The sequence below is a fragment of the Panthera leo genome, chromosome A1 (assembly GCF_018350215.1).
Source record: "Panthera leo isolate Ple1 chromosome A1, P.leo_Ple1_pat1.1, whole genome shotgun sequence".
NCBI classification, from domain to species: Eukaryota; Metazoa; Chordata; class Mammalia; order Carnivora; family Felidae; genus Panthera; species Panthera leo.
Genome location: NC_056679.1, coordinates 81,423,689 through 81,535,102, shown reverse-complemented (window position 1 = coordinate 81,535,102; position 111,414 = coordinate 81,423,689). Strand labels below are relative to the sequence as shown.

The following is a 111,414-nucleotide window of genomic DNA, read 5'->3' as shown; positions in this document are numbered from 1 at the left end:
GTGTCATTTTATAGTTTGCAGATGTTGCGTCTGTAGTCATTCTGTCCTTCCAGCCACGTTGTGGCTGCGGTCATTTTGTCTTTCCAGCCACGTTGTGTCTGTGGTCATTCTGTCCTTCCAGCCATGCTAAGAGCTGAGTGTTCAGTCCCATCTTTTCTCCAGGACAGACTCTTAGGTCTACAGTAGGTGTCAGCCCAGGGCTGTCTGGGGCGCATATGGGATTTGGACCCAGGGCTGTCGGCCATAGCAGCAGAACTTCTGCCAATGGCCTCTGTCTCCAGGTGGCATCAGGAGGTGCCACCCAGTGCCACCATCATAGGGGGTCCTGGTGCACTGGCTTTGCCATTGTGAAAGGCTGGCACCACCCTGCTGAAATCCAGGGGCCCCAGGAGGCAGGGGTGTCCTGTGGCCCCTCTGGGCTGAGGGCTCCTGCCCACACTTCTGGGGGGGTCTGCCCTGCCCGGTGCAGCCCGTGCCAGCCCAGGATATCTGGCTAGAGGTTGGGGGGCCCGTGCCCAGGGAGCAGCGGGCTGGCCCTCTCAGTCCTGGAGATGCCCGCGGGCTGGGGGTTTCCCAGAAGGGGCTTTGCCTCGCACACCCCACTGGGGGTGGGCAGGGGCAGGGAAGTGAGCCCCCAGATCGGGGGCCTTACAGTGAGTCTCTCTCTCTCTCAAGCCCGTCCGGCCACCCGGGAGAGGGGGTGAGGAGTATGGGGGCTCCTGGCCAGTGCACTGCACGTGAGACGTGGGAGATACACCTGCCGCATCCCCCCAGCCCAAGGAGGCTCAGCCCGTGGCAGTCCAGCCACGCGGTGGGCGCAGGCCACGTGCCAGGGCCCTCGGGGGTGTGGGGGGGTGTCACAGAGACAGGGAGAGACAGAGACAGGGACAGAGAGACAGCAGGAGACAGAGACAGGGATGGAGACACTGCCCCATATACCACAGCGCCCACCACACCTGACATTCTGCATGTGGTGAGTGACCTCCGACACCCTTGCTCACTGGGACAGAAGCCTCAGGCTGTCTGCTTTTTGCTGCAGGGGTGTGTGGCACACGGTGGGTGCTTAACCCCTCACAGAATGCGGCAGTGATGTCCCAAAAGTCTTCTGCTCTGGCTGGTCATCCACAGGGTGGCCGGTGTGACATGCAGAGCCTGGCCCTTGGGGACAGGGGGTGCCCTGGGCCTGTCTCGCCGGCCTCTTTGTGTGTGGTGTTGTCTCTGGGTGTGTTCAGCATGTGGGGGAGACCAGGTCCTGGGTGAGCCCCTCCCATCTCTGGCACCCGGTGCTGGGGGTAACGTGGGAGCCTGTGGGTGCATAGGCCGTGTTAGCCCTTAGGGGCTGTCCCGATGTCACTGGGTGCCCATGCCATGGCAGCTCTACCGGGCAGGGGTGGTGTCTCCCCCTGACAGCCAGAGAAGCCCGAGTGTGCCAGCCCATCCTCCTCTTTCCTCTCCAGGAAATGGGGCCAGCCAGCTCCTGTGCTCCGGGCGCGGGGCTCCTGGCAGCTCCTGGATTCTGCACACAGGAAACTCCCCTCAGCACCTGCAGCCCGAGCTGTGGGGAGGACGCCAGAGGCTTGCACACCGGCTTTACTGCCCATGACACAGCGGGGCCCTCCCAGGGCCCTCATCTTATGTGCTCCAGACCATCCTGGTCACCAGCACCGAGGCCCCTGTTTCGAAGACAAGGAGCCATGGCACAGGGTGGGAGGTGGCTTGGCCGGGAGTAGGAGGCGGGCCGCACTCGCCCACTGGTGGGTCTCCTTAGGTGCACAGCCGTCCGCTTGCTGAGACCCCGGCTGGCGGCCGGCTGGGCTGCCAGTGAACCTCTTGTGCAAAGGCCCAGATGGTGAGCACGTCCGGCTCCAGGGGCAGTCTCTTTGGCCGGACCATCTCTGTCCAAGGATGCCGTTTAAGGAACGGGCATGTCCCAGGACACTTGGACAAAACCAGGTGGCCTGGGTTCACTCTACACTAAATACGGCTTGATCCCTCAGCCCAGCAAGTCCGGCGCCAAATGCACCCGTGTGGAGCACCGTTGGCGTTCCAGGCTTGGGGCAACCAGTCTGCCCCCTCCACCTGCGGATGTGTCTGGTGGGGGGCAGGGCCCTTACCCGCCTTGCCGTGTTTAGGGGGGCCCCACTTCTGTGTCATCTCCCTCCCCCACCAGATGGCTTGTTTCTCCCTCCTCCATGGCCTGTGTGGCTTTAGGCCGAGCGGGCCCCACGATCACCTGAGGGACCTGATAAAAATGTCATTCACTGGGTCCTTTCCCGGTCCCACTGATGCGGCAGGACTGAGGAAGCTGGTGGCTCTCAGGCAAGGCTTCCCTGGGACCCTCGTTGAGGACCGTTGTTGACTGGGACCTTGGCAGGAAGAGGATGCCTGGTTCTGTAGGGTTTGGGGAACCACAGCCTCCAAAACCCGCCCACATGCTCTTGGTTTTGGAAAACAGCCTCGGTGGAGGAAGGCCCATCTCCGGGGTGCTGTGAGTGTGAGAGAAATTGTGGCTCCAGGACAAGCAGGGCCTCAACAGGGTGAGGACGGGCGCTCCAGGGTGGCAGGAGGGCGCTCCAGAGGTGTGCTCATAGGTGGGCCAGTGGCAAACGCTGTATGGAGGGTGACAGCCTCACATTTTATGGTCAAAGCTACGTACACAGAAAGATCTGGAAGGATAGTCCCCAGGATGAATGGATGATGTTTCCCGTGTACGTGAAATGAGGGCAACATGCTTGTGTAAGGAGACAGGAATGGAACGTAAAGATGTGAGCACGCAAGTGTGAGCACGCCAATGTGTGGACACAGGTGTGTGTGCCGATGTGAGCATGCAAGTGTGAGCACGCCGATGTGTGGATGCAGGTGTGTGCATGCCGATGTGTAGGCACCAATGTATGCATGCCGACGTGTACACGCACCACCACAACGGCGGTCAGGGGAGCATGGTCCCCTGGGAAACAGTGCATCCCCTCCCTGGCAGGCACATCGGTGCTCCCAGGCACATCCTGCTCAGCCTGTTTTGCACCCTCTTCCCCCACTCCAGAAGTGCAGGATGTTTCTGGAACAGAGCAGGGACGAGTGGCAGCTTTATTAGGGTGGCCCTGCACTGAGGCTAGGGCAGCGGGGCCCGGAGGAGGCCTCCCGAGGTTGGGCTCTGGCTCATGAGCCTGCGCAGCCACTCGATGTACTGGGAGACCCTGGTGTACACCCCGAAGTGACCTTCAGCCGCACAGCCCTCCCCCCAGCTGACAATCCCCGTCAGGTACCAGGTGCCCTGGAACTTGGTGGCGTGCGGGCCCCCGCTGTCCCCCTTGCAGGCATCCTTGCTCCCGTCCAGGTAGCCGGCGCAGAACATGTTCTCGGTGATTGCTGGAGAGCCCGCCTTCCTGTGTGACTGCTCCTGGCAGTCCTGGGTCATCACCCGGGGCACATCGATGGCCATGAGCTCAAGGGCCGTGATGCCCCTGTCCAGCAGCTGGCCCCAGCCACTGACGGTGGAGAAGCGGATGAAGGCCAGCGTCCTCTCGGAGAAGGCCTTCTCGGGCAGACACAGGGGCACGACGTGGTTGGTGAAGGCCACGGGCGTCCTCAGGCGCAGCAGGGCGATGTCATGGTTCGTCTTGCGGGGGATGTACTTGTCGGGGATGATGATCTGGGCGACGTGCTGCTCCTGCTCCTCGCCCTCCTCCTTGCGGAGGTCGTGCTCGCCTGTGGGGGACCGGCACCGCTCATACCCCGCCCCTCAGCCTGCTTCTGGGGCAGAAGGGGCCCTGTGTTCCGTCCCAGGCTGGCCGGAGCGGCAACCCCAGGCAGCCACCGCAGGGCTCCGCGTGGAGTGTGAATCAGGGTGAATCTGGGTGAATCTGGGGGTGCTGAGGGCACGTGAGGAGGGGTGGTGGATCCCCCAGTTCTTCCCAGATCCTCCCTGGGGGCGCTCGGCGTCCCATCACCCACCAGGCAACCCTGGGGCTCTTGGCCCAAGTGAGAAGGGAGTAGAGCAGAGCATCACCTCTGTGACTTTCCGTGGGTGGAGAGGCCGGGGGGCCGTGGCCACAGTGGGACCCTGCGGCACCGGGGTCCGCCCGGACATTGCCCACTTCTCTGTTTGGAGGCACTCGTCTCGTGGCAGGTCTTGCTCACAAGCCACGCTCAGCAGGTGGAGGAGCCACAAAACTCACCCAGCACCACCGTCAGGTTCTCCCAGTTCCTGATTCTGTCGAAGCAGTGGGCTGCAGAGACCACCCAGGCAGCGTCGAGCAAGGCGCCCCCACACATCAGCACGCCGTCCAGCTTCAGTGCAGCCTGGCCGGGCACAGCAGAGTTCGCGTCACCCCTCCATGGGGAGCGCCTTTCCCGTGCACCCAGGGCCCTCGTGGCCCGTCTCCCCAGCCAGCTAAGGCAACAGGGGGCTTGTGGGTACTGGCCCGACCACGGGGCGTGGGTGCCAGTTCCCCTGCGCATCCCTGGCACCACCAGCAGGAGCTGGCAAGACTGGTCCACAAAGACGGGTCAAGTGGGGTGGGGGGGAAGAGGGCATGTGCTGCGGCACCGGGCACAATTCTTGGTGCACAGCGGGCCCCATAAATGCTTCCTTTTCTTCTCCCTAAAAGCAAGGAGGGTGCTGAGCAGGTCCTGAGTGCAGCTTGGGTGCAGGCCTTTTCCCTGCAGTGGTTTTCCCACCACAGGCAGGCGGAAGGAGCTGATGTTGGCTCTGCAGCTGCAGCCACGAGAGGAGGCCTGGGGTAGTGGTTCGGCCGGATTGGAGCCTGAATCTCAGTGGACCTCAGTTTCCCCACCTCTCTCCTGGGGTTGAGGACCTGGGGCCGCATGCATGCTGCAGCCCCTCCCCCTGCACAGAGCCCTCCCAGGTGCTGTCTGCTGTAAACAACAGAGACCCACCCGTGCGGTCCCTCCGCCGCACACACTGCCAGTTCTGGGCACTCTGGCGAACACACCAGTCCCGCTAGGACACGTCTAGCTTACGTTATCCTCGGAACACCAAAACCCCGGGTCCTGCCAGCTGAGGAGTGGGCCTGGGACCGCACAGGTGCCACGCAGGCCCCGACCGCCTGCTCCCACCTGTGGCAGGTGGGATGGGGCAGGGCCGGGCCGGTGGGAGGGGCCACCGGCTCAGCCAAAAATGCCGCTTCTGGTCTGCACGCGGCCAAATGGCAGCAAAGCTGGAAGACTGGGGCTGCCCCGACCCGGAGTCAGGCCCAGGGGGACTGGTGAGCCACCATCATCCCTTCCAAGGCTCTTGTGTGGTAACAACTCTGAACAGTCCAACTCGGGTGTCCACGTGCAGGGCCCGGAGGACCACTGGGTCCGGCTCTGAAACCCGAGTGCACGCGTGCTGCTCTTGTGAGAGGTGGATTTTGGCCCAGTGGGTCTGGGGGCCTGAGGCTCTGCATTTCCAACAGGGACCAGGCTCACAGGCTGCCCCACACACCTGAGCACGTGCAGGGACAGCCTGCCCTGCTTCCATTTCCAGGGGCAGATAGTGGCGGGTTCAAATCCTGCCTTTGCCATCTGCCGCCGGTGGCCTGGACTCCCCCATCTGTGGAGGGGAGAGAGGCAGCAGCCCCGAGGAGGAGACGGGAAGAGACGGGAGGGGAGAGCCAGAAGGCAGGTGCTGCTGGGGGTGCTGACACCCGGACTGACGGACGGAGGTGAGCGCGCAGGCGTGGGCTTCGGAGCAAATTGGAAGGAGACGAGGGGCCGGGGTCCCGCAGCCGACCTCCCGCTTTCCCTCCAGGGGCCCTGGAGCCTCACCTGCCAGGGACACTCTCCTTTGGGGCACACCTTGCCACCCACAATTCGGCCTTGGGGGTCGCGGCCATTTCTCTTTTCCAGAACAGGCATTCTTCCACACGGATACTCCACTGTGGGAAACAGGTCATCAGGCCGTGGGGTCCGTGCTGGAGGGACAGCTGCTGAGGGACGGGCTCCACGGCCTGCAGGCACGCCCTTGGCAGGGCAGGCCCACCCCTGTGGGAGCTGCTTCTGCAGGGACAGAGGGCCTCCCTGTTGAAACTGGGTTCTGCCAGTCGCCCCAGGGGAGTGACGTGCTGCCTGAGGAGGTGGACACTTGTCTAAAGGCTGACCAGACCTTGGGCCACAGCACTTTCACCTGGCTCCTCTCGTTTCCGCAGTAAAGTCCCCGGGCCCGGAGACACCGCTTAGAGGTGGGGGCTGAGCTTCAGGCTCAGCCTGAAGTGAAGCGGGGCCCACTTCACTCTGGACAGACAGGCCTGGGCACCTGAGCTGCTGGGACTGTGTTAGTTCGAGACCGGGTTGGGGAAAATTTACATTTTCCTCAAAGTGCTCTCCTTTTAAAAAAAGACGTGGCATCCAGACTGTGCCACAGTCAGCGCAGACCCCACGTGTGGCCATGGGGTGCCCCACAGGACAGCGGTGGGGCAGGGAGGGCCTCCCTCGGCTCCTCTGGACCTGCCTTGGACAGGCAGGTGGACCAGCCACTCTGGAGCGGCTCCTGCTGTGGCCTGTTCTCGAGTGGGCTAGGCGTGGTCAGCGTGTAGTAGGTGTTCAGTGAGTGGTACTCACCCTTGTCATCTGTCAGCCATACAGGAATGGGTGGCTGCTCGTTGGGCACAAAACAGAGCACAGCCCCCAGAGCTGGCCCCTGAGGACCGTTACCTGTGGGAGCGCAGGACACCCCGTCGTCTTGGAGCGCGTACCCCTCGTGGCACCGGCAGGAGCGCCTGGTCTCTGCATGGTCGCTGCAGTACTGCTCACAGCCTCCGTTCTCGTTCATACAGATCAGCTGGTCCTTCTTGTCTGAGGACAGGAAGGGGACAGAGTGAGAGGGGCCTGTGCTAGTCAGGGAGAGCCAGCCCTCATTCTGCATGAAAACGGTGCTTAGCTGTTGGCTGCAGAGACAGCCAGGTCCCAGCCTGCTCTGGATCGATCCGGAAGGGTGACCTGGGGTTGTGTGCGGTCTCACGTCTGGGCAGCTTAGCCAGTTGGGACATAGGGCTGACACATGGGGCCTCTGTGCTCCCCTCCCAGCAGCCGGTGGGAGCCGGGGAGGGCCTGGGGACAGTAAAAGTGTTCACCGCAATTGGATACCTGCTGGCAAGAGGCCAGGCAGATGAGATGGTTCCATAGCCAGGCCCTGGTGCCCCAGTGAACTGGCGGGGGCTGACCACTGGCTCGGACAGATGGAGATAAGGAACATTCACCCTCTCTGAAGGGCAGTGCTAGGATGTGGGAGATGGGGTTAGCTCTCTGTGCCAATTGAGGGCCCCCAGCAGGAAGGCCTGGCCTGGAAGTGAAGTCACACCAGGGCTCCTGAGCACCATGGTCCTGGAGGATTCGCACCAGGGCTCCTGAGCATCAAAGCTCCTGGGGGATTCACACCAGGGCTCCTGAGCATCAGAGGTCCTGGGGGATTCACACCAGGGTTCCTGAGCATAAAGGGCTGGGCAAGGACATTGAGGCTTTATAGCCCCAGATAACTGGCAAGAAGCCTCTTCCTTAGTCTTTCCTTTACTCTCCCTGGTTTGCTTAGAGCAGAAGGTGGCTGTGGCCCACAAGAGCTCCTTGAGTATCAGAGTGTACACATGTGGCAAAAGATTGAAGTTACCCAAAGAGAGATTTGCCTTTGCCCCCAGCTCCTGGGAGGTGACCGCCACACCCTTGCTGATTAAGTTGGACACTTTTAATTTAATTCCATCTGTCTGATAAGAATGTTGTTTCCTTGGGGGCCTTTGGCCACACTGGATGGTGTAACAATGTGATTCATGGTGGGGTATCACCTCGACCTCTGGAGGGGCTGGAGACTAAGGCCAGCCATGTGGGAGGTCAGCCATGTGTACGTGACTGAGCCCCAAGAAGACCCCTGGACGTGGAGGCTCAGTGTGATACTCCCTAAGTCTCGTCACACCTTGTTCTTGGAGAAAGGAAGACTGTCTGTAAGACCCCACTGCTTGAGGACACCTGGAAGCTCACACTGGTCTCCGTGCTGACTTTAATCTGTAGCCTTCCACCGTAACTTTGAGTATGTTGGCCTTCAGAGAGTGCTATGGGTCCTCCCAGCCAATTACTGACCCTGAGACGGCCCAAGGAACCCCTCAACCTCGCAGTATTTTAACATTAGAATGGTGAAAAAATAGTTCACACTTTTGTAATAGCAAGTAGGGAAGATGAAGTTTACTCACTGTCTCAGTGGGATGCTGGGCAGTGATAACGTGCCCTCCCCGGGGCCCCATCCAGGTGTATCCGAATTCCCCAGCACTGGGAGCCCAAGGGGTTTGTATTTTCCAGAAGCAGACAAGGGGCGATCAAGAATTAGCACCCGAGGGTCTCAGATCCAAGTGTCTCACGGTCACTGAGCCCATTTCCCACCTGGCCTGGGGCCCAGCCCCCGCCTGGCCCGGCCATGCCCATCAGCCTTGTGGGGGCTCTGCCCGCAAACTGTGGGGTCCTCACTTGTCTCACAGTTCCGGCCCTCAAAATTTTCGAGGCAGAAGCAGATGTAGGACTGGAGCTGGTCCTCACAGGAACCCCCGTTCTGGCACGGATTCGAGGCACATTGGTCCCCATCTGTGAAGCGACCTAGGGTCAGAGCACTGAGGGGGAGGCCGGTGGGCAGGGGCGACCCAGGGTCAGGGAGCTGAGGGGGAGGCTGGCCAGGGGCGAAATGGTCCGTTTACCTACTCACCGTTGTAAGAAACCCAGAACTGCTTCTGAGGGGACAAAGAGGAAGCCACATGAGACACACATTGACAAATATCGGTGTTCCCCACAGAATGAACGGGGGACTTGGGGTGAAGTGAGGTGGTCCAGGGGCTTCTGGCCTGGTGCCCTTTGTGGTGGGCTCCGGAAGCCAGACTTTTCCTCTGGAGAAGAGGTGAGTTCACCCAGGGCGAGGGGGTGTTTCCTAATCCCGCCTCTCCACCCCAGATGGCCAAGGCCACCAGAGGTCGCAAATTTCCCTGTCCCGATTCAGAATTCCAGAGTTTCTGCCCCACTTCTGCCACCTCCAAGATGTGACCCTGGGACAAGACACGTGCTCTCTGAGCCTCCGTTTCCTTCTCTGGTGATGGGGGACCATCCACACAGGGCGACAGGAGGAAAAGGTGCTAATGGATGCAAAGGCTCCAATAATCGGATTCCTGAGGAATGTTCTGGGCAAGCAAACTGAAACTCACAGGATCACTCTAAGAATAAAATAAGACAACTGTGGGAAATGCCTTGAAAACCCAAGTGGGGCACAAATGCAGGAAATGTCCATCCTAATGAGGATGTACCTGGAAAAGGTCATGTGAGCCTCCACCTCAAATAGTCCTACTTCCTGTTTGGTGTGAGGTGTCCTGTGAGCGTGAGGCATGTGTCCTGTGAGAATGAGGCAGGTGTCCTTTGAACACAAAGTGTGTGTCCTGTGAGTGTGAGCTGAGTGTCCTGTGAGTGTGAGGCGAGTGTTCTGTGTGAGGTGAGTGTCCTGTGAGCGTGAGACGATCCTTGAGGAGAAGTGTGGGTTTGTCCCCTCATAGCCACACCCCGAGTGGAGCAGGACAGCGTGGACACTCGCCTTTCCCAGCGTGCAAACAGCCGTGGGGCGGCTCTCTGCAGCGGCCCCGACACGTTTGCTCTCTGAAGCCAGCCGTGGAGGTGTCCGCCCGCGCCTGCGGCGGCTGCTGGGAGAGGCCCAGGCCAGCGTCCCTGCCGTCTGCTCCATCAGCAGCCCCTGCACGGAGCTCTGGCCGCTTTGGGGACGGGGGTCGGGGGCGGGCACCGTCCATGGGAAGGCAGGGCACCCCCGGGGCCTGCTTTTCAAAGCGCGTTTTCCGGCTGGAAATGAGGGCCCCGCGCAGAGAGGCGCCGTCCATGGGCGCTGCAGGGACCCCGAGAGCCGTTCTTGTAGGAACGTGACCCCGACACGGTGCGCGGGGCCCTCGACCGCCGAGTAGGGAGACCGACCGACGCCGGGCAGCGCGGAGGGCGCCCCCTGGGGGCGGACTCACCGTCCTCTCGGCGTTCTGGAAGATCTCCCGGGCCTCCTCAAAGGAGCACTGCTCCTCCCCGCACTCCCGCTCCAGGGAGCCGGACCTCAGCTCCTCCAGGAACGAGTTGGCGCGCCGGTGCCTGCGCAGGACGCCGTGGGCCTCCTCCTGGGTGAGGAAGACTGAGGGACCGTCCGTGAGCCCTTGGCCACTGGCCACGCCCAGACGGCGCCGACGCACGGAACCTTCGCGTCCCTCCGAGTATGGCAATGGGAAACACGGCGGCTGTGGGGGGTCGCTCCGGGCTTGGCCGCCTCACTTGTAGGATTTATCCCAAGGACGTCCTCAGAGGCGGCCACTCGAACCCGGCCACAAGGACAGCCTGGAGACAGCAGGCAGAGCCACTGCGTGAAGGTGTCCTCGTTCGCGTGAAGTACACGCTTAAGAAGATACAATATTAAGTGAAACTAGAAGATGATAGGATAATCTATACTGTGTAATCGCTTTTGTAAATAAGATGTACATATGCACATACATATGCTTATGTAGCTGTGGGAGGAGCCTACATAGAAAATGAACTCTCGGGATTAAAAGTTACTCTGTTGCAAAGCGTCCAGTCAACTTCCATAATCAGAAGGCCACGGGCTGTGTCCCTGCACCAGGACGTTCACCAAAAGTGCTAGGATAAAGGTGCCGCAGGGGCCTGGGGAGGGGGTGCGGGTGACTGAGAGAGGTGAGCAGCAGGGGAGGATGGGGCAGCAGGAGGGGGAGGGGCAGCTCCCGGGGCACCCAGGTGGAGGGAGACCCCATGTGTTCTTCACAGTGACAGTGTCTCGCGTCTGTATTCCTGCGGAGCCCCTGGTCTGGAGGGAGAGGTCGAGGGAACCCTCAAACGGAGGGGCGGGCGGAGACCTGCCTGGGTGACCCTCAGGGGGCAGCAGATGTGAACCAAAGCTCTCGGGGAACCAGTTACCTCTGGTGGTTACCAGGGGAATCTGGCCACCTCCGCGTCTTCCCGCCCTCCCACCCCGCTGTCTTTCCCAGGAGCCCGCGCTGTCCCCTGGGCTCCTGCAGGAATCTGGCCGGCGCCCATGCCATCGCAGGCTGGCTGCTTGGGGGGGAGGGGGGGCAGTGTCTGCTGTCTCCACCACGGCCACCCCGCGGTAGTGACATGTCACAAGGAGGACAGCTTATAGTGTCCCGCTGTCCTCCTAGCTAGGCCCGTTGGCACAGTAGTGGCAGGGAGGGTGGCTGCAGTCACAGAAATGTGTAGTCCAGGGTCCCCACCCTGTCCCTGGCGCTGGCCAACCAAGAACGGGAGGGGACATACCCCTTCGCACTCGAGCCCTGACTCTGCGTGCAGATCACATGGGAGCCGCCAGCAAGCACCCCGGGGGGACAGGAATGCCCACCAGAAAGGTGGCCACCAACCTCCCGCAGCCCCTCACACAGCGTTTACAGGGGACCCTACACCTTGACATACCTGCGGCCAGAGATGCCTGCAGGCCGAGCACAGAGCAGAGGAGGGCCAGCCCGCGGGACCCAGACACCATGGCGAGGCCTGTGTCACACGGTCTGTTGACATTCCAGGCGTGCTGGGAAGGTGGGCAAAGTCCCGGCCTCCAAGCTGGGACAGAGGGCGGGGAGGGAGGCCTGGCCTCCCAAACCCAGGGGCGGGGCGTGCGGGGGACGCCGGGGACAGGAAGACGCTGTCTGTACCCACCGCACAGCTGTGACCGCGAAGTAGGGGTTCCCTCTCGGAAGCGTCTGTGTCGGGATGTGTACCTGGCGCGTGCGCCTCAAATGCGGTTGAGAATCTGAAGCCCTGGGGACTTAGGGCCGCAGTTGGGAAACAGATCCAAGCCGGTGGTAGGTGTGCCTGCAGAGTAACTCTGGGGACAGGAGAGTGGATCTTCGGTGTGGGTGGAGACCCACACAGGGCCTCATTGCCCTGGGGCACCTGCCCCAAGCTGAACCCCCTGCTCTGTGTCCCTCCGGGCCCTCTTGGGCCCAGGCCGCAAGCCGCGGTGACCAACCGTCTTGGTTGCCCAGCTTCTGTGCTGACCTGGACCATCCTGGGCCCTCGGACATCGTCAGTCACCCCAACAAGGCTCACGTGGGCGTCCAGCCTCCAGTGGGGTCTGGCCTCGACCCTCTGAAATATCCTTTCTGCAAATGGTGGAGACTGGGGACGCCTGCTCTGCTCCTCTCCCGTGCGTGGGAGCCACACGGCCCAGCTGTTGCAGGCAGGGTCCCAGCTCCACTCCCCAAGTGGGAGAGTCAGTCTCTGCAGAGAACATGTTTTGTTGATCACCTCAGGTGTTACTAATGGTTACGATTGCTGGCTGCTTGGGAGTCTGTTGTTGGTGGGGGAGGGACCCCCCCGTTTTCCGCCGCACCTTCTGGGGATTCTCTGGATGGCCTGGCAGTCCTGGCTCTGTTTCCTCCCAGCTTGGGGAGAAGCGTTTCAGCCGTGAGCCTCTGCCCCTAAATCTGGCGAACATCTTGCCCGAGCAGGTGGAGGTGCTGTTGGTCCCGTGTCGGTCCACATGCAGCACCCGTGAGCCTTGCTCTCAAAGGCTGCAGGGGAGCCGCCCTTGAGCTCAGCACTTTTCTGACTCCTGGTGGTCCCATGACAGGGCTGCACACAAGGGGCTTACTGTACCGGAAATCTATCCTGTGCCGGCTCTGGAGGCCACAGGCCCTTGGGCATGGTGTCTGTGCAGGACCTTGCCGTCTCTGGAGGCTCCGGGGGAGGGCCTGCCTGCCCCTTCCCACTGGGGAGTTCTGGGGGCCTCTGTGCCCCACCTGCAGTCGGCCTGGGTGTGTGTCCTGATCTAACTCTCCTTACAGAGACACTACCCGTGGGTCAGGGCCCCCACTCCAGTGTGACTCATCATAACCAATTCTACCGGCAAGGGTACTGCTTCTGAGCAAGACTGCATCCTGGGGACACCGTCAGCAGGTGCCTATGCTTCCCCTTGAGCGGGGCCGCAGCTGGGCTGTTCTCAGAGCAGCGCGAGGAGTGTCTGGCCGTGGACTCAGTGGGCGACTGGCCAGGAAGCGTGGGGAAGGGACGCTCCTCCTCCGACAACCCAAAGCTGCGGGGAAATGGGATTCCCATGGGTGAGCTGCCAAGCAGCCTGGATTTGGGACATGTGCTGGACTGAAGCCTTTGAGTCCCAGGGTCCTCTGGGGAGGTGGGGGACAGCACAGGCCAGTGGGGTCATGGCTGAGGCACCGCTTCCCCACTGACTCTTCCAAGTGGCTTTTTCTTCATGAAAGACCACCAAGCATGGTGCCGAGCAGTCCTACCCCAGACCCCGGGCCAGGAGGGGCGAGGAGAGGAGGACAGGGTGGCTGAGTGCAGAGGGCCAGCCTGCGTAGCCCCGTGTGAACAGCGGCCCCCTCCCCGACCCTCCGCTGATGGCCACGCCTTCCGCTTGGACTGGGGGACAGGCGCTCCAGTGGCCGACCCCAACAGTGTACCTGTCTCTGGGGCACAGCCCTCAGGTCTGTGGGAGGGCTCCTGGGAGGTCAGGGTTTGTTAGTCTCTGTTCTTGTCTTTTCTTCCAGCCCTTAGGTGATCTTGTTTGATGGTGTCTTTCAGGAATTATGTGATGCATCCGATTTGATCCCCTCCTGGCAGGTCAGCTCCCGGCTGCTCTTCCGGATTCCTGCTTCTGCCTGTCACGCTTCCCTCCCCACCACATCCCTTCCGCCACCAGACCCCAATGTCCCAGCACTGGGAGTCTACATTTCTTTTGTTACCTTCACAGTGTTGACACAATACGCTTACTTTATTTCCATCATTTTCTGACAAAGGGAAGCATAGGGGACACAGTCTGGGTCCTGCTCGCCACCTGCCTCCCCTGTAACAGTGCTTGCAGTGCTGCGTGTAGCTGAGCGCGATAAGCAGAATTCTGGGCTTTTTACAGATGAAGGCAGACAGCAAGAGGGGCTGATATTTATTCAAACTCCATCCATACAATAAAGAACTCTGATTTTTTAAATTTCATTTACATCAGCAATAAAAAAAAAGACCCCAAACCAAACAAAAAGCAATGACTGAAACACGAGGTTTTAAAGTGCCTTTATGAGGAAGAGATTACAATGGTGGGGGGGTGTTGGGCGAGGCGGCTGGGGTGGTCTCTGCACAGTCAGCGCACTGAGTAAATCGGGGGGCATCGAGGAAAGCTGCTGAGTCTTGCATGGCTGTTTTCTCTAACACACCGCAGGGGCGGCCAGGGTGGGGGCTCGCGTGTGGCCGGGAGCAGGCTGCGGTGGGCGCGGGACTCAGGGAGGGCAGTAAAGTGACAGTTTCCAGCATCGCGGAGGCCGCGTGTGTCCCTAACATGGGACACCAATGCACACACATCCACGTAAGCACACGTAGAAAGAGATCCGCCCCCACCAGATACACAAAGTGTCTCCGGAGAACAGAGCTTGTTTCAGAAACACAAAAAGGTAAACCAGAAGAGTTTTCTTTCCAGTTCTGCCTCGATTTCAGTGATGAGCTCCGCAACCTTTACGTTTCTGAGTTCAGGGGGACTTGCCCGAGCCTGGGAGGCAGCAGCGGAGGCCAGCACAGGTGCCAGGGCTGGAGCTTTCACTGAGCCCTGTGTGGGCACCGGTTCAGGTGGTACCCCGCGGAAACTGCATCTTTATGTATTCTTTAAAAACGATAAAAAATCCTAATTCAGTGAAGCTAGTTAAAAAAATCAAGTTCCCCATTTTTGTAGAAAAGAAACTAAATATTTTAAATTATAGTTTAAATTTTCTTTTGAAAATTAACCCACACAGATAAAGGACTCTCCTTGGTTTCTACTACTCCTGTTTGTAGAAACATTGCTGGATTTTATCGAGGGATGCGTTTTCAACCGCCGGTGACCAGGCCGGCCTTTGAGAGGGCTTTGGTCCCAAGAGAGAGCCCTCAGATCTCCAGCAGTATAAACAACGCGCTGCAGTGTAAACCCCAGTAACAGAAAATAGTTTTGTATCAAATACAGTATTAAATTGTCATTTCATGTAAACACAGTGATTCTTGGTAAAGATTAGCGGCCAAAGTACCACAAAAAATGGCCATGGAATTAATCCCTGCTTTCTTGTAAAAATCAAAAAGTCCTCCACCAAGCTGTTGGGTCAGTAGGTTGGCCACTTCTTTGGGAAGCGGTCCCTCCCACAACGTGCTGATCCCTGCAGGAAGCACCAGCCCAGATGCGGCAGGAACCGAAGCCGAGTGGCCGGGACGGGCTCCCCACTGCGGCCCGGTGGAGGCGGACGACAGCCCCCTGGCACCTGCCACATGTTTGCTCCGCTGCCCCACAGCCCTCCATCCATCCTGGTTCTGCGGGGAAGCTCGGTGTGCCGCCATCTTCCCGTGGAGCTGACTTCTGCGCCTTCGTCATGGGGGTCCTGGCGTGAAGGCCGGAGGACAGAATCTTCCAGAACCTTTCCTCTGCATGCCCCTGTGTCTGCACCGCCAAGTCTCGTGGGCAGCGGGCGGCTCCTCTTCCGGGTCTTGCCAGGGTCCTCCTTTCCCAGGGTCTTAGAGCACCGTCCCTCACCAAACTAAGCAAGCCCAAGCAAAGGAACACTTAGAGGTCCGCAGGCTGCCGTCCTGCGCGGCCCGGCGCTACCCCTGCAGGTCTGAGAGGGGGGCCCCGCAGCTCTCGCTGCAGCTGGACGAGGCGCTCAGCAGGGCGGAGCCTGCACTGGACTCTGCGGGAAAACCAGGCGAGAACGGCTGCGGCTTCGCGTCTGCACGCCAGAGCTCGAGGCCGCGGACCCCGCGGGCTCGAGTCGCAGCCAGCACGGCACGGGGGTCTTACCTGAGCTGCTCAGGCACTGAGCAGAGCCCGACGTGCCGAGGAGCGTGGAGAGGCTGCTGGCCGGCACCCAGCTCTCCTTGCTGGAGGTCAGGTTCCTGACATACCTGGAAGGGGCGGGGGCGGGTCAGGGGCTCCAGCCGCGGGCCTGCCCCAGGGTCTTGGGCCTGAGCCCACCACCGGCGACGTCTTACCAAAGGCCCTCGTCACCCTCCTGGACCACCTCCACTACGTCTCCGCTTCTCACGGCAAGCGCTTCAGGGCTTTCCTTCTCATCGCCCAGCACAACCGTGTACTTCCCTGGAACCTGGTGGCCCAGGACACAGTGCATCAAATGGCACAGTCCGCCCTATCCACACACCTCCCCCCCCCCCCCCCCCCCCACGCGCAGAGTGAGGCCGTAGCAGGAGCAGGCAAGGTCCCAGATGGGCTTCCAGCATCCAACAGGAGACAGACAATGAGTATTTCGTCAGGGCCCTGCTGTTTGTCAGGCTTCTCATGTGACTGTCACCTTAAGTTGGGAAGAGCTCCTAATCGTAAGCGGATGCCAGAGGTCTCTCACCGTGACCATGTTAAAAATCCTAACTAACGTGCAAAGTGCCCTTGGCCCACTCTTGGTGGTCTGGCTGCCCCCTCTGCTGCAGCCGGCCTCAAACACTACAAACATAGCCCTCTGCCCCAGGGCCTTTGCACATGCTGCTCCTTCTTCCTGGAGCGCCCTCCTTGTCCCCGGGCCTCCCATCTGAAACGGCAGTCATCCTCGCCTAGTATGCTCCGTATTCACTACCTTTTATTCTGCTTCCCTGTGAGAGTGGAGAGTCTTGTCTATTTTGTTCTCTGCTTTGTCTTTTGTACCTCCACAGTGCCTGGTACCCAGTCCGTGCTCCATGTTTGACACGAACACATGGACAAAGCTCTGAAGCTAGGACCAGGGCAGCATGGAGTGCCCCAAGCATCTGTTAGTGTCACCCGACTCTAATGCTTTAATATGTGAATACCTTCTCCTTGCCGCTGTGTTAAAGGACCTTGTTTCAAATGCAAATCTGGGGTGGCTCAGTGCGTTGAGCATCTGACTTCAGCTCAGGTCATGGTCTAATGGTTTGTGGGTTCGAGCCCTGCGTGGGGCTTTGTGCTGAGAGCTCAGAGCCTGGAGCCTGCTTCGGATTCCGTGTCTCTCTCTCTCTCTGATCCTCCCCCGCTTATTCTAGCTCTCCCTCTCTCTCAAAAATAAACATTAAAAAAAGTTAAAAAAAAAAAAGAATGCAAATCCATACTTAAAGCAGTTCAGTTCTCTAGAAAGTAAGAGCTGAAGGCATCACTTTACAGTGGCTCCTCAGAACAGTCTACTTATTTGCAGGGCAAGTCAGGTGTGTGCACCGTTCCCTCTGAAACAGGCTGGTCTGACGATGGAGGCGGGCGGGCGCACAACCCCAGGGGGCCCTGGCACCTAACATGTGCCCGCAGCAGCCAAGAGTGTGGGGCACTGGTAAGGTTGTGCTCTGAAGCTCTCCCGCCCAGGGGCCAGCGGGGCCAGGCTGAACGCCCAGTGGGACCCAAGGTTACCAGCTTCCTGGGGCCCACTCTGCCCTCCTCCTCCGCATCCGAGGAATTGATCAGCTCCTCAGCACTCGACCAGCCGTCGTCCTCAGGGGCCTCTGAGGGGTGAGACGTTTTGCTCCAACCTGAGAGAGAGCGGGCCACAGTGAGGACCACCCTCACTGTGTGAAGGGGGTCTGTGCAGTTCCCACCACCCGCACGTGCCCCCTTCCCAGGAGCCAGCCAAGACCTTCCGGCGGGACGCAGCGCAGACTGGGGCACGCTGCTGACACGGGTGCTTCAGCCATGCACAGTCCAGGGGTCCAGGGCCCATGCACGTGCTTCCATTGCCAGCCGGGGGGACACAGTGAACCCCAGCCCCTCAGGGAGGTGGTCCCGCAGGCCCTGCCGCTTTGCCCCTGCATGTGGCCCCAGGGGAGCACAGAGATCCTGAGTAACCACTAGCCTGGGACGTCGCCATCCCGCTGTGTTGGAGCAAATGCCACCAAAGGGAAGGAGTTTGCAGTTAGCACTTGGAGGGTGAACACCTGGCCGACCGCCTGGGGGGCCGCCCCTCACACAAGGGCTGAGGCTCGCCGCACGTGCCCTGTGCCGGCCCGTCCTGGCCCTTAGCCCACGAGGTAGGGGCGCTGTGACGCAGGCCAGCAGACGCCGCACACAGAAGCTAACAGTGCCGCTGAGCCCCCTCGGCCACGTGGTGAGGCTGGGATTCCAGGCCAGGCCGCCTGCCTGTGTGAGCTCCAGCCGCGGAGCTCGGCTGGGCCAGCAAACGCGGGGAGAGATCTTTCTGGGGACTTTACAAAATGCGCGCACAGCCCTTCATCAGCGTTTCCACTGCCTTGTAGGCCCAAAGAGTAGCACCTGTATTTCCCATTTGGGGGAAATTTGGGGGAGAATGCAAGTAAGTTGTGGGGAGATAGGAGATGTCAGATTCCGGGTTCTGAACAAACACAGTGATGCTGGCACTAGGTGACAGTCTGGAGCATCAGGCCATGTGTCCCATGGCTGTGCAGCAAGAAGCAAGCGGGTCTGGAAAGAGAAGGCTGCTTGCTGGGTGCGGGCGGGGCACACCAGTTCCAGATTACATGTGGGGTGGCAGGAGGCGTGCCCTCCCTGAGGACGACAGGCTGAGGCATGTGAGGGAGTCACAGCAGGTGCGTGCAAAGGGCTCGCTCGCCTCTGTGGGGACAAGCAGCCTCTTTGGAAGCCTTTCTACCAGGCTCACCCAGGTCAAGACTGTGTGACGGGGGGGTGGACAGGAAAGTACCGAGGCCCAAGAGGGAAGCTAAGTGTCACCAACCCACTTGATCTGCGCACGTGCAGGTGAGTGTGTAGGACATCAGGCCCAGGTGACGGTGAGTGGGGTCCCCTCCCTCCTCTGCAAAATAGTTCCTGACAGCGGCATTGAGTAAAACATTGGGAAGATGACTCTTTTCAGGGGGCAAGCTGCTAAGTATGTGCAAGAATGCCCAGGAGACCTGTGCGTGCTGTCACCTGCCTCCCCAGGAGACCCGTGTGCGCTGTCACCTGCTTCGGGGTGGGGGGCACGTGGGATGGGCAATAGGGAGCAGTGGGAGGGTGTGAAGAGGGGCTAGCAGTTGGGCCCCAGGCGCTGCACTCAGGTCACGTCCACTGTGACCTCACGAGGCTGCCTCATCTTCCTGTCACGGGAGGAGACACAACTTGGCTGAAAGGCGGTAGGAACCATGGGCGGGTGGCCGTGGGTGAGGCTGAAGCCCCCCAGCTTCCTGCCCAAGGGAACTCAGCCAGGGCAGTGCTCAGGTGTCTCCAGGTGTGAGGTAGGAAATGAGGCTGTCAGGGCAGAAATGACCCCTGTCCCAGGCCCCAGGGCACTGTGCATCCCTGTGAAGGCTGAGAGGGTGGGCCAAGGCCCCTGGCCTCCGAGCTCTCACCCCGGGGATGCTGGAGAGCCGCAGCCTGTGCCCCTGGGAAACTTCACAGTTGCTGGAAAACTCAAGGTGGTTCACAAAGTGAAATCCTTCCTGAGAACCTCAGCCCCTCAGCCTGGGCCAGGGGATCTTCAGGTTTTGGGGGCTGCACTTTACCCTCGTGATATGAGGGGACAAGAAATGGCCTGAGTTCCAACATGGAGCTTGGCCCCCTCAGTCTGTACTATTGGTCATCTCCCTGCAAGATGGTCAGTTGACAAGATCCTGTCGGCTTCTCCCACCAAGAAGCAGGGGATGGGCGGGCGCCCTGGACGGGGGAGGCCTGCGGCCGCACAGCCACCAAGAAACAGCCCAATCTGAATGCCGGCCAGGCGTCGGCAGCCCCTAAGGGGGTCGGTTCTGGGCAGACCCGGCAGGAGTCCAGCTGAGAAGGGTGATGTCATCACAGATCTGTCGCCAGAGCGTCATGCTTTTGAAGAAAACAAGGAATTTGCGTCTGGCTGGTAGAGACCTATCATGATCTGCATCCTGGGGGGCGAGCCCCGGCCAGGCAGACAGCATCCCCAGCCGCATGGGGACACGGACGGCAGGCTACGTCACAAGGCTGAGCCACTCTACCTCGTAAACCAAAAGGCGTTGGATCGCTCTTTACTTCATGTCGCTTAGCTTTTTTGCCAGGACTGGTAGGAGAAGCTGCGGAAGAAGGAAGAGGCAAAAACAGACAGGAGAGTGAGGGGCTGCAAGCAGGGCGTGGGGGGCGTGCGGAGCAGTGTTCACAAGGGACAGAACGCCACCGCCAGCAGGCCGGTTCCCACTGCTGCCAAGTGGCTTCCTGTGCACAAGACTAAGCTGGCCACGGGGCCCCGCGGGTGACGGGAGCAGCCCCAGGAACGGGGGAAGAGGAGACCCAGCTCGGGCTGACGGTGGCAATCGTACCCTCACTTCAGCAGGCTACAGGTGGTCGCGGGTTCTCAACTCTGCATAAAAGTGTGTAGTGTATGCACTTTCCATGCTTGGCAAAGTACACGGCACCAGAGCGCTTCTCTCCTTTTTTAAAAAAAGTTTGATTGTGGCGCCTGGGTGGCTCAGTTGGCCAAGCGTCCGACTTCGGCTCAGGTCATGATCTCACGGTTCGTGAGTTTGAGCCCTGCGTCGGGCTCTGCGATGACAGCTCAGATCCTGGAGCCTGCTTTGGATTCTGTGTCTCCCTCTCTCCCTGCCCCTCCCCACTGGCACTCTGTCTCTGTCTCCCTCTCTCTCTCAATAAATAAACGTGAAAAAAATATTTTAAAAATAAAAAGTTTGAGGCCAACTTAAAAGTATTTTGTAAGTTGAAACAAACAAACAAAAAACCCTCTAATTTTCTGGATGAGTGAAAAGAATCCTCGACTCGTAAACACTGGCTTTTAGCATCGGGCGGGTGGTCCTGTAACAACCCGGCCGGAGCTCCAGGCTCCGTGGGCTCATCTGTGTCCTTCCCCCCACACGCTTCACCACCGAGGAGCCTTGCAAGGCAGACAAGCTTTCCGAGGTTCCCACCCAGCGGATTCCTTATGTGGCCTGTGTGCTAGTGAGCGCCCCAGGGCACGCCAACGTCAGTCCCGGGCAGGACAGAGCAGGATGGGGTGGGGGTTCAGGAGGAGGTGCACCAAAAAAGCAAAAGACGAGTGCAGTTTGCAAGCAAGGTTTGCCAGAGAAGCCTGCCTCCTCCTTTGCAAACAAAAGGCCCCCAGTGAGAGGCCCCTGGCCATGTGTGGGACAGACACACCAGTGCCAGGGAAGAGAGCGGGTCAGTGGGCAAAGCTTCTGAACGGCTGCACGTGGTGACGATGGCAGCAGCCGCCCCTGTCGGGCCGTCCACACGAATGATCACCACATGAACAAGAAGCGTGCCACCGGGGTGAGTGGCACGTCCGGGGCGTGGGTCTGAGGCAGGCGCCTTTTACCTTTCTGACCTGTGAGGGCAGCAAGGCCCGGCAGAGCAAAGCGCGTTTTGGAAAGTGCGGAGCTCTCTGAGGTAGAGCTCGGGGCTGTGTCATCTCCGAAGGAAGACAGAGGGACTGAGTGGGGGTCCTCGGGGACACACGCCAGCCCACACGGGCTCTCCTCTGAGAGGTGTGCACGCCCTGGACACGCCTGCTCACTCGGGGACAGCCGTGACGGGGCTGCGCCGCAGAGACACCCACCTCTGCCCTTCTCGGGGGGCTTCGGCAACGGTGTGGAGCTCACGTATCCTTCCAGGCTTAGGGGGTCGGTTTTTCTTTCCTCCAGCTTTTTGATGTTTCTTGTGTTCCCTTTCGAGGGACTAATGAAAAAAGGAGGAGGACGTGGCCTGGTTAGTTTTCCAGCCTCCCTGAGGATCCGAGGCAGAGACCCTGGGCCCCATCCTGCCCTCCACGCACTTCCGGGTTAACCGGGCAGAACTGAATGAGAACAAATCCACCTGCTTCCTGTTACGTAGGAGATGGTTGCTGACTTTTTGACTTGCAGGGATGGGGGGGGGGGTGGCCTTTTTCTTTTCAAACTATTGTTCTATGCATTATTTACTTAGCCCCCATCCTGTCCCACGAGTGACCAGATGTGCTTATATAAGAAACAGAAAAATAAAGCTGCGAATGAATACGGTAACAAAGTAAGGCTAAGGGCAGAAAAGGTCCTGTGAAGCCAGCCTCAGGGCTGGCACCCGAAACGTGCGTGTCTATCAACTGTGAGCCGCGGGCGTGGCTCTGCGCCTCGGCACCTGACAGGCCCTGTCTGAAGCGCGACCGTCATGGAAACCTGGCAGCTAACAGTCACCTGTGCCAGCAGCACCCAGGGGTGGGGCCGGAGACACCGTCCCCGAAGCTGGCCCGCAGGGATGGACCCCCGAGCACGTAATGCCAGAGGACAAGCCGTCCCGGGGGCTTGGAGCAAATTCCCAGTGAGGAGGTTCAGGGAAGGGGCCGTGTGTACCCAGTGGCGCATGCAGAGGCAGGCTCTGGGACAGGCTCCCATGGTCCCGAGCGGAGGTGGCTCCCTCACCTGGTGCTGGGCGGCGTGGGCAGAGGAAGGCTCTGGGACTGTTCCAGCACTCGGTGCTGGCTGGCTTCTGCGGGAAGGAACACACAGACCCTGTGCTGCACGACCGCACCTCCAACAACAGCCAACAATCTGGGAGTTGCTTTGGACATGTGTGGGAATGCGCCCGGAGCAGAGTGGAGCCGCTGGCGGCCCAGACCTCTTACCTCTGCAAGCCTGCAGCTGGCTGGTCAGCACCTTGCGGATCTCACTCACCCAGGCTGCTTTAATCTCCGCCGTCGGTGCCTGTGCCCCAGGGGGAAAGCCAGGAGGTAAGGGTGCGTGTTCCCTGAAGATGCCGCTTTGCTTTTACCCTGGTAGCTTCTGAGGATGACCGTGGGGACTGATAACAAGAGCTCTGCCCAGAAGGAAGGAGAAATGGTCCCTTTGCCTTGGGACCGCCTCATGGGCATGACAGGAAGGGTCTGTGGGCCACACAGGCGGCGGGCTGTGACCGCCTGGCCACCAGCTTTGCGCCCTCGCTGGTGCCTGACTTGGTGGAAACCCTGGGGCACAGACCACCCTTTGAGAGCACCTTCCTCTGGGAAGTGGCCCAGGGTGTTGTGTTAGGTGACATGTCTGACAGGAGTCCGAGACCCTGAAGTAGACTCTAACTCTCAGGGCCAGAGAGGGGAGCAGGCCGCCGTCTCGCCTCGGTGCAGTGTGTGAGGCCTGTGGGAGTGACGGGCGGGCAGCTGGACTCTGGAGAAGCAGGCCGGCCACTGTTCTGGCAGCTTCTGGGGCTGGTGCCTGAGCCCATGCCGAGCAGACCCATGTCATCGCCGTGGGCCTGGCGGTGCTGGTGTGTGTGGTGACAGCGCTCCGTGGCCACCACGTCCCGCCAGCATGCCTGGGTGTGAAGGGCGCCCCTTCACAGGGCGCTGGGCTCACCAGACTCAGGGGGCACTCATGGCCTCCCACCTCCGGCCCTCACCAGTGAGGCAGCCCGGTCACGTGTATAAGCATGGCCCAGGTGTGCCGTCCAGGCACATGCAAGCCCGTGCTCCCGGCCACGCCCTCGGAGCACCCTAACATTGGTTTCCTGTACTTCCTCCTGGGCCCAGTTCAGGGTAGCGACAGCCCAGGGCAATGCCCCTAAATGGCTTCTGGGTGATAAAGTCACACGGAAGAGTCTACACACACCAGCTCTTGCCACAGGCCTTTCTGACACGTGCCCAGCACCCGGCCCGGGGACACCAGCCCTACCTGTATGATGTACACCTCCTCCCGGGCGTTGTACCAGATCTCGAACTTTCTCACATCGCCCTTCACATTCTCGGTTATGCCTACTGCCGCCATCTGACAGCGCCAAGCAGGGAGACGGGCTCATGAGTGTGCAGGATGAGAGCCGGCCCCCCATCCCTGAAAGGTGTTGGTGGGTTCCCGAAGCAACGGAAGCGGTTTTGGGGTGGGGGCTGAGGACGCCCGGGGTCCCAGACTCCCACACCCAGAGATAAGAGTGGCCCGTGCCTGAAGTGGGCATCGTGGCCGAGGCTGTGGGGACTGAGGCTCACTCACGTTCAGGGACTGCTTGTAGCTGTAGGAAGGGGCCTTCTCGTAGCCCTCCCCGTTTTCCTCCCTCTTCTTGCAGAAGAGCACGGCCTTCTCGTGCAGGAAGAGGTGCCGCTGCATGGGCTTGAATCTGGCCAGGTCCTTCACCTTCGTGTGGCCCTTCTTGTGGTCTGTCCACACGCTGAAGGAGCCTTGCATCAGCAGCCTCCCCAGGTCACTCAGGTTCCCCTAAGCCCAGGACAAAGTGGGGCCTTACGTGCACGTCGTCAAACGGAAGCAGGCCGCCTGGGCGGTGGGGGGGGGGGTGGGCTGTGTCCCGTAGACCACTGTTATGTAACGCTTGGGGAAAAGCAGAACTGGGGAGACAGGAGCCGGGGGTGGTCGGGGGCCAGGGAGGGTGAACAGGCAGAGCACAGGGGCTTTCCAGCAGGGAGACGGGCCTCACACCCTGTCTAAACCCACAGGATGCACACGCTGGACTCTGGGTGGTGAGGACGTGCCAGCAGAGGACCATCCGCTAGGACAAAGGTCCCATCTGCTGGGTGTGGGAGGATGTGTGTGTGGGTGTGGGGCATGCAGGTGCAGGGATGTGTGGGTGCGGGTGCAGGGGTGCGTGGGTGTAGGGGTGTGTGCGTGCGGGTGCAAGGGGGTGTGGGTGTGGGTGCATGAGGGTGCGGGTGCAGGGGGGTGTGGGTGCGGGTGCAGGGGAGTGCTGGTGCAGGGGTGTGTGGGTGCAGGGGCGTGTGGGTGTGGGTGCAGGGGGGTGCAGGTGTGGGTGCAGGGGCGTGCGGGTGCGAGTGCAGGGACGTGTGGGTGCACAGGCATGTGGGTATAGGGGCATGTGGGTGCGGGTGTGGGGGGTGTGGGTGTGGGTGCATGGGCATGTGGGTGCAGGGGGGTGCAGGGGGGTGCGGGTGCAGGGGAGTGTGGGTGCAGGTGCAGGGGGGTATGGGTATGGGTGCAGAGGCATGTGGGTGTAGGTGCAGGGGTGTGTGGGTGCAGGGGCATGTGGGTGTGGGTGCAGGGGGATGTGGGTGCAGGTGCAGGGGCGTGTGGGTGCGGGTGTGGGAGGTGTGGGTGCACGAGGGTGTTGGTGCAGGGGGGTGTGGGTGCGGGTGCAGGGACGTGTGGGTGCGGGAGGTGTGAAGGCTCCCATGTCCCTGTGCGCCAGGGCACGCCCCAGCGTATGCAGGTGATACACCCGCACACGGATGTCCCCAGGCACAGCTCTGCGAGGACGGTGGGTGGACCGTCACCAGGCTCCTCAGCGGACGGGGAGGCCCTTACGTCATAGCCGGTGATGGCGATCAGGTGCATGGAGTCGTTCACGGCCTTGAGGATGCCCAGGATGGAGCTCAGTGCCTCCTGCAGGTCCTCAGCCCCCTCGCAGCTCTTGCTGTATTTGAGCATCTCCTGGGGGACGAGGCCGTGTTCACACACCCGCGGGGCACTGGACGCTCTGCTCCGCTCTGCGTGCCCATGCTTGGACCCTCAGGACATGCAGCGCGGCTCCCTGCACAGCTGGCACCACGGACAAGGCCGCTCGTGGTGGGTCTGCCTGGGGCGCGGGCCTCAGACCAGCTCAGGAAGCCACCCCCAGGCCTGCCGCCCCGTGCCTCACTCCCACAGTCCTGCCTGACGCTGCACACAGGGATGCCTCCCGAGCCAGGCGGCCAGGCCTGGATGGGGCGAGGCCCCTTGTGCAGCTCCCGCCTTCCCACTCCTAGACCTGGGTACTCTTTTGTCTCCAACCTGGCACCCCCAAACATGGGACGGCTGAAGGCATGCCCTTCACGTCCACCGGGTTGTGCACCGGGGCCGGCCTTGCAGGGAGGACTGTGTGTGAGCGCACGGCCCAGGGCAAGTGGCGAGTGTGCTCCACGAGTCTGCCCATCTGGTCACCTCTGTGCTCCCCGCCCCCCCCAATGATGGCCGGCGGACAGTGAGCCCTCCACACAGGTCTGTGAAGAGACGGGGCCCTGGCAGGGGTGCGGGGCTGGGAGGGCGCAGCAGGGGCGGCAGGCGGCTGCGGGCACGTCACCTTGAGCAGCAGCTGGTACTTGGTGATTCTCTGCACTGGCTTCAGCAGGTAGGAGTCGAGACTCAGCTTGTGGTCCAGCTTCCTCTGGCATTCCTGCAAGTCCCAGAAACCTCTTTACAGGGTCCTCTTGTTCCCTGTGTGACAGTCAGCTAATGAGGAGACAGCACTCTTCACCAGGAGGGTCCCCAGACACACCTGGAAAAACGGGCAGTCGGAGCACTGTCTCCACAGGCTCTCAGAGCGAGGCTTGTTCTGGCAATACTTCTCGTAGATCTGGAACTCTTCCATCTGAGCCGGGGACAGAGTGCACGTCACAGAGTGCCTCGGGGTGCGATTTGACAGCCCTGCACCGCGTGCACCTCCTCCACCACGGACACTGCGTCCTTCATTGTGGGGCAGCTGTGAAACGGCTCCCCCAGGGACCGCTGCTCAGGGCTGCGCTAGTCCTGAGACGCCTTTCACACAGGTTAGCACCACGCGGCTGGCTCTGTGCCGTGAGGATAACAGACTTAAAGTGTGCGCAAACTTTCCAGGGAAAGAACACGCAGGGCTCGTGCGCAGACCTGCGTGTGCACCAGGACCGTCTGCGGGTTTGTTACGACAGAGCCGCACTTCAGGTTCTGCTTCAGCAGCTGCAGCCGGGACCTGAGAACCTGCATTCCCCATAAGATCCCGGGATGCTGGTGCTGTCGGCCAGGGGGCCTCCTTTGAGAACCACTGACCTGCAGTGTGAAGGAACCCTCCACCCCAATTCTCAAACAGCACCCAGAAGCGTCCCCAGTGAGCAGGCAGGGTAGAAGGACAAATGTGGCCCCTTCTCCTTCCTTCTGCCCGATGGCCCTATTTCATGGTGATGCGTCTCAGCCTCCATCTCATTTTGTGAAAATGGCTTCACTTTCGCTACATTTTCCACACTGCTCAGCGAGCAGTGTGTGAAGCTGGCCTGAGAAGATGCCCTGTCATCTCCCACTGCTTCTCCCTGCCTGGAAGAGGGGCCGTCTGCAGTTTCAAAGGGAGAAAGATAAGGGGACCCGTCCCACACCTGCTAGTATGGGGGTGGGCGGAGAGGGGTGACCAGGGGAAGACCAGACATGACACTAATACCACCTCAAGACAAGTTCAGCTCTAACGTGTACAGGCAAGACAGACACTTTATAAATCTGCCATTTCGAAATGCTGATGTTTTATACTTTTTCCCTTTTTTGAACTTTTTGGACTTGAGAAAAAATATACTTTTGGCCCTTCCAGAAAGTATCACATCCTCTTAGGCAAACCAGGAACAGAGTGAAACTTTGTCATTTCAGTTGGTTAGAAGGACACTGTGATAGGGTTTAAACTCATTATTGGGGAGCCTGGGTGGCTCAGTCGGTTAAGCGTCCGACTTCAGCTCAGGTCATGACACATGGTTTGTGAGTTCAAGCCCCGCGTTGGGCTCTGTGCTGACAACTCAGAGCCTGGAGCCTGCTTCTGATTCTGTGTCTCCCTCCCTCTCTGCCCCTCTCCGCCCCCCATACTCTTTCTCAAAACAAAACAAAAACACATTAAAGTCATTATTATTTTAACAACTAAGGCACCATCAAGCACATGTTGAAACAGCACATACCCGTTCCAGAAAACACCTTCCAACCAGCTCTGGGCAGTCAGTGTAGTTTTCCAGCTCCCTCAGGAATATTCTAGACAAAGAAAGTTTGCATTAGGTCATGCGATGAGCAACCCAAAGGAGACACTTCCTATAACAAATCAACAGATACTATTTTCCTGATGACTTTTATTTCTAAGTCTGGATAGTCTGCAGCCCACACGGGTCACTCCTGGGTCCTGGCTGAAGCAAACTCTCAGGTTTAAGCACTCTGGCCCCTTCGTGGGTCCCTTCATGTTTCTGACATTGGTGTTCACACAGAGCTTGGGACAGCTCCTTTTCAACAGACAGAAAGGCGTGAGGCCCAGCTGTGAAAGCCCTGCCCACACCCAGGTAGCTCTGCCCCAGGGACACTCCCAGATGCCCAGCCGGAGCCTGCGGTGAATCTGCTGGGAGGGAGAGCTCCCTGGGGTCAGTTCACAACACTAGCACCGTGGCTTAGAGCCACTAGGGACACAGGGCGGAGGCTGGGGTGAGCCAAGGACACTGAGGGACCAGGCCACCTGACGTGTGCCTCCGTTGTGGAAAGGGGTGGGGTCCAGAGGGCCCGGATGCAGACCGGTGCCTCCTCTGTGAACCAGTGGGTGAGAGACACTAGCGACCGAGGGGCGAAAGCACGTGGTCAGACACAAGAAGCCCAGAGGAGGGCAGGGCCCGTGCCGTCTGTGTGACTGCCCCCTCCCCATGCACCCTGCATCCACCTCCTCACGTCCTGCCCCACAAGCTCCCACAAACTGCAGTGAGGAGCCCGGGATGAACAGCCACAGAAGGACCACTGTTCTGCCCCCGGAGCCACGGCAGCCACAGACAGCGCTCACAAGGGGAGAAGGGCAGGATGGGGATGTCTGCCGTTGCCTCCTTTTCAAGAACAGGCTTGGGAACGAAATGCACCTGGCTGGGCAGTGTGGCCTCGGGGTTGCCCCAAAGGGCCCAACGCTCATGCCAAGCAGACCGGCCCCTGCTGGCCGGTGGGAGTGGGCCAGCAGCTCCTGCGTCCTCCAAGCACCGGGCATCCGACATCTCCGGGCTGGCAGGTGGGCCGCGGGAACCAGCCTGGGGGCGCCGTGCACCCGAGCCCACTGGTTCCTGCTCACCGCAGGGGCCTGCTCTAGAGGCAGACCCTGCCCAGCAGGGGTGGGCAGGGGAGGGCCTGACCTGTTGTGAAAGTGGTAAATCTCTTCCATGTTTCCAAACAAAACGTCCTTCTTGTTTTGGAGGCCGGGTGAGACGAGGTGCGCCATCAGCGGGTTGTCCAGCTCGGCGGCATAGCCCTGCGTGGAGGGGAGGGGTCGGAACGCGGCCTCCATCACGTGCTTGGAGGGAGGCCCGCGGGGAGAGGATGCCTCTCAGGTTTTAGAAAGTGAATCCATCCATATTTATTCACCGGCCGTTTCTAGGACGACCACGAGGCAGCAAGTGCCAACCAACGTGCGTGAGCTACAAACAGCACCATCTGTTTTGGGTGGGGGGGGATCTGTCCTTCTGCTTTTTAACTTCGAGGATTCACGTAACTTGTATGAAGGAGAGAAATCTTGGGGGTACTCCTTGATGACTCATTTCAATGTCTACACCCCTGTAACCACCACCCAGACCCAAATCCAGAACATTCCAGTGCCCAGAAGCCCCCTGCCCTGCTGGCAACAGTTCCCCGGGGCCTCCACTCTGCCTCCACCCAGACCCAGACGGTTCAGCTCTTCCTGCAATGGAGTCACACGCAGCCTCCCGCTCCCGCCACACTCCTGGGGTCAGCCACGTGCTGCTGGAGCGGGTCCCTGAGCCACGTACCTCAATCTCCTTGTCCCTGCTCCCGCCAGTGGGGCCGTGCGAGTAAAGCCGCCACCATCCTCTCACCCTTGCTGCATGGGGCGGGCGGGCCTACGGGCCCCGGGGCTCCCTGGCCATCCCCCCACCCCTGCAGACTCACCTCCAGGACACAGAGCAGCTCTTCCACGTACACCCGTTCCGTGTCCAAGAGCTCATTCATCACATGCCTGTGAGTGGGGCACAGACAGCGGAGAAAGCATTAGAGCAGGAAGGGCACAGAGAGAAGATGCTCGGAGCAGGGATGGTGGGAGAAGAGAGAGGGCGCCAGCACATGGGTGCAGCCCACTGAGGAGCCGTGGCTACGCGCCTGTCTCTGTGGAATCAGTCTTGTCACCTACGGCTTGAGAAAGGGGGACACGAGCCATTTCAAGTCACCAGAGTCCTGCCTGAGGGTCCAGGGACAACAGGCTTTTCTAGGAGAAACCGGATCAGTCCTGGTCCCAGAAGTGGACCGTACATCTGTCCACAGCGTGGCGCACGTGTGTCCACGCCAGGACGCCAGCTTTGGGGTAGAAGCTGACTATCCACCAGCTCTGGCTTGTTTGCACTCTGATTCTCTGCGGCCAAAGGCGGAGATCTGACAGGGTCGCACCTGCCGTGTCTGGACCAGAGCCGCTCACCTCCGCAAGATGGCCAGGCTCTCCTCCTCGTCGCCTGTGGAGCTGCCGCGGCCCTGCCGGCTCTCAGTCACTTCGCTCTGGGGAAAGACGAGCACACAGCGCATTGAGCATTCAGATGCCAGAAGGTGCAGCCTGGCGTCCTGACTTCAAGGAGCCCCACCTCATTCCCCGTCTGGGGAGGAATCTGAGGTCCCACGGGACAGGCAGGGCAGGGGGAGCCCGGTGGTGCTGGACCGCGATGGCGGGCAGCTGTTGTGGGGGCAGCATGGACTGTGGCCTCACCTTGGCCCTCCTGTAGGGCCCTCTCCGGAGCATGCTGCCCTCAGGACTGTTCTCAGAGCCTCTCCGGCTGCCTGGTTTGGAAAGAAGTGGGGAAGGAAGACGTGGCTTCATACCTTACTGCCTGGAGAGGAAGGACTGGACCTGGGAGCACCTGGGGTTACTTTGAACTTTCAGAGAGAAAAGAAGCAAGTCCCCTGGAGAAGGGTGAGGAAAGCAGAGAAACATGGAGAAAGAGGAGAGCAGGTGGGAGACAGGTGAGCAGGAAGATGGCCGGCCGCACAGGCTAGCATGGAGTCCGTGAGCACGAGGGACCCGGACACCACCAGGCCAGGGGCCAGGGTCCCCTCTGATGGGTGCCACATGCTGCAGCAGGTGGCGGGAGGGGGCCGGCTCTCCACAGTCTCACCAACTTGCGGCCCACTTGCCAAAGCCCCGAAGAGGACGGCGGGCAGGTGCCGCTGCAGGAGGGGCTCCAAGGAGCCCATGAGGGGCTGTTGCCTCGGGGGCTTTGGGCTGTGGTCAGAGATGCTGAAGGAGAACCATTTTGGCAACAGTACTGAGGACAGATGGGCTGGGGCAGAGACCGGAATGCTAACCAGGGAAAAGTCCCTGGACAGCCAGTGAATGTCCTAGTCCACGGGCCACCCCCTCTCTGCCCCAACCACTCGGCACACACTGGCCCTGTGCCGATAAAAGTTCATTTACAAACTGGGCGAGGGCCCGCCGTGGACGGGAGGGGTGGTGGCTGTGCACACCTGGGGAGGGGCAGGGTGACTTTGTGAGTGCCTCTGGCCGGGGGGCCACCGGCTGCACGGGCCGCGTCTGCTTGGCCGCCAGCTTCTTCAGGCTGGCCTGTCTCCGGTGGAACATCTCCTCCGTGCCCTCCTGCTTCTGGTAGACCTTCTGCACATGCTCCTGAAGGGACACGTGTGTGGGCTCGTGAGCCAGCGATGCCAGCAAAGTGAGAGGCCTGGCCTCCTTAGAGGCTGGGCTGTAGTGTCACAGCTAGCCGCCAGGGCGCAACCCTGCACTCCCCCCACCCCCACCCCCGCCGCAGGAGGGAGGGGTGGGACCCCGTGGAATGCAGGACCTGGAGCTTTGAGGAGAGTCAGCTGGAAGGGAGGGAGGGACACGTGGCCCCCACACGTTCCCTGCGGGAAGGGTGTGACCCTGTGGGCGCCCTGGGGGTGTGGGCAGCTGGCTGGGCAGCAGTGGGGGCTGGGGTCGGTGCGATGTACAGGGGGGCACGCAGGAGGTGGGGTGCTGGGGAAACCAGGTGGGGGCGCCCCCAGTGGTGGTCTTGCAGAGAAAGACCCCAGGCACAGGAGGGCCGCCGGGTCACGGAATCCTGTGCTGAGGGGAAGCTGAGCCTCAAGACACCCAGGGTCCCAGAAGAGCTCATGGCGGCCGCCCCTGCCCCCACCACGAGCATGGGCCCCACTTACCATCAGGTCTGTGGTGAGGACGGGTTCATAGTCCTGGTAGATTCTGTCGAGCTCCTGGATCTTGTTTTCTGCGCCAGTCTCCAGAAACTTCTCAATTTCCTGGAGGGCCGCCTCAGCACCCTCCTGGGACTGGCACTTGTCCACAGGCTGTGAGGCCAGCAGGTAGATTCCCTCATCACACCACTTCATGGACTGGACACGCCAAGCATGGCAGAGGGAGAGAGCGGGCCCGTCAGAGGCTGGGTCTTGGCGTGTGTGTTACGCGTGCTAGGCCGGGGCCCTCCGGTCCCACCAGCGGCTGCCACGATTCTGGGGATCTCTGCAACCCAGCTACACGGCGCCCCAAGGCTACGTGCATCATCCGGCCTGGACTCGTTCACACAGAGGACAGAGGGGCCAAGTGCAGAGAATTTCTGGTCCTCGGCAAGATCTATCAGCTGTGGCAAGTGAATTCTAGAAATGGGCATCTGACTGGCTGGGCCTTGAGACAGGCCCATGGACAGCAGGGCGTGGGGCCAGCTTCCAGCCAGTGACTGCAGTCCACATGGGAGGGGCAGGTGTGGGGAGGGGGACCCCGCGGGACCAGGAGGGCATGGGGAGGGGTCTCACCGCCTCCAGGAGGCTGTGCAGCTCCAGGGACTTGCTGAGCAGCCCCCTCCTCCTCTCGACCTCTGCCGCGAACTGGTTGCACAGGTGCTGGAGCTCATGGCACTTGGGGCGGATGGAGTCCACAGCGTAGTGCCTGCTGTCAATGAGCTTCTCACCCTCCAGGGCAAGTGCGAGGGCCCGCTCTACAGACACCTGCGTGGGAGCCACCCCAGGCACACGGCTCAGCTTGGGTTTGTTAGAGCAACAGGTGCGATTTCCTGGGTGGGATCCGTCAGGGTGGGAGTGAGAGCGGGAGGGGCTCCGTCCCTCCACCCGCGGACACCCCCCACCGGATGGCGAGATAGCCCCATTCCCCCGCCTTCCTAAGTGACCCTGGTGGTGCCCTGAGCACCCCCCGTAGGCTGTCTCCTGCCCACAATGGCCTACACCACCGTCCTTACGCTGGACTTCTCCTCGAAGCTGGTGAGGTCCTTCAGGAGATGCCCTGCGTGTGCCAGGCTGTTGCCCACATCCGTGAAGGTCGCTATCTTCTGGGCCAGTGCGTCTAAGGAGGCTTTGACCTGGAACACAGGAGGGGCAGGAGGCCCGGGCCCATGTCAGGTATGGAGGTCCTGCCTGAAGCAGGAGAGGAGGGAGGACAGAAGAGCCAGGTCCTTCCCGGGAAACCGGGCAGAGGGACATGCCCTCAGCATGACAAGGAGCCTCCATACAAGTTCTGCAGCCTAAGGACAGCTGTGACATCGGTGAGAACAAGAGTGTCCACCAGTCATAAAGCCGGTGCAAGACAGCAAAACCAACACACAACTGAACAAATACAAACACAACCAAAAAGCATCAGATAGAAACGGAAAGAACCAAGCCATCCCTGTTTGCACATGACCTACTCCGATATGTAGAAAATCCCCGAACTCTTAGAAAACCACTCCTGGAAAAAGTGAGATCAGCGAGGTTTCAGGAGACAAGATAGACATGCGAAAAGCACTTGTATTTCTACCTATGGTGATGAACACACGAACACCAAAATTTAAAACACCATTTACAATTGCTTAAGAATGAAATACTTAAGTGTAAATCAAACAGAACATGTACTGAAATGGTTTGCTGAAAACTGTACATCACTGATGAAAAAGCTCTAAGAAAATCTAAATGCAAGGTAAGACAGACCCACTGCATTCACTGATGGGGAGACTCGCTGTAGGAAAGATCTGACTCTCCCTAAAATACAGGTTTACCACAGTTCCTATCAAGACCCCAGCAGAGCTGCGCAGATATAGGCAAGATCTTACAACATAGATGCAGCCAACAGAGCAGAAGCAGAGCTAGGCCAATTCTGGGAGAGAACAGAAGGACTGTGCACTTGACTTCAAGACTCACCGCACAGCCATGGTCACCGAGACCGCGAGGTGCTGACAGATGGATGGGGTGCATGCCCAGAAACCCACCCAAACAGAACTGCCCAATGGCTTTCTGACATGATTTCTCTTCTCCCGTGGAGAAGAGACAGCCTTTTTGACAACCGCACCAGAGCCCCTGGACATCCCAAGATTAAAGACTGAACAATAGGGGTGCCTGTGCGGCTCAGTTGGTTAAGTGTCCAACTTTGGCTCAGGTCATGATCTCACGGTTCATGAGTTTGAGCCCCACGTCAGGCTCTGTGCTGACAGCTCAGAGCCTGGAGCCTGCTTCAGAATCTGTGATTCCCTCTCTCTCTGCCCCTCCCTTGCTCATACTCTGTCTCTCAAAAATAAATAAAAATGTTAAAAAAAAAAAAAAAAAACAACTGAACCAGGACCTGATTCTCACCCTACACAAAAGTTAACTCAAAATGGATCACGGACTTACACGTAAAACTATAAACCTTTTAGGAAGAAAAGCTGAGGAGAACATGGTTGGGACCTAGGATATGGGATGGACCAAAAGTGTTATCCTTAAAAGAAAAAAATTGGTAAATGAGACTTTATCAGAATTGAAACCTTTGCCGTGTGAAAAGTGCTGTCAGAGGCTGAGACACAGGGACAAACTAAAGAACAGATTTTCAAACCGCAGGTCTGGCTGGGGCCAGGACCTACGCATATAGGGAACTCCCAAGTCACAGGAGTAAAACCCCCACCCCCACCCAGGACGAGGGTCACAAACGGGCAACCAGGAAGAAGAGGCACTTCACCAAGAGGACAGACACAGCCACGAGTGCAGGCAGGCCGGTCCGTGTCGCCAGCCATGAGAAACGCACAGCAGAGCCACAGTGAGGCGCCCCCCATACCCCCAGAGTAGGCGTGTAAGGTATGCACACCACCGGGCACAGTGCGGGCGTGCAAGAGCCACGTCCTCATGCGCACCACTGGGCGCACAGGTGCAGGCGCTCTGGGGACACGTCAGCAGCTTCTCAGAAAGCTGAACATCAGCAACCATGACCCCCAACTGCACCCCTGAGCATTTACCTCAGGGAAATGATAGCTGTGTTCACATGGACAGTGGCACGTTTTATATGGTAGCAAAGTCCTGGAAACAGCCCAGGTGTCCTTCAACAGGAGGACGGTTAAACCGTGGCTGGTCCACGGCCCAGGACACTAACTACTCAGCGGGGACAAGAGCGAAGACGCAACACCTGCCTCCATCTCCAGGGAATTTAACAGACGGTGCTGCCTGAAAAGAGCCAGGAGGCCAAGTATGCGTGGCACCACTTCTAGAACATTCTTGACACGATAGCATATGGAAACAGGGAGATCAGAGGTTATCAGGGGTGCAGGATGGGGTGGAGGTTCAGGAGGGAGGGGTGAGGGGTATGGTTCGGGAGGGGTTGGGAGCTCAGGAGGGGGAGGGGTGGGAGGGAATAGGGTTCAGGAGGGGGTGGGGGTTCAGGAGTGGTTGGGGGCTCAGGAGGGGAAGGGATAGGACTTCAGAACGGAGCAGGCTGGGGCGGGGTGGGAGGGAAGTGTGTCTGTAAGAAGGGAACACGGGTCTGTGTTGGGACAGAATGTTCTGTGTGCTGAGTGTGTCAGTGTCAATGTCCACACTGCGATGCTGAGCATGATTTTGCAAGATGTGTCCTCTGGGGGAAGCTGGATTGAGGGCACGTGAGGTCTTGCTGGATTATTTCACAATGCACACAAATCTGCAACCACCCAGAATAGAAAGCTTGTTTGGCCAGCCTTCCTCAGCCCCTGCAGAAGTACGTCACAGACGACCACGCTCTCCATGCGCCCCCAACGGCGTGCTGTTCACAGGGGCTGGTGGGAAACCTCTCTGGTCCAAGTTGGGGAGGCTGGCTCCCTGTGCCTGCCCAAGCTTGGCAGTGATCGCTAACTGAGCCAATCCCATGTTTTCTGAAACGTGACATTTCAGGACTGGTCGGTGGCAGGGGGTGAGCGGTGTCGGAACCTGCCCTTGCACACGGCCCTACAATAGCCTTAGTGCCGGGCTTGGTGCTGTTACTCGTTTCTCATGCCCTTGAGATCCCACCCCCCACCCACCCCTAGTCCTGACCAGAAGGCCCAGGGAAAATGTCGTTCCATGGTGAGGGTGAGGGCAGGCAGATGTGTCCGTGTCCTGACCCTGCAAAAATGACTGACCAGCGGGCTTCTGTGGAGCCCCAACGCTGACGATTAATGCCAGGACCACGCCTCCCTGTCCTGACCCTCGTGCCGCCCAGTATGGGCAGGATGGGGCCCTGGGCCAGCACACAGCAGGCGCAGACAAATGCACGCTGGTAAAGGAGCATATGCATGGCTCCTGGACACGTCCCTGGGGAACACAGAAGGAGGTGCATGCCGACGGGGTCTGGTAACCTGTTGTGCGCAATGGCTCACTCGCCACGCGTTCCAAGGTCTCGTCCCACCCAGTCTCACGGCTCCGTGTGGCGCTGCCGTCACCAGGGCAGCTCAGCGCGCAGCGGCTTCCTGTGATTGGAGCGCCAGGCGCCCCCACCGCGACCACTCACCTCTCGGAAGTCCTGCTCAAAGTGCCGGAGCTGCAGACACTGCTGGAGTTTCTGCTGGTGCTTTGCCCAGAACTCATCGAAGGCGGCCTCGGTCTCGTTCAGCTGGGCCAGGAGCCTGGGCAGGGGTGAGGCTCCGTCTGAGCGGATGCGAGGTGCAGGGCGCGGGTTCCATCTCCAGGGCTGCCCGGACCCTCGCCTTCTCTCTCAGGCCCTGGACACGGGACTCGCAGGCCAAATGTGCCAGAGGGGGAAGGGACTAGTGTGTTACAAGGTTGATGTGACAGTGCTCTGCGCTTCTCACATCTGACTTGGGTTCAGGACGAAGGGCACAGTGAGCTGCCACCATTCGCGGTCACGGCTCCCAGGCCAGAGCCATGCCACCCTGTGCGTGTTACCCTGTCAGCACTGGGGTTCACCCCAGCCTCCCCCACGTCCCCCGGGGCCTCCCACGTCCCCAGCATGGAGCACTGGCCTGGCGTGTGAACCTGGGCCTGGGTCAGCCTGTGGTGGCCTGGGTGTCACCAGCAAGCCGTTCAGAGGCTCTGCTCCTGTGCCTGCCTCCTCCCCAAACGAGGACCTGGCCTATGCATGGAGCTGCGGGCGTTCCGGGGCGCCATGCGGTGTTAGGGACGGCAAGTATCCACACAAAGGGGGCCCAGGGAGGACGTGCTCGCGGTCCCCTTCACAGGGAAGGCGAGAAGACCCGAGGCTCAAGTGGGGGGTGGGAGCTGGTGGGTCCCTTCCTCACGGGCACACCAGCGGGTGGGCAGGGCTGGGCAGGTGGGGAGGGGAGAGGCTCCATGAGGCTGGCAAGACCCTGTCACCACGGACTCCCTTGAATGTCTCCCAGCCTGCAGAAAAGTGCTGTTCGCTCTGAGAAATTTTCCTGCCCAGAACAGCCACTTTCTTCGGGATATGGAAGAAGAGCATTTCAGCGGTAAGGACCTGTGGCCCCCTTTCTTCCCATGAGGACGAGAGGATGGGGGTCACTGCCGCCTGTCACTCTGTCCCCAGTCCGTGGCCATGCCCTGCCCCCGGCTCGGGCCTCACCTCTGCACGGTGGTCTGATTGTCCAGCTGGTCCTGGCTCAGGCTCCGCCCCCCGCCCTTGGCCAGGGGCTCTCTGACGCTTTGCAGGAGGCTCTGTCCCTCGTCCAGGGCCGCCCTCATGTCCTCCTGCGGGGACAGCACAGGGCCTGGCACCCCACGCTCGCTCCCTTGTTCCCCTAGAGCCACTGAAGGACGGCAGGTGTTGGAAGACTCCCCCAACTGTGGCTGGGGCACAGCTAAGGCTACAGGTCGCTCGGGGTCGGCGGATGAGGTAAGAGATAGCAGGAAACCAGACCTCTGTGGGCCTGATCCCACAGTGTCCCCACCGCCAGGAGCGAAAGAGAGGGCAGGCTTCTCGGGCTGGGGGCTGCCCCCAAGGACCACCAGTGAGAGGGTCACGGCCACCACTGACCCAGAGCCACACCCCACCCGGCACAGGCTCCCTGGGCACGGGGTCAGTACTGGAGCACGGACACTGCTTTGCGGGCTGTGGTCGCCCAAGGCGGCCCATGACCCGGCCTGCCGCCTGGGAACTGGGGGCAGAAGTCTTGCCTTGCTCGCGCTCATAAGCGGCAGACGCGCCTGGCGAGCGGCCCTGCAGCCCCGGCACCTCGGACGCCCAATCAGAGCGAGGCTGCGGCTCCTGGCTGCACTCAGGCTCCACGTCCCTCAGTCTGAGCACGAGCCCGCTTTTAGAAAGGAGTGCGTTCAGTTCCCCTGGGAGCGCTCGCCAGGTCCCCTGCCCCAGGCATCTTGGGAGCGGCCTTGGCCTGTCTTGCCCAATGCCCACGGGGCTGCTTCCCCTTGGCGGCCTCGCACAGAAACCACACGTACCTTCGCTTTGTCCTTCTTCTCCGTGTGAGCGCAGAGCACCGAGCTTGTCGACTGGACGTCATTGGGCAGCTCCGTTTCGGCCAGCTCGGTCCCGAAGGACTGCAGCATCTGAGCAGTCTGCTTGACCATGAGGGCGAAGCTTTCGATCGCCTGGGGAAGAAGGAAAACGCCATCACCAAGCTGCACCGGGAGGCAGGTGTCTGGTGCAGGGGCTCGGGCGTTGTCAGAGAGGGCAGGACCACAGCAAGCCACAGTCACACCTAGACCAGACCCCGGGCCTGGTGGCTTCAGAAACGTACTGGACACTCTCTGCGTTCACTTTCATCAGCCAGAGTCCTTCTGTGCCCAGTCTCCCCTTGCCCAGTTAAGAGAGGCCTGAGGGCCACATCCGCCCCCACCCCTCGCAGGGCTGTTGTTTCTTGGTCTCTGAGCCCAGAGAAAGCCACTCCCGAACTTATTACTCATGTTATTTCTTTAGATGACTGCGGTCCACTGAGACCATCTCCTCATTCTTGGGGAACAGAAGTGAGGTTACTGGGAACACAGCTTTGGAAAAGGCAGCATCGTAGTGCAAAAGCTATTTGGCCGATTAACTCAGGGTTAAGGAGACCCACCGCCCGCAGCCAGCACCCGCATGCGGGTGGCCCGGGACGACTCACCGTACGGTGACACAGCCACCTCGTGTGGCAGTAGTCCAGGGTCCCGCCCAGGTCCTCAGTCAGTTGGGACTTGTCGATGTAACCGTGTAACTCTGGCACTGAGCTCAGCATTATGACCTAGAGGAGGAAGAAAGCCGCCCCATGAAGAGACCACCCAGCGGACGGGGGAGAAAAGCTCTCCTGCTGTTCACTAATGGTGGCAGTGTGGACAGGAGGTGCTTGGCTTTGGACCTGGGCTTAAACCTCAGCTCTACCACTTCCAGGCTGGTTGGCGTCAGGCAAGTCACTTATTCTCTCTGTGCCTCAGTTTACTCCTTTGTGAAATGGGCCTGTGACGATGGGCCTCAGCAGGGAGGGAAGGTGTTGGAACCCTGACAGAGCTGGGCACACCACCCATGTCAGGCATCCGCCAGGGAGCTCGCGGTGGTCACTGAGCAGTGCTCTGACTTGAAAGAGGATGGTTTTGTCATTGTTCCCACCAAAGCCCAGCAAAGTCACTACAGACATCACCAGAGTCAGGGCCGTGCCCTTCCACGGGACACGTGGCTTCAGGGACCGAGGAAGCTCTTTGCACAGGGCTTGCTTTCATTGGTCTATTTCTCTTGTCCTTTCTGAGGACATTCTGTCCGTGAGTTTTGGGTAAAAATACAGCCTTTGCTTTGTAAGCTGTCAGCCAGATGCTGAGGTCCTACAAAATAGGTCCTGAGAGCTTCCGGCCAGATGGAGCCTGACGCCCCCTTGTGTGTTGTTGATTACTGAATGCCACACGTCTGCGTAGAGACCTGTTGTTAATGAGGTTCACATGCCCAGTGGCTGGACATGGGTGTCACGCTCCCCTGGGGCTGAGAGGTGGCCGTCAGAGGAGACTGGGTCCTGGTGGGAGCACAGAGCACGTCTGGTGGTTTCAGTGCCAGGCCACTAACTTTCAGCCGGTGTCTCTGTGGTTTTGTCCCTAACCGTCGAGGAAATGGGCTGTCAGAAATGAAGGCGTTTCGGTGCTGCAAACACCGCGGGTGCATGGGTTTTCTCCAAGACCCGAAGCCCGGGGGTCAGGGTTGCAGCATGCGACTCACCCACAGGGCCAGGGGCGCCTCACTCATGGCCCCTGACCGGGCAGAGCACCCCCCCCTGTGCACCGAGGAACAGGTAAAGGTGTCACGGACAACCATTGTCATGGGCGCTCAGGTCCTTGAAGGCAACCTGGTGGGCGTTGTTGAGGTGGTCTCAAGGCAAGGTCACAAGCTGGGAGCTTGTGTGCAAACTAATTCGTGGAAAACAAAGGCTTCCTGGGCGTTGTCTGGCAGCCTGCCCCGCACTGCTCCCACAGTGACTGTCGTGACGCGGGGTGCAAACAGGCTTCACGGGAAATAGGCTTCCTGGGTGCCCAGGTGGGAGGGGCTCTATGTGGCCTTTGTTTTCTTGAGGATGGGCGACTGGCGGCAGGGAGTGCCCTCCCTGAGGCTGTCTGTGCTGCTGGGGTGAGGACAAGAGGCAGGGGCCGCCCACTCCGCTGGCTGCTCAGGGTCCCCTCCGTGGGCTCGGGACACTCACACCCAGTCCCCGGGCCCCCGTCTGGTCTCTGGCACTGGCAGAGCCTGGCTGCTTCTCGCTAGGAGGCTGATGATGGCTCTCAGCCTGTTGGGCTCTCGTTCTTCGGCCTGACCCTCAGTAAGAATGTTCTAGACTTGTGGCTCTGACAAGCACCTGCACTTCCACAGGGATCACCCGAGGCACAGGGTGGATGTCAGCCCTGGGGAGCGCTAGGGAATGAAGGGGCAATGCCCAGCGGGGTTGCTGTGCGCTTGGGCACCTTAGCACCTGAAGAGTTTTGATCAGCTGCGTGGGCCAAGAACGTGGTCACGCTCCGTTCTGCCCACAGAGCCGCGGCAGGCCACTCACCGGCACCTTCATCTTAAAGTCATCTCTGTTGAATTTGAAAGCGAGGTCAGAGAGGGTCCTTTGGAAAAACCCCGCTGGGCGCAGGACAAGGACGAGCTGGAGGTTTGCCGGGAAGGACGCCTGCAAGAGAACAGAGAGGGCCGTGGGCAGACGCACTGCTGGATGCGGGGTCCTTGCATGGCTGCAGTGGATGTGTGGTCCAGGCGGAAGGGCGCTCACTGAGGCTGCGTGGTTGCTGACGCTGGGCTGTTAGACACGTCCCACGTCTTACCAGGAGAAAGTCACACCGCCTCTGCAGCTACGTCACGTTCGTTATCAGCTATAAAGTCAAAAGCTTATTACACTAGTTACAGGCTGAAAGGTGTCCTGCCAAAGTCACGTGTTAAAGCCCAAACCCCAGTGCCTCAGGATGTGACTATATTTGGAGAAAAAGCCTTTACAGAAGTGAGCAAGTTTATGTGAGGTCATCAGTGTGGCCCCCAACCCAATATGCCTAGTCCTTATCGGAAGGAGACACTTGGGCACAGACACACAGGGAGATGCCGTGCCAACATGGAGGCCAAGACGGGGGATGTGTCCATAAGCCCAGGGACCCCAGAGATCACCAGACACTGCCAGAAGCCGGGGACAGGGACAGGGTCTCCCGCATGGCCCCAGGGAACCAACCTGTAAGCCCCTTCACCTCGGACCTCGGGCTCCAGACTGTGAGGACGCGAGTGGCTCTCTGTTGTTTCCAGCCCCTCAGTCTGTGGCACTTGTTATGAGAGCCCCAGGGAACTAAGATGCTTGTCAAAGAAAAACAAAGCCATATAGACACAAGCTGTGTTCCAAAACATACACGGGAGCTCGCGCCCTAGCGCACGCACCGCAGACAGGAGTCTCTTGGCTGCCAGCTCTGCCTATAAGGTGTGTGACCTCGGGTACACTGCTCACCTCCCTGTGCCTCTGTTTCCCCGTCTGTGAAACAGGGACAAAACAGTGCCTCCCCCAGTGCACACTCCTACTGCACCTAATGTGGTGCTCGCACAAAGCCTCAACAACGTGGTATGACACATATCACTGAAGCCTACTCCACATGCCAATACTTCCAGGTGCTGATGCCCAGGGAGCCCCCATTACTATAAGAAGCATTCTGAAGGAACTGAGTTTGATTTCTGGATAACTAGGCCCAGTGCAGCTAAAATACAATGTACAGTAAGGAGCAGCACAGCCCAAGGCCCCACATCGTAGGGGCAGGAAGGGGCGCAGCAGGAGAGACGGCTGGCCCGGGTGTCCTGGCTGTGTATGCGCCCCTCTCTATATCTCCTGTGTGTCTCAGCCTGTTCACCTGTCCACCTGCTGATGGATGCTCAGGCTGCGGCCATACCCTGGGACACGCTCTCGGGCCCAGACCGCTCTCAGCCTGGCCAGTGGAATCGAGCCTGAGATGAGGAGCCCATAGTGTAGCTGTCCCAGTGGGAGGGAGCCTGGCCTCCTCCTCCTGACCAAGCCCGTCCCGGAGTCTGGGAACACCGGGTCTGACAAAACTCTAGGAACAAAAGGTACCTGAGGGCCTCACTAGGGAACATAAAACACGTTCAGTCCTTGTGTGGTTCCAGTGGCTTTGAGAAGACGCATGGACCAGGGCTGTGGTTGTCTGAGGGTGGCCCCTCTCCTTTCACATGCACTGCCCTGGTTGGCCCACCCCACGCAGCCCTCAGACTCCACGGCCCTGTGGAGTGTCTGATCCAGAGGGTCTCACAGGGCCTGGAGCATCCCCGGAGAAGCTGGGGAGAACGGGATCAGGGATCCTGGGATAGCTTTACTCCCCACCCACAGGCCTCAGTGCCACCAGGTGCAAATAGCTGAATGTGGGGCCCTGGCCTCAGCCCCAAGGTCCCGAGGCTGGAACTGCACTGAAAGCCCTGAGCCTCTGATGCCAGACCTGATCTCTGTGTGAGAGCAAGAGAAGGGCTTGGACGAAGGTCTGGGCCTGCAGGCATCGGGCGGCCCAGGCCAGCACCTGTCAGTACCCATGACCGGTCAGTGCTCGGCACACACCCAGGGCTCTCCTAGCCACCCCTTCCTCCTGTGCCCCAGCCGGGACACCCCCAGATTCTATTGCTGGCTTCCCTACTCCTCACCCCCCACTGCTGCCCTGAGCCGATTCCCCCCGGAAGTGCCACCGTGACCCTTCTATGAAGTCCACTGTGTCGTGACACATCCTGTGCAAACCTTCCAGAGACTTCCCCAACCCCGCAAACAAACCAGAGTCCAGAGCCGCCGCAGTGGCCTCCCTGACCTCGGCCCCACCCTGCTCATGGCCCCCCTCAGGGCCTAGCCTGTATACCTGTCCGTGCTTCCTGCTGGGACACCCGCCTGGCTCCCAAGGGCCTCAGTCCACAAGAAAGCCGCCTGCCCCCTGCCCTGCTTCAGGCTTGAGCCCTCAAGCACACAGTTTACATCCCTGCAACTCCACTTTCTGCTCTGGTCTCTGCACCCCACAAATCCCCACAGCCCAAGGCCACCGATGACCAGTGACCGTCCTCGGGTGGCCCTGCCCCTGGCTGCCTGGAAGCCGTGTGAGCCGGTCCCACTGTGTGACACTGCCTGCGGGCCACAGCAAGCGCCTCACCTTCCCCCGTAGCTCCTCTTCCACCTTTGGCCGCCGGCACGTGGGAACTACCTGTCACTGGGGACCCCAGGTTGTGTCTCTGGCGGGGGGCCCCTGAGCCTCTGCAAGGGCCCCGCTGTCTCCGGCGCCCACGTTCAGCCATCTGTGGCCTCCGGGTGGGCCTCTGCACCGCCCCCGGGGACAGGTGCCTGCTAAGCAGTGTGGCGTGTGGGCAGGGAGGTGCTGAGAGCCATGTCTGGCACCACCCACAGCCTCCACATTCAGCTTCGTTCAGGGGGTTGGGGGGGGAGGCCTCGTGTGGCCCGCGCCCATCTGCTGTCCCGTTCTGTGCCAGGCACCCACGGCGCGGCCCAGAGGGGAGTGGTGGAGGCAGCCCCCAAGCAGGGCGCCAGGTCCCCACTGTCTCGGTGGCACTCATGCGGGTCGGCTCCTCTGAGAAGAACAGAAATGACTCAGAGGAACGACACCGAAGGTGGGAGCCCATGGGCAGGTTCTGGGTCACCTGTGACGAGAGGGCTGCTCGAACCTGTCACTGGCCTCTGGGAAACTGGCTGCCACTATTTAAGGAAAAAGCTCCTTAAAAGTCTCCCTGCAGAGATGACAGTGAGCCATCTTTTCTAAATTTCAAGATGGTTTTCATCACCCTCATTTCTCCTCCAGGCACATAGATCCCGCTGCTGAAGGCGGAAAACACTCCCTCCCCTGCCTCCTCTCTGTTTTGGTCCCCGATTCTTCAACACGGAAGCGGTCACGTGAGAAGGCGTTAAATGACCTACACAAACACATACTTTGACCACAAAGAGCAGTAATTAAACCTTCTCTGGGTTGGAACCAACTCTCTGAACTGAGAGCTGGGGAAATACCAACATGAAAGTCATATTTTAAAAACAGAGGTAACAGGGGGCACCTGGGTGGCTCAGTCGGTTGAGCGTCCGGCTTCGGCTCAGGTCATGATCACGCAATTCGTGAGTTCGAGCCCCATGTCGGGCTCTGTGCTGACAGCTCCGAGCCTGGAGCCTGCTTCAGATTCTGTGTCTCCCTCTCTCTCTGCCCCTCTCTGCCCCTCCCCCGCTTGTGCTCTGTCTCTCTCTCAAAAATATACATAAAGCAAAACAGAAGTAACTAGATAGAGGATTGGGGATGAGGGCTACAAAATAACATCTTTTTGTAACTTAGTAATCCAGTGACCATAAAAGGGTTGTAGTAGGTTTCTAAGACACTGAAACAAAATTGTTTATTTTCTGGGGCTGACCCTGGCTGACTTAGCAACATGCAGTGTGATGGCCACACAAATGTCATCTGGAGACAGAGAGTTAAGTGGTTTCTGGATCAACATTTCTAGAGACGCGTGTGCATCTACACGCACAGCTGACGCCGACCCATACACTGGAATGTCCGGAATCCTGGTGCTCTGGGGAACACTGTTTGAAACCTGTCTCCAGTTCAAGGAACTCTCTGAAGGTGTGCTCAGTTGTCCGGCCCGCGTTACACAGTTAATCCATAAAATGGAGCAGCTCAGCCTGACCGACTCCGTCTGCCTGGCAATGGCAGAAACCAAGCACAGGTGTGTGTACTGATAACCCCAGAGCACAACTCGGGGAGGCTGGCAGTGAGCACAGGCCTCTTGCTGCCAGGCTGCTCCTATGAGGTCTGGACGCAGGGGCTCCAGACAGGGGTAGCGAAGGCCACCCCTTCGGTAGGTGTTGGGGACACTTGCGAACATCATGCAAGAATAGACGTTTCAATGAAAAATATGTAGGAAGGGCCAAACTTGAAGGAAGGACACTTGTCCACACGTCCTTCCAGAACACTCTGCGTGGACTTGTCCCCACCCCCAGGACCCACCCACTGGTGTGCCAGGCTGATGACCCCCAGCTGCCCTGCCCTGGGCTACCTGCTTTCTCCCCCTGCGGTGCGGCGAGAACGGGCCCAGCCCTGTTCCCTCCGGCCTCCGCGGGTTCCGTGCCCTGTGAGCTCCTCTCAGCTGCGGAAGTATGTGGGACACACGAAGGCTGGTTCAGAGACAGCTGGCCATGCCGTGGTCAGTGCTGCACCTCCCAACGGCCCACTCTGTTCCTGATCCCTGGGTGAGGTTGCAGCCTGGACATGCCCCCGCCTGCTAACCTTCCCTTCACCCCTGCACCCCCCGACCTCCCGCATCTGCTTACACCCCAAGGGGCATGCTCATCGTCCTCTCCCTGCTGAACAGCTCCTCCTCCCCTTCTGACTCTTGTCCAGTGTCACCTCCACCAGGAAGCCCTCCTGGGGCTCACACTGCTTTGTCTTCACCATCAGTGCTCAGCACCTTGTGCTTAGACTCCAGGAAGTGGCACAAGGCAGGAACTCACTACCTTGTTTAATGCAGTATTATTTTGCCATGTGTGGCATATTTACTGGATGCCTTAAAGACCCTGCATCGCCGGATATGTCACCTTGCACCCTGTCTGCATGCACGGATGACAACGGCCTCCCGGCAAGAACCACATTCCTGCCCCGTGCAGACTAAGAATGCCTAGAGCCGGAACCTTCTTCAGCAGCGTGCTCTATGGTATAGACGGAGCTTGAACTGGGCTAGCTCAAAACGTAAACCCGTACACTGTTATAAATACCCAAATGCTCACACACACTCACACACACGTGGTCTAGGACAGGTGGGCTAATGTGTGAAACGGAATCCTAGCTCAGGTAGTTCTCAAAAGGTTTGTTCATCCAAGGACGGTGCAAACTTTGAACCAATGTATCCTCATTCTATGTCTCCTTGTTTCCACCTTTGTCCACCAGCTGTGACCACGATATGACAGCCCACTGGCTGTGACCACGACTGTGACAGGCCACTGGCTATGACCACATGACAGGCCACTGGCTATGACCACAACATGACAGGCCACAGGCTGTGACCACGACGTGACAGGCAAGCGCCCATTGCCCCCAACACCTCAGAGCTGACGCAGACACAGAACGTCTGATTTTGGGGACTCTGGGTTTTGTCTCCCTGTGTTCTATTTCAAGCCAAGCTGAAGGCATCCGACAAGGAGAAAGAACACCTCACAACAGGGGGGCTCTGCTCACGAGCTGCCCACATGGTGGTGGGAACAGCCGCATTACAGCATGTAACGTAAGTGCCGTGTCTCACTCGGGTGGCCAGACACATTTGGAGATGGAGCCTCGGTGCCACCAGCTTGCTTTCATCGCACCTGCGGCAGCTGGTGGCCCAGGTGCCCTGGGGACCGTCCACAGTACAGGGCAGGGGAACACACCCTCTCCAGGGCGTTGGCCTGGCTTCCCCAAAGCCCCCGGGTGGAGCACAGGTCAGCCGCAGCTGGTGGTGCAGGTTCACAGCACCGGGCGTTGGCACTGGTGTGCCTGCTCTGTCTCCTGCCTCCTGTCCCCACGGCAGAGCCACGGTGGTCACACCCCACACCCTGGCTTGGAAATGGCACACGCACAAGAAAGGAAATGGGGCCTGCCTCACAGCCTCCTGACCTCCCCGCAGGATGGGTCGGCACCGCCTCGGGCCCCCCTGGGTGTTGGCCACCTCTGGTCATATCCCGCATCACGGCATTCTGTCAACTGTCAGCACCCCACTTGGCTGATACTTCCAGCTCATTCCCTGCTGATACCCCCAACACCCAAAGCCTCATACAATGGCGGGAGCACGGTAGAGTCCCAGGACACGTGCTAAGTACACGCACAGCATGGTTGGCCCTATATGATCAATGCATTCTTAGATCAGAAAGAATTGAAGCTACCGAGAATTCTTGGAGATTCTGCTGGGAAAATGTTAACTTTGACAATTTCTAAACCACCACGGGGGAACCCCAAGACTTCTAGGAAGAAGGATACTTCAAAAACCTGTATTTTTATTACGTACGAATCTGTGCAAACATTAAAACTCAAACAGCAACTTTTCGGTTATGATTTCACAAAACAAAGTTTTAAAGGTGAGTCAGCATGTTTTAGAAGTCCACCTGGTCACAAAGCCAATGACAAAGGAAACCGCGATTGCCCTTGGCAGGTGGAGAGCTCTGTCCCCACCTCCCCCCAACACAGGTAGGTCCTCCCAGACCACACGGATGGCCCGCAGGGCACATTTGCAGGTACTTCAGTTCTTAAAAATAATTTATCTATTTCTTCAAAACTATCCTGTGTCTGGGGACTCTCCTGTTTCTAGCCAGGAGCGACTGATGGCTGTGAGAGATATTTACGGCCAACCTGTCTCGCCCGGGCCTGGCCGGGTGCCTGCCACACGCAGATGGGCTGCACTTTGAGGAAACTGTGATGTGCTGTGATGAGTAGTGGTGTCTTCCAGAGCGGGAGACCATGTGGACCACGGCACTGCGGGGATGCAGGGAGGCGGGGACGCAGGGAGGAGAAAGATGAGCAGAGGCTGCCTGCTGTGCAGGGGCGAGGCCTTCCAGGGAGCAGCGTGTGTGCAGAGGGGCAGAAGGGCAGTTCCCAGCATAGGGGAGACACCCGTGACCATCACGGCAAAGAGGCTGACTTGTGCACTTGCCACATGGTGACATGCCTGAGCGGGAGTCAGATCCATGGTAGATAAATGTAAAAAAACTGGAGAGATTATTTAGATTGGAAAAATGTTATTACAACAGTGTTACCTTCTTTTTTTAAACGTTTATTTATTTTTGAAAGAGAGAGAGAGAGAGCACATGAGCAGGGGAGGGGCGGGGGGGGGGGGGGGAGAGAGAGAGAGAGAGAGAGAGAGAGAGAGAGAGAGAGAGAGACAGAATCTGAAGCAGGCTCCAGGCTCTAAGCTGTCAGCATAGAGCCCAGCTTGGGGTTTAAACTCATGAACCTCAAGAGGATGACATGAGCTGAAGTCAGATGCTCAACTGACTGAGCCCCCCAGGCGCCCCAACAGTCTTATAAACAATGACATACTTGACTAGTTACGTCTTGACATTCGACCCAGGACGGACTTACTGACTTAAGAAATTTGTCTTAAGTCTACTGTGCATCTGTCCCACTGGTTCTTACAATTTAATTCTTAATTTAGCCTGCCATGTGACATCACATGCAAATGTATTTTTAAATTTAAAATAATGAAATGGACATGCTGGCTATTTACTGCTGACGGCATATCAAAAGTACTCGTAGGCCTCACGGGATCTTAAAGGAAAGCTGATTCTATAACAAGGGACAGGGAACAGGAGGTGTACCAAGCGGTGTAGGGAGATACTTTCTCAGAAAGACAAGGGGCGCCCCCCGCGGCCCAGGGACAGGTTTGCAGAATGATGGCAAGTGTAGCAATCGAGCAGGTGCAAGCCTTAGGTGCTGTTTCCATGGACGATGAGCCATCTTGGGGGGAGGGACTGGTTCTTCACCCCACCCAGAGCCACGGCACAGTGGCCTCTCAGAGGCCCGGAGGCAAAGATGGTTTGAACACAAGACCCAGAGCGAGAGTTTAGGAGAATTTCATTCCATTGGGGGTTGGGCTCTTAAGAGTCGTCCCAGCCGGCGATCCGGCCGCGGGTGCTCTGGTCTCCCTGCTGCCGTAAGTCCCTGGGCTGCCGGGCGTGAGGGCAGGCGAAGCGCTCCACTCGGAGCTCGTGGGTAGGCCCCTTCCCTCTTGTATTACTGCAGGCTGAAAACAGCCACAGCCACGACCACGGAGCTGCCGTCCTTCTGTGAGTAAGGTGGCAGTGGCCAGATGCAGAGGTGGGCTCCAGGAAGGCCCAGGCATCTCATTTAGCAGGAAAACTAAGGGATGAGTATGGCCCTTTTGAAAAGTAGAAAGTCAATTTGAAAGGGGCGTTCAATACAATTTCAAACCTGTAGCCTGAAGATTCCCTTCTATCCTGGCCGTCCCATAGCTCAGGGCCTTGTGCTGCATGTAAGAGTGAAGACGCATTGGGGCACCTGGGGGGCTCAGTTGGTTAAGCATCCAACTTTGGCTCAGGTCATGATCTCGTGGTCTGTGGGTCCGAGCCCCGCGTTGGGCTCTGTGCTGACAGCTCAGAGCCTGGAGCCTGCTTTGGATCCTGTGTCTCCCTCTCTCTCTGTCTCTACCCTGCTCACGTTCTCTCTCTCTCTCTCTCTCTCTCAAAAACAAGTAAGTATTAAAAAGAATGAAGACACATTAGGGGTGTCTGAGGGAGCTCAGTGGGTTGAGCATCTAGCTCTTGATTTCAGCTCAGGTCATGATCCCAGGGTCATGGGATTGAGTCCTGAGTCAGGCTCCAGGCTGAGTGTGGAGCCTGCTTGGGATTCTCTCTCCCTCCCCCTCCCTCCCCCCTCTCTCTGCCCCTCCCCTTCTAGTGCTCTCAATCTCTCTCTCTGCCAAAAAAAAAAAAAAAAAAGAACGAAGACACATTAAATCCTCAGCATCCCACATAGTCCACAGTCAGAAACAGACTGGTGGAACTGTTTTTAAATGATCACAGGCCCCCTAAGAGTGAAGTCATTTGAGAACACACACACACACACACACACACACACACACACACACACACACACACCATGCACACACATGTGCACCTGCTCCAACAAGTCAAACAGACCAAGGGGTCATGGGTCCCTAGTGCCCCCTGGCCCTGCTGCAGGCAGCCCGGCTGGAGCACCGCACGGCACGGGCCAGCAGCATGCAAACCACCACCAGGCAGATGGACAGGTAGGAAAGAGAGACAGTGCTATCACCCAGCGGTCACCCGGCCCAGGGGACGAGCAGAGGAGGGCGTCACAACCCGGGCACCGACACTTACGGCTATTCGCAGGACCGACGCCTTCACTGACGTCCATTTGTCCTGCCTTCTGTCTATGACCAGGATGAACCCAATGCCAGCATCTTGCAAGCTGAAACAAGGAGGAGAGAGATCTACAATTAGTGTGCACAGGCCACAGGCTTTTGTGAACTCTCTGGGCAAACCTTACAATCAGATGGCTCCTCCCAGAATTCCTGTGCCATTTCTGTGCTGCACGGTAAGCTGTAGGCCAAGTCAGCATCCGCACACCATAGAACGCGGCATTTCCAGGAGCCCTGTCCAGGCAGCTTCTAGAACCTGCTCTTGTCTGGAGACGGGCAGGTACTTCCTATGTGCCGCTCATTCCCAGCCCAGCCCAGGCCACTGCACAGGGCAGAGACACTGGCAGACACCTCCCCCCCCCTTTCCAAAGACTTCTCTTCCAGCATAAGAGCCAATGGTTCTCCTTTCCCGGTTGACCAGCTGGCTAAGCCCTCCTAAACAAGTGCTGTGACCCGTACGTCAGGTTAGTCCTGGCATCTGAGGCCACCGTGTGTGTCTACGTTATAAAGTCCTTCTGCACGGCATTGCTGTGCTTCTGGGACAAGACCCTCGAGGTGTCCACAGGCTCACAAGCATCTGCTGGGAGCAGGAGACAAGAAATGGCCCCTTGCAGCAGCAGCATCTGTGATAAAGATGACACTGAGACACTGTGCAACGACAGCCCCATCCTGCCCTCTGAGCTCAGCGCAGGAACCTGAGTCACAGCGTCCAATGGGGAGGCCCGCTTCCGCCAGGGAACTTCACGCCCAAGCCGCTTGTGCAGCTGTGGCCGCCAGCCAATCCACACGGAGGGAAGAGGGTGCTGACTTGACGCTGAATCGCAAGTCCGTGAACAGAGGCAAGGAGGCCACTTTCGGGTCTTGGAGGAAATCAGAATTACACGGAGCACACACAGACGGTGCCGTCTGGAAGTGCTCTGCTGGCTGGGCCATGACGCCCACGCGTCCCTCTTACACCCAGTGGGGGTCATGGTGACGCACAGAATGCATGCGCAGGGGTGCTGCTGGCTCTGTGTCCTCACCCACACCCGCCCGTTTATAGTAATCTGCACAGACGCCAGCTTTCGTTCAGAGCAGCCTTTGTGCCATGGAGACGAGAGCCCCTGTGTGCCCGCACAGTGAGAGACCCGTGACGGTGTTTCTGAGCGGCACGGGGCGCCCCCAATGGCACTGTTTCTGAGCTGGTTTAGTTCTCTTGCCGGGAAGGTTTGTCACTTGAGCCTCAGTGCCAGGGGCCTGGGCTCCCCACACACTCCAGCCAGCGTGCCTGGTGTAGGCTGGGCAGCCCAGTGAGGCAGCTGTGGGGACAGAAGCCCTGGTCCCGGGCTGAGTCCCAAGCTGTGTCCAGGGCCGGCTGCGGGGGCCCAGAGCTCTGTACCGTCGTGGGCACGCACTCTCTCTGCGTGGCCCCAAGCAGGTGTTGGCTTGTGTTGGCCTAGCCCTTAGTCAGTGGGAGGCAGTCCCAATTCTGTCCCAGGGGAGCCGGGCCCACGGCCGGGACGGGAGGAAACGGTGTCTTGGGAATGATGGAGCTCTATCCACGCCACGTGCTCTGCTGAGACTCCCCCTCCCGACCAGCCACACACCCTCCTTCAACGTTCCGACACCAGCCTCTCCACGAGGTCCACCTGCGATCCTCCGAAGCCCTGAGCTCAGACTACCGCCTGGGCTCTTTCTGACGTGGAGGAGAACGGAGGGCCCAGCGACACTTGTCCACACTGTGCACGCCACCAGCCACTGGCAGATCCATGCCATTTTCCAGGAGGGGCAGGAGGCGGGAGAGGGCTCCAGGCCCCCCTCAAGGCCCCACGAATCATCTCCCTTCCCTCCCTCCCAACACGGGCACCAAAACAGCGTCCCCTGCTGGGAGGGTTCAATGGGGGTGTTTCTGTAAACCCACCCAGTGCCTGGAAAACATGGACGTCACACTGCCTTGTTCCCGAGAGCACCAGGGCCCGACTCAGGGTCTCCCCTTCTCCCTGAAATGGGGCTTTGATCCCGGTGGGGTCATCCTGTCAACCACGATGAGTAGGTTCCCTGAACCATTCCACATCATTCCTCAGATGCCACTGGTTTGAGCTTCTGAACCCGGAGCATTCTCTCCTGTGGCCCAAACATACCCCATTCCTGATGCAGAGCCCACTGTGCTGGCCACACGGTGACCCCAATGCCCTCAGCGGTGTGTTCGCGATTATGCAAATACACAGGCACAGGCAGGGCCAGTGCGCTGGCCACCCAAGGCAGGGTGGCCCCAATGCCTCCCCAGTGTCCCTTCCACACTGTCATGGTTGTGATGGGAGACCAGCATTACAAGCAGGCATTGATAAGACTACAACAAAAAACAGATTGGACGTGAAACGTCGAAGGAACCGTACATCAACCGGAACACTGCTCTGCGCTCATCGTGCTGCAGCCACCATGTGCTCAGCCACTGGCCCCCTTCTCCCTGGCCAGGCTGGGACCCGCTTTCTGGGGGGAGGATTTCTTGTGCTTTGGGGCTGCCATGGGCAGATCCCTGTCCTTTACTCCTCACGGCAGCCCCATGAGGTAGGGACCGCAACCTCTCCAGCCCAGAGAGGAGGAAAGCAGGCACAGAGAGACTGGATCGCTTGCCCAGCCTCACACAGCACAATGCAGAGTGGGTGAGCCCCGTGGTCTGGCTCTGGGTGCTCCCAGGCACCTGCAGGCTGCCTCCCAGGCCAAGTCTGCCCCATAGGAGGAAGCAGACGCTCCCACCCGTCTCGTTCCCAGGCTGCCTCCTACACGGGGCCCCTGCACCACACCCAGGTGTAGGGGGGCGTGCTGAGGGAAACTGGACCCCAGAAGCAGACAGTGAGGCTACCCACAGGCCAGGACCCGGCCGGGGGCCCAGGAGCCCCCTCTTGCACACCTGTTTTTGTCCACCACCACATCAGTGAACACTGGCCCACAGGTGCACAGACTTAGGGAGCAGAAGCACCCTCAGGACGTGGAGACCTTTCTGGCCTCCACCGTGCCCACACAACTGCTGCCCGGGGCTGCCCTAGCAGCCGAGGCCAGCAGCATCCTGTAGCTCCACCCCCGCTTTGAGAAGGAGGGTCTGGCTGTGCCCATCCAGGAAAGGACTGAGTGGAGCCCTGCTTCTGGCCCTCACCCACAGGTCTCTGACCTCACAGGCCCAGGGGACAGGGCGGGTCATGCTTGGATCGCTGAGAAGCCACCCTTGGGCTGGTGGCACTGAAGGTGGTGGTGGTGGGAGAAGCAGAGTGCATAGTCTGAGGCTGGCAGCCACACAGAAGTGTCCCCATTACAGGGCACACACGGCCAGGCAGATGCGCAGGCACTGGTCTCCAACCCCGGAACAGCTGGCTTGCAGGGGCCGCCCTGGCCAGCTGCCTGGCAGCTGAGTGAGGCAGATGATCTCACTTTTGGCGCAGTCACAGAGCTCGTGTAAACTCTTGTTTCTGGGATTCAGCCACTCACTGGTGCCCTCTCCAACACCTGGGTGGCCCCTGCAGGCAGCTTCGCCATGCGGGTGCAAGCTCTCCATCACTGGCGGGAGTGGGAGCAGCCCGAGAACAGTCTAGAGGCAAGGGTGAGGTCGCTGTCATTGTCCCGATCCCGGCCAAGCCCCATCTTGTTCCCGGCCCCTTCAGGGACTCGCCTGTTTACAGCAGTTGGTCACAGAGCAGGGGCAGGTGCAGACACACAGAGAAACCAGGATTACAGGTGGGGGACAATGGAGGGGCAGGGCTGGCGCCTCCCTAGGACACAACCTGCCGTTTCCCAAAGTGCCCTGTGCACAGGAGACCCCCGAGCTGGTTCAAACGTGGATTCGGGCTCCGGAGGCGTCAGTGAGGCCCCCTTTCTCACGAGCTCCCAAAAGCTGCCCCTGGTCCAGGGCCACACCTGTGGGCAGGTCCTGCAGACGCACCCTGCGCACTTTCTGTGACCGTGGAGGCCACCTCGGGCCTGGGTCTCTGTCCTGGGAGAGCCCTGAGGAGGGTCTGACCCGGGCTTGGTCGGGGTCAGCAGGGAAGGGAGGATGAGGGAGGGAGGGAGAGCCGGGCATCAGCTGACCCCAGGCTCACAGGTGACGTCAGCGGGAGGAAGCCTCTGGATGCAGCTGGGAGGGGGCGATGAGAGTGACGCGGGCGGGAGGGGGTGCGCACTGGTGCCATGTGTGGGAGAGGGCATTGGGAAGAGGTCCCGGGGCACCAGAAGGATAGGGCCGCTTCATGTCTGAGACAGCTAGAGGGGCACCCCTCCCACCCCTCCCGTCCCCGTCTCCTCTGCTCCTTCCCCCCCAACTCGCCCCCTGCCCCCCCTTTCCAGACCCCCGCCAGGACCCTGGACCCACCCCTTACCTGATCCCCCCACCTCCCACAGCCCTCCCTACCCCACTGGGTACCCCTCTTCCTGCCCCTGGTCCCCCCCTCCAGCCCCATCCCCTTCTTCTGGGTGGCTTCCACAGGGCGGCAGGGCTCTCGGGACACAGCTCAGGGAGGGCAGGTCCCCAGGGCAGCCTGTGACCCGCGTTGACCACACGTGTGTTTGGGGCGCATGGGGCGCCTTTATCAGAACGCGCTCTGCCCACTGGCGCCCTCTTGTGGCCAGAGGTGAATGCTGCCTGCGACCCAGGCAGGACTCCCAAGTTCAGGGGCTGCCACGCGCAGGTTCCAGGGACCCGTCACTCCCTCTCATCTGCGGCCATGGCCACGGCCATGGTCACGGGGTCCCAGCCGGCACAGGGACTGGGAGGTCTGAGGGGCTCAGAGCATGGGAACCAAGCGGGGGGCTTCTCTCTCCAAACCCAGGTGATGGGAGGGTCTTGAGGAAGCCCCTGCTCCGGGCCAACGCCTATCTGTCTTCCCTGGAGCTCAGTCCCGATTTTCAACCACAGGAGGGAGCAGAGGGTTCATGGGAGGCCATGCCCCGCCCTGCTGGGCACTCTGCCCCTTCTGGGAGAGACCCCCCCCCCCCCCACGCTGCCCCCAGCAGGAGCATCCCCCGAGAGGGGCTGACCTGGTCCTTTTGGGCACTGTGTCCCCTCTGGGAGAGTACCCCCCACCTCTGTCCCCAGTAGGAGCGTTGCCTGACGGGGTGACCCAATGAGACTCCTCTCTCTGAGGGCTCTCCGGGGAAACAGACGGTATTAAACCATCAGCTACAGAGAAGCTGTGGGCTCACCTCTCTGCCTTTCTTTTAAATTGGGAATTAGTGACCCCACTGATTTGGAAGGGCTGGGACGGTGCTCCTGGGCCGAGTGAGGACCGGAGTGTCTACTTCCCCTGCTGACATGTGCCAGTGCCTCGCCTTCCCCGGGGTCACTGCCCCGATCCCATGCCCGCTCTCAAGCATCATTCACCGCCCTCCACCAGCCCTACCAGCTTTCAGTCTTCTCTCTACCAGCAGCGAAACTGTCTCAATTGTGATTACGAACCCCTTTAAAGAGGGGCGCCTGTGTGGCTCGGTCGGTTAAACGCCCAACTCTTGATTTCAGCTCAAGTCACAATCACACAGTTCGTGCCCCCCAAGTCAGACTCCTTGCTGACAGCACTGAGCCTGCTTGGGATTCTCTCTTCCTCTCTCTCTGCCCCTCCCCTGCTCACACATGTGCCTCTCTCTCTCTCTCTCTCTCTAAATAAACAAACACATTTTTTTAAAGAATTAAAAAAGTTATACTTTGTCACTATTGCCACTGAAAGATTGCATATACAGATGGTCACTGGCCAGGTGTCTGATCCTGACTCGTGACCTGCAGCAAGCAGCCTGGGAAACCAGCCCACAGTGCCAGCCACAGCCCAGCTGGCTGCGCCATCTTCGAGAGGCCGTTCCTGCAGGAAGGTGAGCAAGGTGGGCCCTGTCTCCAGCAACGGTCCACGACACCAACGCCCCACCCCCACCCCCGGGCAATCTGCCCCTGAGGACGGGACAGCTTCCCCAACTGTTGTCCTGCTTCTAACCTGGGACCAACCAGAGAAAGCCCCGTGTGCTTCCCTAACCCATCTCTGGACCTGCTTCTGGTTAGCTGCCCCGGTGTCCTGGGCCAGCACCTTCCCCAGCGCGCCCCCGCCCCCCAGCTCTCCTGGGCCAGTACCTCCCCCAAGCCTCCCCCCCAGCTGTCCTGGGCCAGCACCTCCCCCAGGCCCCCCCCCCCCAGCTGTCCTGGGCCAGCACCTCCCCCAGGCCCCCCCCCCCAGCTGTCCGGGGCTAGCACCTCCCCCAGGCCCCCCCTCCCAGCTGTCCTGGGCCAGCACCTCCCCCAGGCCCTCCCCCAGCCCCCGCCGAGCTGTCCTGGGCCAGCACCTCCCCCAGCGCCCCCCTAGCTGTCCTGGGCCAGCATCTTCCCCAGGCCCCCTCCAGCTGTCCTGGGCCAGCATCTCCCCCAGGCCCCCCCCAGCTGTCCTGGGCCAACATCTCCCCCAGCCCCCCCCCCAGCTGTCCTGGGCCAGTACCTCCTCCAGGCCTCCCCCCGCCGAGCTGTCCTGGGCCAGCACCTCCCCCAGGCCCGCCCCCCCAGCTGTCCTGGGCCAGCACCTTCCCCAGGGTCCCTGCCCCCAGCCACCTCCTTTCTACCCTGAGCTCTCCCTGCCCCACCCACCTGAGTCTCTGCCACACTCACATGGCAGTGGCCTGGTGGATGCCCTGCTACAGCGAGCTCTGAGTCAGCAGCCCCTGCTGTTCTCACGTGGTGGCCTCACTTACGTGCCCCCCTCTACGCCAGAAGAACGGATGTGTATGTACTAAATGATGCCTCCAATATGGGGGGGGGCTGTTTCATCTGGGGCTCCAGGCTTGGGTGCCTAGGGGTGGGCACCGGGCATGTAGCTCCCCATGCCTGGTGCAGGTGTGGCCTCCCCACCTTGGGGCGGAGAGCCCCTGAGCTCCCTGAGTGTTGCCCCGGCCCTGTACCCGTGTGTCTGCTGGGGGTGCACCAGCTGCTCCCTAGGGCAGGACCCTGGGGCCTGTGGGTCCCAACTGCTAGGTCAGGTCCATGTCTGGGAGCGAGGTTTTCTGGAGTGCAAACCATCACAGGTCACAGCAGGCCAGGGAACCTCACGTGGTGTAATGTCCACGGAAGGAAAGAAGGTACAGCGTTTAGGAGCCAAAACAGGCAGACAGGGCATTTCTGTGCACCCACAGCTCCTGCGTGGCCTGGGGCTCACGGCCTGCAGCTGGAGGGCGGTGAGGAGGCCCCTTTCGGAGCAAAGGGCCCGTGGCTATGCCTTGCCAGCGTCAGGGCGGAGTGCCAGGGCTGGGGTGGATGGGCCCCGTGTAGGAGGCAGCCACAGGCTGGTACCCTTCCCAGCCCTCCCTGGTCTGTGGTGGGATGGCCTGTCAGGCGGAGCCTGTCCCTGTGCCGCAGGGGCCCCGGGTCCCTGAGGGCTGGGCTGGCCCAGGGGGCTGACCGGTGGCTGGCTGGGGGTGGGGCAGCAGGTACCCAGTGGCCAGCAGGAGCCACCCCCTCCCCAGGCCCCCTGGACCCCGCAGCACTGCCTTGTTGCCTTGTCACCCCGCATCTGACACTGGTCTATGCAAGTTAGCAGATGTGAATAAGGCCCTGTCTTCCTTTGTGAGGGACACAGGTTGAAATGTCATGGGCAGCCTTCCCTGCCCCTGTGACCCAGCTGCCCAGGTTGTCCCCTGAGCTCTCCATCCGAACCTTTCTTTCCTCGCTCTTTCTTCTCTCTTCTCGTGATTCGAACGTTTGTCCAAATACCATTTCTGTGATGTGTTTCTCTAGCACTGGTCAGTTTGTCATTCCACAAAGCAAAACACTGAATAAAACCTCCAAGTGCTTCTTAAAAACTCCCACACACGGTAACCCATCTGTTCTTAGAGTCGCTCCAGATCCTGTCAGGGCTGCTGAGGCGCAGGGGCGCACGACATGGGCTGCAGGAGTGCGGGCGTTGCTCAGGGGCCCTTTGCTACAAAGCAGTGACATCGCCTCTCCTTCACAACCAAAGGGACAGCCCATTAAAAAAAACAAAAAGAAACACACAGGAATTTCTCTGAAGAGCCTGAAATCTTGCATTTTTGTGTTCCTTATATTCAAGCTTTTCCCCTTTGCAATTTTTTTTTTTTTGACAAAAACAAACACAGAAAACCGAAGTCGTGACATCTTGGGGAATCACTGTGAGTGCGCCTGGAATCTGTGCTTGTGGCTATAGGACCAAGAACACGCAGGGATAACCAAGGCCTCGACCCGCCTGGTTTCCACGAGCCTACAGGGGGCACGCACGAGGAAGCTTGACTTCTAGCCTCGTTCAGAAACAGTTCTCTACACCCACCGATAAACAGATCAATGCAGCATGGTCCATCCAGACAGAGGGGCGCTGTCTGTTACCTGCCTGGAAAGGGAGGAGACTGTGACGCAGGCTGCACCACAGTGAACCTGGGGGACCTCGTGCTGGGGAAGACGAGCCAGACGCAGGATACATACTGTGTGATCCTCTCCTGGGGGGCTCCTAGAGCGTCAGACCCCTGGTGTTGGACATCGGGGAATGAGAAGGTTCTGGAGACGTGTTGCACAATGGGTACGTATTTAGTACTACTGACCTGCCTGTGCACTTAGGGATGGTAAAGATGGTTCATTATACGTTATGAATATCTTACCAAATTTTTTTCAAATGCTATTAAACCCCCAATAAACCACATAAATCCTTTAAACACATTAAAAAAAAAAGATGCACACTGTTAGCCAGTTCTTTGCAATCAGGGAGTGAACTGCTCCCCAGGGGTGTAAAGCCACCCCCTTGGGACCCATGCAGAGAACCTTCCGGAATCTCATGACCTGCCTTGGGCTCATGCTGCAGACCTCGATCACCGGGGTCCAGGACCTGGCCTGACTCTTGTGTCCTGACTCTCTGCTCCCAGCCCAGAGCCTCCCCGTGTCAGCCTCAGGCATCTCCTCTCCAGCTGGGGGCTGAAATGCTAGTTCACAGGCTCCTGGGCACTGTGTGTCCCCTACACCACTTCCCCCTGTGAGGGGCAGACACGCTGCCAGGGAGCAGCCTGGGTTCCATGACAGCCGTGAAGGAATGGCCTCCCAACCCCAGACCCACACCTCAGCGTGCTTCCCTCATAGCAGAATGTCATTATTTCCAAGTAAGGGCAGAGCTGTGGTCTCTCCTCTTGGGCATGGCGTCAGGATAATAATCTCTTGGCCTTTTCTCTGTGAATAAGGACAGAGCCGCTGCTGTCCTGACCCCACCACCATGGCCCGTGTGCTCCAACAGGCGGACCGGTCCACACCCGAGTGCCCACATGGCCACACGTGAACTGAAATATGGGGGGGGGGGAGCCCAACCAACTACTGAACTTTCCCATTTACTTCCTTTTAATTTTTGTTTAAATGGCCACACGTGGCTAGCAGCTATCACACCGGATGGCAGTGACAGAGAAAGGTCATTACAACAAAGAAGAGGGCTCCAGGGGACAGGCAGTCTCTGGCTCCCGCCAGGAGTGCGTGGCCAGGAACACGAAGAAACAGGGCCCGTGCGGAGGAGGCCAGCATGGCGGACAGTGGTCACTGGGCTCCCAGAGCTTCAGACCATGTAGGACGATGGGCTGAGCAAAGTCATGGACAGCAAACGCCCTTTACTTGCTAATCACATGGCCTGGGGGGAGGACCTGTCGACAAGGCGGCGACTGAGCAGTGTGACAAATCCATCACCCTCAAGGCGGTCCCCCTCAGAACACGCAACCCAGCTACACCAGGAGCAAAGCTACTCATCATAGGGGAACCCGAGGGGGATGGAGAGCCGACAACATTGTGCTCGGCTCGGTAGGCTTGACCCGTCTACACAACAGGGTGTGATGCAGCTGTGACAGCGCAGGCTCAGAGGGGCCGCCCGGAAGGATGTGGGTGACAGGCTGCTGGATGGGAGCTGGTGGACTGGTGAGTCTGTGCTCCCAGCGTGGAGCGGGGTGCGCAGCGGGAAAGAGTGCGGTGCCACGTCCCAGTGTGGGGCAGGGGTGCGCGGCTGGAGAGCGACCCAGCGTCACCCAAACTAACTCTGTGGGGAAGGAGGCAGGCGGGAGGCGGAAGCTGTCACTTCCGCGTGCGCATCTTGAATTGTCCCGCGCATCTTCACACACACACACGCTTCCCACGCAGACGTCACAGGAAATCCACTTGGAAATCACACGGCAGCAGGAAGTAAGGTGTTTCCAGACCTCCTCAGGTCCGTGGGCCGTGTGCGTGCATGTGTGCATGTGCACTTGTGTGTGTGTGAGCGCATGTGGGAGAGGCTGCGTGTGCCCCTCGTGGAAGCCAGCTGGGGACAGGCTCTGTCTCCCAGCAGCTCGGTGAGTGGAACTGGGTCCAGGGAAAGTCCGCATAAATGAACTCTAAAGGGCTCCTGAATTATGACTTAACTGCGCTGACGAGAGATGGCAGCTGTGGAGGAAGGGGGTCCTCTGAACCCCGGGGTTGAGGTGGGGTGGGGGGTGGATAGAGCCCCCAGGGCCCAGCACAGGCGCTCCTACACGGTTGCCACCTGGAAATGAAAGTTCACGGCTGCTAAACGGGTTTTTTCACAGAAAAGCCAGAAATCTATCTTGATGTTGGCAACTCTGCTTGTGAGACCCTGTGCAAGTGTGCACGTGTGTACGTGTGCATGTGTGAGTGCACACACACATGTGAATGTGTCTGTGTGAAGTGCACTCCATTTGCGGAGAGGGGTAGGATCACACTAGGTGTAGAAACCACTTCTGCCATGGTGTGGTTGGGCAAAACCAGCTCCACCAGCGGGGGAGGGAAGGTAGACTGGGGGCACGCTTGGCAGGGGGGTGCAGGGTCTGGAACCACATGGGGAGGGGGTCAGGGTCTAGAACCATAGGGAGAAGGGGGTCAGGGTCTGGAACCACGGAGGTGGAGAGTCAAGGTCTGGAACCATAGGGAGAAGGGGGTCAGGGTCTGGAACCACAGGGGGAAGGGGGTCAGGGTCTGGAACCACAGGGGGAGGGGAGTCAAAGTCTGGAACCACAGGGGGAGGGGGTCAGGGTCTAGAACCATAGGGAGAAGGGGGTCAGGGTCTGGAACCACAGGGGGAGGGGAGTCAAGGTCTGGAACCACAGGGGGAGGGGGTCAGGGTCTAGAACCATAGGGAGAAGGGGGTCAGAGTCTGGAACCACAGGGGGAGGGGAGTCAAGGTCTAGAACCACAGGGGGAGGGGGTCAGGGTCTAGAACCATAGGGAGAAGGGGGTCAGGGTCTGGAACCACAGGGGGAAGGGGGTCAGGGTCTAGAACCATAGGAAGAAGGGGGTCAGTGTCTGGAACCACAGGGGGAGGGGAGTCAAGGTCTAGAACCATAGGGAGAAGGGGGTCAGGGTCTGGAACCACAGGGGGAGGGGAGTCAAGGTCTGGAACCACAGGGGGAGGGGGTCAGGGTCTAGAACCATAGGGAGAAGGGGGTCAGGGTCTGGAACCACAGGGGGAGGGGAGTCAAGGTCTGGAACCACAGGGGGAGGGGGTCAGGGTCTAGAACCATAGGGAGAAGGGGGTCAGGGTCTGGAACCATAGGAAGAAGGGGGTCAGTGTCTGGAACCACAGGGGGAGGGGAGTCAAGGTCTAGAACCATAGGGAGAAGGGGGTCAGGGTCTGGAACCACAGGGGGAAGGGGGTCAGGGTCTGGAACCACAGGGGGAGGGGAGTCAAGGTCTGGAACCACAGGGGGAGGGGGTCAGGGTCTAGAACCATAGGGAGAAGGGGGTCAGGGTCTGGAACCACAGGGGGAGGGGAGTCAAGGTCTGGAACCACAGGGGGAGGGGGTCAGGGTCTAGAATAACAGGAGGGGGAGGAGGTCAGGGTCTGGAACCATGCAGGGGGGTGGGGGTCCCGGGTCAGGAACCCTGGGAAGGAGAGGGGCCCAGAGGTCAGCGCCAGAGCCTGGGGCATCTGCCCCCTGGACAGGCCTGTAACCCAGATCATGGTATGTGTGGTAACAGACTTGAGCCAGTGCACAAAGACAGGGTTACACGTAAAAGAAATCAAATCGTTACCACTCCTCTTCGCCTTTGTGATGAAGTTTCTCCAGCACAACCGTGTGGTTATTCTCTTGTCTCAGGAGGGCCTGGACTGCGTCCCTCTCCCCAGCTCACTGGCCCATCCCTTTGCTCCGCGGGGTAGCGCCACCCTGAGGAGGTGGCTGCCTCCTCTCAGAGTCCACTCCTCCTGTTTTTGTTAAATTTGCTCCAATGGTCATTTCTTTGCGCTGAACCCTCCACGGGAGCTGTCCTTACCACAGTCTCAACCGCCCGCGGCCGGGAGACTCCCTCTGAGCTCTCTGTCCTCTAGCTATCCTTCCCAGCAGCCAGGTGGCCACACCATGCACTGTCACAGCCAGGACACAAGCCGGGACACCACACCATGCACTGTCACAGCCTGGACACAAGCCGGGACACCACACCGTGCACTGTTGCAGCCAGGACACCTGGGCCCAGTCCCTAAGCAGCTGCAGGCCCCACATGGCCCACAGGATGCAGGCGGCCGCTCCAGCTGGAACACCTGGGGGCTCCCCTCCTCGCCCCTACTCCACACCTGACGATACCCATGACGCCCAAACCTTCACTTTTAGGTGACTGCTCCCTGCTAACCTGGGGCCCACGGCACTGCTGTCTCCAGCGGGATCTGCAGCCCCTCCCCCAGTCCTGCTGCCCCATTTCACCGAGAACCAACCAGACCCCTCTTGAGGGGGCCCCAGCCCACAACTGGGCCGCTCCCCCCCTTCTTCCCTTTCCACAGTCCACACCCCTGTGCACAACCTACTTCGTTACTGAGAACGCAAGCGACACGACTTCACTCCTTTTGTTCACTGTTGGGTCTGAGTGTGTCCGGAACATAGACATTTCTCGCAGACAGCAACGGGGTGCTCTGCCCATCGCGCCTCTGCCTGGCTTCCTCTCTGTTGTGCAGAGGTCACAGGGCCACCCTGGGGGCAGGGCCTCAACCTAGGCGAGAGCTCACCGGGTGGCCCGTGGAGCCACCACCACACCGCTGGGCGCTGGCCGACCACTCCCACGATCCACAGCGTCCTTCCACGTGACTGTTTTCTTCAAAAGACCACATACATCTGACACACACGGACAAAGCCTGCCTGTCGCGATGCCTTCTACAGGGCCTTCTACAGGGCCTTCTACTGGCCTTCTACAGGGCCAGTAACGATCCACCTCTCAGCTTAAGCCATGGCTCCCTCCATTTGCACTCACATAAGACAGGGGAAGTCAAGTCAGCGCCGAACATGCTGCTCTAGAAGCCAGAGTTAAAGCTTGGTTTAGAGACTGAGTTCACATCTCCGAGAAGCAGGCTTCATGGGGGATCCGACCGTTCCGCAGGCACAGACGTGGAAAGGCACACACCAGGCTGTAATCCCATCCTGTCACCTGTCTGTGTGGGGGCTGTTCCCTCGTTTCTGGAAGGGGCCACCCATCTCCGACCCCAAGGGTGAGAACAGAGATCTGCGGGTGGTGCCCCTTCCCCCGGCACGCAGGGGAGGGCCCAAGGGAGAATGCAGCAATTGGCCCCCCCGGGCTCACACAGTAGGGCCACCTCTCAGCCATCACGGGCCTCCCCTGGTGCCAAGCTGGCCCTCATCTTGAAGATGTGGGCATAGGGCCCTGGCGTTCCCCAAGGGCATGTTTCTGCCCTACATTTTTAATGAGCACCGAGCAGCTGCTCTGTGCTCCGAAGGAGGGCCACACTTTCCCTCCCTTTAGAGCTGCATTCTCTGCAGGGGCGAAGCTGCTCTTCAGAGTCGGCACCCCCGATGGCACCCTGGGGTCAGGACTGACAGCATGTGGAGGCAGCCGGACTCCAGGCCCAGGCACGGGTGTCCACCTCACTCTGACTTCCACGCATCCTGTCCCGCACACCGAACACCTGACCGCTCTTCTCTGGGCCCCTCATGTCCGTGGGTCTCTCAGCTGTCCTTTGAGACCATGGTGCGCTGGGCTTCACTACGTGGGGGTTTATTTGTGGGTGAAGGGGCACGCGGGGTGTGGTAGGTCCAGATCCGCCACTCCAGCCCCGGAGCTTTCTGTGGTCCTTGTCCGGAAAGAGGAGAACCATGAATAAAGCACATGCTGGCCTGTGCCCACTGTGCACCCTCGTCTCCGGGAACGGAGATGCGCAAACCGGCCTCCTGGCCAGCTCCACACCACCTTGGAGCCACAGAGCCACAGCACTCCCTTCCCTCGGCCCTCGCATGTGAGCCACGTGAGCCACACCCCAGGCCTGTGAAAGGAGCTCATTCTGCTGGGGATGAAAAAGGATGGAAAGGTGGCAGTCCTCATCGAAGGGGAGAGAAGGGGCTGCAGAGATCATAGGAGGGAGCCTGCGAGGCAGGGTGGGTTCGTCTGCAAATGAAGTGTATTTGTGCAGCACGTGCCTGCTGTCCTGGACCTGCCTGCTCTCACAGACACAGACCAAAACGAGGCTGTAATTACGACCTTTTCGGAAAGCTCCAGGAAGCCTGGTGGGCAAGGGGCCCTGAGTGGGGGAAGAGCTGGCTTTCGCTTCTTTCTTTAGGTGTGGGTGATGGAGGGCCTCCCTGAGGAGGTGGCCTGGAATATGAAAAGGTGGTCCACCAAGGGGCAGCAAGTGCAAAGGCCCTGAGGCCATTAGGTCTGAGGCTCAGTGAGGGTAGAGACTTCCAGGGGAGGAGACGTGCAAGCCTGGAAGGTCTGAGAGGGCTGCCCCCACCCCAGCATCATGCCTGCTTGTGGCCTGGGACATGGCTCACCTCCGCACCAGGCCTGGGCTGTTGGGTGTTGACATTTCCAGATATAAACTGATTGTTGACTTTTGAAACAAACAGAGTCCCCTGGGGTCCTGGCCCTGCGCTAAGCGGTCACTGCAGCAGTAAGGCTCATCCCGGACTCAGGACGGCCCCCACCTGGGAGACCAGAGACTGCATGGGGCATCCCCCCTTTTCTTTTTAAATCCCTTGAACTTGTTATTCCCTGAAACCACTGGCAGGTTCAGTCACTTCAGACTCCAGTCGCTGCCCCGTCCTGCTGGCCGGTCCCCATGCACCCCTCCCCTAGAGCCCTGAGCATTTCCACACCTGTCCTGTCCTGGGTCCCCATGTCCTTGAGTCCAGCGTCTTGGCGTCCCTCCTGAAGGGCCACCCCTCAATGCCTCACCACAGCGAGCATCTTCCCACCACCTTGTGTGGTGACCTTACTCATGCCCCATGACCTTGACGGCAGCATGGGGCTGACTATGGCCGTCCTGTCTCTCATCCTGAGACCAAGGGAAGACACACAGAGATGCTTTGCCGTGTTGCAGCTGCCACCAGGAAGCCCCTCAAGGGTGCACAGCTGGCCAAGTGGCCGTAAGGAAGGCTGCTGGGCTCCCGGGGCCTGGCCGTCCCCACACCTCACTCGGCCACCCAGAACCTGGTGCCTGGAAGGACAGGACGGCAGATGCTGTGCGACCCAGGATGTGACCCCAGCTTTCTCCTGCCAGATGACCACCCAGCACCCATGTCCCTGAAGAGTGCTCCCTTCCCCTCTGCCGGGTTCTAGAAGAACCTACGACCCCCCTGTCATCCCCCCCCAGCGCTGATTGGTCATCGCCGTTGGCAGTTTTCACGCAAGAGGAACCAGCCAATCAAACTTGCTGTCTTGGTCTGTTCTCTGGATTAGACAATTCGCGGAGCAATAAACCACACAAATTCAGAAAGCCGTCCTTAGCAACACTAATGAATGAGCACGGTGTCCCCCAGGGATGTGGCAGCCTGGGCCCCCACACTACGGCGAGCCCCCCCATCGCCCTTGATGTCGCCTGAGGAACCAGGTCACCCGCGAGGCTGTCTCCACCTAACGCCACATGGTGCTGGTTCCTTGTCAGGGCATGAGGGCCACGTCCTCACCACCTCTGGGCTGCCGTGGACACCCCAGAGCTGACCCCCCAGTGGTGGGGTGTCTGCCTCTCGGCTCCTGGATGTGGAGGATGCCCGGCGCGGCCACTGAGGTACAAACGAGGTCTCCTTGCCTTTCTGGAAGGTGGGACCCAGCTCTGCTCGCAGTAACAGAACCAACAGCCAGGGGAGTTGCCTCTAGGATCACTTGTCCCGCCGCAAGGAGCACGAGGGGGACTAATGGGCCGGGCCCCGGAGGGTCTCACGACCACCTCTGCCCTGCTGCCTCCTTGTTGTGTGTCCCTCCTGCTCGGTGTAGCCCTGCCAGTGTAACAGACGCGGGATGCTGGGAGCGGGAAAAGGGTCCAGTGGGACCCTGGCCCCGGCTGCTCCGTGTGGGCTGTGTGACCTGGGTGGGACCCTGGGCCCCCTTGGCAGGACCTCCTCATCTGACAGCGACACACACCTGGGGATGCTGGTGAGGTAGGTCATGACATTCTGGAACTCCTTGTCGGGGACGTCGCTGAAGGCCGGGTAGTCTGGGAAGGTGATGACCGGGCTGCCGTCCTGCCCGCGCCCACCTGGGGAGAGAGCAAGGCAGCACTGAGCCCAGGCGTGGTTTTCATCAGGGAAGGAGTGTGAGCGCTTGGCGTGTGAAGAGTGACGCGCGCACAAACAGGCACCTGTCACTCTGCCACCGCAGGGCAGCCAGTCCCACGCGGCTCGTCGCTTCCCAAATGAGCATAGTTGTACAGAACCAAGAACGCGCCGAGTAGGCTAACACCTCAAAGTACGGTTTTCTGCGCCTCGTAAATGCGTGAGTCGCTTTAAACCCCGCACAACGCTCCGTCTCTTACCCCAGAGGCCCTAAGGCTCTGCATGCGTCTCTCTCTGACGAACCACTTCAGACAGTTTGGGTCTAAGGGGGTCATCCCCTTGGCAGTGTGGCAGGGGAGGGAGCAGAGAGCACACTTCTGAGTGGAGACACACAGCAAGGAGGAAAAGGGTGTGGGGCTCAGGACCTGGGGATGGGAGCTTCAAGCAGAAGGCTGAATTCAGTCTGGGGCCTATGTGGTTTGACGTGTCCCACAAGCAGTCTGGAGAAGCAGTGGACAGAGCAGGGGCTGATGACACGCCCGAATCACCCGGGCTCAGGTTCCATGTCTGCCTGCTAGTCGGCGCCCTGGGCGGCTGGGGACGGCCACTTGATGGGTGGGACCCATCTCTCCTGCCCTGGCCACCTGTCTTGGCCCATCGGCTGCAGGCCAGGTGCCATGTAGCTCCCAAGGCCGGGCTGCCAGACATGGTGGGGTCCACCCTCCCTGCTCACAGCTCCCTCCTGGACCCTGGCCACCCTCAGGGAGGAGGCCCACACCATGGGGAGGAGGCCCACCCTGTGGGCAGAGGCCCACCCTGCGGGGAGGGGGAGGAGGCCCACCCTGCGGGGAGGAGAGGCCAGCAGCACACAGGGGCCCTGAGATGCCACATGTGTGAGTGATGCCCCCGTCTAGCCAGCACTCCATGGGGTGAAAGAACCACTGGCCACACTTTCTGAACTCCCCCCTCCCCACCCCGTCCGCCGGAATTAACAGCAAATCAATGAAGGGGGTGTCTCAGGCTAAGGTGGGGGCAGCGTGAGCAGTGCACACACTGACGTGCATGCGGGCAGCCCCCTGTGGCAGTTCCCCCAGCGTGTTTTAGGCGCGTCCTGCACAAGAAGTATCGATGGACGTTGATGGAATTACACCAAAGACCTAACTCTGCAGGAGCCAGAGGAGGGTCCCCATTGGCAAGCAGGGCTGTGCACCATGGATGGGGCAGGGGTGGGCTCACCCTGAGCCAGCACCCATATCCTCGGAGGAATCGTGGGTAGGACGTGAGGTGGGGGCAGAACTGCCTTGGGATGGATCCGCCGTCAGTGTAACTCAGCCAAATCCCATCCTGGGAATCCTTCAGGTCCACCGGTCCCTGTGAGGCCCAGCCGGCTAGGACAGGCCCACCCAGGATGATCTCGGAAGCCCTGAAGTAGGACCCTCCTCACGCCTGCACAGTCCCCTCCCGAAACACTGGCTGGCATTTGAATGACAGAGAGAAGGTGTGTCCAGAGGGGTCCTGGGGCTCTGCCTCCTCCAAGCCAAGAGGTGGTGGGCTTACAACCTGGAGGAAGGTCAGGGTCATTAGTCTGGGTCACAAGTGCACTAAAGTTGTGAACCTTGGGGTCTTGAAAGGCATGGACGGGCTGGGGAGATGGAAGGAGCCCGCAGACCCTTGACTGAACGTCTTGTTGGCGTGGGCCACGACCCCTGTGCTGTAGCGGTGACCGATATGCCTCACTGTGGACAAGCCCCCCAGAGGCCCCACATCCTGCTGACGACCTTTGATTCCCCCGGGTTGCCTGAGCTCCAGGGCCACGTGTTAGGGCGTGGCCTGAGGCGTGGTTCCCGGCCCCTGGGAGAAGGGCCAGGGCAGCCCCACGGGCACGGGGCTGGCTCTCAGGGCTCAGGAGGGGAAAGGGCCTGTGAGTAGGGCCGAGCGCCTGGGAAGGGCAGGTTGTCTGATCCCGACGGGGGTACTTGTACAGCTGTGAGGGTGGTCACCACAGGTGCCATCACAGCCTTAGCACCCAGGATGTGCCAGCACCGTCCAGTGGCTGGGGTCGTGCACCACAGCCAGACAGGATGGCAGGTCATCCTACAGGGTGGAGACAGAGCCCGGACCGAGGGACACAGGGGCCCCAGAACAGGCCGGTGGGACAGAGCCAGCCCCTCGCCCCTATCAGCTGTGCTCTGGGGCCTCCCCCACGGAAGCTGGGTGTGCTGGACTAGGGGGGTCCCTGGCCCAGGACGCTGCAAGGATGAGGGCAGCTGTGTCCTTTCCCACTGCACCTGCTGAGGGAACATTCTGGAGACTGCAGGCAGGAGCTCTCGGGCTGTGTCCCTCTCAGGACTGACTTCCGGCCGGCTCTTCCCGTAGCTCCTGGCCAATGAGCCCTGAGCCCCCTCCTCCCAGGCAGCGTGCAGCGTCTCCTGGCCCTTGGTGGAATCAACAGCAGGCCGTGCCCAACTCGCAGTACGTGGACTAGGTCCCCTTGGTCACAGCCCAGCTCTACCCCAGCCCCTCCCTCCCTCTGGCCCAGCACTCACCGGACAGATAAGCAAAGCGTTTCTTCAGCTGGTCCTGGATGTCAGCGGCACAGAGCGGGGTGATGTCCTGGTGCATGATTTCATCTGCGGGCAGAGCAGAGGGACGCGGCTGTCATTCGGTGCAAACTGCCTCATGCAGCCATGCGCATCAGCCAACACTTAAAGGGACCAGCGGTCACGTGCTCGGAAAAAGGGATTTCAGTTTCCAACGTGCAGAGACCTTTGTCTCTTGGTGCACAGAAAACTGTGTGCTGGGTGGTTTATCAATATTTAAGATGTGCCATGTGTCAGAGGCACAGAGAAAGGAACAGAGAGGTGGCGGGAGGGAGGGAGGAGGGACGGAGGGACGTGCAGGCAGATGTGAGGGCAGGCAGCACCACCCACCCAGCACTCGCTTTGGTCTGCCAGCCTGCACCCCCGACTGGAGGTGGTCCGGGCATCCCCACGGCCACCACAGCCCAGGTCAGCGAGGACACCGGGCAGCAGACACACAGAGGTCCACCCCGCCTGCCCGACATGGACACAGGAGGGCACCCGGCCGGGTCCCTGAGCCAGATACTGATGGAAAAGGCGGCTTAGTGTACAGGCTGCGAGTCCTGGATCGGGGTCTGGGGTGAACTGGGAGCAGCCACACCCTGGAGGCATCGCCAGGAAGCAAGAAGGTTTTGCGAGATTCTGGGCACCTGGGGTCAGGGCTGCGCGTGTCACTGCGGAGAGTGTGAAACTGGGCGCCAGCCCCTGCCCTGGTGTCTGCGGGCTCCTGCGTTTCTGAGTCAGCGCTTCGCTAGCGCTCACGTGATTCACAACCAGACCCTCGCTGAGCAGCGGAATTTGCATCCTGGGACATTTACACGATTTCTCAGAAGAGACTCAGGACCCAATCTGAGACGCCAGCCAAGAGAGCCTGGAGACACGGGAGCTCTTCCAGCCCGAAAATTCCAGTGGAGCTGCCGAACGCTACCTGCACGGACCAGCCTTGAAGCCGGCTCTTCCGGTCGTGCAAACAAGCAGGTGTAAACAGGTGACACGACTAGGCACACAGGCAGGTTCCACCATCCTGGCGTGCCCTGCCCTTCGACCCTGCCTGCCATTGACCGGGCGCCCGCTGGCCCCACAGAGCGGCAGTGGCAGTAGCCGGCGTCAGGAAGTGACAGCAGCTAGTGCTCAGAAGGTGGGGACCTGCACTGAGTCCCCAAGGGTGAGGCCGCCGCCCACAGGCAGCACGATGCCTCGGCCATGGCTCTCCTCCGTGGGAGGAAATTCAGGACATTTTCCTGAATCCCAGGCAGGGCGATTTGTGCCGAGTGCAGCGCGCACCCTGCACGGGGGAGGGGCTGGACCTTCAGATTTCACATCGCATTTCCCTTCTCATGGCAGGAAGGAGTCTCTGCACAGTTAATATCAAACCTGTGCCACCTGTGCTCAGGTTCAGCCTCTGCAGCCCCAGAGACGCACATCGTTGAGCACAGACCATGGGAGGCACTTCTGGAGACCTCCCAGGGGCAGTGGAAACAGCACGGACACTGAACTGGCAAGTCCTTAACGGGGACCCAGCGTCCGTGAGGAGCACAGGGACTGCCTAGACGGTTCCCCAGACCTCACCACCACCCTAGACCTCAGCATCCCCACTGGACTCCAGCAGCCCACGAGGAAAGAAAACCATGAGTGTCTGGGCCTCTGATGGATGGTAATTCTTGACTGGGTCTGACTGGCAGAGCCTTTAAGCCCACTTCCTCTCCAAGTACCCTCTGAGCTCAGTCCTGCACAGCACAGGCTGTCTGTGCTCTGAGCCTGGCCTACCCTGATGGCACAAGGCCTTCCCACATGCTAGAGACAGGGCCATTATTGCTGACCATTCCTGTACTTTCAGTGACAGAGGGACAGTCCTGCTGGCTGGATCGATGTCAACATGAGCTTGGTTCCTTGGAGAGATGTCTCTGGGCCTTTTCACCACCCTCCTGTGGGCACTGACCATTCTCATGTTCCCAGAGCTCCTCCAATGGATGGACCAAGGTCCTTCAGGCCTCAGGGCCTTTGCATGAGTTGCTCCCTATAATGCTTCTCCCATTGTCTGCTGGCCAGTCCAGTATTACTCACTTCCTGGCCAAGATGTTACTTCTTCAGGGAGGCCTTTCTCCACCTCCTGGCCTGGGCCAGGCCTCACGGCATCCTGCACACAGGCCGGAGAGCCTGCAGCCCACTGCTCAAGCCCAGGACCCGGCCCAGCGGCCCCTGTGACAGGGGCACAAAGAACTTGTGTGGACAGGGGAAGCAGGAGGCGCACGAGAGGGCGACTTCCCCGAGCAGCACTGGAATCCAGCTAAGTCGGCACGCAGGCTGGTGCAGAATTTCCGGAGCCCACAGATAGCTGACCACGGCAGCGCGTCTGCCTGCAGCCTCACTGCGGATTCCACGCGGGTGAGGTTTTGGGCGCAGAACTTGCTCTGACAGCATGCCGCAGGTCTAAGGCGCCGTTCCAGGTTGAACAACAGTGTTATTCTGCAGCCTGCACTGGAAACAGCAGAATCCGCACAAACGGACTCCGTCTAAAGGTCACTATGGCTTACATGTCACTGGCCACCCCTCATAAAGCTGGAAATAAGTAAGGACCACGGAAGTAGTTTTCGTCACGGTCACCTGGCGGCTTCGTCAAGCCCGCGGGCTCTGGGTCTCCGGGTGCGCTGGGCATGTCTCCCCCAACCCCGAAGCGCCGCTTCTGCCCACCCTGCTTCCTCATTCAGAAGCGTGGGTCTGCAGTTTGTGGCAGAGGACAGGGCACTGCTAGTCCAGCAGGAAGTGGGGGAGTCCACGGGAGAAGGAGCAAGCCTCAGATGTCAGCAGTCCGGACAGGAAGGGGGTCGCCCCACCCGCCGGCTCATTGAAAAGGTCAGGCGAGGCCCCACTCCTGCACAGAACCTCTCTGTGTGAACACAATGTCTCACAGATAGCTACCCGCTTCCTGTCTCGGCCAGACGTGAGGGGAGAGCCCCGGGCGAGGAGCCTGTCACAGGGTCACGTCTGACGGAGGTTGACGCGGGGCACGGGCACTGAGAGGGCCCCCGGGGCCAGGGTTCAGCGCGGCTCTGGGAGCCATCTAGAAAGACAGTTGCACCCAGAACATGACAGGTGGCGCACAGCCCACTTAGCCTCGCTCACGACGTTTAGCCGCCCCAGGACCTGGCTCAGCTCCAGATGAGGACCAAGGGGAGAGGCCCCAACTGCCACAACCTGCTTGTACCGGAGCCACCAGGCCTGGCCCCTCTGGGCTGCAGCCGGAGGGCAGGGGTGGTGCGAGTGTCTCCTCTTTAGATCTTTCTTCCCGACACGGTGAGACTGGCCTGCAAAGTCCCCTCTGGCAAAGTGACTTAGAACCTGCTTTGGTTGAGGACAATTTCCTAACAGGGGTTGGGCAGGTGTCCACTCGAAGGGGCATCGATCCTCGACTTTCCACAGCAGTGGCTGCCTGTGGCTGTGACAAGGGCCTGCGGTGGGTGCAGAATTGGGTGGTGGCGACTGTCCCGGGTTAGGGAGCCCCGGTGCACTGGGAGAAGCCTCGAATTTGGGTTCAGAGGCTTGTCCCTGCTGCTTCCTGGGAACCTGGGGCCTTGCTCAGAGGGAGATAGGACCTTGAGAAAGGCACGTCAGTGGGGGCTAGCAGCAGAGGCCCTCTGCCATATCTGTATCTGCCTGAAAGTCCACACCTGGAGGCTTCCGTTTATTTTCCATCGAAACACAACGTGAGGTCTTCTCTGTGTCCATAGTAGAGTGGCACATGGGGTTGTTTTTGGCAACACAGGTGGGCGGGATTCCCACGTCACCGAGCCCATCCAGCAATCTCCGAGCCAAGAGCAAAGTGTGTGCAGACGGAACAAGGAGAAAGGAGGCTACAAACAGGGAAATCCAGACTGAGTGGGGAGGACATGGAGGCTGCAAAGGAGCCCACGCGAGCTCACAGGTCAGGGTGACATGGGAGGCTGGGGGCGGGGCAGGGCCCACGAGGGGGCAGGCTCTGTGATTTGGGGTCTACACTGGTTGTGTGGCTGGCTCTGGCTCTCACAGCACATCATCCTGGACGTTTCCAATGGTCATTTGTTCCTGGATCAGGGCACAACTGTATCATGTCACGTCGTGAACTCAGTTCAGATGATTTCCTTATCTCAGGAAGAAAATCCTTATGTGTTTTTGCTTTTTTTGTTTTAATTTTTTTAATGTTTATTTTTGAGAGAGAGAGAGAGAGAGAGAGAGAGAGAAAGTGTGAGTGGGGGAGGGGCAGAGAGAGAGGGAGACACAGAATCTGAAGCAGCTGCAGGCTCCAAGCTGTCAGCACAGAGCCTGATGCAGGACTCAAACTCACCAACCTTGAGATCATGACCTGAGCTGAAGTCGGGCGCTTAACCCACTAAGCCACCCAGGTGTCCCCTTACAGGTTTTTAAATAAAATGCTGCTCAACCAAAACCGCCATCAGGGAGAAGCACCCTCCAGCTGCAAGCTCACTGGCACGCGGGGGGGCAGGGATCTGGAAGCCGAACAAAGTCAGGCTGGGCCGCGGGTCTGTCCCTCCCGTGTCCTGCCCGAGGCCAGTGCACAGCCTGGAGCCCTCTGGGGCCACGGGGACACCGTGTGCAGATGAAGATGTGCAGGCCCGAGGCCCAGCACACCTCCTCGGAGCTTCAGGTCTGCATCTTCCACGGCCACACCCCTTGCCTGATGGGTCTACGTCAGGCCTTCGTGGGAACCACCAAGAAGCCCCTGGAAGGGGCACGCAGAATGGACAGCGATCTGTCCTGGATGCACCACATTTTCTATCCCGCCCCATGCTGGCCACAGCCCCTGAGGGGGTTTCACAGCCGGGGCAGGGATCTCGAGGCCACCCCATGGGTGACACTTAGCTGAGGTCACAGCCATTTTCAGTTTGACAGACAGCAGGTCAGAGGCTGTGCTGTCGGTGACACGCTTAGGCACACCAGGAAGGTGTCTCCGTCTGCCATCGTCAACACCCATTCTAAGAGAGGTGTCAGCCAGGTGGGTCCCAGGACACACTCTCCACCCCTGCAACAGGCCAGGCACCACAAAGGGTCCCTGCTCACACCTTACACCCTGGCTCACATGTGCTCAGGGCACTCTCTCCCATAGGGGGTTAACTGCATCACCTCTGCCGGGCATCCTGCGTGCCACAGGGCCATGGCAGACGCCAGGCTGAGATGCCACACACCGTGTCTTTGCCAAGGGCAGCAACCAAGCCCCGATGAGCCTCAGCATCCTGCTTAACACAGGCTCCAGGCAGCTCGACCAAGCTCACAGAGACAGCACACAGGCCAACGCCGTGCCCTGCCCTGCCCCATATCCCTAAGTAGTGCTCGCAGTCCTGCTCCCACTGTGGGGTGTCTGGGGTCAGAGCCCCAGAAGGTCATCTCTGCACACTCTCAGTGGTCAGGGACAGCACTGCCACCCTCCAAACTGAACAGACCACGGACTCTGGGGGGCTGGTGGGTGGGCGTGCTGAACACGTCCAGCTCCTGCAGAGCTGAGCAGAGATAACATGCGGGGAAGCCGATTGAGCCGGGCCTCATTAAAACCAAGACACGGTTCTCAGTGAAATTCTGACATGAGCCTCTGCAGAGCTCCCCCAGACCCAAGGCCTTAAATCAGTTAAGAAGCAAGTATTTCTTGAACGTCTACACTATGACCCGTTAGTGCAGCGGAAAGGACAAGACGTTGAAGAATTTTTTAAATGTAGCGGCTGGCTAGCACAGCTCGGTGACCTTCTGATGGATCCCACAGGAAACCTTTAATTGTAGAAACAGCGGTCGGTCACTGGGTAACTAAATACCCCTCATGTATCAGTGGGTTTGTCACCCCAAGAGGTGAGAGCATTAGTATCCCATTTGTTGGATGAGAAAACTAATGAACAGAGAGGCTGAGTTGCCTGCGGCTGCACAGCAGGACTGCACAGATTCCAGGGGCAGTAGCTCAAAGGGAGCAGCAAGGGTGCAGCCCCTCTGAGGCCTGTCATGGGGTGGGGTGGGGGTGACTTCCAGGGGCGGGGTAAGTGGAGGTTACTAGAGGCGCCTGGCAGTGAGCCTGGACAACGGGCTCAAAGGAGCGAGCTGGAGGAGACGGACCTCTTGGTGGGCCTGGGCCACGCGACGGCAGGCTGCGGGGTCCTCACCGCACGTGCTTCTGTGAGTGCCTTACCCTAGTATCAGTGGTCGGAGAAACAACCTCCGGCCATTACCAGAGGCGTTTAAAATCACCCCGTAATTCTTGACGATTTTTCTCACAGCCCGAGTGGAATTGTGACTCAAGGTGGTAAACACTGTCGCCGCCAGCGGTGGAGGAGACCGCGTGGTCGCTGCGCCGTGAGCCCGCACACACGCTGCGCGGCGACGCCCCAAGCTGCACGGTCCCCGCTGGGGACCGCGGGGTGTGGAGCTGCTCACGCCCCCCGCATGGCCTCCTGGCAGCCGCTGTGATGGGGGCCGGGGGGCCGCAGACTGCTGGCGGCGTCACCCTTCCTGCGCGGGGATCCCCGGTTTCCGGGCAGAGGCAGGCACGGTGACCCCAGGCGCTCCTTCTCCTGAGCTGCTGTTGGTCCGCACAACCGGGGCAACGGTGGCGGCCCCTCCTAGCGTGCCCGGCGCCTGGCGTGCGGGGGGAACTTGGTGGTTCCCAACGCTCGTGGATGTACGGCTTGCCCTGGGTCCCCTCGCCGGCGAGGGGACTGGCTGCTGGACCCCACAATTCTCTCAGAGCGTTTTCCACTTGGCTGCCGTCACCCAGAAGAACCTCACAACGACGGGAGACGCTGTTCATTTCCACGCGGCAGAGGACAAGGATGGCGGCTGTCACAGCTGCCCGCGTAGGACTCTGTGGCTGGCACCCCGAAAGCACCGACGCTCTACACGGAAAAGGGCGACTCCGTGTCGCCGAGCCTCGCACGCACGCGCACACGTACACACGCATACGCGGCACTGGCGCACCGGGACGGCGCCGCGGGACTATGCTCACGGCGCAGCGCCCGAGTCACCCCTGAACGTTCCCTGCAGACCCTGTTTCAGAGCTAGATTTGACAACCGCAACCCCGTTAGAGGAGGAAACGCCTAACATGGCTCCGACCCCACATCCGGGAAGACAAGGACCCCAGCGCCCCACGCGGCGCAGCCCTGCATCCGGGCCGCACACCGGCCTCTGCTCCTTCCCCAAGTCCTCGCCGAGCCCTGGAATCTGTGTTCGGGCGACGGCTGTCAGGCCCACCCGCGCCCCTGCCTGGGCCAGCCCGTGAAAGCCCTCCCGCGGCACCTGCGGGGAGTCCAGGCCCCCAGAACACAGTAAGACCCAGGGCCACATGCCCTCCCTGCATTCACACTGCCTCGGGCCTCTCTGGACCATTCCAGAACATTCCTTGGGTCTGCCCTGCTGGCCCGGAAAGTCTCTGTGTGGGTAAGAAATGTCTTCACATGCTCGGTGCACGTGGGTCCTCCCTGCATTCTGGGTGGGCGCCAGCCCCACGCTGGGGAGGCCGCAAGAGGTCAGAGGACCCCCCCCCCCCCACCACCACAGAGTCAGCCTCTGCAGGTCTGGTTCTGGCACTTGACGTAGAAGGTGCTAGAGCCTGGAGTGCATCTGGATTAAGGCAGAGAACAGCTGTGATCTGTGGGGACAGAACGGAGGTTACATTCAGGGCCAGTGTGGCCACCCAGGTCACGTGGGGCTCTGCCCTGCCCTACTCAGCAGCTCTGTTCACGCTTCCCAGGCACGACCCCAACCCGCAGCCCCAGACCCCTACAGCAGGCGGGAAAAACAGGAAACGGGGGCGTCCTCGTTGGCGAAATGGCAGTGGGGCTGGAAGCGCTAATGAGCTCACTCCATCCTTCTAGGACTGAGTGTGAGGGACACAGGAGGTTGAGGTCAGTGCTGGCCCTAGAGAGGCCTCTACCGGGACAGCACACCTTGCCTGCCTGCTGGAGGTCTATAACCACGCCGGTGGGCACCTCACCAGCCGCCAGGACAGGACAGGCAGGGAGGAGGCCACACTGGGCAGCTTCCGACGGTTCCTGGGCTGCCTCGAGTGTGTGGTGTGGCTGGACCCCATCTACCAATATGCCCCATTTACTGAACTCTTGTGCCCACGGTCATCACAAACACAGCTGGGCCACTCCTGCCTGTGCCCTCCGTCTCTGGTTTTGTTGTAAGGTCCACAAAGGTGATGGGGGAGATGGGCCCAGACACAGAGCCTGGGCAGGTGGACGTCTGGGAGCCGGCACTGCCGCACCCTGGCCACATCCCCCTCCGTCCCTGCCCCACAGAGCAGCAGAGTGGGAGGCACTCCCCAGAGGCTGTGGAGCTGGGGTCCGGGGCGTGGGCTCGGGGCGGGGGCTCCTGACAGCCGGGGGCCAGCTCTGACCCAGGGACCTGGAGCTGAGAAGGGGTCCTTTTGCCACAAACGAGGGCCTCCTTCACACCCTCAGCACGGTGTCCCCGCGAGGCCGCCATCTGGTGCCCATCCTGCCTGGAATGCTGGCCTGGCTGCCGATACACTTTCAAGCCACTTGTCCCAGAAGCCCCTGCAGCCCGAGGCCTCCACACCCCTGCGCACACGCAGCTCCCACCACAGATAACCATCAGAAAGGAACTCCCTTTCAACTTTCCTGAATTTGAAATCCCTGTGAATCCAAGGGTCACACTTGTGTTTAATTCCAGGGAGGGCTGCACTGCCCCCTGGCTCTGCGGCAAAGCGTGCACTTGTGAGGGTTTGGAAACCAGCGATGGGACCCGGAATGTTCATGGAGTCCATGTCCCACCGAGCTGGGAACCAGGTGGGAGGCTGTCCTCACCCGTAGGCAGGCGCAGGAGAGTGGGCTCACCGCTGGTCCCATGCTGCTGCCGCATGGCCAGGGCAAAGCCCGCCAAGGGGCCTGGGAGGCTGAGCGTTACCCCCCTGCTCGGCCCCCGCAAACAAGCCTCAGGCCAAGGGAGGCTTGAAAGGAGTGTTACAGGGCCTCCTGGTCATGCTCTGTGGGCAGATCAGAAACCCAGTGGGGACGTAATTGGCACCAGATTTTAAGGCGCAAATGTCGAGGAAGAGGGAGAAAACCATAGAACTGAGAGTGTTGTTTGCTTGTGAAGCCACTGGACTCCACACAAGTGCCACAGTGAAGCCCCGGACAAAATCAGGACTCGGTGCACCTGGGAGCCTGTCGGGAGCTGGTCCCCGCCCCCACAGTGCGTGGCCAGGTCCAGGGGACCGCAGAGCAGGGATGGCAAGGGCCTTGCCGAGCTGGAAGCATCACCGGACACGCCCTCAGGCCAGAGGTGGGGCAGCCGTGGCAGGCCCAGCGAGGAGGCCTTGTGGCCACGTGGGTGTCTCAGTGTAACACACCACATGGTCAGTCTTCGGGGCAAGGACAGGCTGATGGGCTGAGGGAAGCTTACGAGACCTGCCAGGCATCAGCCAAACTAGCCCAAAAAGCAGGGCTGACTGGGGGCAGGTGCCATGGACGGAGAGCCAACCCCTCCCGGAGCTCGCTGACAGCCGCCCTGCGAGCTCCTGCATCGAAGGGGAGGACCCTCACTGTTGCCTCAGCACGGGACGCCGTGGACCCTCACTGGTGCCTCGACATGAGATGTTGTGGACCTGTTGTTATTAGCAATGTTCCTGCGGGTGAGCATCGCACACTGTCCCAGGACTGCACTAAGTCCTCAGAGGAATCTGCTCATGTGGCCTGGATGGGGCACCAGGACGGGGCCCCAGGACAGGGCAGCAGCCATCTCTGGCTGGGATTATTCCATCGAGGCAGACCCAGCGCCTGGGGCCCCAGGAACCCTGAGCCCAGCGAGCTCCTGGAACAGTGTCCTGGGAGAGGGGTGTTGTGTGGACCGGCCTCAGGGGCCGAATGGGCTGATGCCTGAGGATCTGAGCAAGCGTCCAGGGCTGGGGAGGACGGGCAGGGGGGAGGCGGAGGAAGAGGCGCCACCTCACATGTGTCCAACAGCCAGCTGTGCGCATCCAAGGAGTCAGACCACCGTCTCCCACTCTTCAGAAGCCTCGACTTAGGGTCAGCCCCAGAGCAGTGTGTGTGACAGCCCACCAGCCACCCTCCCTCTGGCTTTGGGCTGAGCCTTCTGCGGTTCCTGGCCTGGCCCTCCCCAATCCCACACCCACCTTCTAAGTACGAAGAATTCCGTAAATCTAAAAGCAAATAGGAAGTTGCTTTATGCTTCACGGAAGACACGTCCTCAACAAACAGGAGCAGGCGGGCCAGGGCGGCGTGGATGGGAGGGCGCATGTCTTGTGTCCCTGGGGCTCCGCCAGGATGGCCTTTGGGACGGGTGCTGCCTCTCTCCAGCTGGGCCAGCAGAGCAGGGCACAGGTGCTCCAGGTGCTGGCCCACCGGGAGCCCCTCCACACCTCCCCGCTGGACACACACACGGGACAGCATCTGGGAGGCAGGGGTGGAGATGGAGGGACGGAGGGGTGGGGGCGGGTCAGGCTTCAGCAGGGAGGGGTCATGAAACCGCTGTCATGAGGGCAGGCCAGGAGGCGCCTGGTCTGTGACAGCTGTGTCACCTTGGGACACCGGACACGCCATGGCCTCCCCCATGGTCTCCTGTTGACTCAGGACAGTACCAGCCTCCCCCGAGCAGACGTGAAGGGAGATGGTAAACAGCAGGCGCCCATCCAAGCCAGCATGCAGTGACCTGGGGCTGGAGGAGTGTGGCCTCGGGAACTGTGCCCACAGCCACCATGGGACAAGGATGGACCACCACGCACCAACAGCTGCTCCCTCGGGCAACAAGCACCTTCGTTTTGGGGAAACAGCAAATGGTCCGTAGAAACCGAGACAGGAGGGACGGGGCATCCCTCAGTCACAACAGGCCAGGTGCCCGGGGCGCTCCTGCCCCACCCGCGTGCTCACAAATGCAGCACGTCCTAGCAGCCCCGAGGATTCTGAGGGAAAGTTCCAAGAATCAGAACTAGACCCTAGTTAGGAAAACGAGGGGACGTCTGGGGTGGCCGGCGAGGCCACGCTGGGGCGGCTCCGGGGACAGAACACATGTCAGGTGCCCCGAGAGTGCTCACGGCCAAGCTGCGTCCCACACGGCGTCCCCCCCAGGACTGCGGCCTCCTCGCCGAGGCCCCCAGTCAAAGGCGACTCCCCACACGCTCAGCACCTGCTGCCGCGTGTACGCATGAGCCATAACCCTTCCCGCACGGCCGCCTGGGCGGTTGGAGCCCCGAGTCCTGGGGGTCAGGAACGTTCTTGGCCTCAGCCATTCACCACACACCCAGGGTGTTCGTCATAAAGCTGGAAACTTCAAATGTTTACCGGTTGCCGCTGACAAGCCAAGATTTGACTGATTCATTAAATTTCCATAAACAGCTGATGAATTCTTTGTCCCTCTTTGTCAGAAGAACCTGCCTGAAAATGTGCTCATGACAAATTACTTCAGGATGAGCACTCTTCTGTCCTCAGGACAGGAACAAGGAGACGTGGCCATGCCACCCAGGGCCCTTCCCCAGGGTCTTTGTTCTCGGGGATCTCAGGACCTCAGCAGATCTCAGAAGTGCCAACCCTGTGACCCTGACGGGAGCAGGTGCGACGAGAAAGGGCCACGCAGAGCCAGGGCGGCCGTGCACCATCACAGGCTGGGGCCACCATGGGAGAGCCTCCAGGGGAGCGGCCCTGTCCCTGCCCCCCCAAGCCCTGGGGCTCCCGCGCGTGCACAGGCGTGTCCACAGGAAAGCGTGAACAAAGGAGGCTTGGGACCATCTCTCCAGCTTCCAGGGTGAGCCGGCAGAGCCCTCGCGGCTCCAGAGGGACACCCGGCAGGGAGAGAAGGGCAGGAGAGCAGTGGCTGAGGCTCCAAACCCACAGCGGCACCTGACACCCCCCCCGCCCCGCCCCCAGAGCTCCCTTCCCAGCAGCACTGGCTCCACCCCAGCCTGGACCCCACTTATACCCCCATCCCTGGCTGCTGGCTCTGCAGAAGGCCTGGCCTCTCCCCCTACCTCCCCCAGCTAGCGCCAGCTCACGGCCCAGACGCACCTGTGCTGGTCTTCAGGAGGAGCCACAGCCCGGAGATGTCCTGCGACAGCAGGGAGATACGGCTTAAGGTCATGCTGTCGCCACCAACGTGCGTCAGGAGGCGACGGCCTGCCTCCCGGAACGCCCGTCCTGGGCGCACAAAGGAAGGCGGCAAGGCTCCATTTTGGGGCCACCAGCCGGCCTGCCCCCCAGGGCCTTGGTGCCGGCTCCCCAGCAGCGCGCAGCTTGCTAGAAGTGCTCGCAGCCAGGAACTGCCCAGCCCCCTCGCAAGCCTCCTGCAGCCCCGGCTCCCTCCCTGCCGCCCGTCAGCACCCTCCCTGCGGGGGCCCCACACCCTCCTAAGTCGGCCCCCAGCCCGTGGGCGGGGCAGGGTCTGCACCTCCAGGCCTTGGTGGGGGGGCACCTCGCCTGCCCAAGTCTGTCTGTCCAGTTGGTCCCCCGCTCCTTGGAGAGCTGTGTGTGTGCACGGATGTTCACGTGTGTGAACAGGTCCTGAGCAGGTGAGATCTCAGACGCCCCCAGGGGCTAAGAACATGGAAAATATAACGGGGAGGGGGGGGCCCTTGGGGAGCTCGTTAAAATGTGGGTTTGTTTCTGCCTGGGGGTGCAACCAGCCTGGTGCTAATGAACTCCCAGGTGACAGGAGGCCATGTCTGAGGACCAGGCTGTGGGCAGGAAGAGGGGAGGGGCCCAAGGAGCCCCCCAGCCCTGGGGAGCAGGGTCTTCAGGCTGGAGCAGGGCTGGTTTGGGGCCTTGTGATAGGAACCAGCTCTGGCAGAAGCCTTCAGGGCATTTGCAGAGTGTACCCCCACAACCTCCCTTGGAACATAATGTCACAGACTCGCTTTCCCACCAGCCAGGGCCCCAGGGGCCGCAGGGTCACGCTACTGGGGCACCGTCACTGCACTGGCAGCTGCCGGCACCCGCTCCACACCCGCCCCCTTCCCTCCTGTCACGTGACCAGACTGACCTGGTCTCTGCTGGACAATTCCAATCCCCTCCTTCCTGCTCCCCAGCCTCCCCCGCTGACGCTTAATGCGTTGGCCGAGAGACAGGGTGAGGGGACGTTCAGGCAGACCAGGGTGCAAGCCCCTGGCACAGTGGGCCGGCCTCCTCCGAGCCAAGCCCATCCAGCCTCCTCTGAGGCCGCCCTCACCGGCATCGCCCTAGCCGGGGTCCCCAGCGGCATGGCCGGATTAGCTCTGTCCGGGGCACTGGTGCGGCTTCCTCGCAGCACTGGGCAGGCCTGGGCGGGACACCCTGAAGTCCAGCATGCAGGGAGGCTGTGCCCAGCAAGTAACCGGCAACCAAACAGGAGGGCCGAGAAAGAAGGTGTCAGACCCGAGGCTCAGCCACCAGGAGGGACGTGGCTCTTATGCAGGAGGAGGACAGGGCCACGTGGAGGGGCGAGGGGCTCCAGGGACGCTTCTCCCTCCCCATGCCCCCATTTTGGTGCCACAGCAGGCTCTTGTGGCCTAGGCCTCAGCCTCTGGGCCCACGGTGGGCACTCAGTGCCACCAGCAGCTGCCTGTGCTCTCAGGAGGGCGGCAGCCACGGGGGTATGACCTCGGCTAGGGGCCGTCTGTACCCAGGATGCCTGCCCGCATCCGTCCTAGTGTTCCCCACACCCTGCTGGGCCAGGCCCTGGCAAGAGCGGGGTCTTGCACCCTGGGACACATAGCCATTCCTGGGCCTCACCCACCTCCTTTTTCCCACCCTGTCAGAGAGAACGGCTGCCCGGAGCCAGCCGAGGTCCACCCCAACTCCTGGCCATTGGACTCACGACTGACTGAGTCCACAGTCTGCCCTCCAGGCCTGCCACTGTTCTCAGGACACGTGTGTGGCCACACCTGTGACGGCACCTGTTTTCTTGGTTTACTCTCCAGGTGGGGTCCTAGCAACCCCCCACCCCATGCCTCTGCCAAGCATGCGGAATGCTGGTCCTGGGGCTCACGCAAAGCGAGCACACGCTCTAAGACGGGTCCCTTTGGAACTGGGACACAGCATTCACAGAGGCAGCTGCTGGTGGGACGTCTTCCCTCTGCAGACCCGTGATTCGTTCATCCCAGAAATGTGTGCCAGCTGCTCTGGCAGGCATGGGGATGGAAAGTGACAGCGCTCGGAGGTGGGTCGTGGTGAGCAAGCAACTTCTCCAGCCCTGGCCACTGTCCGTGAGGGGCCAGGACCAATCCCAAATCAGTACTGGGCTGGGCTGGACTCTCTGCCCCAAACACCCACAGAGTTGATCCGTTGCCGGCTTTGAGTTTTTCCCCAAACGCGTCCTCCTCTGAGGGCACCCCTCACCCACCCACCCTGAATGGCGACCCGCCGTCTTGCCCTGCAGCCCCACGTCCCCCGGGTGCTCACACCCACCCCGTCCTGCCCTCATGGCCTGCATCCCAAGCGCTCACACCTGCTCTGACCCGAGGCCCGGCCCCCAGGCGAGCTCCCTTACTTCACCTCCCGCTGCTCGTCCAGTGCCCACAGAGGCCCGGCACATGTGTGTTAAGTGGCTGCGGTCACAGGTGGGCTCGTGGACCGGTGATGAGGGCGCGGAGGTGACAGCGTGTGGGCGGTTTCTGTGCGTCACCTTGTCGGTGCCAGCCTGCCGCCGCCCTGGAGGCCGAGGGTGGAGTTTCGGCTTCCAGGAGGCATGTGCGCCCCGTGGCAGGGTCACTGCCCCCCTCGCTCACCGCAGTTCCCGCCCCTGGCTCTTGGCCACAGTCTCCACCTCGAACCACTGCCCCTCCCTCTGTGGCCCCACCAGGCCCACCAGGAACAGCCAGGATCTGGTGGTTCTGCCTCTGGCTTCACCTGCACCCAGAGCTGTGTTCTCTGGGGGACCCTGTGGGGAGCCAGCCTTCCAGGGCAGGGGCGTAGGGACCAGAGGCCAGGCAGGCATTTCTGCCCAGTCTCCAGGGCCAGAGGCCAGCTGGGAACTGGCTCAGTGGCTGTGGCCCTGAGAGCCTCCGAGGATGGCCTGGGGCGGGGGCCTGGCCCTGGGATGCATTGCCAGGGGTTTGTGGACATCAACCCTGATTGGGTGATGACAAGTATTAGTCACTTTTCTCAAAAACGGATAGAGTCCCAGAGCCCACTCCGTGTTTTCCTCTGTGTGACAGGTGGTGAAGCCACCGCAGGCCAGTGGGTGCCTGGGGACAGAGCTGTGCACACAGAGCCCGCTGTCGGGCACAGGTTTCCCCTCAGGACGCAAGGGCCAGACGATTTTGCAAGTATTCACCTCTTTCTGACCAACAACAAAGGCAACTTTATGTGGTTCCACCCCACAGTGCTCGCAGGTCAGGGGAGGAGGGAGGAGCCCTGTGGCAGAGACCGCGGCCAATCCATGAGGGTGGGGGCAAACTGGATGGGGCAGGTGTGAGCGGCCTCAACGGGCAGGTTGTGCTGTTTCCTGTGCAACATGCCCGACTGCGACGTTGTCTTCCCTGGAGGGCTCCTGGGGCCAGGTCCTCTGTGCCCCTTCCTCGGGGAGAAGCCTGGGGACAGGGAGGCCCCGTCTCTCCCTCCTCAGCCTCAGGTGAGTGATGGACACTGTACATCACCACGAACAGGACGTGCTGGTTTATGTGTGGAAATGCAACGGGATCGGTCAGAATCTGTAACGTTTGGCACCCAGAGTAGGTGACACACACTTGAAACACAAGTGTGGAGGACCAGTAGGCCCAGCGCTCATGGTCCTTCAGCAGCTGCGCCTGACTGGTCCGTGCAGGCGTCACTCCTTCCCCATCCAGGGGCGCAGGAAAAGCTAAGCCTGGCACGGAGCAATCTCCTTGTGGGCAAACCCTTGTCCCTTTAACCTTACAGGTGAATCTGCATGACCTTAACACGCGTTCCAGCAATGGTGCAGGGAACAGGGCCAAAGAGTGGCTCCCGCCAGTTTCTGCCAGATGCCGGCGGGAGGGGGCGGCGCTGCTTCCTGCATCCAGAGCACAGCACCTCCCTCACTACCTGCCTTGTCTCGTCACCACGGCAACCCAGGCAGGCAGGTGTCTGCTCCACTGGGGCAGCCGGGGAAGCTGGACACTATGGCTGCTGTGTACTCAGGCTACTGTCTTCCTCCTGAGGCCCCTCCCCCCAACCCCCAGCCCCTCTCCCATCCCCTTCTGGAGCCCCCCTCCTGCCTTCCTAACCCCCTGCACCCCTGCCCTCCTTTGGCTCGGCTGGATCCTTCTATCCCTGTCCTTCTTGCCCTCGAACCCGCTGCTTCTCCTGCGATGGTGCTGTCCTGGGCACCCCCCAACTGTTCCTCCCTCTTTCTCTCAGGCTGCCCTTCCTTCTGACTTCAAACCGGCTCTGGTAACCCCGTCAGCTGAGGACAGCGAAGCCCCATCAGGCACGCGGGCACCCCACCCTGATGCGGCCCTCAGCTGCCCTTCCTCTTACACACCAGTCTCACACTTCACTGCACTTCTGTCAGGCCCAGAGGGGGCGGCCAGTGAGCACCCGGTGCCCTGGCTGGGACTCCACCCCCTGAAGGTCCTGGAGCCAACACCAGGTGCCCAGTGGCCACCTGCCCGGTCTCCTCAAGCTGAACTGGAAGGCTCTCTTTGGCTTATTGGAAAAACAAACCCACGAGCGGCAGCCATCATCACATCTGCCATGGGCTTCCCCTCGTCCAGGAGTGGCCTGGGACCCAGGTGTCATCGCTCCCCTCCCGAGGGCACAGGCTGTGACCTGGGGTGAGCTGGAGGGAGCCTCGTCCTCCTCCTCCTGGATCAACAACTTCTCTCCACACACCTAACAAATCCGGGTGGGCGCTGGGGCCGGGTACACAAAACACAGCTGGAGCCTCAGGTTGATTAAAATGCCACCGTAGGCATGGACACCGTCAGGGCGAGTCCTTCCACGAGACGCCCGTGGGTCTGGGAGCAAGCCGGCCTCGCCCTGGGGAGCTGGGGGTGTCGGGCGGAGGGCGTGCGGCATTCAGATGGCGGCTCAGGGCACCGCCTGCCTGACTCAGTGCTTCCCACCCCAGACAGGGAAGGCAGCCGTGTCCCCCCACCGTCAGGAGGACACAGGTGGCGTGTGGCGTGTGCCAGAGGTCGGAGGGTGCGCAGAGGTGACTGACACACTCTGGATCATGATGGCCGGGGGCTCGGGACCCACCGAGGCTCCCAAAGGGAGTTCTGGGTTCCAACCCGGCCACCGAGCCGGGGTCAGGCTCCTCCGTGGAGGGGCTTGGTAGGTGACCCCGTGGTACACAGGAGTGGGGCCAGGCATGTCTGACGGGCTGAGCCTGAGTTTCGTGGGGGCGGTGGGAGAGGCAGGAGCAGCTGAGAGGCAGGCCAGGCCTCGCCCACGGGAGCCAGGACCTAGGGCTGCTGCACCCAGGTGTTGGCGCCCACTGGAGGCTCGGGGCAGGCGCCAAGGGGCCTGCACCCATAGGTATGGCATCTGCATCTGAGGAAGGGGTCCGGACCGGACATGAGACAGCACGTGGGAGGACGGATGTGGCATCAGGGGGCCCCTCAGGAGGGACACCCGGAGAGGGAGGAGGGAGGCACGGCCCGGGGCTCAGAGGTTCCGCGGGAAGACGGCCAGGGTAGGGGTCTGGGTGTGCGGACAGGACAGGAGCCTGCACCGTGTGGCCGGGTCTGGGGGCACACCTGAGACCTGGAGCTGCCTCGGTCACTCAGGGAGTGCCCAGGATGGCAGGGGCCGTGGGCCACATCTGCCACCTCGGGGGTCACCAGCCCCATGTTCCAGCACCAGCACCTCTGCTGCTGCCCACCTGTCCCAGGTGACAGACAGGGTGCAGCCTCCCCGGACCCCATCCTGCATCCCAGCAGCCCCACCGCCAGGGCATGGGAAGGCAGCTAGGGTCTGAGCCAAGATGCCTGTGATGGGCTGTGGGCTCAGAGTTCCTCCCACTCCCCACCTCCTGCTCTCCCTCCTGGGGTGATAGGCGGGGCCCGGGGTGGGGCTGCTGGCAGCTGGCTGCAGCCCTGCAATAACCTGGAGGGATGAGTCATTAAGGTCAGAGTCTTAAACAAAACAGGTGGCCTGTGCTCTGACAGGGGACAGTGACCAGGACAGGGTGTGGTGGTCCCCGAGCCTGGCCCTGGGCTCTGCCCCTGGATTGCCAGTGGTCTTCTCTCCGTGGAGCACATAGTCTCCAAGCAGCTGCAGTTAGCAGTTAGCGGGGAGACTGAAGCACCAAGCTCCAGGTGCGGGGACCCCACCCTTCACCCCAGGAGCATGCAGACCCCCCCCCACCCACCCAGGGCAGCCAACGCTGAGTGGCATGAAGACAGAAGACGGGGGCTGGGCGTCCCTGAGACTGGCCTTGGGCAAACTGCAGGGGCCCTGCACCATCGCTCCCACCTTGTGGATGGGAAGACTGAGCCTCTGCCTCAGCACACAGCGAGGAACGAGGCCTGTGGGCTCCAGATGGCGCCAAGGCTCAGGGGCCCACGCCAGCTGGACCCAGATGGAGCGGGCTGTCCGCACAGTGGGGGGGAGCAGCTGCCCCCGGGCCCTGGCAGAGGCGCCCCAGAGAACAGAGACCTGTTCAGAGGCCTGACCTCGTCCTGAGACAAAGGGTGTGGTGGGGGTTCTGGCCAAGGGTCCCACATCCCCAAGCAGTGGGACAAGTCGAGCCGCTCCTCAGGCAGACGGGTGGACGGAAGGATGTCTGGAACCATGGCAGGGAGGGTTCTGGCCGCAGGCACACCCACCAGACCTGACGCAGTTGTCCCCGCCAGCACGTCTCTGCACCTGCCGGGAAGGGAGGTGGCAGGGGGTCCAGGACCCATCCGAGGGGTCTAGCCACCTCAGGGTGCAGGGACTCTCGCATTTCCCAGCGTTCCCTGGACACCCTGGAGCCCTGCAGCCGGTTATAGTCAGGGCCACGACTCCTGTTTTCAGCCCAAGCCCCCGCTCATATCCCCGTTTTCTTTCTCTGGGTTGCACTCCACTGATGGTTAACTCTACTTTCTTCATAGACTCGGTTCAACCCTTGAAAGACCATCCCAGTCTTGACCCCAGAGTTCTTCGTCCCCGTGCTGTCACTGTTTCAACCCGGCCAGTTTATCTTTCTGGGATGCTAAGCAGAGGCCCCTGACCCTGTGCGGGGCCCCGAGTGTGGGTGCCCAGCGGCTTCTTGGGAGACTGCATTCCCAGGCAGGACTGAAGGACCCATTGCATCCAGAACCTCCCTCCAAGGCTTCTAGAAGTCGTTAATCATCCCGGAGGGTCCTTGTTTCATTCCAGAAATCTGAGGTCCCCTTTTACTTTCAGACAACTGTGAGGCACAAAATAGCTGTGGTCCAACAGACAGGTGCCCGGGAAGGGGCAGGTGGCGGACTGGGGGAAGCAGAATTCCCGAGGCTTCCCACAGCAGGGATGGACAGATGAAGGCCGGCCCCAGATCAGAAGCTCCCAAAGGTCTCTTATCTCTGTTAAATTAGGCTTTTACTTGGAGATCATGGTAGACCCACACGCAGTCGTGGGAAGCAGTGCAGAGACCCGTGGGCCTAGTACCCCTGCTGGCCACGCCAGGCCTCCCCGTGGCCACACCACACTCCCTTTTCTATGTCAGTGAAGCCATGTCTCTGTTGCTGTTCTGTGTTTCATGTGTATTTTTAAATTTTTTTTAACGTTTACTTATTTTTGAGACAGAAAGAGACAGAGCATGAATGGGGGAGGGGCAGAGAGAGAGGGAGACACAGAATCCAAACAGTCTCCAGGCTCCGAGCCATCAGCACAGAGCCCGACGCGGGGCTCGAACTCACGGACCGCGAGATCATGACCCGAGCCGAAGTCGGACGCACAACTGACTGAGCCACCCAGGCGCCCCACGTGTCTATTTTTATTCAGAGGCATGAGACTTGCGCACAGGCTGATGGCCCGTGCTCCCCACTGTCCTCACCTGGACCCCGCTCCTGCTAAGGCAAAGATCTCCGGCAGAGCCAACGCGCCTTCCGACTTGAAGCCATTCCTGAGGTGTTTGTGACTCACCAGTGAGGATGGCCTGCTTCCCTTCAGACCCATGTCCCTGCTGTCACGGGCATTTTGGGGGCTACAGCAGGGCTCCCTCACCTCATCTCACCTCCTCTGATGTCTGTCTCCTTCAATGGCTTCTCCTCTGTCCCCCATAAAACACTCAAGCCCTGTCCCTCCTCCCAGCACTTTGCCCAGTGGCACCTATGCTACCACCATGGCTCAGAGCCTCGCTTCTGTGGCCTGCACTGTCCCAGGTTCTGCTTCCCACCCCACCCCACCCCACTGCCACACACACAGCCGCTTGAAGTCCTGTGTCTCTGAGATCCTGGACCGAACCCCCATCTGCCTCTGTGGCCACTGCCCAGGGTTCCGTGAATCACCCGTCTGCTCTCTGCTCCCGCGTTCATATTAACACATATGCTCCTCTTCCTGGAGGTCCTGCCCCGTGTCACCAGGCAGCCACCAGAGACCATAGGCCTCCCCGCAACCATGAGCCGCCCTGACCCCTGGTCTTTACAGGACCTGAGCTCAGCCTGACGCTCGGTGCACTGGTGCAGACGAAACAAGGCCAGGTTGGGAGCATCTCAGGATTTGTGCTGGGCCTAAGCGCTCTGCAGACATGAGATTAACGCCAGTGGTGGACGTAAAGTGCCCCCTTTTATCTCTCGGAGCTCGGCTTTCGAGGGCCCTGGCAGTGACCCGGGGCACTCCAACGCGGCACGTGGTGACGTCCTGGGAGTCCCGAGTCATGGCGTGGCTGCTGGGGTTGCTCAAATATAATGGAAAATCCGTGCTCTTGATGTCAGAGCATAAACGAACTTTTTGGTGTTGTTGATGTTGTGCTGATTTACGATAAACATGTGGGACGGTCAACGTAGATTGATTAATGGAGTGTTAAGGGCAGTGGTGAACGAAGTAAGTGCCCCCCAAATCCAACACTAGAAGGTTCTATGTCTGTTCCACAAAAGAGACCCGGCTGAGAAGGCGTCTTGTACCACGTTCGGCGGCTCCACGTGAGCTCCATGCCTTCCTGTAAGGAGGCACGCTTATTCCCCACATCTGCCTACGAGGAGCAAAGCCCAAATGCTAACAGGGGGACAGATGGGTTGGATGTGCTCACACTGGCTTTGTGGCAACAATGCAGGTTATTCTTAAGGGCACACTGGTTTCTAGTAATAAAAGGTGATGCTGTCCTTGGTTAAGGAATTATTTTAAATACCATGAGATTAGTACAGTGTGTACAAAATAAAAAGTAGCAAACAGCACTTGTGGCCTTAAGTCCCAAATGTTGGCCAAGGTGGGGGCTTGTGGTCGCAGCCACAACACAGCAGACCCCAACGGGATACAAGTTACTCTGGTCCCTGAAGGCCTGCAGGGCTCCCGCCCATCACCCAGCTCACTGGCTGGGCAAAAGCAAAAGCCTCACGAACGTTTAAAATGCAAATTTCTGTAAATGGTGTAAGAAAGTGCTCTAGTTTCATCCTTCTGCATGTTGCTGTCCAGTTCTCCCAGCACCACTTGCTGAAGAGACTGTCTTTTTTCCATTGGATGCTCTTTCCTGCTTTGTCAAAGATGAGTTGGCCATATGTTTGTGGGTCCAATTCTGGAGTCTCTATTTGATTCCATTGGTCTATGTGTCTGTTTTTGTGCCAATACCATGCTGTCTTGATGATTACAGCTTTATGGTAGAGCATTGTGATCCTTCCTGATTTGGTTTTCTTCTTCAACTTGACTTTGGCTATTCGGGGTCGTTTGTGGTTCAATACAAATTTTAGGATTGTTCTAGCTTCGAGAAGAATGCCGGTGCAATTTTGATTGGGATTGCATTGAATGTGTAGATAGCTTTAGGTAGTGTTGACATTTTAACAATATTTCTTCTTCCAATCCATGAGCATGGAATGTTTTTCCATTTCTTTATACCTTCTTCAATTTCCTTCATAAGCTTTCTATAGTTTTCAGCATACAGATCTTTTACATCTTTGGTTAGGTTTATTCCTAGGTATTTTATGATTCTTGGTACAATTGTGAATGGGATCAGTTTCTTTATTTGTCTTTCTGTTGCTTCATTGTTAGTGTATAAGAATGCAACTGATTTCTGTACATTGATTTTGTATCCTGCAACTTTGCTAAATTCATGTATCAGTTCTTGCAGACTTTTGGTGGAGTCTATTGGATTTTCCATGTATAATATCATGTCATCTGCAAAAAGTGAAAGCTTAACTTCATCGTTGTCAATTTTGATGCATTTGATTTCCTTTTGTTGTCTGATTGCTGATGCTAGCACTTCCAACACTATGTTAAACAACAGCGGTGAGAGTGGACATCCCTGTCGTGTTCCTGATCTCAGGGAAAAAGCTCTCAGTTTTTCCCCATTGAGGATGATGTTAGCTGTGGGCTTTTCATAAATGGCTTTTATGATGTTTAAGTGTGTTCCTTCTATCCTGGCTTTCTCGAGGGTTTTATTATGAAAGGATGCTGAATTTTGTTAAATGCTTTTTCTGCATTGATTGACAGGATCATATGGTTCTTTTCTTTTATTAATGTGATGGATCAGATTGATTGATTTGCGAATATTGAACCAGTCCTGCAGCCCGGGAATGAATCCCACTTGATCATGGTGAATAATCCTTTTTATATGCTATTGAATTCGATTTGCTAGTATCTTGTTGAGAATTTTTGCAACCATATTCATCAGGAAAGATGCTCAGCGTTGCTCCTCAATGGGGAAATACAAATCAAAACCACACTCAGATACCACCTCACGCCAGTCAGAGTGGCTAAAAGGAACAAATCAGGAGACAATAGATGCTGGAGAGGATGTGGAGAAACGGGAACCCTCTTGCACTGTTGGTGGGAATGTAAACTGGTGCAGCCGCTCTGGAAAACAGTGTGGAGGTTCCTCAGAAAATTAAAAATAGACCTACCCTATGACCCAGCAATAGCACTGCTAGGAATTTACCCAAGGGATACAGGAGTACTGATGCATAGGGGCACTCGTACCCCAATGTTTATAGCAGCACTCTCAACAATAGCCAAATTATGGAAAGAGCCTAAATGTCCATCAACTGATGAATGGATAAAGAAATTGTGGTTTATATACACAATGGAATACTACGTGGCAATGAGAAAAAATGAAATATGGCCTTTTGTAGCAACGTGGATGGAACTGGAGAGTGTTATGCTAAGTGAAATAAGTCATACAGAGAAAGACAGATACCATGTGTTTTCACTCTTATGTGGATCCTGAGAAACTTAACAGAAGACCATGGGGGAGCGGAAGGAAAAAAAAAGTTAGAGAGGGAGGGAGGCAAACCATAAGAGACTCTTAAAAACTGAGAACAATCTGAGGGTTGATGGGGGTGGGAGGGAGGGGAGGGTGGGTGATGGGCATTGAGGAGGTCACCTGTTGGGATGAGCACTGGGTGTTATATGGAAACCAATTTGACAATAAATTTCATTTTAAAAAAATGCAAATTTCATTTCAGCCATCACATGTAGGATGCCTTTCTCACCTAATCCGTTCACAACTATCTGGCAGATTTCTGGAATGCTCAACAGCTTCTGGTCCAATTTCCAACATTCTAATGAAATCGTGCTAAAAAACTCTGCTTTGATTTCACCACGGGATGGATACTGCAACTGAAAACGTGTCTGAAAGGTGCCGGTGTCACTCAGGAAAATGCGCCGAGATTGGGGAATTGGACAGCCCGCTGTGGAGCACGAGGAGGCGGAGAGGAAGGCCGCTGGCCCGCCTGTCTCGGGGACTCACCCCAGTCCTGTGCCAACGCCCGGCTCGCTGTCAGGTGCCGCTCAGACTGTGTGTCCTGGAGTGAGCACACCTCCAGCCCCCTCCCCGTGGCTGCCGGCCTGACCCTGTCAACGATCACATGGGGATGGGGTGGGTGTGCAGGAGTCTCCTCCCCCGGATGGACGTCTCTGCCCGCAGCTGGCCGGTTCCCCAGGCGGGCTCTCCCAGCCCTGGCCTGCACAGAGACTGTGCAGCCTGATGCACATGCTTTCGCTACAGCATGGAGCCTAGGCCTGGCGCGGGGGACCCTACCTGCTGCGCGGGTCTGAACGAGAGAGCTTCTCAGGCCTTGAAACGTTTTGTTTACTCATTCGTTCTTAGCTTCACCCAGAAAACCTTTTATTTTTCCGAGAACTCACTCCTGTAGAGGCGTCATGGCGAGGCGAGTACTCAGGTACCTCTTTCAGGCAATCTTGGAAAATTAAGGTTTCTTTGGAAGAACAAACAGTTCACAGTATTTTGAAGGAAAGTGCAAACGGGCGGCCATGGCCGTGGCTTCCCACCCCAACTGGTCTGGGTCCACGTGCAGGATGAGCGTCTGCCGTTTTTTGCTAGCGTGTTGTTCCTGAGGAACCTGCCCCCGGCCCACACACCTTGCAGGGTTCAGAGCAACGATCGCATGCCAGGATTCACACAGGTGTTGCCAGCATGGTTACGGAACCTCTGGGTCTTTCTCAATATAGGACGGCGACAAAGAGGGGCTCTGTCACCCACGCTGCTGCCAGTATGGACCAGGCTTCCTACAGCTCTGACCACGCCCCAGGTTGATGCGGCCCAAGAAAATGTCCCTGAATTACGAGTCCCTTTGCATGTCACACGGAGCCCATGAACGAATGACGAATCCAGACATTGACCTTGATCTCCTGCCGCTGCAGAAAGTCGTCTGTGGGGTCTTCTGGGGCCCGCCAGCGTGCCACCACATGCACGCACATGCAGGGCCACGCAGGAAGGGCTGACGCCCACCTGTGGAAGGCGCTAACTTGACCCTTCTGCTCCACACGGTGTGAGGGAAGAGCGAATCAAGTAGACACTGCATGCGAAGTGCCCTACACCCCAGGCAGAGGCAGCCGTACCCACAGAGCAAACGACGCACGTGCTGACAGACGTCAGCCTGTTTCCTCTGAATCGCGACAGACCGGGTGGGGCCCCCCTGAACAGAAGCATCACCCTCGGTATCCGCTTGCCTGCGACCCTCTTCCAGACACGGTCTGCTCAGAGCCCCATCTTCCTCCCCAAAGAGCACAAGGTCACCACTGTGCCCCACTGGGTCCCCCCCCTCCCCAGGCGCTGGTGACAAGGTTTGCTGGGGAATCCCGTCCAAGCACGGACACCACGCTGTCACACACGCTGGCACGTCTGTGTCCTCAGAGCAACTGTGTCCCCGGAAAAGCACAGCCCCCCACCGCCCCGCCTGACAGCACCTTTGGGGGACGCTCTGTCGGGCTGGGCTCCCACGTACTGCATAGATGCCCCTCGGCCGTGCCCCCAGGGCTCCAGGAGGGTGACTCCTGTCCTGCAGCCCTGACTCCACTCCGAGTCCAGGCCAGAGCTGTGGGCCGAGAGGTGGGAAGGGCAGGGTCGTGGCCCTGGGTCCAGGCCACCACTTCGTCAAGGCGCCGCTCTCGGTCACAGGAACCGTGGCGTGGGGGCGACCGGGAGGGGAATCCGGATGTGGAGTGAAAATGGAGAGGAAAAGGGCTGAGAACAAAGCAGAAACTCTGCCGTGGGACTGACATCACGCAGGTGGGCTGGGGGCATCTGCCTCTGGTGCAGGAGGGACGGCCCAGTGTGCACACAAAGGAGCTTCCAGGAAGTCTGCAGGGGCTGGTGGGGAGACCCTGCCTCCAAAGCTTCCTTCCCACCTGGCTCCCACCTGGCCCCCTCCAGTGGCAGCCCCCTACCTGCCCCCTCCACCTGGCCCCTACCCACCTCCCACCTGCCCCCCTCCAGTGGCAGCCACTCAACTGCCCCACGGCCCTGACCTGCCCCCCACCTGCCCCCTCCAGGGGCAGCCCCTGTTGGAAGCTTCAACCCTCACTCAGCCTCAGTTTCCCTGTGGGGAGCAGCATGTGATTACTGTATAAACAGATCAGCCCAGGGGCCAAGCCCCTCTCTGAGCCAAGCCATGCTGGCCTTCCTGGGGGTCCTCGGTGGGGGGGGCCACCACCGTGCCGTCTGGCTTGGCGCCATCCCCACTGTCACAGAGACAAGACCAACAGAACCAACTGTGGGTCCTGCAGCAAATCCAAGCACGTGCACACATCACCCACTGGTGCCCACGCTCCCGACAGCCCCTAGACAGCTCCCTATACAGCCCCTAGTCCGAAACACGATGTTGTTTCGGACAACTACTGCCTGGCCGTCCTCGGTGGTAAAGCAGGTATTGTTCACAGGAGACACCAAGGCACAGACTTGACCACAAAGCTCTCCATCGGAGGATGAGAACGCGAACCCTGGGCCACACGAAGGGCCTGGTAAACATCTGAACGTCTGTCTTCATGGAGCTGTGATCCCTCCTCCCAGCCTGGTCACAGTGACACCACAGATTTGTCCTCACAGACAAGATGGGCCAGTAAAGAAACCATGTGATTCACATGCGGCCAGTTTCGTGAGCTTCAGGGGCAAGTGGAGGAGGAGCCCCACTCCGGATGGGATACCTGCTCAGCCCCGGTGCACGGCCAGGGCTCCAGGGGCATTCGCTGGGCTCTGCAGCTCCCCGGAGCCGACCATGGAAGCACCTTAAGTGTCACCAAACTGCATTTCAACTACAGCACAGTTGACCTTCCCGTAGGTCACCCCGGGTGTCACTCTGTCGGGGCATAATCAACACCAAGTAGCTGGTGGCTTTTGTTCTGTTTGCATGGAGCGGGTGGACCCCTGCACATGGAGCGCCCCCCAAACGAGGCCCAGCTTGGCTCTGACGGGCCTGGTGCTGGCCACGCTCCCTGCTGTCCAGTTCGGGCCAGCCGTGGAGTTGACCCTCTAGACACAGGGATGTCCCTGGCTTTTGGTAGCAGAGGGCATGACTCAGAGCTGATGATAACTTTGGATGAAAGGCTCACCTACTCGTAACACCCGTTCCCTGCGCTGTTCTGAGCCCCACGGGTACCTGCTTGTGACTCACAGGACGTCCCCCCTTCACCACGGGAGGTGTGGAACCGTCTCCAGGAGGCACGGCTACTGCATCACACCACGGCCACCAAAGCCAGGAGTGCTGGGAGCGACCCCAACAGGCGGTGGCTGATGAGATCCAGGGACTCACCCTCAGCGACAGACAGCAGCCAGGAGCACCACTCAGAATAGACGTAATAGCTTTTCATCTCCGCCACGGAGATTCGGGCCGCGCTTCTGTCCCCCATGGCTGTCCCTGTTCCCGGTTCTGCCGCCTTCCCTGCTCACCCGCCAGCCTCTCCCACTGAACTTTGCTCCCTAAAATCTGCGTGAGGGACCAGCTGACTTTTTACTTCCGTTTCACCCATGAACAGAGACAAAACACTGAAGGGTGATTACCTTCCCACAGGCTCACATCTGCTCACCCCACCCTGCGTAAGTACACACGGACCCCGGCTGGCCGGCTCTTGCGGCCCAAGGAGGAAGGAACGTCCCGGCCTGTCTTGGCCTCAGTTCAGGGACAAGGGACAGCTCTGCCGGCATGACTTCCCTGAGCTTTTGTGGAGGCGACAGGAAGGTCAGATGCAAGGAGGGCCCACCTGCTGGCAGAGAGATGTGTGCATGCTGGGAGCGCCACACAGGACAAGATGCCCAGAGCAGCCCCACACCACCACCTTCTTCCACCTGATAAGGTCCGATGCTCCGGACACGGGTGACGATGTTTGGGAACAAACAGAGGCGGAGGCCGTATTTGCTGAAAGGGAGGTGAGGACCACAGAGACAAGGTCGCCCTGACCAGCCTTCTATTCCAAGCCTGTGGGTCTCTAACAGGTCTGGGGTGTGATGCCTGAGTCCCCACCTGGAGATGCTTTCTCAGAATCCAGGGGGGCATGGGCTGCCTCGTGCCACCGTCACAGCCCTGCCTACCGCACGGAGCTCCACAGGGACAGGGTAAGGCACCCCTCCCCCTCACTCTGTTCAGGGACCACGGCAGTGGACAGAGTCCACACACCTGGGCCAGCGAGGCAGTCCAAGCCAGCTAGACAGTGGGGCTGGCTTGGGGTCCAAAGCAGTCCAAGCCAGCTAGACAGTGGGGACACCACAGATCCTGTGGGTGTCCAGAATCAAGATGCCACAAAGACCCAGATGCGTCAGGTCCCAGAACTGTCCCCAGGCCTGAGCCAAGCTATCCCCAAGCAGGCTGGTGGAAGACGGGGAGTTGGGGCTAGGCGCCGGAAGCAGTGACTTCAACCAAGTTGCCTGAAGTTTACAATGATGAAAATAATACGAATCGCCAGATTTCTTCAGAGCAAGAACCCTGTCCTTACCAGCCAGTCTGACCACAGCCCGTAAGGAAGCATCTCAGTACAAGTATTTCCTCTGATAAACACACTTTAAACAAAACCACACGCTCTCTCCTCATTTTCGCGGGTCTTGGCTGACCTCACCTGGGTGCTCTGGGGAGTCAGAGAGCACGGTGCTCTGCTTCCCGGAGCTCTGGAAGAGTTGAGAGCCAGGTTTGCAGATCTGGCTCTTCTGAAAGCCGTTACAGGCAAGACCCAGCAGACACCGTAGCCAAGTACCAATGCACACGTCCCCCAGTGCTGGGCGTCCCTTAGAGCTACTTTCAGGGAACTCGGGCTTTTCCTTAGCACCCCCCACTCTTCTTTGAACGCCAGGACCCAGGACTCAGCACCTAACTGCCCATCATCCACCTTGGTGCCAGTACGAGCCGGCACACTCAGCCTCTCGTGGGCACTAGGGCTGGTGGAGAAGCCTCTCGGGTCAGCACCCCACCGGGCACCCTGAGCAGACATCACTGCAGCAGTGACCTCACCATCTGGGTCACCTGGCTGATGTGGGGGAGGCAGGCTCAGGCCCCACATCACCCTCCCCCATGGGGCCTCCAGGGGTTGGATGTTAATTTAGTCCTTCAGAGTTGGGGGTTCTCAGAGAGCAAGTCCTCCGAGGCCAGTCTGGTCAGAAAACTCGGGGACCCCTGTGAGCCCACATCCAATGACCTCTAGACAGTGGGCTTAGGAGGGGGTCAGGAGGGGCACAAACATGTGCCAGGCTGGGGCAGGGGTCCACATGGCCCCTCGTGACGACCCCACTCACTCCTCAGAGTCGGCAGCATCCACCAGAAAGTCGAGGACCTGTTATTTTAACCCTGAACATGTGCACGGATGCAGGTGAGCTGGGAGTGACAGCCGAGAAGCAGAGGCCATCAGGCTTTCAGTGTGTGGGCTCCGTCCTTCCCCAAAGAGAAAATGAGGGAGGCTGTCTGGTCACAGCCGAGCCCGCCCTGCGGCCACCAGCCACACCAGGGCTGAGACTATCCCGCGGCCACCAGCCACACCAGGGCCAGGCCCTCAGCCCTGCAGTTTTATGCACCAGCTTCTCCCATCCTCTTGGGACACTAATGGGCTAGAGCGAGGCTCCTACTCCCCACCAGGGAGGAGCCGTGGGGCCCCCAAACCAGGGGACATGTTGGGCTAGTTTTGTTACTTCTGGCATCGATCACCTTAGACATCAAGGGCATCTGATGCCTGACAAGGTGCCCGATGCCGCAGTCAGCTGCTGCCCCAAGGTCAACAGCAAAGCTCAGGCTTCCCGGTCTCCGGGAGAAAGGACAGAAACGAGGGACAGGTTCCCTCCTCCAGCCCCAGCTGTCAGCATGCCAGGCTCTGGTGGAGGTCAGCCTGCATGGATGTTATGTTGAGACCCAGGAGAATTCCCACACCGTCCTCCGAGAGAAGCCTCCTTGGGGACAGCCTATGCTCTGGCTGCAGGGGAGGGAGCACTGGAGGCCGCCCGGGATGGATGCCAGGGCAGGATGCCCCTCAGGCCACAAGGGCAGGGCACACAAGGGCAGGACACACGCACGTCCCGCCTGCCACCGCGGCCGAAGCAGAGACTCAGGAGCCCACACTCCTCAAAAGCAGAAGACAGTAAACCAAGTAAAGCCGGACCCACAGTCCGGCTTCAGTGAGACAGCCCGATGCATCATTTCCAACCTCCCAAGTACTTCAAGGGGCACGCGTCCCAGTGACACGTACAGGGAGGTGCCCACCGGCAGAAGGGACCCCCCGTACCTGCTCCTGCGTCCCGGGTGGTGCCACCCTGTCCTGCCTCAACAGGCAGTGGGCGCCTCGAGGTCCCCCGGCGTCTCCGAGGCAGCAGCCAGAGCCGACGCTGGGGCCCCCCGGGGGCCCCCCGAGAAGCTCCCTTCGCGGCCATCACGTTTTCTCCAGGGACGCGCACGGCAGCGGGGGCTTCGATTCCACAGGGCACAGTTCCCTTGCCCTGCAGTTCTCCTCTGCAGACGGTCCACAGCGGGCAGGCACTGGCAGTGGGGGAGGGCACCCCACCCCGCGCTGCACGCTGAGCTGGGCAGGCGACCTCCAGTGACCTTGGGTTTGCCGAGTCCTAAGGAACAACAGAGCGTCCAACCGGCTCCCAGAGTCCCCGGCCTCCACCTCCAGGCCTTGCTCTGCAATCACTCCGGGTGCGGGCAGCCCAGAACCTCCTGTGCACGGAGGGCCGGCCCCTGCCTGTCCCCTCACCTGGGGGGACACAGCCCGGACACAAGGCCTGCGGTGTCAGAGGAGAGCTCTGCAGAGTGGGGGCCAGGCTGCAGAGCAGTCTATTTGCAGGTCTTGGGCGTTTCCTTCCTCGGAAAGGGGCTTGTGCTGGCCGGGGCTCCCAGAGTCAGGGGTTTGCTTCGCTGCCCAAGTCAGAAACACCTTCCAAGCTCAGGAAATCTCAAGTTCAAACAAACAGCTACAAGGCGGGAGGAAGGGAGGGGAAACGGCCCTGGGCCTTCTTGAAATAAACTGGGAGATTCCGCCGTCTGTGACCCCCGCCTGCCGTCCAGCTCGGGAGGCAGGAAATGATAACACCGCTGTGCTTGGCAAGTGACACTTTCCAGCGATGTCAATCGTGCCCTGGACCCCAAGGCTCTGGCCCCTCGTGCCCACGATGATTCTGAGGGGGAGAGACTGCCTGGCCACCTGCTGCCCCCACCTCTGTCCCAGAGCGTGCGCCCATGTGGGCGTCACGCTGGACACGCCTCCGACCCTCACACCTAACCCGCTGGGCAGTTCACTCAGTTGCCGTTTATGTGTGACACAGGGGAGGGTCCCAGGGCTCCCGTGTGCTTCCTGTATGCTCCCGCCCACGGGGGCGTCAGCACGTGGGTCTGTCTGAATGGCCACGCTTGACCCCAGGAGCCACGGGCACCCCTTCAGCGGTGTAGCCGGTTTGCAGCAAGACAATGTCTGCTTCCTTCTGCCCCTTGGCACCCACCTTCCTCCCAGGGGTGTTCACAGGCTGGGGTCTGAAGGCCAAACACCAGGCCTTCCCCGCCAGAGCTGGGGGCTGTGGGGCCGAGGTGACAGTGTGGGTCCCGCACGCCTGCTGGCTCAGCCCCGATGAGGTCCCCTTTCAGCTCTTTGGCTAGGAGCAGGCTCACACTTCTGAGCAGGGGAGGCACTGGGAGTGCAAGCAGGTGCTGGCCTCACTTGCCTCTCCTCTACGCCCACGCCCCCTGTGCTGGCCTGCGTCTGCCGGCACGCAGCTGGTGAAGCCGGCTCCTGGCGCTGTGTCCGTGAGAAGCAACACGGAGAGAATGTCAACGCACTGGCCGCCGAGCCGCCCATCTCTGCGCTTCCACGCGGGCCTCCGAGCAGAGGCCGTCCTGGCGCACAGTCAGGAGGAAACAGATGGCGTGTTTGATGTGGTGCGTCCAGGACGCGAGCCCTCTTCCTGTGACCAGGGACCAGAGCCCTGAGGTCCGTTCAGCACAGGGCACCGCAGGAAGGACATGCGGAGACGTGGCCACGGGACATGTCTCTGTGTCCACGGGAGCTGCCCGCCACTACTGATTAGTAACCGCCACGAGCCCCGTCGTGTGTTGTTCTGAGGCCGGGGCCGAATTTCTTCCCGTGTAAACGTGAAGGTGCGCACAGAAAATCACGAGAACGGGAACTTCGGGGCCGCTCACGGAGCAGCTGGTAAGTCAGACGCACGCGTGTGCACGTGCACACAGCCGTGGCGTCGCTGTTCCAGCAAGTGGGCGTGGCTGACCCAGGGTCTCCGACTTTATGGAAATATGTCTTAAAGACGTTACTATTTAAAACCTTTTCCAAAAATCAGTTATGAGACACGAATCTGCTCACAGTCTCTTGGTCTCTTTGTCTTGAAGGCTCACGGTCTTTGGGTTTGGCGGACATCTCGAAACCACACATCGTCCCGGACATGTCCCTCCCTCAGCTCCCAGTCACAAAACCCAGAACACCCAAGGTCTTCCTCCCAGGCCCCAGGCCCACCCCGGTGTGCCGAGTGCAGGCACCGGCGGGCCTTTGGAGAACTGGGTCTCCGGGGACCCCAAGAGTATATTTTACTCAACATGAGCTCAAGCTACTGTCGAGGAATTCGTATCCATAAATGGCATCCAAGACTTTTGGCAGTAAAAAGTCTTAAATTAATCATGGCGGGGGCGAGGGCAGGGAGTCACTTAGCACAGCTCTTCAACGAGATGCTGGGTACTTGGAAAGTCCTTCCAGGCTGACAGCCGGCTCATTATCACGTGCAGCCGCTAGGCGGGAGGACTCTTTCTCTTCGTAAGAATGACACGGGTGTGCACATGTGCGTCAGTGCATTTCCACACGGCCAGCACACGCAGGTGCAAGCTGGCAGGGCCTGTGGGCCAGGTGACACACCTCCCTCTCCTCCTCCCTCCTGGTGCCTGGCGCCCCTGCCTGCCGTGCACAGACGACTCCCCGGGGTCGGGCCAGCACTGGGGCCCATAGGCACCACACGCCCCACAAGCCTGCCTCTTGTGCAGCGCTGGGTCCCAGCCCCACCGCCCGGCACTGCCCTCGGCCGCAGCCGGGCCGCCCCACTGGACGATGATTCCCTATGGAGCCCCGCTGCCGGTCACGACTAATTGTTCACCGTGTAACAGGGCCTTTCGGCCCTTTTCAATGACAACGTCTTCCCTCAAACAAAGACAGGAAGCTCTGGGAGCCTCCGTCAAGATAGCCCGTAAGACACACCACAGGTCCGACACGCTGCGGCCTCTGAGCGCCAGCAGTGAAATCTTCGGTGGAGAGACCCTGGAGCTGCTCACTCGTAATGAGCTTTCTGAGTAACACGCTTCATTGTCTTAAATAAAGGACACATCACGATACCTGACCAATCATGACAAAATCGAGAGACGGTGCCCTAGTCATACGAAATTAGAAACCTACTAACAGACAACAGGCAACATGGTGACTTAGGTCTTTTCTACGCTGTGTTTGCAACAATTTTAAATAAATGTTCTCCTCGCATTGATTGGGAATATTGTGTGGCACGTGAAAGTTTGCCTGAACCTTCCACGTGAAGTTCTGACACTTTCTGCGTCGCCCGAGGGTCTGTGCCTGGAGACTGTCGGCAGCGAAGTGTCTGGGGTCTTGCGGCACCAGGGTGGACGTGCGGCGTCTCCCAGGCTCGGTCAGCTCACAGCAGACGCTCCCTGCACGTGAATGTGTCCGTGCGGATGAGGGACGCTGCCTAAGGACTGGGTTTCAGAAGAGAAAACAGTATAAAAGGGCTGAAAATCCCTTTGAGACTTGATAAATTCTCAAATGGATAAAATTATAAAACGGATAAACCATGGAGCCCAAACGTGCACGACTACTCAACAACTTTCCACGTTTTGTTACTATTTAAACATCAAAGAACATGTCCTCCCTTCACAAGGATTCAGAAATCAAAACACTCAGAAAACTGTCTTTGAAGATAAAGTAACCTGACAAAAGTGAAGTCACATCTGGGGCATTCGTCCACCTGAAGTCTTGCTAAAAACATCACCAATGCGACTTAATGCTAGTTCCTCCTTCTGCAGAGGTAAGAAATCGGTTTTCACACTTTGGGGCCTGGACTCACTTTTTGCACGCTACAACAAGGGAATAACAAAAAGCCAGAAAGTTGGCTCGAAGCCCAATTTAGACACGCAAATGCCACTTAATCTGTCAAGTTCAGAAAGCTCCCGAGCCAGCCGCGCCCTGGAGAGCCCACACCTGCCGCTCAGACACTCGCTCCCCCTTCTTCTCCCTCCTGTGGCCCTCCTGCCCACAGGCGGCCTGAGCGCTTTTCACGCAGACTTACGTCCCTTGCTGTTCGCTGCAGCCCTGCGAGGCAGGTGTTCTCATGGATCCACTTTATGAGGACACCCAGGCGCCTCCCGGCCACAGGCGGCAAGGCTGGGTTCCGGTCAGGGACCCCCCCTCCCCAGCGCTCACCCGCCTCTCTCAGGTGGTGCTAGCGTTATCCCCAAGGCAGGATACCTCTTCCACACTGTATCCAAAGAGCACCGAGGACTCTGATTCTAGAATGTTTGTGTGTACATCACACAGCTGCAATGAGCCTGTTTACGTTTTGGAAGACACAACAAAGGTTTCTTCCTCCCAAGTCACAAGTATAAAATGAATGGATCAGATAAGTTCTTAGCTAACCAGAAATAAAGCTCGAAATTCTATTCATGACCGCACAAACCCAACGGCAAGGATTCACGATTTGCACTCATGTGGAGATGATAATTCTGGCAAAGAAGTGGGTTTGGGCAGAGAGGAGGGCCTCCCACCATGAGGACACGTGAACTCTGGCCACCGGAGCAAGCATGTCCCGCTCCAGACTCTACCTTCTGCTAAGCCGTGAATCTGTGGGCCCCAAACAACCGTCTGAACTACTCTTCACCAGTGAAAATGTGTTTTTCGGCCACAGTACCCTCTCGACGAGCAGCTGAGGTCAGAAACCCTTCACTGTGATTTCTGAATTGTTACTGGTTGTGACAACAGAAGGGTCTCTCGGGTCATGTCTTGTTACATTTACTAGCCCCTGAGAGTGACGCTGGAGGGAACCCTCTTACTCGGCTGGTGCGGACAACCCACATGAAGGTTCTCTCCCCAGGAGCATGTGCCTGGTGCACCGTGGAGAATATAGGATCACCCACTTGCGCCCCCAGGAGGCCGGCTGTCCACAGAAGCCGCAGCAAACCTGAGACCCAAGCACAGACTGAAGCCACCCCCACCCTGAGTGGCTTCTGTAGGCTGGGCACTGTGGGGGCCCCTTAGGGAGGTTCGCAGGAGTCTGGAGCATGGCCATTACTCTGCGGGAGCCCCTGACATAGTCGGGGTTGGAGCCGACCTGTGAAGCAGTCGGCAAACCACATGAACAGCACACAATGAAATGTTGCAAGGGGGCTGCATGGAAACAGGGTGTGAGGCCCGGAGAGCTGGCTGCTCCCAGGAACTGCTTCCCAGAGGACGGAGGACGGCAGCAGTGTGACCGTCACCTAGAGACGCTGGACACAGGCCAAGAAGGGTGCCCGATGACAGGAAGCAGGTGGAGTGTCTGGACCCGGAACCGCCCCCACAAACACACTTACGTGGAGCCAGCTTCCTGTCTGTCATCTGGTTTGCTTGAACAAAGGGACAACTAGTGGACAAGTGCAGAAGCATGGATGTGACTGGTTGGTCCTCTTCTGATGCTCAGAGCATCCTTCAGAATTGCCTCCTGGGTCCCTTCATGCTTTAAAGGGTACTCGACACCCACCCTTTCAGCCACGCTTGCAGTGTCTCCAAACAGCTGACCTTCCTTTCTTGTGACTGTGTCCACTGAACGTGGACACCTCTGAGACCTTTACAAAGTATTTCGAGCAGGGGAAGCAACTTTAAAGCCCCTGGATCTGAGAGCTGCTGGGGCCACCTCAGGTCTCCAGCTTGGCCCGTCCACAGGCTCTCACCAACCAGCCCGGGGCTCCGCCCATGAGGCGTCCTTGGGATAAACGTTCCTTTTCAGTCGAGATCTGCATTCTGTAATTTCTCATCGATTCCCTGGCTCTCAGCCCCACCACCCAGAGGCCAAGACAACAGCTCCACCTGCCACACGGTGGGCGCACACGCTCGAAGGGCATGGCTGTGTTCCTGCTGGGTCTTCTGCTTTCCAGCGATGGCCAGAGAGAGCATTGCAATCTCCCACCAGGTGGCTGCTGGTTCAGACCACACCATCTGTATTAGTCAGCAAGTGCCACGCTAATGCTGGGTAACAATGCACCCCTGATTCAGTGCCACCCCACTCAGCTCTATGGGGTTGGCTTTGTTCCACGGGCCTCCCTCTGGACCCAGGCTGGAGGGGCAGCGGTTGCCCCAGACACGAAGTCTGAGTCCCTCTGACTTTCATGGACATCGTTTGTGACGAAGTTAGTGTATGCGTGTGGGCAGCCGGCAAGGATGCTTTCCTCCGTGAACTCTCAATTCATTCAGTCACTTCGTTCATGAAGGTCCAGGTACCAATTTATAGTTTCTCAATCACACATTCTCTTTTCGAAACTCAGGGAAGTATTCACAGATATCCGATGCTTGGGTGTCTCCTCCACCTGCCATGGTTCCTGCATCCACACAACACCTGTTTCTGTGGCACGTGAATGAGAGGTCACACAGGACGTGAGTGAGCCACAGACACGACAGAGGAGCCATGGGCAGGAGGCATAGTGGGGACGTGGGCGCAGCTCACAGGAGTGGCCCCAGAGGGGCCCCAAATCAACCGATGGGCAAGCGGGCCGCACAGGTGTAAGGAGCCCCTGGTTTTCCATCCGCTTCCATCTCTGGAGTCCACTGAGGGGGTCAGATGCTTCCACCTCCCCACTGAGCAGCACCTGGTCTGGCACAGACTCACTTGGCCGGGGTGGGCCCGGGGACCTGCATTTCTAACACCTGGGCAATGCTCGCTCGGAGACTGCAGCCTGAGAACCCTGTTGGCAGGAAATCAGCAACGCCTCAGGCATGCGACTCCAAGAGAAAAGACCTCTGGTTTCATCTCCAGGGCTTCTCTTTTGAATCCCTAAGACCCACTCCTGACTCCCTGCTGCGGGAGCCCAGGAACTTCCTGTGGATGCCCTTTGTCAACAGTTGACAACAGCCACACCCACCCACCACAAATCTGCACTACGTTCCATCGCATTTCACACGTCTTCCGATATCCATCTAACCTGCCTCCATGGTGTTCTTCCCAAAATGCCTCAACACACCTTAAAAGTGGATCTGAAGAAACAACTCCTGAGGCTTCATGACTGAGGCAAACGCCTGCAGGTGTGGGGGGGCCATAACCATGCTGGACAGACCTCAGTTTTGCAGGGAGGCTCTGGCCACTGTGTCGAAAGCCCCTACATTCACCGTTCTGTGCAGGGATGAGCCCACCCTGCACCCAGTTGGGTCTCCCTGGTAGGAGTCTTTCCTCCGACAGGTGCATGGGCGGGGCGTCAGGCCACTCTGCTCCGAGGACATCCTGGGAAACTTCTCCCAGCCCGCTGCCCCACTAAGCCCCATCACAGCCACACACCACCTTCCCAAGGAGGGTCGGTGGCCTGGAGGACATGTGATGGCAGGTGGGCCACACTGGATCGTCCTTTCCTCTCATGGCCACATCCGACTCAGTCAGCCCCACTTTCAGACATGTGCAGGACCCCACTGCCCACGCTGAGCGCCACCCAGGCCCCAGTGGCCATCCACCCTCTCCTGGACCAGCAGTGGCTCCCAGTCACACAGTAAGTCCACGTTCCCCACAAGCCTCTGGATGAGCCCTGCTTGTGTGTCTCAGAGGCTCCGATTTCCCAGAGTCTGAGCCGGGGTTGGAGCCGTGGGCCGGCTTTACACGGGGCTGAACAGTGGGCCCCTCAATTCTGTGTGTTGAAGTTCCAACCCCAGGACCTCAGAATGTGACTGTGCTTGGACACGGGGACTTTAAAGACGTAATTAAGATAAAATGAGGTTGCCGGGTGGCCCTACTCCATATGACCGGGGTCCGTGTAAGGAGATCAGACCCAGTCATGCAGAAAGACGACCACGTGAGGACACGGGAGAAGATCGCCATCCACACGCCAAGAAAAGAGGCCTGAGGACAGACCAGCCCTGCGGAACTTGGCCTCAGACCTCCAGCCTCCACACTGAGAAATGCACATCTGTTTCTCTACAGCGGCCGGGCTGCCTAATGCAGGGGCCCAGACCCCCGCTCCCTGCCCCCTGCCTCCACTGGCTCCCCCCGCCCCTCGGCCATTCCAGCCCCACACACCAAGGGCTTCCAGACCCCACGGTGCAAACACAAATAGCCTCATTGTGCACAGAAGGCTCTTCCCCAAACTAAATATTACACACCAAATTCTTAGGGTATGTTTCAGCATTTCTGGGTTAACTACCTACTTTTACGTATTGACCCAAGCAGACGCCACATCCACATAATTTTGTGCAGAGGGAAGCCGGCTAAGGAGTTGCAGGACAGAGCTTCTCTCTGAGAAGATGGGGGGTGTTGCTGTCTTGTCACAGGCTGGCTTTGTTCAGACAATTCACATTGGCTCAAGGTCCCTTGGGACATAGATGTGCCATCAGCAGCGTCGGGGGACCAAACCCTCAGCCTTCCACCTGGAGGATTCTCGGGGACTGCAGCACCTGGGTCTGGCTTCCAAAAGCATTCTGGTGACACAGCCCCGGGGTGATGCCCACCCGGGGAACTGCTGCCCACCAAGTAGCAGCTACAGAGGAGAGGCGAGGCAGGGCTCATTCCCAGCCTCGGATCTGGGCGCGACCCACGGAGAGGGGGGGCAGCAAACAGAAGGCCCTCCAGGGCAGCCCGGGAGCGGCAGCGGCGGGGTAGGGGAGCGCCCGCAGGCTCGCAGATGGGACAGGCCAGCCGGGATCTGCTGGGTAAACCACTCACCTCGGTGTGGCCTCCAGGGCAGCTTTTCACAAGCTTGACACAACTTGGAGACTCTGTGGCTTTGTGGCATGATGGGTATTTCGGGGTTTGGGCAGAACAGAGAATGTCAACTACCAGATCTGCCACTGACCAGTCCTGCAATCTAGCTGGACCTCAGTTTCCATACCTATAGAATGGGCCTAACGGCCAAACCTCAGACTGGCTGTCTGGATTGAAACACGCTACAAGCACTAGCTCTGTATTAGGCAGAGGACAAAAACTAAAGAGAAAAAAACAGAACAGAACAGAACAAAACAAAACAAAACAAAACAAAACAAAACAAAAAAACCCCTCACAACTATGTGTTGATTTTATGTGGTAAGACACAATTCTCCTTTTCGTTAAAAACAATATTTTAAAAATAATTTTTTCAAATGTTACGTTCCATAGAAGAGTACGTGATTTCTGTGACTCATTAACTGCCCATATTTGGTCTATTTACATATTCATACCAAGCAAACATCAAACCTAGAAAAGTACACCTAACAAGAAAGAGGGAAGTGAATTTTAAGAGTTTCCCACCCCCACCCCCCGAAGCAGACAGAAGCAGGTGTCATCACCTGGAACCCACCCCTTCCCTCACACCTCTTTGTCTCTAAAATTTTTCTCCAAAGTAATCAAGAAAATTGCAACTTCCCCAGGATGAGACCCTGGTGAGGCATCCTTTTATGGTTACTGGGCCTGTGACAGTCACCAACTACTACAAGGCTGATGGGGGCATGGGGTCCTCATCCAGGGCTGACTGGGGGACGGGGGTGGGGTCCTCCCCCCAGGACTGACCGGGGGATGGGGGTGGGGTCCTCAGGACTGACCGGGGGATGGGGGTGGGGTCCTCCCCCTGGACTGACCGGGGGATGGGGGTGGGGTCCTCCCCCTGGACTGACTGGGGGATGAGGGTAGGGTCCTCCCCCCAGGACTGACAGGGAGACGGTGGTGGGGTCCTCCCCCCTGGACTGACCGGGGGACGGGGGTGGGGTCCTCCTCCTGGACTGACTGGGGGATGGGGGTGGGGTCCTCCCCCCAGGACTGACTGGGGGACGGGGGTGGGGTCTTCCCCTGTGGACTGATCATGGGGACGGGGGTGGGGTCCTCCTCCAGGACTGACGGGGGGGACAGGGCACTTTCCATATATTTGGACTTGCCGCTCTTTGTTCTTTTACTTTCCAGAAGCTTCTACGTTTGCCAGATCAGGTGTGTCACAAAACTATGTTCATTCCTACTTGAGAGCTCTCCAGAGGCCCTCTGCTTGAACTGACCGAGCACGTGAGGGACGCCGCGGAGGGCCAGGGTCTCAGAAGGATGAACCCCGATGAATGTGTGCTGCTGGGTGATACACCCACTCTGCCCCCAGCACGGCTGAGTTCCTGGCTGAGATATGAGTTGACATTTGGCTCCTTGGCCAGTGGTGAGCTCAGTGCAGGACAAGAGACAGGACAGCGGTGGGGAGGGAGACGCCGGGGCCAGAGACAGAGGGCCCAGGGGAGAGGGGCAGGTGCAGTGCTCAACCAGGACTTTCTGGTGCTCACCGGGGGCCATTCAACTTTGAAATATGACAGCACTTGTATCTTTACCTTCACTGTCTGCTGTGCAACCTTGTCCATTTATCCCTCCACCCATCCTCATCCACCCACCCACCCACCGTGTCATCGTGCACCCATGACAAGAGCTAGTATTTTGCTCAAGGTCAGGGAGTGGAGAAGGGGGCACTCGACCCCGATTCCTCTCTGCAGCCACTCCTGGCCCAACACCACTGGCATCACCCGAGAATGAAAAGCACAGATTCTCAGGGTCTGCCACGGACTTCCCGAATCAGGGGTGTGGGGTGGGGGCCAGAGGCTGTGAGCATTAGCTTGGGCGGCCTCGGGGGCCCATCCAGAGGACCTCTGTTCTTCCGCTTTCTGCACATGTGCGGGCCGACTACAGGTCCGTTAGTGTCTCTCCCTCCTGCTTCTGGCTTTGTCACGGTTACTGAGACTCTAAGAGAGATGAACATGCTGGCAAGGGGGCCTCACAGAGCAGGGCGCTCCTGCCGCTGGAAGCCGCTCCTGGCCTTGTGATGGGATATTGGGTTCAAGAGTCCACGGACAACAGACACAGGTTCACAGCCCCCATGCCAGCATGCGCACCCTCCCTCCCACGCAGGCTAACCTAGATGATGCCAGCACCATGGGAAGTCAGGGGAAGGACAAAGGAACATGCCTGTCAGTTCGGGGCGGAGCCGCAGAGGGAAACAGACACGGAGCCTTTGAAAGGTCGCCGAGTGCACTCAGCTCTGACCTGCTCCCCAGGGCTCAGGCCCCCAGCCCCAAGGCACCGGGTCAGTGCACAGACCGACATCCTGCCCACGTCTGCCACTAAGATCACCTGACCCTGTTCTGTCACAGATGGGGAGCTCCTCTGAGGACCTGGGCTGGCGAGCAGGTCGACATCGACCTATATTCCCATCCCCGTGAGTGGAGCTGTGCGTGTGCCCCAAGTTGGGTCGACAGCGCTGCGTCAATGCCTCGGGACACACACCCGCACCGCATCACACAGCCTGCATTCAGCGGAGCCTCGCTGGCAGCCTGCTGGAAAATGAGTTTGTGCAGAGGGAGCCGACAGCATTAACAGGACACAGGCAGGGACGCCGTCCTCTCCCCCTGCTGAAAACACTACATCCTCGTGAAGCCGACCGTTGACCTGGATTGAAAAGCGATCTGAAATCTGCGGCTGTTGGCAGCACAGATGTGACAAAGGACACACATCTGTGACTTGCTGCTGAGGGGGTCAAATAGAACCTGGCTCGCAGCACAATTCGGGGAGCGGCCAGGGTCCTGCCTGCTCCTCAGAGAAGCCTTTTCACAATTCAAAATGCACACGCATCTTCCGAGCTGGAGATGAAACCTCCGTCCCTGAGAACCCAGGGCATGACGTCACTCTGGGAAGTCTTCCCACCGCTCCTGTCCTCACTGCAGGGCTTGAGCGGAGGGGAGGGGAGGGCCTGAGGAGCCGTCCCCCCCCCCCCCCCCGCGCAGGGCGGGAGGGGCGCTCCGTGAGTCTCTGACCCAGCGCCCTTCACCTCAGGACACAGCCCAGACCCCGCACCCAAGCAAAACACAACCGAGTTCCAGAAAAGGGGAGCCATCTCCCTAGGAACGAGGGACCAGATGGCACACAACGGCTTCCTTTTCTTTTGACCCATATCCGGTAAATCCAGTAGCTTTAATCACAAAATCACCATTAAAAACTGAATGTCTCCAAAAATCGTGGCTAGACCACCGCACACAATGACATGTATGCTGATTCAATCACTGCTTTGCCCTCCAAACCCAGTGAGGTCTCCCACTTGTGACAGAGAGGAAGGATACCACCCCTAACCCACTTAAGTGACAAAATCTAATCTCCCAGAAAGGCATCAGTTAGACAATGAAGGAATGATACACAACATAACGTTTGGGCAATATCAGGCAAAAATGTGGCAACTTACTTTTAACGACACACGATTATTTCCTCTTCATTCAAGGAAACTAGTTAACGCAGACCGCTCTCTTCCTGCACAGTGCGGCATCGAAACTCAGAGGTGACTGACTGAGACCTTGCCAGCTCAGCGTTTTCTAACCCTAAAGGGATCCATTCGAACGGCTCCTCAAAGCTCGTCTTAAGTAACCTCCTAATCA

At 59.4% G+C, this 111,414-nt stretch overlaps 2 protein-coding genes across 3 annotated transcripts; both read right to left on the bottom strand.

Moving 5' to 3' along the window:
- Positions 1-3,071: 3,071 nt before the first annotated feature.
- LOC122199629 (coagulation factor VII-like) lies at positions 3,072-11,537 on the bottom strand. The gene is made up of 8 exons (XM_042904858.1): positions 11,446-11,537; positions 9,984-10,144; positions 8,681-8,705; positions 8,449-8,562; positions 6,655-6,795; positions 5,770-5,879; positions 4,176-4,299; positions 3,072-3,705 (listed from the first exon to the last, which is right to left on the bottom strand). The coding sequence occupies exons 1-8, from the start codon at positions 11,513-11,515 to the stop codon at positions 3,110-3,112; spliced, it is 1,341 nt and encodes a 446-aa protein (XP_042760792.1). The 5' UTR covers positions 11,516-11,537; the 3' UTR covers positions 3,072-3,109.
- A 2,376-nt stretch (positions 11,538-13,913) lies between these two features.
- MCF2L (MCF.2 cell line derived transforming sequence like) lies at positions 13,914-100,178 on the bottom strand. Of its 2 annotated transcripts, none has more exons than XM_042930528.1 (31): positions 99,058-100,178; positions 69,031-69,114; positions 66,354-66,468; positions 49,998-50,088; positions 40,665-40,784; positions 38,766-38,882; positions 38,107-38,256; positions 37,274-37,398; positions 36,224-36,338; positions 32,727-32,846; positions 32,287-32,478; positions 31,678-31,869; positions 30,988-31,147; positions 30,233-30,303; positions 29,951-30,027; positions 29,431-29,497; positions 28,662-28,777; positions 27,471-27,540; positions 26,063-26,155; positions 25,868-25,960; positions 25,114-25,239; positions 23,833-24,054; positions 23,521-23,613; positions 22,482-22,560; positions 22,279-22,345; positions 21,444-21,562; positions 19,876-19,950; positions 17,354-17,472; positions 15,985-16,097; positions 15,794-15,897; positions 13,914-15,683 (listed from the first exon to the last, which is right to left on the bottom strand). In XM_042930528.1, the coding sequence occupies exons 1-31, from the start codon at positions 99,200-99,202 to the stop codon at positions 15,598-15,600; spliced, it is 3,516 nt and encodes a 1,171-aa protein (XP_042786462.1). In that variant the 5' UTR covers positions 99,203-100,178; the 3' UTR covers positions 13,914-15,597. The 2 variants fall into 2 exon arrangements, with proteins under 2 accessions (XP_042786462.1, XP_042786469.1); XM_042930535.1 differs by lacking the exon at positions 99,058-100,178 and adding an exon at positions 81,079-81,161.
- Positions 100,179-111,414: the final 11,236 nt, after the last annotated feature.

Coding starts and splice junctions, on each gene's coding strand:
- MCF2L (XM_042930528.1), bottom strand. CDS start 99,202: ATGGCCGCGAAGGGAGCTTCTCGGGGGGCCCCCGGGGGGCCCCAGCGT. Junction 24,055..25,113: donor TCGCCATCACCGGCTATGAC/GTAAGGGCCTCC, acceptor TCCTGGGCTTAG/GGGAACCTGAGTGACCTGGG. Junction 16,098..17,353: donor GAGTGGGCCCCAGGAAGCTG/GTAACCTTGGGT, acceptor CTGGGCCACCAG/GTTCCAGGGAAGTACACGGT.
- LOC122199629 (XM_042904858.1), bottom strand. CDS start 11,515: ATGGTGTCTGGGTCCCGCGGGCTGGCCCTCCTCTGCTCTGTGCTCGGC. Junction 6,796..8,448: donor GGGCCGGAACTGTGAGACAA/GTGAGGACCCCA, acceptor TCCTGTCCTCAG/ACAAGAAGGACCAGCTGATC. Junction 4,300..5,769: donor AAGGAGAGTGTCCCTGGCAG/GTGAGGCTCCAG, acceptor GTGCCCGGCCAG/GCTGCACTGAAGCTGGACGG.